The 144,179-nt window shown below is 46.1% G+C and overlaps 1 protein-coding gene across 2 annotated transcripts; it reads left to right on the top strand.

Moving 5' to 3' along the window:
* Window positions 1-56,579: 56,579 nt before the first annotated feature.
* DELE1 (DAP3 binding cell death enhancer 1) lies at window positions 56,580-143,646 on the top strand. 2 transcript variants are annotated; one of them, XM_086931349.1, is made up of 12 exons: window positions 56,580-56,747; window positions 72,245-72,365; window positions 79,267-79,381; window positions 91,625-91,769; window positions 97,783-97,947; window positions 99,181-99,260; window positions 114,478-114,571; window positions 121,236-121,381; window positions 122,037-122,195; window positions 122,297-122,389; window positions 123,817-123,976; window positions 141,228-143,646. In XM_086931349.1, the coding sequence occupies exons 1-12, from the start codon at window positions 56,717-56,719 to the stop codon at window positions 141,536-141,538; spliced, it is 1,620 nt and encodes a 539-aa protein (XP_086787475.1). In that variant the 5' UTR covers window positions 56,580-56,716; the 3' UTR covers window positions 141,539-143,646. The 2 variants fall into 2 exon arrangements, with proteins under 2 accessions (XP_086787475.1, XP_086787476.1); XM_086931350.1 differs by having other exon boundaries at window positions 56,601-56,747; window positions 99,184-99,260.
* Window positions 143,647-144,179: the final 533 nt, after the last annotated feature.

Below are 144,179 nucleotides of genomic sequence, written 5' to 3'. Positions count from 1 at the left end.
CTCCTCTCATGGACCTTGCCACACCAGGCAGTAGATTTGAGGACCAGAGATGGGACCCACTGTGGAGATGGGACCCCCCTCCCCTTGGCATAGCAGCGCTAGACCACTGCTGGGGACATAGTGGCACGGGGCCACACCCCCTTGGCCTCACAACGCTAGATCTTAGATGTGAGGCCCAGGGGAAAGCTCCTACCCCTGCTCCTTACAGCTCTGGATCATGGAGAATGTCCAGCAGAGAAAACCCCCATTAACTGGGCTTGCAGCGCCAGACCATTGTTGTGAGATGCAGGGAAGAGGCCGCCATTACACTGGACTCTGCTCTCCTAGGCCTCTTTGCTCTAGATCATGGTTGAGAGGCCCAAGGCAGGCGGGGTTGGGAGCAGGGTACTCTAGAGTGTGAAGACATGGTCCAGTGCTGCAAGGTCCAAGGGAGGTAGACTTCTTCAGCTACACCTAGTACCAAGCCAGGGGTATTAGGTGCCCAAGGTACCAAAATGAGGGAAGTATTTTAGTGTGCAGGCAGTGGACAAAGTAGAGTGGACGTTTTTCCTTTGCACCAGGGCCATAGCACCATTGCTATGCAACTTGCCTCTCTTTCATAGGCCTCACAGCCATGTTTCTGCACTCTGAGGCTGAGGGCAGATTCTCCCCTGGGCCCCTCAGCCATGGTTGGATGCCCAGGGCAGGAAGTGCCCACCCATGAGCTTTCAGGCACAATTCCATGGGTATGAGACCATGGGGGAGGGTCGCTCTCACATGGGTGTAGCTATCAGTGCAGCTGGTGCTTTGGCACCAGGGTACATGGGTGGCAAGTAGCCAGTGCACCAAACGTATTGCTGAATTTTACTGTCCAGCATCGTTTATTTGCATCAAAGCCCATACTTGGCCACTGGTCCGTTTTCCCTTGCACCTGAGAGCCATGGCCTCGAGCTGTGAGGACCCGGAAAAGCCTATCCTCTCCTAGGCTTTAAAACCTTACTCTAGTGCTCCGAGACCCAAGAAAGGGATCCTTCTGTCCTAGGTGTCCCAGCACTGGACTATGGCTCTGAGGGTTGTAGCTATAGATAGAATAGCAAGTGCAATGTCACTGTTGCCTTGTGGGGTATTGGGGCCAATGTACTTATATTATGGCTGTATTTTATTGTCCATTCAGTAGACGGAGGAACAATTTACCTTGTTGCCCCAGGGCTCAATGCACCACTGCTACGGCACAGTTTCCCCTCCTCTCTCAACCATGTTCATCCGCTGCCAGGCCTCGCACCACCGGACAATGATTGTGAGACCCCTTGTAGAGGCGTGGCTAATTAAAGTGCAGCAGGTGCCGTGAAAGTGGAACTGTAGGGTGTTAGGTCCCCAATGTACCTAGATTATGTCTGTCTTTTACAGGACTATGGCTGCGAGGGCCATTGAATGTTGCCCCTTCTAGGGTCTTAGGCATCATTAGTGCATAAGGTTCAATGGCACTGGAGCCCGGGTTGCTTTGGACCATATTTACCAGAATTATGGATGTATTGTATATCCATCTTAGGGATCGGGCAGGGGGAGGGACGAGAGTGGTCCATTTACCTTGCAGTAACCATGACCCATGACACCATTGCTACACCACTAGCCCACTCACCTACACCTCACAGCCATGGTCCAGCGCTGCAAGTCAGGAGAGGCCTTCACTCCCCTGGACATCACAGCCATGGTCCAGTCTAGGGAGGCCTACCAATAGAGGAAGGCAGTTTGCTGGATTGCTTTGCTTTTCCTTTAGATGTTTGCACAGCATACTGTAGAGAGTTCCTGCAGGATATCAAACGTCTAATCTTTTTTTCTTGCCAAGGAACTGATTCAGACAAGTAGTCTAATCTCTATGGTGTATAAAACAAACAGTGTAGCTGGTAAGCCTGAAGCAGCATAGCCTAGTGGCATTGTCTAAACAATGGCTTTCCTTTACAGCAGTGCAATAGGGCAGCATTTACTAACATAGTAATTGGGATGGAGGACTTGTACCAAAGGAAGTGCCATACACAGGTCACTTTATTAAACATTTTCACCTTTAGAGTTGCTGAAATGAGAAATGTAAACAGTGGGAATGAATCACCCCACAATGAGCAGCACTCACCATAAAATCATTGAGATAATGGCCAGTCAGACCATGAGAGAATGGCTGATAAGGAGGTAAAGGTACAGGAAGAACATGATTTGCCAAAGAGCAAACAATTTGGTCAAGTAGGAGAACCAAGAAAGCTTGTTTGAAGATGCACTACTTTCCCAGTATTCTTGTTATGTTAAAGAGAATATGAGTCTGATTTAGGACAGGGTGTCATGGAATGAAAACCTCAAAATGAACTCAGTGATATTTGGTAACCTCCATATATACATCTTCTTGGTGAAACCACAAGCACGCTCAGAGTAATGATGGAAAGCTGACTTCTTTGCCAGGTGGATGCCAAGGGATAGGTTGGGTGGAGCATGTTCTTCACTTTTCGAAGTTAGGGATTGATTTTTTTCATCAAGGAATCCCAGCCATTACCCAATGCTGCAAGTGCTAGAGGAGGAAAGGCCCTCCCCTGTGGTTTGCTGTGCTGGACCATGGTGGGAACAGCTCAGCAAAAGGCTGTTCCTTGTGTGGGCCTCATAGACATGGTCAAGCGCTGCATGACTTGAGTGGCCCATTCCCTGTCCTATATACATACCGCATGCACATATACGTATCTAATGCATTAATCTGGAAACAAATTGTTAACATCTGATTGAATTTATATGTTTTGGAGAGACCTGGGCTAAACCTTTCCATCCACTGTAACTACCATAATGTATGTCCAGTTAATTGAAATGTGAAATATGTGCTTATTCTAATAGTGTTAAAATTTATGTTATTGTTTTACTGATATCCTCACCAAGAAAGTTGCTTCTTGCAAAGTGGCTTAAAAATAAACAATTGATGGCACTTCCTGTGATGTCATGTTCTGTGATTTCACGCTGTATACAAATTAGGGGGGGCCTCAAACATTTCCTTTCTGCCCGGGGCCCCAAAAGTCCTAGGACCGGCCTTGTATTTAGGGCAGTGTGATGGTGTGTGCAATATGTTCATGTAATTCAGGAAGCACAATAGAATACATTGTGATAAGTGGTGTGGTATTCGAAGTGTTGTGCTCTATGAGGATTGTGCTGCTGGGTGTGGCGAATGTCAGAATGAAGGGTGTTGGAGCAGCTTGGTGTGACATAGGTTGGTGCGGTGATGTGGGACGTGTAAGGTGATTTTTGAGCTAGTGGTGATTCGATAAGTATGGTAAAATATAAGATGTGTTAATGTCGTAAGGGAAGGGTAATAATCAAATGCTGTTCTAACATTATATGATTTGTTGTGGTGGGAATTCTGAGAACATTTTCAGTACTTTGTTAAATGCTCTATAACTCGGCTGAAATGATATGACCTGTCTTTGCATTTACCACTTAGACAGTAGAATACAAAATGGCGCCTTTACTGGCCTCAAAGGGTGACCCCTGCTGTTGGCGTTGAGGTCACTAAACTGCCTGATAATAATTACAAAGGGTATACGTCTTCTTACTGCTTAACTTAACACTCAGTGTATATCCCTGTTTCCTGTAATGCCGGCCCGAGATGGGTTGTGGGCGGTCAGCTCTGTATGTATGGTATTCTGCTATTTTGAAAATAAACTAATAAAAAAAAAAAAAATTACAAAGGGTGTTACACAATTCGGAATAGTTGGCTTAGAAACAACTTCTCCCCACCTTCCTTCTTCGGTTAGGTGATCTGCCAGGTGGAACAGCTGACAGCACCTTCCCGAGGCGGCATCCGACTCTACAGCGAAGGATAATTGGTACATTGGCATCTGCTGTGCGCCCAGTGGCACAAACCTACAGAACAAGCTCAGCGACTGCCAAAGAGTGCAGCTGGCACCGACGTCCGGGCAAGGCCGGGCCTGGCAGGGGCCCATTTCCCAGACCCATAGAAACGAAACATGTAGGCTGCAGCGCCCAAAGGTTAAATGTCAAACGTATCCGCTATTTGTATCTGATTCCTGGGCTTTGAGGGTCTTTGAGACTCCTCCAGGGCCAGGGGTCCAAAGAATTTGGCTGCTCACGGCTGGCCCTCGCTGGCACCTACATCGGCGAAGACATATGAAAATTTGGAAGCAGATTCCGGGATCAGGATGCGAGAGTGAGGAAAATGTGACAGACGGTTACTGATGGAATGGGTAATTTCCATCACTAGATATTTATCCGCCTGCTCTGTCAGGATGAGCAGCATGAGAACAACTACAGTACAATCAGTGATGACGAGTGATACATGAAAGTGAGTGATACGTGAAATTGATGGGACACAGATACTTGTCCCTAATTGCAGTGAGTGAAGATGTCCGTCCCCGCATGGGTGCTGGGGCATTTGGAAGAAAATGGGACTGCTAGTGCGTTCTAAAAATTATACATCTGAAGAGTCATTCATCAAATATTCCTACTCTCTCATGGTCTATCAAGCAAGCCTGGCTCTGCCTGGCCCACTCTATGGGCTGCGACGTTTCACCAAGCCGAAGAATTAGGGGGCAAAAAGTGGAAAAGTCATGTATTTTTCAGCACATTTTCCCTAAAAATGTCTGAAAACCAAAGGTTATACAGACAATTAAGAGACCCAAAATTTCACATGACCTATCACGTGCCATGACCTTTCTTCATTTCTGCATTTTATTTCCTTTAATGTTTCCATCAATTATTCCATCCTATCCTGACCAAGAATCTATATGGAAAGGGAAAATAGAAAAAAATACATAATTCTCCAAATCTCAGGCCATAAAGGGAAGCGCTCGGTAAAGAGTGCAGTGAGAGTACACCTTCTGCAAACAGGTTACAACAATTCTACGGGATAAGATCTCAAACACCAGTAGTCGTTTTCACTAAGATATACGCTTAAATATATATTTGTAAATGTTTTCTACTCCACTACCCAAGCTACTCCAGCTAATACCCCAACCTTGAGCCTCTTTTTCTGTCCTGCTCCAATAAATCAGGCTTCATGCTTTAACTAATTCTTTATTACAATGCTCAGTCTTTTATAGTGTTTATGACCATCACAAGTTAAGAATAGAAGTGTGGTTCCATGCTACAGCGTTACTCAGGAGAGATGATAGCAGGTAATTACAAGGAAACTATCAACTATGGCGGATGTCGAAGAAAATATTGTTCCAGAAGTGGGCCCAATATTGCAAATTGTCACTTCTGTTGTTGCTTCTATTTCTAGGTATTTTTGTTGGTAGTATGTTGTCTCCTGTGGCGTGAAATGGGTGGGTTAGTATTTTTTTAACCATATGGCCTCCAGTGGAAATGATCTGAGTGGATTTGCACAGATTGTTTTTTAGGCAAAGATAAAGTGGTCACCTGCATTCTGGACGTTTTACAATCTCTCGATTTGTTATTCACAGAGGCCATCATATGAGACGTGTAGTAGTTGAGAAAGAAGTTATGTAGAACTCCTACCACCACTGCATCTTTTCTGAGGTAATTCATTGTACGGTTCATTTTGAGGATTTTCATTTTGAAAATGTGGATTTTACTGCTACAACTAACTGGGAGATAAACTGGAGTTCAATATTCCATATCAGTCCAATCTTACTTGGATTTGATGGGCACGGCTTGCTTGAAAAAGTGGGTGGGGACATTGTTTGTTAATTTGCCTGAGGAAGTGTTGGGGGTACTTCACTGAGAATTTCAGTTTTTGCGCCGTTAAGATTAAATCTGTATGGCCAATTAATCTTTCAATGGCTGTAATCCCTGTTGGGATGAGAATGTACCCTACATGGGATAGCGGCGTGTACCCATGCCCTGAGGGCCAATGGCTTGTGAATCGGGCATCCTATTTTTTTGTTTGGCCCCACCAGCAAGTTAATCTAACATGTGAAGTAAGTCAACCTGTCCATGGTAAAGATAAGGTTTAGAACATATTCTCGGATCTAGGAGGGTCACCATGTGTACCCTTTGTAGCGTCTGATAATACTGTTCATATCTTGAGTTGATGGCACACAGTGGTGGCAGTGAACTGTCTTTTAAGGATTTATAGTTCTGGTCAAAGCGTTTTTAGGTTGAAGCCTACCAAACAGCGCTTCAGTCTGGTTCCCTAAAGATATCTAGGGGGCATTCAGAAAGCTTCTCATGGAATGCATTCCGACAGTTGCCTGCTATTGACTTTTTGGTTTGTAACTTATCTTTTCTGGCTTTCTATTCGCTGGCTTTATTTGTTTTAGTCTGTCCAGCCTGAGTACGTCCCTCCCAAGGAGTAAACACTTTTCACACTACGTCTCCTTGTACTTTTCCACAAGAGCTCCTTTCTTTTAAAAGACTTGCAAATCTTGTTCTTATCTTCTCACATTTGCTGTGCATTCAAAGACAGAGGACAAATGGCATGCTCTGTCTTCCAAAGAACTTTTCTTTCTCTGAGAGGAAACAGAGTGTCAGAAACTGTGTTTTTCTAGAACACATCAACGTTTTATAAACTGTACAAGTATTTCTGAATATATCATACTAGCAGCCCGCCCCAGAGTTGCCTGGGGCAGAAAGGGGCTGGGGGCAGCATTTGAGGCTTGTGTGCACTTCTGCCCCCGGCCCCCTCCCGCCCTCTCCCGCCCCGGCCTGGCCCGGCCCGGCCCCCTCCCGCCCGTGTCCTGGAGAGCCTGATCCTTACCATAGCTGCCGGTCCCGCTCCAGGCTCCCCGCCCACACAGGCCGCCACTCTCCAGGTGCCCCGCCCGCACAGGCCGCCACTCTCCAGGCGCCCCGCCCGCACAGGCCGCCACTCTCCCTGCACCCCGCCCGCACAGGCCGCCACTTCGCCCAGCAGCAAGCAGGGCCGTGGCAGTCCTCCCAGCAGGTCGCGATCTTCGGCGCCATTTCCGGAAGTGTTGCCAGGGAGCGCAAACGCAAATGATGTCATCACGCAGCAGTTACGGCCGGCGCTACTTGCAAGGGACTACTATATTTTTATTTCGACATTTTTTAAACAACGTATATTTTTTATTTATAATAGCCTATGTCCTTCTGCTTGCCCTGAGGTTTTCAAAGATGTCTTGGGTGTTTTGATTGGTGGTGTACTTTTCGAGTTTACCTGGCTCAAAGGGAACAGTTCTCTCTTTATAATAGTAGTATAGATTTACGAAACCACAAATAAAGCAATTTCATTCTTAATTCTGAAGAATGCTGGACCCAAATACGAATATGGTCAAAACAAATCAATACACTACATGATGCCATTTCCACACATTATTGTTTGTACGCTGTAGTGTTTCATTAGTAAAACTATGTGTCTGTGCAAATGTAATTGAGGTATCAATTGAAAATGTGCTGTCTGTAATGGCAGTTCGCTAACATATCATACTTCACTTTTTGCCACTCCACTCTACTCTGCACTATTCTACGCAACTGCACTCTGCGGTGAACAACCTTTACAACAAAACTTTTACAACGCAGTGCCTTTACAACTCGGTATTTACAATGAAAACCATTACAACGCATTGCGCTGGGGGGCGCTCTAGGATAGGGAATAAGTTTAATTTACTATCCAACACCTTCCCTAGTGTCCACGGGGACTGGAGTTGGAATAGTAAATTAAACTATTCACTATCCAGCACCCCAAAGCGCTATGCGTTGTAAAGGTTTGCGATGTAAAAACCACGTTGTAAAGGCATGCGTGGTAAAAGTATGCGTTGTAACATCATACATCTGCACTCTGCACCTGTAACAATGAGGATCAATGCCCTCAGGATCAGCTCGATGAACAATAGGGTCCATCTCTTGATAGCTTCTTTTCCGTCTGCTTCTATAGCACAGAGGTTTGAGGTGATCAAGTGATGGAAGGAAAAGGAGGGAACAGCTGGAAGGAGACCTGGAATAAGCACAACATACATTAATCACACCACACATTGTTTAACATAATAAATATGTTCCCTATACCTAAAGCTTTACCTGTAACAAAACAAAAGAATATTTCTGCTCTTGTAATTCCAAGATACCCAAGAGGCTGTTTCAAAAGTAGTATGTGTGTCCTTATGCTTGTCTAATGACCAAGCTAAAAAACTAAAAAGTAGATGTTATTTATTTATACTATTCACACTCAAACACATACTACCTCTAAATGTGGAAACATATATCCACCAAAAACAAATAGAAACTGTGCCTCACAGGGGAAGAACCAAACATCTGAGCTCCACTTGACCCTCTGTTAATTTTAGTAAAAAACACACAATAAACCAAATGTGAAAATCTTCACAAGAAAACACTTTTTCTAAGCACAGCTCTTCTTAAAAAATGAATGACTTCTGGTAACCTATCCAGGTATATTTCATCATACATGAATGAACATATGAAATAGTAATTCCTCTATATTGCTCCCATATGACCTCTTGTAGATAAAGCAATGTGATTTCAAGAGGGAGTTTGTAGAAAGCAAAAGCAAAGTGTTCATTTCTTGATTTAATTAAGCAGGAACTTCAGTGTCCTCACAGTTTGAGCAAGCCAGCAAATAATTAACTCCTCCAAGATTTACAACTTCTTATGGTGACCTTCACACCAATTAAAGCTTTATCTGATTTCAGACTGAGGAACTTGTAAATGTAAAAGAAAACACTCTGTGGAACTGAATATAATTAAATACGGCTTTTCAGAAAATCAGCATTGTATTTGAAAGCACTTTTTAGAAAATCAGCAATGTATTTGAAAGCTCTCCGCAGATAAATCTTTACTCTAATGTCAAGAAGGCACAGCCTTAGGGCCATATGTATCAAGCTCCCCTTTTGCGATTCTCAAATAGCGATTTTTCACGAATCGCAATGTGAGAATCGCAAAACGGTATGTATATAAAATCGCAAAAAAATAGCGATTCAGTAAAAATCGCTATTTTCATTGAGACCCCCCAAATAGCGATTCCTTATTTTAAAAAATCGCAATTTTGCAGGATTCGCAAATCAGAGAATATGAAACTCTGGTGCAGCTTGATGATATCACAACCAGGAAGTGTGACTACCCATGCTGCAACTGAGTTTCTGAAGCACAGTGAGAGAGAAGGAGTAGTGGAGAGGGAGCTCTGCAGGGCTACAAACAATGGAAGACACTGAAGACATGGCCAGCCAGGACAAACAGCAGCAGCAGGGGGAAACACAGAGGAAAAGAAAACAAACGTTTTCTGAAGCTGAGTTGGAGGTCCTGATCCAAGAAATGGTGATAAGCCATGAGCACCTCTTTGGTAAAAAATCACTCTGGGTGCCTGAGACACGCAAGTGGCGGATTTGGTCTGATATCCAGTGCAAAGTGAAAGCTGTTGGTGTCACACGCAGAAGCGTGGAAGACTTAAGAAAGCGCTGGTACGATATGCACCGGCGCTCCAAGGAGAAGGTGGCTGCCAGGCTGGAGCAGGCCAGGACGACTGGTGAAGGGACCTCCACTGACTCCACACCTCTAGAGGAACTGGTTGAGGGGACCCTGCTTCCAGAGAGTGTAATGGGCGTGGCTGACGTGGACAGCTCTGACCCCAGGTACCAGGACAAGGTAAGAAGCATGCCATCACACCCCTGATACCCCCCAACTACCCCCACACACCCAGGAGCGAGCCAGGGGCAGGACAAAACTAGAAGTCCAGTGCAGGTACACAAGCACAGACAGCAATGCATTATGGGAGATGTAGTCACATGCACATTACAGTGGTGCATTTACACCCAGCCAGTCCCCAATAGCATGTGCAAATCAGGAAAGGCAAATACAAAACACATGTAATCAAAAACAGTGATATTTAATACATGAAAAGTGTAAGGTGTGCTACCATGCTAGGACTATTCTGTTCTTTATATAGGCCGTTGACAGGACTATGCAGACTTTGTGTACTTTAGAGGTAGGGGGGAGTTAGGAGGGGGCTCTGTATTATTTTGTATGCTTTTGTTATGCATTATGATGTCATCCACATAAGTCGATTGCTCCCATGGTTACATCTAGTTTGATTCTGCAGATGTCTCTGGTGTGCAGAGCCCTGCGATGTATGCGCAATTTGACAAATAAAATATGTTTTAAAAAAAATAAGAATCCATGGATGGAATTGATCTTAACCAAGCCATGCGCCAGGCCCTCAGGGTCTATCAATCAACTCCTCATTCAACAAATGGTGAGAGTCCAGCCACCTTGCATTTTGGGCGAGCCATCAAAACAAAACTATCACAATTTACCTTGGATCGATCAGTGAATACTGACCAAGTTCGAGACATCGACGCAATTCGGAAAATGAAGACATATACCGATCAGCATCGTCATGCCCAGGTGACACTCTAACAAAGGAGATTGGGTACTGGTTAAGCAGAAACAAAAACGGACACTCCTTTTGCTGCTGATCCTATACGGTTAGTGGTGTGCAAGGGACATATAACAGCACATTGTACAGGACAATCCATCACTCTGAGACCGTCACATTTCAGACACCTACAGAAGCACTTGTCAAGCACTGAAACCATGCTTAAGGCACCTCTGCCAGCAGGGCAGGCTCAAGCACCTGAGACCATATCACCGCTGTCCGATCAGTGTGGACCCCGGTCACCTAGTCCGGCAAGTGCAAGCACCTTGCTGAATGATTGATGAACTGTTATACTGAATACATAATAAACTATGCAGAGAGGATTAAACCTCTCTACAAATTAATTAAACCTGATTTTAAACCAATCAACTGGACTAAAAAAAACACAGAAATTTTGAGATCACTGCAAACAGACATGTTAGCAAAAACTAAATTAGAAACACGTGACAACACACGCAACCTTGTAATCCAAGTCATCCCAGGAAGATGCGGATTCACGTACCTGACCTCTAATGAGGGAGAAACGGTACCAATAGCTTACAAATCACATTTGTACACACAAGCAGAAAAAACATTCAGTCTCACAGAAAATACTGTGAAGGCAGTGCAAACTGCTATAGCGAAAGAAAGAAAATTAGCACAAGGTAAAAGGATCACTGTTCTCACAGCGGAATCCGCCCTCGAGGCACTATTTAGCCCAGTAAACCTGCCTACAGTATCACTGGATTCGAAATGGATACAGTGGGAAAATTCTCTTGCTGCAGAAGACGTGAAATACTATTTCGCCCTGCACATGAAAAAACTGAATGATTTAAATTATGAAAAAGAATATCCTCTGCCAATTGAAATTCTCCCTCTCCAACAGTACTCCTGTATAATCTATACAGACAGATTTGTACAACATTACAAAGTAGAAAATAAATCCTACGATGCAGCCTGCGCGATTGTTAAAGGTCGCTGGCTCTGCGGTAAATTCAGACCGAAAATAACAAAAACTGAATCACTGAGAAAATGTTCGGCTCAGCGAGCTGAAATCAGATCTTTAAAGATGGCGCTTCAAAATGCCGAACGTGAATTCCCGACACTAATCGTGTGCGATTCGCATTTTTGCGTCAACTCCTACAATAATGATTTGCAGAACTGGATTCAAAATGATGACACAGGTGCCACAATCAAGCATAAAATGCTTTGGAAACAAGTAGTTCTTTTACAAAAAGAACTACAATAGACTCACGTGATACACGCTCTGAGTCATCAACGTGATGGCGTTCAATTTGCAGGGAATTCATTGGCTAATACAGCCACAGCGGAAGCAGCTAAACCGGCTTCCGTAGCCACAAAAAAGCGTTCAGAAAAATACATAGACGGGGAAACCATGCTGGCAGTAAAAACGTCCTTAAAAGGCGACTGTGCAGCACTACCCGTGAACTATCCACTCAATTATGCATACGTAATCATGCAAACTCCATTCCTTTTGCTTGAATCCCTGGAGTGGGGGATAGGGTAATTCCAAACACGAACCGGAGAAAGTTACTAATAGCAGACGCACACATGGGTGAAGGTCCAAGGCACAAACAGATGAAGGAATCTCTGACTGAATTACAAGCAGTATACTGGTGGCCGGGGATGAGCCTGCACCACTATAAATATGTAAAGAACTGCCCGGACTGCGACAGAGATTGCAGCAATAAGTCAAGCGGAGTAATGCCATGACCTTGTATGAGTGTAGCATAGAGCTATCTATAATGCAATCCAGCGTCCTATTAATTGTTTAAGACTAAAACTCACTATTAAAAATGTGGCCCCAGCGCTCGGCTGACGCCAAAACTGTTATAAAAGATCTGCGAGTCTTTATCGGCACATACGCAATTGCCATGCTCCATTCTGACCAGGGTCCTGCTTTTATCTTTTGAGCTTATAAGGAGGCCATGACCAGCATGGGCATTGGATTGCGATTCTCTTGTCCATTTCACCCTGAGGGAAACAGTGTAGTGGAAAGAAAAAACCGAGACATAATGCAATCTATAACAGCGAAGGTATTAGGTTTGGGTGATGGGTGGGTCAAACATTTAACAAGTGTCCAACGTAGTCTTAATAATTTGCCAAGAAATTCTCTAAAAGGTTTCAGCCCGTACGAACTATTGTTCGGAACTAGAATGTATGTTCAGGACCTTGATAGTCAGGCTTCAGTGGTAAAAGATGAAAATAAAGACTTTGACATCAAAGATTGTTTGGCTGTTTTACAGGACTTAAATGAAACAAGAAAATCCTTAAGCAACATAAAGCTAAAGCAACAGCCATCTACCACTGAAGACACACCACCTGTCCCAGCAAGACCTATCTGGATTCCAAAGATTGGGGATCTGGTCAGAGAAAAAATAGCGGTGAAGAAGTAATTTGGGCCTTCTTACAGAAAAGCAGTACCTGTCTTAAGTATCAACGGAACAAGATCAGTAGTACTACCGCCCCTTGCTGGTAAAAAGGAGAACCGAGTTGTATCAATCGCCCTGGTAAAACCGCAATCATGTGGCCTATAATAAATAGCAGGCCCAGTGGACTCCCAAGAAGTAACAGAATACCCAAATTTGCAACAATCCAAGAGGTTCAAACTGAAAGACTAATCACATTTTGTAAACCTGCAGTGCACAAAGAAGGACTATGCAACAAAGCCATGGAACTCGTGCCTCTTGGAACTCAAATTGAATCAGGTCATCGTGAAACACCTGCCTACAATGATGTGGGATCAGAATGTGCTAATGAAAATCAAATAGGAAATGTTATTCCTACAATCGACAGAAGTGCCTCTGGCTGCTCCATCAATTTCGATAACTTTTCAGAAGATCAAAGTGACCCTGAAGTAACGCCAGAAATAAAGACTTTTAAAGAAAAAGCAACAGAACTCTTTCATCAAATCAAAGAAGCATATCTGGATGCACCATTGATTGAGCATTGGATTGTATCAGGGGTACTTATACTCCTACTATGCCTAATTTTAGTTTTAATTTTAGGAAAATTTATTACAGTTCAATGAACACAGCAAGTCAGAACATCAACTTAGTTCTAAAACCACACAAGTCATCTCACATCGAGAAAAGAGAACTATCATCAGTGAATGTCACAGCCATTCCAATACCCGGCGGGGTAGTTTGGGACAAGACTGACTATGAAATATATGGCCCGGTCGAGATCTTGAAATATCCTCACCAGTTCAAGGTTTCATTAAGTGACTTTGTAAAACCAAGTACATTCTCTGATGATTGGGATTTTGAAAGTATAAATAATATGATGTCGGATTTAGTGTTGTCAGCAAAATTTACAGAACATGATTACTTGCAAAGTTCATCTAATTATGAACAGATGTACTGTTTTTCACATTACGCAGACCACTTTTTGCATAAATCTGCTCAACCTAGAAATGTTTATAAATATAACCAATGGGAACATTGTGCTACTCCACCCAAAAGCAGTTCAAAAACGTTTTATGAGAAATTTCAATACTTCTCAGGGTTTAATACAAGTAATGCTGAAACATTTTATTATAAACTGTTGGATAAGACAGGGACGAAAACCATGCTGACAAATACTAAATTGATATATTCAGAAGCATTTTAGGAAAAAATGATTACATTTGGTTTTGATTTTTGGAAAAATAACATTGAAACAAAAACAATCTGGGGTACAAAAGATTGGCAGGTACAAGGCCTAGAAGCATTTTTTCGAGCCTGCATGATCCCAGAACAAATAATGTTCTTAAATGACACAATTCACCAAACAACCTGTCTTGGCCTAGCTAAGATTAAGGACCCTAAACAAACCGTCTACTCCAAAACCAATACCTGAGAATACTACCACAGATATTGAAATAGACGTATACCAAATTTTACATCAAAACAGAACACATCCTGATTGGAAAAAGTGGTTAATCTGGCCAACAGACACTAATAACTGTCAAGATAGATTCCTGAACAAAACACAGGGGTTAAAAATGACCAGACCAGACCCTAGATACTCCCAGAGACAACATCCAGGGATAGTAACAACATACAGTGTAGGGAAACTCTGCCTCGAATGGCTAGAAACATCCACACTGGCAGAAATTAAGCAACACTTATCTTTACTTAAAGATGGTGCTGACTTGCGTGATTTCGTTATGGGACCACGCAAACAGCGTCAAAAACTTTTCATAGCGGCAAGTGTATATGCGGCATACAACGAGGAATGGAAAGTAATGCAAATTGAAACAGCAGAAAAGATACGAGAAATTGATCGTATTAATTTGGAAAAATCACTTTCTGTTGTGGACAATGGGTTAATGACTCTGTCCTCCAGAATATATTCACTGGACAGTATTGTATCATCTGCCATCGATATAATAGATAAAGACTTGCTAATGTTACAACATGGCCAGTCCCAATTACGTTCTATTGTACAGCTAGGCTGGACGTTGCAAAATCTGCTTTCGGGCTATGTGCTATGGCGTCTAATCAACACAACGTCATTGTTTTCCATCTTTAACCTTACTGATAAACAAATCAGTTTGGCACAGAAAGGAGCAGACTATACAATCCTGAGCATCGGAAAACTTGAGAGATTACCATTGACAATGTCAGAAAGACCTGTCATTGAATGGATAATACACGGGATTATCACAATTCCGATAACAACTTTCCATTTTAAAAATTGCCTTGAGTATATACCGGCAGGCCAGTATGAAAGGTTGGGTAAAGGGTACATTAAGTCATCATGGAAATTACCATATACACACACATGCTACAGTGACAACAACAAAAATGTATTTCTTAGTGGTGAAAATTGCAAACATTCACTAAGTGGTATACTTTTGTGCCAGGGTATTAATTTACATGGGGCCTGTGAAGGGACTTCAAACAACCTTTCATGCCACCAGCACGTCACACCTGCAACACAGATAGAGCCTTTCTTTAAGCAACTTTCTAACGGGAGTTACATTCTAATAACGGATCACAGCTGTTGTGGCTTGGTGCCAGGGAAAGCATATCTCGTAAGCGTGACTTCCATGGTCACTTGCTGTATGCAAGCATTGTTTCCAAACGGCCCTGGAGACTTCGAGACTCCGATTTGGCCTCCTTTGAAAATCTCTTCTATACAAATTGATACTTTAAGCAGAATGAAGTCTGTGCTTTTGCAGACAACAGTGCCCATCACGTCATCGAAAGAGACGTATGATCTCCAAGTTGCAAGGACAACATCAGAGATACATGAACTTTTATCAACAAATTGCCCCGTGCATTTCACAGAAATGCTCAGCCAAATCCTAAATATGTCGGATGCCCTAGGTATCTCGAATGTATTTAAGACGATTTTTTCGGGACTGCTAACACCATTCAAAGCAATTCTGGGCATTATTCCCAATTTTGTCCATTCAGTCTTTGGCGGCCTACCACTACTTTTGGGTCTCGTAGCAGGCATTTTATTTTTAACCCTTCTGCTCCGATATGGCAAGCCAAAACACAGACATGACTCCGGCAAGGATGGAAGAAACGATCCTAGCAATGCGCTACCGGGACCGCATAACTAAGGTCCTTGGATTGGCCCGGCTGAGAGATCAGAACATGACCTGGTTTCTTTCATTTAGACCTATATGGCAGACCTGCATCTTACCTGTGCTTCGATGTATGCTATGCGGAAGAGAATGCATGTTAGACACCTGTCTTGCACTACCATCAGCAGTACCAATGGATATCGATACTTTGCTAAGTCCTGTAACGGCTCACGCATCGTGTTGTCCCCAGCGGCTACCAATCCTGATGATGGCATTCGTTGAGACTCCTGCGCTACGACTAGGTGGCGACAGTGAAGCGAGAAATGAAAGCAACATCACCCAGGTACGACCTTCTGTGAGCATTGCTGATCCAAACATCGATGATAGCAATCATTCTCACAACTGCCAGGTTACTGCACTATCGAACCTGGTCTAAATGTCACCTGAATATGTAGACCTATTCTTTGCGAGCCTGTCTGATATGATGTTCTCCCCTGAACAAAAACAATAACATTTGGAAAAAGAATCCGGCTCACAGCGATCCCATGAACTCTGAATTCGGCCTTCAATTTTGATAAACAAAACTCTTGAAAAGCATTTGGAACTCTATTTTCCGCTCCCCATGAGAATTTTTTTTTTGAATCAGACAATTTTTCTAAATATTTACCTTTTTTCTGGCACAAAAACTTTTGCTTAAAGTAGAACTATTCATAAAGAACAGAACTTCTATTTTTAGTAAACCTAGACACAATATATTACCACGGCCTCTAGCACATTTTACAGCAATTGTATTTATATGTGATGGAATAGTCTTGCCCTTCTTTTCTGTATTAAGAGACATTTCATGTGTAATTTTTCGCAAAATCGTTCAAACTGACTACATATGCAATAATTTTTGAATGATTACTATGCTTAAAAACGTACAGTACCTATCATCATTTTCATATATTTCATATACACCATTTCAAAAGCAAAATGTATTTTGGGGTGGGTAGGAATACACGCGCATCCTATTGCTTTAGTTTTTAGTCATTTGATGGACATAAATTCGTGGAGTGGGTGTTGTGTTCTATCTAGGACCCCGATCAATATCATGACCACATGGCCCTATACGGCTATAATCAATAGATATCCCTATAATGGCATAAACGATCAGAGCCATATTTCAGTAACTCGTCTCTGCAGCTCATTACAGTACATGACACAGCAGAAGCCACTTCCTTAGATTCCTAGATAACACACCGAGTTCTTTCGACAGCTCAAACCCCCCAGCAACCTGGGAAAGCCCCGCTTGCTTTGTTTTGATTAGTAATAGAACTCTACCGAGCAATGTAAGAACGACCAGTTCTTAGTGATATCTTTATTGACGTCTTATGTCCAAAAACGTACGTCAAACTCGGCACCTTTCAGGTATAAATAATACTGACGTTGCCTTAAGCAAACACGGTGGTGGTGAATACTGGAGCAGAACAGCTGTCCCTTGCAGAAAGCCCAGCAGATGCGAGAAGCCCACGGACGCTGCCCCTCCTCCTTGACGCGCTGAGAAAGACGCGGTCTTTTCTCCTGCCAGAAAATCCAGCTCTGGGGTTACCAGCCTACCCTTGCGGGTGACTGGGATATCGAGTCCTGAGAGGAGAAACCAGACCTCCTACATCCTATTCCAGAGGTACGGTGCTGACTAAACCCTTAGAGAGAATTCTTGAAGCAAACCTTTGGCAAAACCAAACTAAACTAAAACTGCTACTTACTTACTCCCTCCCACGTATTAGGCTTAGGTCAGGTACACTGGGGTAGGCGTAAGCATGGGCGGAAAATCCGTTTCGCTCGCGGATTTTGCGGATTTTCGGTAAATTCGCAATCCGCGAGATTTGCGAATCTCCCGCAAAATCCGCAAATCCGCGAGCAGCGGATTTTGCTCGCACTGTTCGCACTGTTCGCGTGAGTTCGCGCCCCGCGAATAAGTGCAAAATTGCAGAAATACGATCTTAGCAAAACTGAAACTACTTACCAGGTTCAAAAGTTCAGGCTCATCATTAGTAGCCATTTCCTGTAGTGCTTCCTGAGGGGCCCCTCCAGAGTTCAGTTGCCAGTTGCAACTATTATGTGACCCTGCTCTGAACCTCAGAATAGTTACACATATGCCACAAAGGTCCTGAATTACAGCTAAGGGAGACAAGCAGGAGCCAGGCTGGAAGTTCAAATCCATTAATCAGCCCCTAATTCATTATTGTCAGTTGGGGCAGGGCAGGTGTTGTAACTAATATTGCAACAATGAAAGCACTTAGCAAGTGCAAAAGATCACTAATCAGGAAGCACTAAGGAAGCAGGTGCCAGCTAAAAAAATATTCTGTGACACATTAATCAGCCCCAAATTAATTCAGGTCACTTGAGGCAGGGAAGGTCTGCTTGCGTTGCCATAATAATGTACACTGACTGGACAACCAGAGGGTGCTGTGATGAAACAGAGGGTGGCATGGGTGGGCCAGAGGGTGGCATGAGTAGTCAGAGAGTGGCAGTGGTGACAGAGAGTGGCAGTGATGAAGAAGAGTGTCCCAAACAGGCTGTACACGTAGAAACAACAAGTTTGCGAAACTTGCGACCCGACAGGTAAGTTCGCAATTTGCGACATTGTACAAAACCCTCGCGAACTGGCAGAAACCCGCGCAAACACAAAAAAAAAATCCGCAAATTTGCGAGAATTCGCGGATTTTGCGGATTGCGAGTTCGCAAATCCGCAAAATTCGCGAACGCGAGATTCGCAAAATTCGCCCATGCTTAGGTAGGCGTAGTTAGAAGCACCAGTTGAGTACGTTAGCCAAATGTATATATGAATGTATATATTTTATTCATTTTAACCATCTTATGGCTAAGAAACCATATCCATGCTTTTACAGTATTATTTCGTAATACTCCTTTTACTGTACGCACTTTTTATAATAACAAGTCTTGCAGTTGTGGCAATTCATTTTTCTTGCATGAGAAGGAAGACTGCTCAATAAATAATATCTTTTATTGAAAACGCCCGTCTCTCTATTCTCTGCATACTGGTGAAAGTAAAACTGCACAACTGACTGAGTGAAATAGCTGTCTATTGTTTCACACAACTCTAGAGATTGACTCTTATTCTGAGGAGCAAAGTTGTCATGTTAATGCGGTTGTTGGAAAACTGAATCCTTCTTGTCTGAGCCAGGGAAGCTGATCACTTCCTATTCAGTCAAGAAAGTTTTCAGTGACCTCTAAGCTAGCTGGTACAAACCCAATTAAGTCTAACATAGTCAGTAGAGACCTAGGAGACCGCACTCCTACGTCTACACTGCTGTTTATGTTATTCCAATGCGCAGGGCCTATAGGGAAAATAGGAACTACACTACAGGCCACCCCACTGCACTCTGCGCAACTCCACTCTACTCCTCTCTGCAACACTACACTCTATGCCAATGCTCTCTACTCTGTACCACTCAACTCTATGCCCGAGCACTCTATGCCAGTCTACTGTATGCCACAGTAATCTACTCTGTACACTACACCACTTCACTGTACGTCATTATACTATATGCCACTCTACTGTCTGTTGCTGCACACTACTCTGAAATAATCTACTCTACACTACTCCACTGTACTCTACGTCACTGTACTCTACACAACTCCACTTTATGGCACTCCAAATTACACCATTGACTCTACACCACTGCACTCTACTCTACACCACTGTATTCTATGCCACTGCTGTCTGTGCCACACCACTCTATGCCACTACATTCTGTGAAAGCGCAAATGAGGTAAACTTTTCTCTTAATGAGAGACAGCAATCAAACACAGTTCTGGAGGTATATTTGTTTAAGCTTAAGCCTGAGAGATACAAACCATTTGCCTTCCAAGTATTCTCTTCCAGACACAATCCTTATATACCGTTTAAACATCACTCACAAAATAAAATATGTATGCTAAGCTGAAGAAAATCATTAACAGGAATCTTATCAAAGCATGAATATATTTTCACAGTGCTGAGGACAGGTGAAGTTTCAACATCTGCTGTTTGTCGGCCTTTCTTACCTACCTTTTATCTACCTGATCCTTCAGTTCTTAAAAACAAAGGAGATGCTACAAGAATAAACAGTTCATGGACTTTTACTCTCATTGGCCTAACAGCGAAATCCAGGGTTTGTACAGCTGCAGGGTTTCTGAAATCATGGTGAAGACTATTGCAAAGCTGCCCCAACAAGGGGGAAGACTCCTCCAAGCACTGCAGGAAAGACTAAACAAGTCTTATTCACTTGGATGAATTTAATAAAGTTTTTCAATAAAGTTTTTTGAACACCAATGATTTACTGTATATTTTTTCAATATCAACTCATTGTTTTCATGGTTGCAACGATCTCAAACATATTGTCCAATGCATGTATCATCAAATGCATATATCATCAAGTTTTACGTGTCCCAATGCATTTCGGGCTATCCTTCAGCCCTTCATCAGGGGATTACTCTACAAGAAGAAAAAAGACATGGCTATCAGCCTGAACGCAGAATAATGGTGTAATAATCGGTGCAGGGTGAACCTCATGCATGGGGTGACTAGACGCCAGAGATTGTAAAAAAGGCTATAATATCTATGGGCATTCATGCGTTTGTGAGGTGAAAATCAGTGAAAAAACGGCAATGTGAAGATCAAAACGAACTACATGCTAGTGTGGTGGGTGTTCGAAAGATGTATCCCAAAGGTAGTGACAAAGAACGCGGTGGTGAATTTTACAGAAAAACTGGTAAAATAAAAACCGTATATCCCAAAAATAGTGACAAAGAACGTGGTGGGTAGATATACAAAGAAGCGGGTGGAATAGAAGTTATAATCCCGTGTGTTAGGCAAGCGTGATTTCAACAACGTAAGTAACTCACTGGTACGTGGCCATGGCGAGTCCATTAACCTGAAAGTACACAAAGATACACACGAGCGGTTAACGCTCAGCGATACATCCTAGTAAATGTATTAAAGGGGTCCTCGGGCGAGGTACTTACAATAAAGTAGTGTGACTCCACGTGGTGTTATTAGACGATATCCCTCGGGTAAGTTAACGTGTCGAACCCATTAGAGAGTATAACGCTATACCGGCGTGACAACTGATATAAACACAGTGGATGGACTTGACCCGCCGTAATGGGCGCCATCTTGGAGTGGTGAATGTAATGTAATGTAATGTAATGTAAGGGACATTTCTACCGCGCAACTTCCACTCCAAGGAGTATCTTGGCACTCACACAACTCAGATGGGAGAGTTGGAAAGGAAAAGGATGTCCTGATTTCTGCACACACATTACACTAAGGTCCTGCACAAGGCGTCAGGCAAAGAAAAGATCCAAGTTTTCAATGCCTTCCTGAAGGGAGCTTCTTGGGAGAAAGACCGCAAGGAAGGGGGAAGTTTGTTCCAGGCTTTAGTTCCCAGTACAAAGAGGGATTTGCCACCCTTTGTGGCCAGTTTGAAATGAGGTGGAGTAAGTAAGTTCTGGCTTGCGGATCTCAGACAACGCGCTGGATAGTATCTTTTAAACCCATTTCGTAGATAGGTTGGACCACGTTGGTGGAATGCCCTAAAAGTGATTAAGAGAAGTTTGAATAGAATTCTTTTCCCTATTGGCAGCCAATGTAGAGTGTTTAAGGCTGCTGAGGCTGACAATTTACGGGGCAGACGCAGTACGAGGCGGGCTGCCGCATTTTGGACCATCTGTAATTTGTGGAGAACGGTTTTGTTTGCTCCGACATAATGTGGTGGTTATAGTCACAAGATAAAAAGGATCGGGGGAAACGCTAAGTACATGAGGTACAAAACCTGGAGGAAACCAATGATTTGCAATGGTGATAAATAATAATAAATACGCATATTATAATAAAGAATCAGGTAATGCATGTCAAAAAAACAAATAAGATATACATGTGAAGAAACATATCTGATAGTGCTGTGCTGTAGTTCAACAGTTCAATGATAAGTCATAAATAACATAGGAATTCCATCCTATCATTCAACCCATGCGGTTGCATCGTCGCCATATAGCGGATCCAAAAGTTCTCACGTTTAAGGAGTGTGTTTTTGTTGTGTCTGGTAGGTTTAATCTGTTCCAGAATCAAGAATTTCAATTGGGCAACTGTGTGGTTCTTCTCAAGGAAGTGTGCTGCTACTGTGGACCTGACATTTTTTGTCCGAATGTTACTTTAGTGCCCCAGGATACGAGTTTGAATCTTTCTCTCTGTGTGGCCTATGTAGCAGGAGCCACAGGGGCACTTGAGCATGTAAATTACGTTCGAATGATAGAGCGCGCAGTTCACCCGGGTCACCGAGTTCACCTATTTCTTACACGCACTGGGCCCACGGCGTGCACAAGATCTATACACCATTTACTTTCGGGGTGAACTGGGTGATTGGCTTCTGCTACACGCTCTTATGAGTAATTAAGGTTGGTTTCACCTCTGCTTACCATGTACCTGACTTACCACAGGCACAATTCCTACGACAGATCTGGAGCTTAGCAGGGAAAAGGGCAGACAGGTCTAGATCAAATACTCTCTACCATTATTACCATACTTATCCACAATTTCTGTAAAATGACCACAGACACCTGATGAAGTTTTAAACTTTATATAAAGATTCAAAGGGAAGATGCCAAGACAATAAGCGATATGCAGAATAATATATCAAACATCAACATCAACACCAATATGTAACTTTGTATTAGAATTATAACCATTAGAGCATATGGGAAGACTAAGGGTAGGAATTTTTAGAACAGAACTAATCACTGCAACTTTATACTAGGACACGAGTTTAAGGTTGGGACCTAAAACATGTACTTAATCCTCAAACTATTCTTACTAAATTCACTGCAACCAACTAAAGGTAAGGGAAAAACGGGAACATACTATTTATATAACGGATTGACAATTTGCTAAGGGTGGGGAGAGAAGTGGAACAAGCCTATTAAACAAATCACATATAGTTCGCATAAAAGAGAATAGAGCAATATCATTGGCAAGTAATGCTTTACCGAAAGAATTTTAAGAGAGAGAGAGAGAGAGAGAGAGAGAGAAAGAGAGAGAGATGCAAACCCTCGGTCTAATAATTACCTAAGTTCAGATTGAAGTCTAACCCTGGCCACGGGTCAGATGGGAAGACGGGGACAAGGACCCTCAGGAAGGAATACCAGAATGCGAGCAGGTACAGCTCACGGATAGTAAGGACAGGATACCCCTCAGGCTTTGGGATCAGGACTGGGCTCACCAAGGTACGACCAACTCCCACAGCTTTAGAAGCAACGCCAGCGTTACCCCTCTCTGCAAGTAATCCGCCAATAACCCCGATTCGGGTTTCGAATTTTCCCAGCAAAGTGCTTCGCCAGCACTTAGGATTTTCCACCCCTTAGGAGTTTGTGGAAAGTATGGACAGAGTGCTCCGCAGCACTTCAGATTTGAGCACCTATAGAGTTCGTAGGGTCAGTGACAGGTCTGCTACTCGGACAAGTCGGACAATTTTCCTAAGCTAAACTAGGGCAATTATACAGTTTTGGGGACCCTCAGACCACCCACTAATGTTGCAAGTGACAGCTTCTCATATTATGATTGGTCAAGAGAGGTGGTGCGATCATTACCACCTCCTAAATTCAGCTTTCCCATACTAAATATTCAATTTTCCACACCCGCCCCTCGGGTTCACTTTCCCAGGCATAGGAATACAGAATACAATACAAGAGTACAGCATATAGCAACAGTGTATGACAGTTCAAGGTACAATCTTGCATCTTCGGGATGGGTTCCCAGGCGCATTGTGCTTCAGAAGCCAGCTGGCTAGTTTTAGCTTCTGCGCAGTTAGGACTTTCCCTGGTCAGCTGACAGGGTTCAGAGGAGCCTCAGTATGGCGTTGCTCACGTATGCCCCAGCCCATAAAGACGCGGTACATGAAAAGTAAGCGAGAACAAATTAAAATCATATATAAAATGATCACACTGTATACCATGATGAGATATTAACCAACCCTTACTTTATAATGACTATAGCATTATTGTTTAGTGCGAAAGGATAGATAAGCAAAAGCAGCAGCAATAAGCGGAGAGCATGGTGAGAGACAAGCAGCCATATTTGCAACAGTGCGCATGAGCACAAAACTCCCTCCAGAATGCGAGTGCGTCACATCACATGGGTATGACCGACGCATGCGCAGACTGAATTTCAGCGAGGCAGCCGCTTTTAGTGCAAGCTTCGTTAGTACGAGAAAAGACATACAAGCAAGCATCCTGGGGACACCCGCGTGTTGGAAAAAACACTTTATAATTGACGAACATTAGTGTTAATACGATTATGCTATTTAGACAAGGGTTTTGCATGAGAGTAGGGCGCTTGCACGCGAATCCCAGCTCCATCAATCCCCTCTTTGATGATATTTACTATCATCACCACACAGAAGGAAACAGATGCCAACTTTTCTCACTCATCCATATCACTCATCGGGATCTCAACAAATTTATCGTTGAGTTTCCTTGCAGCTTCTCTATGAGAGTGGTGATTTTTCACTTTCTTGTAAATTTCACTCTTCAATTCTTCCAATTCTAAATCATCAATATTTCTTTTCACCCCCCTCTTATTTACTGTATATTTCTTTTTACACTTCTGGCATTTGCAGCAGATAAAAATGATCAATACAATTACACCTATTACAACTATTGGCATCAGTATTTTCCACAAAAGATTTCTACCTAGGTTAGCAAACCAACTACCTATAGAGGAGAGACCTCCAGTCAGTCTCGTCCAGGCACTGTCAACCTCCAATGGTTTGAGTTATTTTTCCAAATTAGTTATGTTCTTCACATATTGTTTTAATTCGATACTTTTATCTGGAATGTAAGTGCAACAATGTTGCGCTTTCAGCATTCTACAGACTCCGCCCTCTTTTGCTAATAGGGTGTCAAGGGCAAGACGGTTTTGTAAAACCATTGATCTGATCGTAACCATTTCGGTATTGACCATCAGGAATCCTGCAGCAGTGTCCGTTGATAACCGGTCCACTACTGTAGACAATTTGCAGATTCTATGGGTGTTCAGAACTACCCCCATTCCAGGCATCAGTGCACTAAAAATATCACCTATAATTTCACCTACACTTTCACGTCTACTACGCACTAAGCCATTAGTATCTTCACCGCTTCCAGCTGCATTATTCACATGGTATATTTTCGGGAAAACAATGCCAAAGTAGCAGCTTCCATACCAGTGATCCGGCAATTTGAAATACGCCTTGTTCCCACATATATAATATATTCCGGGAAACACAGGTTCTGACCCATTTTTGAAACCCCAACCTCCAATTACCTTGTAATTATGTTCACACTCGCTGGAACCGATGAATACATTGTTATAGTACTCTGTCTTTTCCCTATGGATACAAAGTTTCCCCTTTCGTTCAAAATCCAGCAACAAGGCAGGATTAGCTTCGCCTTGCGAGGTGTTATCCATGTGCTCAGCCCATCTAGGGACTCTATCCTTTTCGTCATTCGCCTTCTTCTGAAACTTTTCTCTCCTTCTGTCTGCCATCTTAATGAACATCTTTTCCTGCTCTTGCAGAGAACAGGTCAGATTAGATTCTCTAGCTTCATCTAAATCTATGTTACCTATAGTCAGAAAATATTCTCCCATATAACGGGTCACGTCACTTGTAGTATGTACACGGTTCAAGTGTCCTCTAACAGGCAGTTCAGAAAATACTACGTCATCATTTGAATAATAGTACTGCAAGGTGCTTCTATAGAACAAGCTAGCTAATATACTACAGGAGATTCCATAGGTTAAAGGTAGATGGTGGTATGTCACGCCTTCAGCCACTGAAGTTGGCAGCTTCATGCAGACATAACAGTCCTCTATTTCCATAGCTTCTACGTAATGCACTAATAAGTTAGCAAAAACATTTAGATGCGTCCTGTTTCTCATTTTGTGAAAATGTAGTCCATCCTCATCTGATGCTTCTAAATTAGGTCGTGTGTGTGTCAGTCTGATTTGGTTGTCGCGTCTTTCTAAGCTTCGTGGTGTTTCTGCAGTCTGTACATCTCCTACGTCTACTGCTTCGGGTTCAGTGGGGGACAAGTTAGGATTTTTACTTATCATAAAAGGTAGAAAAACTGTTAGTCCTATCCACATTACTATTAGCATGGCTATACTACACAAGCATATCTTACAACAGGTTTTGAGACACCCACACCGGGATCTCCCAGAGACACTCGGATCAGACATTTTTAGCTTACAGGTGGCTTTCGCTACCCCTCTTCGTTTCTTTGCACCAAAGGCTCACTTCTGGGCTTTTTCAAGGAGGGTCTTCGTCAGAGCTCCGATCAGCAATGGACTCTTCGTCACTGTTGCCACTGTGGTGGGGTTCGTCTATTTCTTCCAACACAAAGTAAGTCCACTCAGGGCTTCGATACCGTCGGTTCTGTTTCTTTAGTCTGTCGCTTTTTCTCAGCGATTTGCCTTGGGCTGCATTTCTTTCACTTTGAGCCCTTTTTCGGTCTTTATCGTTTTCTTCGACTGTCTTTAGTCTGAGCCTTAGTCTCTTTACGTATCGGGGTGCACTTCTTCCTCCGTGCCTCCCAGTGGTTGAGGAGACTTGGCCTTCTTCGTGCACTCTTTTCACTTTTTGTTGTGGCACCTCTGTTTTCCTGCCTGTCTGACTAGTTCCAGGTCTTTCATCTACTTCTTCTGCCTGGTCCCTGTTCTGACCCTGCTCAGATTCAAATCGCACTTTCTTTTTATTTTTGGTTACTGTTGTTTTCGTTGTCTGAGCACTTTGATCTAGTTCTATCTGTTCCTGTTCATGCTCTTCGATCTCTTCGCTTTCTTCTGCATGAACGTCAGCTCTAATTTTTAACTGTCCCTCTCCACTTTCAGGAGTCTCAGGAGAATTCTCGAGGTCTCGATCTGACCCTACTTGGCCTACTTCCTGATCAGGTGTGATGTGATTCTCGTTGACCTGACCTTCTTCTTCTAGTTCTAGCTCACCTGGACTATCCCACTCACTGTCTAAGTAGGAATATTTCCTGGTTCGTATTGGATCATGAACCTGTTCGTCGGCGGGATACCATTCAACGTCTCGACTTGTGCTCGGCAGTTCAATGTCAGCTAGCTCCGGACTCTCTTCCTCAGAAGCGTCTTCAGCTGTGCTGCCTTCAGCTCCAGTCGCGTTTTCTCCAGATACCCGCTTCGTGTGGATGGCGTGGATCCACTTCGGTACACCAGCACACTTTACAGCAGTAGTAGTGACGAGGATCACTTGTCGTGGCTTTCCCCACCTTGGCTTCAGGCAACTGCTCCGGGTGTGTTTCTTTAACGCCACCCAATCTCCTGGTTGCAGTTTATGTGCTGGAGTCTCTGGCCACTCGTCTTCTGTCTCTCCAATCTGCTGAGAGAGAGAACGCACTTGGTCACCCAGCTGCTTGCAGTATTCTAATACCATATCATCAGAAATGCTTAGCAGTTTGTGTCCGGGTACCCATGCCTGTCGCATCACTCTTCCCATCAACACTTCATGGGGACTTAGGCCAGTTTTTCTGTTCGGGATACTCCTCAGACTCATCAGCACAAGGGGTAAAGCCTCTATCCAGTTCATCTTTGTGGAGTCACACATTTTTCCCAATCTGGATTTCAGGGTGCCATTTATTTGTTCCACTACCCCAGAAGCCTCTGGACGGTAGGCACAATGCAGTCTTTGCTTCATTTTGAATGCTTTACAGAGTTCTTCTAGGACATCGTTGGCAAAATGCCCACCTTGGTCCGTTTCGATAGTCTCTGGGATTCCATACCTAGGTATCAACTCCCTGAGCAATAGCTTGGCAGTAGTTAGGGCATCATTTTTCTTTGCTGGGTAAGCCTCCACCCACCTGGAGAACAGGCAAACTATGACTAGGATATATCTATATCCCTTGCATTTGGGCATGGTTACAAAGTCTGCCTGCATTCTGACAAAGGGACCTACTGCCTTTCCAACAGTACTTTGCTCTACTACAGTCCTCTTTCCTGCATTGAATTGCTGACACACTAGGCACCTCTGGCACAGCCTTTCCGCCTGGTTCCTGAACTTTGAGTTACAGAACACCTTGTCAAACACTCTGCACATTGCGTCTCTTCCCATATGTGTGGGTTCATGTATCATTCTGATCATGGGGTCAATCAAGCTATCAGGCAGTACGGGCACACCAGTCGGGTTTACCACCACACCATCATCCCTCAATTTGCATCCTTCTGCTGCCCATTTTCCCTTCTCTTGTCTGTCTGTAGCCTGTTGCAACTCTTTCAATTCTTCCCACGTTGACACATTCTCAAACAACATAAGTTGGCAGCTGGTTCCACTCCACAAGGCAATTTGGAGTGACATCTGGTGTCGGGCACAAAATTGTGCAATTTGGTCAGCGTACCTATTACCGGCAGTCACATCATCATTTCCAGATCTGTGAGCCGCACACTTGACCACAGCCAATTCTTTGGGCAATTGAATAGCTTCCAGTAAGTTATGCACCACCTTTCCGTTTCTGATAGGAGTGCCTGAGGAAGTCATGAATTCTCTTTGCAGCCGCAATTGGCCGAAGTCATGAACAACCCCGAAACAGTACTGACTGTCTGTGTAAACAGTAATTCTTTTGTTTTTTCCCCTCTTGCATGCTCGAGTTAACGCGATGAGCTCCGCCACTTGTGCAGATTTCACCTCGCTCAGGTAAGATGCTTCTATCGTTTCTGTCAATGTAACCACAGCATAGGCAGCACTCAGACTCCCACTCTCATGTCTTAAACACGAGCCATCCACGAACATTGTCTTATCCCCATCAAGTAATGCTATTTCACGGATATCCGGACGGGGCTTTGTACTGTACTCAGTCAAATCAATGCAATTATGTTCCCCTCCCTCTTCGATTTCTACATCCAGAGGGACCGGTAACAGGGTGGCAGGGTTCAGGACGTTGCACCGAGAAATAGTTATATTCTCGGCGCCAATTAAAATTCTCTCATACTTAGTCAGCCGACTAGGCGTGAGGTACTGGGTCTTAGTTCTGGTCAGTAGGATTACAACAGAATGAGGAACATATACAGTGACGTGATGTCCCATGACAATGTTCTCACTCTGTTCCAGGCTGACGCAAGTAGCAGCCACTGCCTTCAAGCATCCAGGTAATCCAGCAGCCACCGGATCTAGAGTAGCTGAAAAATAGGCCACTGGCCTTCTAACCAGCCCGTGCTCCTGGGTCAGGACTGAAAGAGCGCAATTCTCTCTTGTGTCACAGAATAGTTCAAAAGGCTTGGTGTAATCAGGCATACCCAATGCAGGAGCGGTACATAGACAGTTTCTCAAAGTTACCCAAGCATTCATGCTTTCGTTGTCCCAGCTGACGGGGTCTTCTACTCCTTTCTTGGTCAATTTTATCAGGGGTCTTGCTAGAGCCGCAAATCCTACGATCCATTGTCTGCAGTAACCCACGACTCCCAAGAACATTCTCACCTCTTTCTGAGTTCTGGGCAGTTCCATTGCTTTAATTATTTTAATCCTTTCAGAAGTGACTTTCCTGATTCCTTTTTCTATCTGGTGCCCCAGATATTTTACTGAGTTTTTACAGAATTGTAACTTGTCAGGCGACACTTTATGTCCTCCCTTTCCTAAGTGATTCAGCAAGGCAATTGTGTCAGTGACACAGTCAGTCTGGGTTTTAGACGCCACCAACAGGTCATCTATGTACTGCACTAAGACAGACTCTCTTGGCAGCACTAGGGATTCAAGGCACTTTTTTAATATCTGATTGAAAATCGATGGACTTTCGGTGTACCCCTGGGGGACACGATTCCAGACATAGATATGGCTGTCAAATTCAAAACTGAAAAGGAATTTGCTTTCTGGATGCAATGGGATGGAAAAGAACGCATGGCACAGGTCGATGACAGTGAACCATTCTGCATTCCAGGGAATCTGATATAAAATCACTGCAGGGTTGGGCACAACAGGACAGCAAGGCACAACAATTTGGTTTACCTTGCGCAAATCTTGCACTACCCTGTACTTTCCACTAGGCTTTTTTATCCCTATGATTGGTGAATTACAGGGACTGCTCATCACTTCCTCTATTATTTCTGCTTCGAGCAGCCTGGTAATTTCAGTCGCCACTCCAGCTTTCACTTCTGCACTCATTTTGTACTGTCTGGTTTTCGGGTATATAGCATTTGTTTTTATTGCTATTTTAACTGGGTCCACATTTGCCATTAAGCCTACATCTTTTCCTGTGAAATCCCATACTTCTGGAACTACTCTTACTTGGAGCTCTTCAGGTAAGTCCTCAATTGTCAAAGGCTTAATATCAGAATCTTGTCTGACTAACATCAGTTTGTACAGGCCATCTTCATCAGGGGTCTGAATTTCGACGCCATTTGGTGTGCAGAAAATGGTACAACGCATCTTGCACAACAAATCACGTCCTAGCAGGTTTACAGGACTGGAATCACAGACCACAAATCTGTGCATTTCTTTGAAATTTCCTATAGAAATTTCCATTGGTTCAGTTACTGGAGTACTTATTATTTGATTTGAGACGCCCACTACTTGGATCGCTTCTCCCGAGAGGGGTAGGTTAGGAACATCCACTGTTCTTACAGTAGATCTGGTAGCACCAGTGTCCAACAGAAAGGTGACATCTTTTCCTTCAACCTTTCCTTCAATGTATGGTCCAGTCTGGTCTACCGGTAAGGAGGCGCCAAGCACGCACTCCTCATCCTCCCCCCTCAGGCCCCGTCAATCTTGATCTTCACAGAGGAAGGTATCATTTAACAAATACTGTGGAATGACTGCGTTTCTTTCACTCTCGACTTCCCATACTTCCGCCCTCTCATTCTGCTGACCCTGATTCTTAAAATTCTGTCGGGGAGCGAAAGGTACTGGAGGTAGTTTTACCTGTTGCTGGTTCTTTCTCGTCCCCTATTTCGGCACCTGTGGATTTAAACCATTTACAGGGGCATTACCGGCCTGCAGGTGTGGACACTCGTCTCGCCAATGCCCCATCTGGCCGCACCCGTGGCACGGAAATTTCTTCATGGCCTCTTCCCTACTCATTTTAGTGCGGGGCTTCCCTCCTCCCCCAGCATTGGTATTCTGAGCATTGTTACCAGAGGTCAATTGACTTAACTGTTTTTCTTGTTGTTCAGCTAATTTTACCTGTGCCCACATGACCTTTTCCTTGAGGGCCTTCTTTTTATTTTCGATTTCATCTTCGCAGTAGTTAGCATATTTCAGGACATCATCTATGGGCTTTCCCTGCCAACTGATTTTGTTATCTCGAATCCATTGTGAGATTTCAGGTCTCAATCCTAGCACGAATCTGTAGCTAAAGTGAGTCATGTCTTTCATGTCTACGTTATCAATACCACTGTAAGTTTTAAATACCTGCAACAGCCTTTCATAAAATGAATGCACCGTTTCATCACGTTCCTGTGTGGTTCTATCTATTCGGGTCCAATCTGTCTCCTTTGCTGGCACTTTTTTCTTAAGGTACTGTATGACCTGGTCATATTTCCTCATTACATCAGGTGAAGGGGCTCCCGTTTTCTCATCTCTGGGATATTCATCATTAGGCCAATCAATTTCTATTTTACATTCAGTCCATAGGTCTACAGGGACAACAATGTCGAAAAACCCATCCAGGTCTTTCAAGAGGCATTTCTGAACTTTTATGAAGCGTTCTACCTGCCTGTACCAGTCAACTGGCTTCTCTCGTAATTTCGGGAAGTCATTTGTAAATGACACAATATCCTGTCGGGACCAAGGGACATGGACATATTTCCCTCCCGGGACCTCTCTCATGGGGCACAATTTTTCTGTTGGCGTTACTTCCTTTAACATGAATTCTGAAGCCTGAGACTTCGCCCTGCTGTCTTCCCTTTTCTTTGCCCACCGGGTTCTCCATTTTCCCACCTCTCCCCACTTTTGCAGGAGCTTCAACAACTCTTTTACTTGGATCTGTTTTCCCATCACATTCAGGCTTTCTAAATCTTTGTCTGAAAAGTCTACTCTGTAGGGTTTCTGAAGAATTTTGGAGCGACTGACATCAATTCCCATTTCTGTGGCTGTATCCATTATCCTTTCATGGAGCAACCTAGCACTCCGGGTAAGATTTTTGCTGATGAACAGTAACTCTTCTTCATTGTACGAGCTTAGGCGTTCAACTCCTACATTTCCAGCCATCATTTCTTCTATTTCTATTCTCAATTTATATATCTCTAATGCTTTGGGTTGGGGGGTAGTCTCCTTCTCCAGCTCCTTTGACCATCTGTCTAATTCTTCTGGGGTTACTACAGTAGCACTCCTAATCCCAGTTGCGCCTTCAATCGACACCTCTCTTATTCTAGGCTGACTTCTTGCCCCTACTGTGCTAGTCCTAGGTTCTCTAATGGGCAAATCCATCAGCACCACAGACTCACATTCACTTTCTTGGTCCTCATCTATGAATACTTCTTTCTTCGAGGAAGGGACACTAGGAGTAGGCGGTATTGGGGGGACAACAGTAGGCTGGGGACTAGTCAGGTCATTTCTATACAGTGGAATAGCTGGGCCAATAGTTACTGGAATAGTCAGAGAATCAGGATGGGGATGTATCTGGGCAATAGTTCGAACTAAATCTTCCCGCTGTCTAGCCATGGCTTCTTTCTCTTTTTCCCGCAATGCCTTTTCGGCAGAGTTGTCATGCAATACCTGTGGTACTAAGGACGGATAAATACTCGGGGCAGTCGGAGTGACCACTCGAGGTGGACCTTCTCCGAACGGCTGATAATTTGGGACCGCAGATTTAGGTCTGCAAAACCCATCCCCGTCACTGGTTTTGCTGTCTGTACCTGTTCCATCTGTATCACTATCCCTCCTACATCTGGGATATTTTGAAAAGGGATTTGGGGAATGCACAGGTTCTGACTCTGCAACATAGGGAGGTGGATTTTTCATTAACAAATCTTCCAGGTGCTCATCTTCTGAGTCCCCTACAGTCATTAGGTGATGGGTCTTCTCTTTACATTTACCTCCTTTCTCTTCTAATACCCCCATCATGGGAAACAATCCTTCCGTCAACATAGATTGCCTCCACTGTTTCATTTTCTGCTCTTTGGTTGGTGTAGGAAGCCTGGGATACCATTTACTCACTCCCTTATCCATCCTGGGTTTATCTCGCTCTGCAGCCTCAATCTCCCATTCCTCCAGAGCTTCGTACTGGGTCAACCTAGGTCTGGGGTGTAATTCATTCATGCGGGTCCTTAGGTTAAACAGGATCCGACCATTAAATGTACCTTCAACAGGGAATGCTAGGACTCCGTCATCTACAGTATACTTTGCCCAATTTTCTAACCAGACACAAGTGTGATACCCTTTATCAAACAACATAAAAGAAGCAGGGGTATTCGGCGGGGGAATGAGCACGCCTTCCCTTGTTCTAATGGGCTTGTCGGACTTGAAAAAATTCTTGATTTTATCGGAAAGAGACATTTTCCTCTTTACTCCATACATCATGTGCGGTCTACCTCGTATAAGCTGATCCTTGTAAAATCCTAGGTGCTTTGGATTCGGTATAAAATCTGGATACCACATATAATTTTCCAGACTCTCTTCTAACTCGGCTTGATTAATTTTGTCTACCTTTGTGCTTCCAATGCTAGCGCGACTTTTATTTCACAATACCCAATCAGGTCAGTGATTACAAATTCCCTTGTCCAATGGGTGCGCGGCCTTTTCGCAAGACAGAGTCTCACGCTTCGGCACTCACCCCTCCTTCACAAATTCAGCTCCGCTACACACCCGCTGTCTTGACCAATACCAGCGCGGCACGGAGTGACGTCAGAGCAGCTCTCCGACTGACTCCCTCCTTCACAAGGTAACGGAAACTTTTTACTCTCCCTAAAGTGCAAATACAGAGTTTATTTACCAACACGCAACGTTTGCCACTATGTCTGAGTGTTCTAAAAAGATAGAAAAACTTTCTCTCGCTACAAGTAAACCACTTCTGTCTACTTCTCATTCACTCTGGATAGACTTCTTTGCCTGTCCCTTCACTCTAGTAACATAGAACCCGTTATTCTTCTGACTCATCCACCTCAGTCGGGGATATGTACTGAGTCAGGATTTCACCAGCGAACTATCTTACTTACCAGACAAGCCTCGGAGACCCGACTACTCCTCCCGTATGCGACCCTTACTAGGTGATATCGCAATGAAAGTTTTATAAAGGACTCGTAGCTATCATTCACTCTAGAAAACAATAGGTCCTAATTAGTGCTTCCAGTTATCCTAACCCTGCACTAATGATTCAAACCCTAGTGACTTCAACAGCTAACCGGATTCTGCTCACCGTTAGCTAAAATACTTCCCCGGGGATTCGGACTACACTGAACATTCACAAACAACTTTTCGGGTTAATATAACATTTATAGCAGCAATGTAAAAATCATATACATTTACATATAAATCCTTAAAACATTTCAAAAAATATTTGAACCTAATACAGTAGCAAATCAGCAGCACATTTTATTTTTACGGTTTGTTTATGACTTATCCTGTCTACCTAATCTAACTAGTCCAAACCATCCTCTGGCTGCCAGAAAATTACTGATAGAGCGCGCAGTTCACCCGGGTCACCGAGTTCACCTATTTCTTACACGCACTGGGCCCACGGCGTGCACAAGATCTATACACCATTTACTTTCGGGGTGAACTGGGTGATTGGCTTCTGCTACACGCTCTTATGAGTAATTAAGGTTGGTTTCACCTCTGCTTACCATGTACCTGACTTACCACAGGCACAATTCCTACGACAGATCTGGAGCTTAGCAGGGAAAAGGGCAGACAGGTCTAGATCAAATACTCTCTACCATTATTACCATACTTATCCACAATTTCTGTAAAATGACCACAGACACCTGATGAAGTTTTAAACTTTATATAAAGATTCAAAGGGAAGATGCCAAGACAATAAGCGATATGCAGAATAATATATCAAACATCAACATCAACACCAATATGTAACTTTGTATTAGAATTATAACCATTAGAGCATATGGGAAGACTAAGGGTAGGAATTTTTAGAACAGAACTAATCACTGCAACTTTATACTAGGACACGAGTTTAAGGTTGGGACCTAAAACATGTACTTAATCCTCAAACTATTCTTACTAAATTCACTGCAACCAACTAAAGGTAAGGGAAAAACGGGAACATACTATTTATATAACGGATTGACAATTTGCTAAGGGTGGGGAGAGAAGTGGAACAAGCCTATTAAACAAATCACATATAGTTCGCATAAAAGAGAATAGAGCAATATCATTGGCAAGTAATGCTTTACCGAAAGAATTTTAAGAGAGAGAGAGAGAGAGAGAGAGAGAGAGAAAGAGAGAGAGATGCAAACCCTCGGTCTAATAATTACCTAAGTTCAGATTGAAGTCTAACCCTGGCCACGGGTCAGATGGGAAGACGGGGACAAGGACCCTCAGGAAGGAATACCAGAATGCGAGCAGGTACAGCTCACGGATAGTAAGGATAGGATACCCCTCAGGCTTTGGGATCAGGACTGGGCTCACCAAGGTACAACCAACTCCCACAGCTTTAGAAGCAACGCCAGCGTTACCCCTCTCTGCAAGTAATCCGCCAATAACCCCGATTCGGGTTTCGAATTTTCCCAGCAAAGTGCTTCGCCAGCACTTAGGATTTTCCACCCCTTAGGAGTTTGTGGAAAGTATGGACAGAGTGCTCCGCAGCACTTCAGATTTGAGCACCTATAGAGTTCGTAGGGTCAGTGACAGGTCTGCTACTCGGACAAGTCGGACAATTTTCCTAAGCTAAACTAGGGCAATTATACAGTTTTGGGGACCCTCAGACCACCCACTAATGTTGCAAGTGACAGCTTCTCATATTATGATTGGTCAAGAGAGGTGGTGCGATCATTACCACCTCCTAAATTCAGCTTTCCCATACTAAATATTCAATTTTCCACACCCGCCCCTCGGGTTCACTTTCCCAGGCATAGGAATACAGAATACAATACAAGAGTACAGCATATAGCAACAGTGTATGACAGTTCAAGGTACAATCTTGCATCTTCGGGATGGGTTCCCAGGCGCATTGTGCTTCAGGAGCCAGCTGGCTAGTTTTAGCTTCTGCGCAGTTAGGACTTTCCCTGGTCAGCTGACAGGGTTCAGAGGAGCCTCAGTATGGCGTTGCTCACGTATGTCCCAGCCCATAAAGACGCGGTACATGAAAAGTAAGCAAGAACAAATTAAAATCATATATAAAATGATCACACTGTATACCATGATGAGATATTAACCAACCCTTACTTTATAATGACTATAGCATTATTGTTTAGTGCGAAAGGATAGATAAGCAAAAGCAGCAGCAATAAGCGGAGAGCATGGTGAGAGACAAGCAGCCATATTTGCAACAGTGCGCATGAGCACAAAACTCCCTCCAGAATGCGAGTGCGTCACATCACATGGGTATGACCGACGCATGCGCAGACTGAATTTCAGCGAGGCAGCCGCTTTTAGTGCAAGCTTCGTTAGTACGAGAAAAGACATACAAGCAAGCATCCTGGGGACACCCGCGTGTTGGAAAAAGCACTTTATAATTGACGAACATTAGTGTTAATACGATTATGCTATTTAGACAAGGGTTTTGCATGAGAGTAGGGCGCTTGCACGCGAATCCCAGCTCCATCACGAAGAGTTACATGTGGCATTGACTTTGAGTTTCACTTTATGTCCTTTCATGGGATGGTTGGTAAAGTTTCCTAGTATGGCGTTGTTGCAGTTACTGCAGTTGTAGCATGGCAAAAGTCCCTTATATGTTGGAGTTTCTGTGTGATCGCTTAGTCTTTTGAGAATTTCTTTGAGGTTGCGTCCTCTGGTGTAGGCGAAGATTGGTGTTTGAGCAAAGATGTTATGGAAATCTGGTTCTGTGCTTAGAAGTGGCCAATGTTTTAAAATGATTTTGCGGAACTGATGTCAGATGCCCCACAAGTCTTACCTTTGCTTGTGACGCAATTCCGCAGAGACGACAAGAGCACCCGTCCCTGTACCCACCTGACCCTCGTGGAAGGTAAACCCACGCACTGAGGGGTATCCGCACACACGCCACTGGTAGCAATGCTTCACAACGGGTAGCTGGCTCCCATTATGCCATACGCGTTTCAAGCTTTCGCTCTTGTCCGTGTGGTGTATTTAGACTGCAACTACCAGCATACCACTGTCGCCCACTTGGGCGGGGCTCACATTTCAATAAATTTGGTTCTACATAGCCCGCCTCCTGTGTGCAGCCAGCCAGTGAACAAGAGCGATAGCTGGAAATGCGTATGGTGTAATGGGAGACAGCTATCCGCTGTGAAGCATTGCTACCTGTGGCTGTGTGCGGATACCCCTCAGTGCGTGGTGTTTTCGATGGGGTAAACCTGTGTTTTTGATGTTTTGTGGCTAGACCGGCCACGAAAACGCCCCACCGCTTGTCAGAGCGGGTCTCAAGCGCTGAGTAATTGGAGCACTCTGAAGAACTGAGGGGGCCTACGCTACAGGGATGGACTTGCAAGTGGATGGCGGGTTGGCAATACCTCTCACCCTACAGGGTTTTGACATTTTGCACGAAGGTGGCGGAGCCCACTTGGAAAGAGAACTTTGTGTCCGTGTGGTGTATTTAGACTGCAACTACCAGCATACCACTGTCGCCCACTTGGGCGTGGCTCACATTTCAATAAATTTGGTTCTACAAAGCCCGCCTCCTGTGTGCAGCCAGACAGTGAACAAGAGCGAAAGCTTGAAACGCGTATGACGTAATGGGAGACAGCTACCCGCTGTGAAGCATTGCTACCTGTGGCGTGTGTGCGGATACCCCTCAGTGCGTGGTGTTTTCAATGGGGTCAACCTGAGTTTTTGATGTTTTGTGGCTAGACCGGCCACGAAAACGCCCCCCCACTTGTCAGAGCGGGTCTCGAGCGCTGAGTAATTGGAGCACTCTGAAGAACTGAGGGGGCCTACGCTACAGGGATGGACTTGCAAGTGGATGGCGGGTTGGCAATACCTCTCACCCTACAGGGTTTTGACATTTTGCACGAAGGTGGCGGAGCCCACTTGGAAAGAGAACTTTGTGTCCATGTGGTGTATTTAGACTGGCACTCAGTCTAAAATTTGCACGATTATCCGGGTGTCTTGTGAAAGAACAACGTTGTTCCCTGACTAAAAGAGTATTACCGGCGCTCAAAATCTATAGCGCCAAAATTAGTACTGCCATACTTTATGGGGCTGACATATGGGGGAATGTAGATCTAGCCGCTCTGGATAAAATCCAGAACAAATTCTTTCGTAGCCTAGTGAGTCTTCCACCATCGACACCATCACTCCCACTCTTGCTAGATATGGGCTTAAATTCTATTAAACACCATGCCCAATATAGGATGGTTGCGCTATGGAGACGTATCTGGTCCACTCCGGAACTATCCATGTTTACCAAAGAGATACTGTATGTGAGATCGATACAAGGTGCAGGGGATATACCTTGGTTTAAATCTATTAAGAACACCCTATCTAGAATGGGTCTCCACATGCCATGGACAGAGCCGGGAGATCACATCTTTCCGTCAAAAAAAGACTTTAAATTACTATACTGGACCATAGTCAAAGAGGAACAGGTTGTGCTCTCTCAGAAATCTAACCTGACAAGTACGTTTCTGATGTACAAAGTGGTTCCACACACAGAGACCTATTGGGACACTATCCTTAAAAGTACAGATAGGAAACTGTATCATCAGTTTCGCGTAGGGACGTTGCCAATAAGAGAATTTACTAATAAGTGGCATAACCACCCGTCCTTGTTCTGTCCCTGGTGTTATGAGCGAAAGGAACCCATAGGGCATTTCCTGTTTGCCTGCCCAGCCTACTGTGCACCACGCCATAAATGGCTAAAACCAATATGTAAAAGATTAAACACCCGGGTGAGCAATGAAGCATTGTCAATCCTAAAATATAACACAGCCGAATGGCTGTCCATAGGGGTGGCAAAATATCTTGGTTGGGCCTGGATTATCAGAGCAAGGTGTTTACAAGGAGCTAATAGCTGAATGTCAAATGTGTTGTCCTAAACCTATGCTTCCTGGATTGCATTTCTGAATTATGTTTTTACATTTGTATTAATCTTGGAAAAATCATCTTTATATGCCATTTAATTGTTTTTTAAAACATGATCTATGATCATTTAAATTGCTTATATAAGGTTGTATATACCTGTTGTGTGTTTCTTGTACATATTTTATATGCTTGTCTTTTATGAAGAAAAACTTCGAAATAAAGACGTTAAAAACTGAAACTGATATATATATATATATAAAATTCACATGTAAATATGTACATTAGTGTCACGATACAGTGCAATATTTACATGATATTGTAATAACCAGATACTAATTAGGGTATAAATTCACATCCTATAAATCTATCAAAAAAGAGGCTGTAACAAAAGAGAAAGGGTACATACAATGACAAAAAAAGCAAAAAGAGTTTGTGCACATGTTTACTTATCAAGAGAAACATAGCCTTGTGTCTAAAACAGGGAAAATTCCATAATTCGCTATGCTATAACCTTAAAATGCTTGGCAAACAATAACCCTGACTAACATGTTTAATCCCAAAGATGGCAGCAATAGAGGGAACATAGCCATGTGACAGGAACAAACTGTACTACATGCTAGGCTATGATTCGACCATAGAATACCTTTATAGACAGTGACCCTTACCAGAGTTTTTAATCAAGGTCCATGAAGAAAGATGTAAAATGGAGGAACTTTTGCGAGGTTGCAATGTGCTGGAAAAGATGTGTAAAATATAAATACAGAATCCAGTCAAATGAGTGACTGTTAAGTTAATATTGAAAGGAAGCAGCAGTAGTGTTCATCACATTGTTTTGCTACATCAATTGCAAATTAAATCGTTTTTTGCTAAGAAGATCATATATATCAATATGATTATTTGAATGTAGTATGCCTGTGTATTGAATGAATGCGGTAAGAATGTTGTTGTATTGTTAGGTTCTGTAGGACCTCCTGCCTAGATGTATGTTTTTTATATTTATCAAATTAATTATGATTATCAATAAATTATTTGTGTATTTTTTCAATCATTAGTGATACTAATGTGTTTTACCTTCTAATGTTTTGAGATAATTATTTCATGAAGTAGCCCTAGATTTATTACAATAATGTATTTGCCTGTCTAAGTGTACTTCACATTAGTATCAGGGGGCCCCTTTCTTGGCAATGGTAAACTGAATGTACTTTCAGTTTAACTCCGGGTCATTTACCACGTTCTCCAGAGCTGGCAATAGCCGCGCGGCTCCTGCCCCAGACTTTGCTTCGCGCCCCGGCAACCTCACCCTATAGGTGAGAGAATTACACGGACTGGGGGTTCAGACCGATTTTGAGGGTACGAAGGACAACTCTGATAACTCTTGGCCCTGCCACACACCCCTCCGCACGCAGGTTGGACTGGACCGTAAACAAATGGGCAGGTGAAGGACATATATGAGGCCTTGTCCGAACTCCAGGTAGGTGAACAGACTGGGGTCAGTGGTGCGGCATTAAGAAAAGACTTTAAGGGTGCTGGGGAAGGGAAAGGGAGCGAGCGAGTTACATTCCGGTGTGGCATGTTGCATCAGTAAGATGATATTCACCTTCATCAGTGGATGGCATCATTTTAGCACACACACACAGGTAAACATTACAAAATATGAAGGCACCTGCGTCAACAACTATTCCCTCCTTCCGCTTTTAACCTATGGGGAAAGTGTTGAGCCATTTACTACAGAAATGCAGAAAAAACTGCAAGATGACTTCAGTGCTATACACACACACACACTCCTGCTTGGCATACCAACTTGTGTAACTCCCCTTTAGGATGACAGATCACAGGGAAGGGAATTTCAGGCTGTTGTGTTTACTTGTTCACTGTACAATGTAATGTACCAGCACGCGCCTCATGCTGGATGGGTTATGACGTCAGTGTGTTCTGGTTTGGAACGCTGGCAAGGGGAGTGACAGTTGGATGAGGACAGTTACTGCAAGGGCTCTTGGCAGTAGGACGTACCTTGGTGTCAGTGTGCTTTATGAATAAAGCCTTTTCAACATACCTGTTGTACTGGTCTTCGCTACAATTTGGCGATGATACGGGATCACTGACACCGCGACGAACCCACGAGTTGTTGCCAGTAAAGAAAAGAGTGCCTGAACATTTGCATTCCTTTTGGAAACTAAAGGATGAACTGTCAGTTGAAGGAAATTTGATACTGAGGAATGGTAAGGTTGTTCCTCCCAAGTGTTTACGTGCCAAACTTCTCGAGATTTGCCATGAAGGGCACCTTGGCATAGGTAAAACCAAGAGTAGGGTCAGGAACTCGGACTGGTGGCCCGGGTATGACATCGAAATTGAAAGGAGTGTCAGAAATTGTGAGGCATGTGAGAATTCAGACAAATCTAAACACACTTTGAGGCCACCCCTTCAACCCCTTTCTTGTCCATCCATGCCTTGGGTCAGATTAGGGATTGATATTTATGGACCCATTCGAGAACACGATGAACTATTGTACCTTATTGTGTTAGTAGACCATTTTTCTAAGTGGCCAGAAGTAGAAGTGGTCCAGAATGCTGAGGCAAAAAAGTGTGGTGGGATTCTTACGCAAGCTATTCCTTAGAGAGGGCCTCCCTAATTGTATTGTATCAGACAATGGTCCACAATTTACGTCTACAGTATTTAAAGAATTCATCACCAAACATGGAATCAAACATAAGACCACTTCTGTATACCATCCGGCTGGTAATGGTGCAGTAGAGAGGTTCAATCAGGTGATTAAAGGGGTCATCCAACTAGCTAACCAAAATGACCTGTCATGGAGAAAGCAACTCATCAACAATCTTTGGGCTTTCCGAGTAACTCCTTGTGATTCCACAGGTGCCAGTCCTTTCGTGCTTTTGAGAAGGAGAACCCCAATAACTAAGGATAATGTGGGTTGGATTATCCCCAAAAGAGAGTGTTGGTCCCCCAAGGAGGTTCAAATAAATTTGAGGGAGTCACAAATTGTAGGGAAAATATACTATGACTCCAAACATGCTTGCAAAGAGGTTTCCATCCAGGAGGAGACAGAGTTAGAATGAAAAAATCGAAGGGCTCGATCAAAGGGCAAAATCAATACTCTCAACCAATGGAAGTCAAGAAAGTTTTCTGTAATTCTGCACTACTGAACGATGGTAAAACATGGCATTTTTCCTCATTGTCAATGTGTAGAGATGGGGTGGCCATGTCTCATTCTCAGTGCGTGCCTATTGACCGAGATGGTTCCTATGCTCAAGACTACGATTGGGTTCTGTATCGTGAGACGGGTGGAGGCTCTTACCCGCATGGTACAAATGATGTATCTTCGGGTACAAATGATGTATCTTCTGGGGGCGAGCATACTTCACGCAGTTCACTGATTCGGGATGACGGTAGTGGTAGGTTGAGCGAGGAGTTATCGGAGGTGGACAAAGAATATCAGACCACTAGTGATACCAATGTTGATTTCGATGATTCAGAGATCTTACGACTCGGGACTTCAGTTCAAAAGACGAACCTACTGTGAGCAGATTTGGGAGAGTGGTTAAACCACCAGCTAAGTTACACGACTTTGTGCGTGATTAGCGGTTGGTCTCATCCCTTTTCTCAGAGTCTCACTGGTTGGTTCCACACAGTCCTGCTTTGTTTTAATTGATAAGGAGATGTGTTGTGTGTACTTGTTCACTGTACAATGTAATGTACCAGCATGCGCCTCGTGCTGGATGGGTTATGACGTCAGTGTGTTCTGGTTTGGAACGCTGGCAAGGGGAATGACAGCTGGATGAGGACAGTTACTGCAAGGGCTCTTGGCAGTAGGACGTACCTTGGTGTCAGTGTGCTTTATGAATAAAGCCTTTTCAACTTACCTGTTGTACTGGTCTTCACTACACAGGCAAGAGACAACACCACAAGACTATACAAGTCCAGGGACACATAGAGAGATTCAGATCAAGAAGAACAACTCCATGACCTCGAACTCATCCTCTTGCTTTTTGTCACAATTTGAAATTAAACACAGCACACATTGGGCGCAATGACAAGCTCCTACGTACAATGTGTATAATACCTTGCTGCTCACTCACTCCTCTGGCTGTGGACTTCCCAACCTTCTTGACCAAGGTTTCGGCATGAGAGACCGCCTTACACATGAGGGAATGCGTCCTCTCTACCTCTGATGTGGTGCTTGAGGGTTTATCAAAATGATAAGCCGGACTTTCCTTCTCTGCATAACTATTGCTCCTCATGGGAGGAAGACGACATGGTTTAAGACGCTATAGTTAAAGCCTGGCACAGCACAATGAGTGCTGCATCCCAGTTTGCATGATGGAGGATGTTGTAATGCTTATCAAATCAAATAAATCATATTGCAAGATCAGAGTCACATATTTGAGCATCTTGTCTTGTGCGGACCAATATCGCTTCCGTTATTAAAGCTCAGGACAGTAATTAGGATATATGATTTCAGCGAATCCCTTCATTACTGTCCATGAAAACAAAAGCTGACCTCAGCAAACAGTACAGAGGATACTTCTACAAAACAGAATCATCTGACATTTTGTTCCCTACTGTGCCTGTGACTGAATTCTGTTAAATGCTGTGAGAGATGCTATCTTTTAAATTTGCACTCGTTTGGGGTATTTTAATGATGTGCTTCTAAGCACCTGACGTAGAAGGCTATTTCAGTACAAGACTGTAGAGTCCTCGCAGACCTATTAACCACGCGGACAACTGCTTTATCAGGGAGCTTATTTATTCGTGTCTTACAGGCATGGTGGTCAGCAGTGAACTGCCCTTTCATCCCCCAGCTCCTCCCTTTCCTCCCGCCCTCGGCCTTCCCTCGGGCTGGTCCTAGTGCCTGGTCAGTGTGGTCACTGGGCACTGTCCATTGGCTACATTACACCTCCCCCCTCAGTGGATGATGACATAAGGACATGTCCCTGGTCAAGTCACGAGTTCGTTTCTTTAAGGTTCTTCGATCAGACGCGATGGTTTCTTAATCACACGTCTGGGGCGTGCTTGAGGGTCAGGGTTGTCGCTCTCATTCTCATTCTCATCAGCGATCCCCATTGGTAGGGAGCTGTTGGTTGTCAGTATCTCGGGGTCTTCCGGCTCCAGTTTGGGATTGGCCAGTGACTCGGTGACAGTGGGTCCGCACTTTTTGAAGTATGTCACATTTCTGGTGAGTCTCTTCCCTTCGGTCTCCGCGGTGATCATGGTTCCCTTTTGTTGGATCACTTTGAGTGGAACCTCGTTATATCGACAATGAGTCTTTCGGTGCTGCTCTTGTCTTGCCAGCACCCAGTCTCCTTCTTGTATTTGCGGGGGGGCACGTGACGTCGCTCATCAGCATAGTCTTTCATCTTTTCCTTCTTTTCTTTGTCTCTTGCCGCGATCTCTTCGTGATCAGAGTCAGGATCCAGTTCCGGCGTAGTCAGGTTCATCATGGGTATTCTGGTGCGCACTGGGCGTCCTAGTATGATGGTAGCAGGACATTTGCCCGTGGTGGAATGAGGAGTGTTTCGATAGGCCCGCAGCACCTCGTCAAGTGCTGTCTGCAGGCGCTTTCCGGTGAGTTCTGCTTGCTGTAGGGTCCTCTTGATCGTGGCCATGAAACGTTTAATCATTCCGTTGGCCTCTGGCCATAGTGGCGTGATCTTGCGGTGTGTGAAGTTGAGGTGTTGGGCGAACTCAGAAAAGTCGTGGCTATTGAAAGGTGGTCCTTTGTCCGACTTCACCACTAGGGGAATTCCCCAGGCGGCAAAAACCTCTTCTAGGATGGGTATGGCACTTGATGCTTTCGTGGAGGCGCGCAGCTGGGCGATGGGGAATCTGGAGTATTCGTCCATGATGACCATGACATATTGGCCCGATTTGATCGGCCCGAAGAAATCAATGGCAATGTGTTGCCAGATGCCCTCCGGTAGTGGGGACATTTGTAGTGGTGCAGGGGGGTCTGGACGACTTACGAGTTAACATTGCGGACAGTCCTTCAATGTCGCCTCCACCATCTGATCTAGTGTTGGGAACCAGACCCTTTCGCGGAGTGCTCTTTTTGTAGCTACCACACCCCGGTGTCCCTCATGCGCTAAGTTGACGACCCCTTGTCTGAGTTGTCGTGGTATTACTATTCTCGTGTCTCGCAAGATGAGTCCATTGGCGGCTATCGACAGTTCTTCATGTACATGCTTAAATGCCGCCATGTCAGTGTTGTTTTGTCCATTGCTTGACTTGCGTCTCGAGCCGTTGGTTTGGATCATGTTTTTCACTTCTTGCAGGGTGGCATCCGTTTGTGTTGCTTCACAGATGGCATCTAGTGGTACAGCCGGAGGCCTCGCTTGATTCACTACGAAGTGAATGTATTCATCCGCTATTGATTGTTCTGGTTTGTTGTCTTTGATTGGGTGTCGTGACATGTAGTCTGCCGGGTTTGCATCCTTGCCTGGCTTGTGGATGATGGTGTATGTGTACTCTTGCAGCCTTAGGCCCCACCGCTCTATTCTTGGTGGCATTTTTGCTTTCGGGTTTCCGAAGATTGTGATTAGGGCCTGATGGTCAGTTATGGGTGTGAAGTGTTTTCCAAAGATGAAGATGTGGAAGTGTTTACACACCCAGACAACCGCCAGGCTTTCTTTTTCTGGTTGCGAGTAGGCCCTCTCTGTGTCCGTCAGGCTTCTGCTAGCATACGCTACTATGTGCCTTTGGTCTCCTTCCCTGTCATACTGTGCTAGGATGGCTCCTAATCCTACGGGACTGGCGTCCACCGTTATCTCCGTCTTCATTGTTGGGTTGAAGTATGCTAGGTTTCCTTGCTGATTCAACAGTTCTCTTAATTTCCCGGAATGCTCCTTCACACTGGGTGGACCACTGGAAAGATTGCCCTTGTTTAGTGAGCTTCCTTAACGGGTAGCTTAATGTAGCATAGTCGAGAATATATCTGGAGCAGTAGCTGGCCATACCTAGGAACGATCGTATATCGCCAACGTCCTTCGGGCTTGGTGTGTCATTTAACGCTGCTACCTTTTCTGGGTCTGGTTTCATTCCATTTCCAGAGAATTGGTGTCCGAAAAATTTTAGTGTTGGTTTGTGCAGTTCACATTTAGCTTCGTTAAGTATGAGGTTCGCGTCCAGCAGTGCTTAACAGACCTGATTCAGCGCTTTGTTGAGTTCAGCCGCCGTTGCTCCGTATATGAGGATGTCATCACTGTAGTTCAGAACCTGTGGGATGTGATGTATTGTTCTCCTGATGGCCTCTTGAAATATCTCTGCCGCTGATGACACTCCGAAACTTAACCTCTTATATCTGAATAGTCCAAGATGTGTCGAGAATGTCGTGATGTATCTTGACCTTTCATGCAACTCTAGCTGATGGTATCCTTTGTTGAGGTCCAGTTTTGAAAATATATTTGCTCCGTTGAGGGATGTGATCATGTCACTGATGTGTGGGCCAGGATGTCTCTCTCTTTCGATGGCCGTATTGGGCGCTCTCATGTCTACACACAGACGAACTCGGCCAGTTTCTCCTTTCTTTGGGACCACCACGACCGGGGAGACCCACGGGGTCGGCCCCTCCGTTCTCTCGATGATGTCTGCTTCTAGCAGGTCTCCGAGTTCCTTCTCCACGGCTTCTTGTAGGTGAAATGAAATTTTTCGGTGGTGTTGTGCCACCGGCGTGACTTGTTCATCTATATGTAGTTTTATTTGACAGTTCTTCAGTTTTCCTAGACCTTGGAACAGCTTTGGGAATTTTCGGATGAGTGCTGGTTTGTCAGTGACTCTGAATAGGATATCCACCAGTTTCAGCCGTTCGGCAGTTGCCAGGCTCAGGAGGCAGTCGGCTTTGGGCCCTTCAATGACGTGGATGTATGCTGGTATTGTCCGGTCTTCATATGATAGGTAAGTTTCGACCTTCCCAAGGCACGTCAGTGGCTTTTCAGCCATCCACGTATACACTTGCACATGGGCCTCCATTAGTTCGGGTTGTGGATTCATCCGGTGGTATTCAGTGGCTGGTAAATAGTTTAGCGTTGCCCCACTATCGAGCACAAACTGGGTGGGGTGAGAGCCAACGTTTATGTCCAGATGCGGGTATTCTTTCAGTTGGTCAAGGTCTGCCACCCGATAGAGGTATTCTTTTCGGGGAGCGGGTGATGGAGATCGAGATTCTCTTGAGGATGATCGCCGAGACTGACATGTCCTGCAGGAGCGGCCGCTTGATTGTGACGACCCGGAGGACGAGTCACGTTTGTCTTCGACAGCCCTGACATGATGGCGACTGTTTGAGTTCGGGTATCGTCGGTGGCTTCCCTTGTGATCACTCTTCGATATTGCCCCGCACATGCTTTCAAAGTGGTTGTCTCTCCCACATTCCCGGCATTGCTCTCCCAGCGCTGGGCATGCATCTGCATGTGGGAAGTCGTAGCCGCATTGGTAACATTTGGTGTGCTTGTCCGAACGTCCTTTCGTGTATCTCGTGTCTTTGTGTCCTCTGTGAGACTGGTGGTGGTGTTTCTTGGACCTGGACGAGCGATCACTTGGCGGAGACCGCCGAAGTTCGCGCCGAGACTGCATCCTGAAGGCTTGTTCCGGTCGCTCGCTTTTCCCGCTTTGCATGCTCTTTGCATGCTCGTCAGCTTGTTCCTCTACTCTCGTCATGTCCACGATTTCCGCTAGTGAGTAGCTTTTCTTCAGTAGCTTACGTCTCAATGGTTCGGAGAGGCATCCTTCTATGACTCTTAGTCGCAGAGCGTCTTCCTTCGAGAAATTATCAAACTCGCAATGCTTTGCTAGGCGATTCAGACGAGTCACGAACGCCTCCATTCGTTCACCTCTCTCTTGCATGGCCCGGTTGAAGGTGTACCGCTCATAGTCAACGTTCTTTTTGTGCAAGAATTTACCGTTCAGGGCTTCCCGTGCTTTAGTGTAGGACACCAAGGATTCTTCTGGCAGTTCTTTTAGGATCCGTCCACCGTCCCTGCCAATCAGGTTCCTGAGGAAGAGTAGTTGCTCTTCCTCGTCTGTTATCTTGGACGCTTTTATGAAGTCGTCAAAGTCTTCTATCCATTCTTGCCACCGCAGGCTCATACTCCTGCCAGAATCGATAATAAGGGGCTCGAGGCGCCGCAGGAGAGATGCTCACGACATACTCCCAGGGGTGGGGTCGGCCATTATTCGCTCGTAGTTCCTGACGCCTTTTGCAGTCTGTGTTCACTCTCTTGTCCGTTCTTGTTGCACTCGCCAGTACTAGTTTGTTATCTTCGTTGCACTCGCCAGTGCTTGTTTGCAATTTTCGTTGCACTCGCCAGTGCTTATTTGATACCTTTGTTGCACTCGCCAGTGCTTGTTTGCTATCTTCGTTGCACTCGCTAGTGCTTGTTTGTAGACTTTGTTGCACTCGCCGGTGCTTGTTTGTTATCGTTGTTGCACTCGCCAGTGCTTGTTTGCTATTTTCGTTGCACTCGCCAGTGCTTGTTTGTTACATCAGGACCCTTGCCTGACCTCAAAATGGCCACCGGCAATCCCTCGCAGGGGATTGGTCGAGGCTGCCTGACTCCAAGATGGCCGCCGGGAATCTCGTTTCTGGCGGGATTTCGGCCGATTTGATTCAATTTTCTACCGGGAGCCTGGCTGGGTCGGCGTTTCTACTCACCGAAGCCGGGATCCGCCGCTGGAGGCACAAAGAGGTAAAGAGGCAGTCTTCTTCCTTTTCCACCGCCGAGGTGAGCACTCGATGGGTGGTTGTCTTGCCACGCTTCCGCCGCCGAGGTGGGCACTCGGTGGGCGCTCTTCTGGTCCGCGTCTCGCCACGCTTCCGCCACCGAGGTGGGCACTCGGTGGGCGCAGTGGCGGTGCGTCCATTAAGGGCGCTGGGGCGAGGGCCCCCTACCAGCCGTCCGGACCGCAGCTCCCTCGGCTTTTGTGAACTTAAGTAAACTGCACTCTTAGTCCGTTTACCTAAATTCATTCTGAGATCGATGCATCATGATGACAATGCCTGTGAGATAGCATGACGTCGGACCGCCCACCTGGGCGGTCCGACCCCGACGTCATGCTAACTGACAGGCATTTACATTGTCACACCAGGGGCAGCAGCACAAGTGCGCGTGAGTGGGGACGGAGGGCCAATTTGTCTCCGTGCCCACGCATGCGCACTAGTGCCTGCTGTGGCTGGCACAAGGCTCAAGCCTCCGTCTTTTAATGGGCTGGGCGGGCAGAGAGTAACTGTGCCCTAAGGCGCCAGGATTGGCTGTGGAGGATCGGCGGATGTTCCTGTAGGCGGCTAGGCGCCAACAGCAATGGGACCGGGACCCGGAGCACAGACGGCGCGGACCTGGTAAGTTTTGAAACGTTTCATTTTAACCCCCCGGCCCTGCGCGACACGACCCAGGCTAATGTAAGCATACGTTGCTTTGAAACTAGTGTTCTCCTGGTGGTGGGTGATTAATGTTAAGACTAGAAACGGAGTTTTGAGTGATTCGGCAATCGGCCGCCTTTTCTATTCAATCCTGCATGCTCGCAGCAGTATATATTATAGATAGATTTCTGGCACGGAACCGCTTTTCTCCCTCATCTGATGGCAATATCCCAGGCCCTGGTGCCTCGGGCTCTGTAATGTGGCTGGCAGGTTGGAGCAGCCAAGTGGAAGCATCGTCTGCAGAGTTGCAGATGGTGAAAGATTTTATGAAAGGCCCAAGCATGAGGTCAAGCCAGCCAGCTTCCTGCCTGAAGCATCCACGTTTAACAGGAACTGCCTGCCCGGTACTGCCAGTTTGGTTCAGTTTGATCTTGAAATCCGGCCCTCTCTTTGTTTCTGCCTAGAGAGGGTCGCTCCTGCGCTGAGGGCGGTTTCAAGGTCCCACGCTGTCCTTTCCAGCTAGAGAAATTCTTCCTAAAACAGAATGTTGCCAGGGGGACGGAGCGACCGTGCCATGCTGGGACATGAACATAAAGGACTGCAGGTGTTGGTAGTTCAGAGGGATAACACACCCGCTGCAGAGAGATCTGCGTGTTACTAAAAATCACTAGTAGGAAAGAGTTTCACTCTGATTGTCATCGTCTGAGGTTAGTTAAACCTTTATAGCTGCGATCGGCACGTTATTTATATTAAGCTACAGGTCCGAGTAACACATACATCCTGTGCTTGAAATGGAAAAATAGAAGTGCAGGTACTCTGTACCAGAGTACCTGCTAGTTTTTGAATAGTGCCGGCACTCTTCAATTAAAAGCATTACGTGTCTCTGGGGATTGCCTGTACTCTCCCATTGAAAGTATTACATCTGCCTTGATACACACGTATTAACCTCTTTTTACACATCTGCAAAGGGCTTCTAGTAACACAGCACACCCAGAGAGGAGAGAGAAAGTTGGAGGGGGGAGAGGGCGAGTCAGGGGAACAGGTTCTTCTTTGATGGAATACCAGATGAAAATAAAGCGCATTTAGATTTTAGACCATTACTACCTTTTGGAGACAAGTTCATGGGGAGCCAGGAAACGTATTTGTCGATGTTTGTTTTGGTTTACCTGGCTCTAACAGATCGTGGTTGAATGATGTCAGTCTTAGGGGCGCAAACACGGCTGGGGGCAATTGCAGAACGTCTTCGCATGCAGTGACTAACAGCCTACAACTACAATAACGCCAGTGTCTGTGGGGAGGTTGCTTGCATTCTCGGGTCTGTGCTAAGCACCCCCACCTGCTCAGAGGCCCCAGCAGACGTGGTGTTATCTACTGTAGTCTGTCACGAGGCAATGCCAGGCCTAGACAGGCTGTAATAAAGGAAACCTATTGAGTGCAGTGCAGTGAAGGGTGAGTGATGTCTGTGTGAGTGCAGGGTGAGTGATGTGTGTGTGAGTGCTGGGTGAGCAGTGTGCCTGTGTGAGTCCAGGGTGAGTGATGCCTGTGTGAGTGCAGGGTGAGTGATGTCTGTGTGAGTGCAGGGTGAGCAGTGTGCCTGCGTGAGTCCAGGGTGAGTGATGCCTGTGTGAGTCCAGGGTGAGTGATGCCTTTGTGAGTCCAGGTTGAGTGATGTCTTTGTGAGTGCAGGTTGAGCAGTGTGCCTGTGTGAGTGCAGGGTGAGTGATGTCTGTGTGAGTGCAGGTTGAGCAGTGTGCCTGTGTGAGTGCAGGGTGAGCGATGTCTGTGTGAGTGCAGGTTGAGCAGTGTACCTGTGTGAGCTCAGAGTGAGTGATGTGTGTGTGAGTGCGGGGAGAGCAGTGAGCCTGTGTGAGTCCAGGGTGAGTGATGCCTGTGTGAGTGCAGGTTGAGCAGTGTGCCTGTGTGAGTCCAGGGTGAGCGATGTGCCTGTGTGAGTCCAGGGTGAGTGATGTCTGTGTGAGTGCAGGTTGAGCAGTGTGCCTGTGTGAGTCCAGGGTGAGCGATGTGCCTGTGTGAGTCCAGGGTGAGTGATGTGTGTGTGAGTGCGGGGTGAGCAGTGAGCCTGTGTGAGTCCAGGGTGAGTGATGCCTGTGTGAGTGAAAGTTGACCAGTGTGCCTGTGTGAGTCCAGGGTGAGTGATGCCTGTGTGAGTGCAGGGTGAGTGATGTCTGTGTGAGTGCAGGGTGAGCAGTGTGCCTGTGTGAGTCCAGGGTGAGTGATGCCTGTGTGAGTCCAGGGTGAGCGATGTCTTTGTGAGTGCAGGGTTTGTGATGTCTGTGTGAGTGCAGGGTGAGCAGTGTGCCTGTGTGAGTGCAGGGTGAGTGATGTCTGTGTGAGTGCAGGGTGAGCAGTGTACCTGTGTGAGCCCAGAGTGAGTGATGTGGATGGGTGATTGCTGGCTTAGTAATGTGTCAGGGAAGGGTGAGTAATAGGTCTATGAGTGCAGGGTGACTGTGCCTATGTGAATGCAGGGAGAGAGATGTATCTGTGCAAAGAGACTTGTCTGGCTACTCCCAGAGATGTATTCGCCAAGCCACCTCTTTCTCAAATGTACTTGAGAATACACCATTTGCCCACCCTTTTTTCAAAATGTTCTCGTGGGAGAACCCCCGAACCCCCCATAGGTGGTTCGGCCTCGCTTGCTGCACTCGCTCGCCACAGTGCAGTATTTACGCCCCACCACTTTCAAATGTCACCAGCCACCACTGGGTGGGCGCTCTTCTGGTCCGCTTTCGCCGCCGAGGTGGGCACTCGGTGGGCGCTCTTCTGGTCCGCTTTCTCCGCCGAGGTGGGCACTCGGTGGGCGTTCTCCCTGGCCACACGCCGCCGAGGTGTGCACTCAGTAGGCGCTTTGGGCAACCGAGGTGGGCGCTCGGTAGGCGCTTAGATCAGCGCAATTCCGCCACCGAGGTGGGCACTCGGTGGGCAATTTCTTTCTTATTTCTTGGTTTTTTTTGGCTCGCAGCGCGCTCGAGCCTCCGGACGTGGGGCGAGTGTGGTAAATGGTTCTATGTATTTTCCCTCTCTACCACTTTATCAGAATGTCCTGTGACATCATGGAATGTTAGTGTGCCTCACGGTGTTGAGATTGTCAGTTGGTCATCTCAGGCTGAGGAGCTGGTAGCTCTCTCCTGGTGGGGTTTCTCCTTGTAACTTCCTAACCTGTAACCTGCCACCTAAATACCTGTCAATAAAGAGGGATCTTCTACTACACCTGGACTACGCATCCTTGTTTGTGTACCACATTTTGGCGACATTTTTTTGGACAGCCTTTGCTGCAAAGAAGGAATACTGGAACTCAGCTATAAGGAAACCAAGGACTGTTCTACATTTAAGTAAGTTTATCTCCTGGAGATCAGAGTAACGCCCAGTAAACCCCACCAGTGTCCTTTTTATCTTGGACAGCCTGCACCCTGGGCGTCTGTGTTGTGAGAGCTCTAACTGCCATCTCTCTGTCATCTGGACACTGACTTTTTCCAGCTACAAGAGCCACTGTCTCAGTGGGCCTGATCACCCTGTTGTACCTTCTGGCTTTCTTGTGTACTTTGACTGTTCGCCTTGGATTTAACCACTGTGTATTCAGTCTATTTTCACACAGTGTGGGCATTTCTCCTCCTACGAGCGCTTGGTGAATTTGTTCTATTCGAGGTGCCCCGGCGCAAGCAGTACTCTCTTTCTCACAACGCTGTTGTGTCTCTACTTTCTCACTACTGGAGCCACCCATCATCTGTTTTCTCAAGCTCGATTGTGTTTTCTCCCACAGTGTGGTGTTTCCTCTGCCTTCACAACTTCGGGCCATTCAGCGTGTGCAGGCAGCGTGTGGAGGCCTGGAAACCTATTTGGTTTTTTTTCCGGTGAGTGGGAAAATAAATTTGAGGCGTTTTGTGCACTTTGGAAATGCGATTTGCTTCGAGGCGGTTTAGCCTCTACTTCTTGAAAAAGCCAACCCCTATGGCACACGCACAATCCTACCTGTCTCGAGGAGCCTGCTTCCTGCTCTTTGTGACGTCTGTTCTTTTGCCACTGTCTTCTCTGTCACAAGTCAGAACTGCACGTCTTCCCCGTGAGCCTTCCAGCGCCGAACTGACGACTTGCCTCCATAGTCTTCGCAGTGTGGATGAGTCCGTCTTTTGTTGCCACTGCTCTGGTCCGTTCCAGCTTTCCTTGTGGTGTTAGTCCCTTAACTGTTTCTATGGATAGTGGAACATGAGGAGTGAGGAGTGTGTGTCTATGGCGTTCTACGGAGAAATGTGCTTTCGAGCTTCCTCTACATTGCTGCGTGCATTCAAGATTTGACATTTCCTAGAGGGTGTTCTTACAGGAACTCGGGTGACAGTTTAATTTCGTGACTCCCTTTACGTTTTTAAACATCTGCATTTCGATTTATATTGCTCGTTGCATTCGTCTTGCCATTTCAAAGAGGAGGTGTTTACAGGAATCCGGGGACTGTGGATGTCCCATCTTTTGATGAACTCTTGGTTGGAGGTTGCCTGCATGTCTCCCTACTTAGTTTCCTGCTGTCAAGCCTTTCATCAGAACTTTTGGACAGATCTGCCTAAGAAGACCTCGGGTGAGATATCGCTCACCGGAGCTGAATTCTTTTGTTTATTTTTTTTATGCTTATGCTTCAACTTATTTGTTTTTCAGTGTATGTTGTGGGTTGGTGTGTGTTGAACATAATGGTTTATTATATTTACCTTTGGGAGGTTGTTGTATGTCAGTGGTTGTTTTATGCTGTACCCTACCATTGTGAGTTTGGGTTGGGTTCCTAAGGCAATGTTTTAACCCTATGGTGTACCCTTATTTAGGGGAGGGTGTGTGGCCAGTCAATGCCATATTTTGAAACTAGGGCGATGTTGTACCTTATGGTGTACCCTGTATTTTTATATATATATAGGGGACGTTTGGTCTCACAGGGTGTGTTTCCTGTGTTTCACCCTGCTTTGCCAGCTTGGGTGTTTGTGTCTAATTAATACCCCATCCATGTACTTAGGGTTAGTACTTATGGTGTACCCTTACTTAGGGGAGGTTGTGGGGTTGTGGTGCCAGTCAGTGCCTACATTTTATTTCCTAGGGTCTTGTTGTTACCCTTTGGAGAAGTTACGTTGCACACTTTTAACGTGGTGTACCCTTTTATTAGGGGAGGTTGTCTGCATGTAACTATTTTGTTAGTTTCAAGGATTAGTATCCTTTGTGTACCCTTTTCTGGGGATGGTGGTGTGCGTTGTCAGCGCCGCTATTAGGTGATGTTGCCTTGAACAATTTCTTAATTGTTCAATTGTGTACCCTTTTGTTAGGGGAGGTGGTCTCTGTTGGTCTAAGTTGCATCACTCTATGTGGGTAGTCGGGGTGCGTTGTCAGCGCTACCTCTTGGTGTAGTTGCGCCACTATTGTCAGTGTGGGGCTACTGTGTACTTTGTTCCAGGGGCGTAAAATTTCCTCTGGTGTACCCTTTCTTTCTTTCCACAGTTTAAAGGTTGCCTTTCTTGGTGTACCCTTGAAGGGGAGGTTGTAGTGCACGTCTTGCATTAGCGATGAAGACTAGTGTTTGTCTTTATTTCAAGGCTTTTCCCCTTTTTTTGTGTAGGTTGCCAGTTCATCTTATTGTGCTTATTTCCATCTGCTCTCATTTTGTCATCCAGTTGTTACACCCTGCTTGATTTGCCAGGATCGCTACCTTGTTTTATTAAGGAGGGTGGATGGGCATGTTATGTAATTTGCATTCTTGTGCTTTGTCTAATCTTGACCATTTGTGCATCTTATGTTTATCTTTCTACATGCCTCTTTTTATTGTCCTTTGTTTCTGCTTTCACGCTTGAGTTTCCTGCTTTTCTAATTGTCTCTTTGACTAGCTCTTGTGTCTACAGTCTCCTCTGAATCCTTCTGCTCCGTCTTGACTTCTTACTTGCTGTTGTTTGTTAACGGAAGAGGATGTGTGGTAAATGGTTCTATGTATTTTCCCTCTCTACCACTTTATCAGAATGTCCTGTGACATCATGGAATGTTACTGTGCCTCACGGTGTTGAGATTGTGAGTTGGTCATCTCAGGCTGAGGAGCTGGTAGCTCTCTCCTGGTGGGGGTTCTCCTTGTAACTTCCTAACCTGTAACCTGCCACCTAACTACCTGTCAATAAAGAGGGATCTTCTACTACACCTGGACTACGCATCCTTGTTTGTGTACCACAGCGAGCTCCGGGCCAGTCGGTCGCCGGTCGCTGCAGGGGCTATTCACACGCGCCGGGTGTCTTTAATCCTCGTCGCCAGTTGTAGAGTCCTCGCAGACCTATTAACCACACGGACAACTGCTTTATCAGGGAGCTTCTTTATTCGTGTCTTACAGGCATGGTGGTCAGCAGTGAACTGCCCTTTCGTCCCCCAGCTCCTCCCTTTCCTCCCGCCCTCGGCCTTCCCTCGGGCTGGTCCTAGTGCCTGGTCAGTGTGGTCACTGGGCACTGTCCATTGGCTACATTACAAAGACTGATGTGACAAAACATGTTTCTGTGTATATAATGTATATTTTTATTTTAAGCTCTTATGTTCTCCTATAGATAATTTGCATTATGGTCTTTACCTTGAATTAATAATGTCACTGTTGTTCAGCAGCCCCCTTTAAATGTTTTTGGGAAAATCTTTTTTTAAACGCTAAGATGTCTTTGTTTTCGGCCCCTTTCATAATAAAAAATACCTGCCAGTGTATCAGCGTGGATGCCCACCTGTGATTGTTTTAAAAATACTTTCACAAAATCATGCAAAGACAACAGCTCAGCGACAAAGTGAGAGGCGGGATTGATGTCCGTCGCCATAAACGCCCGACGCTAGTGCTGGAAAACCAGGGTTCGAGCCTCAAAGTCGTGTACTGTAAATACGGTGTTCGTGTAAAGCGCTCCAATACCTTCGGGTAGAGTTTGCGCTATATGAAAAATGCAAAAAAAAAGTAATAAAAGATAACGTCGTGCTCCCTACACAGCCATTGTCGTTCTCACACCTACGATCGGGATCGCAACGGTTAGAAATATCTTTAATTTCAATGCATCCCTTCACACGGAGCTGAGTCAAGTGTTTTGTTTCACCCCGGACTAATTCGTACAGTAAATATTTACAAATCTGCATCCAATGCAGTCGTATATTTTTCCCGATCTTTCGATCAAGTCCTCTTTTTGTGTCTACATCTCGAATGTTGGCCAGCCTCTAACTCTAACCGCGCAGCTCACTCTTTCCGCTTTTGTAAACCTCTCTAGCCGCCCCTTTCTCTCTATGGCTGTGCGGCTTAAGCAATGAGAGCTTCTTTTACTTCCCGGATGATAGTCTCGTGACAAGCACCGAAGGGGTGCCTGTCACAGCTCAGAATGTGGAGACTCCCGAACCTTGTCGGAAGAGGTAATCCCCCCTGTACCGACAGACACTTTCTATTACTTTCTTTGGAATTGCGGCAGTTTTGCCACATGATCTTGGGGCAGCCATATGCATGCAAAATGGCATATTTTGCAACCTGACCTTCACGCTGTTGGCACTTGTCCTGATTATATCTACTGGCATGTATTCCTCCTCCCCTTGTACAAAGTCCTGACGGTAAAACCAGCGTGCCCGTACTTAAATTTGAGCCACCTTGCCCCCAAAACACCGTATGTTATGTGTTCCAACCGCCCCTTCGACATTGGTTTGTGTTGTGTGAGACTTTCTCTTAATGCCGAGTCAAACCTGCAGCACAAAATACAGGAACCGCGTTAAGTCTATCCTGGCGTGCATGACATATGTCCTCAATGCAACTGCGTGCCCAACTTTTCTTTTTGATTACTCCTTATAAAGAAACTGACGTGCGCCATCCCTCAGGAATGCCGATTTAGCTTGTGTGATATGTCTGTAATTCCACATCTGTCATTTTGATAAGACCCGCATGTGTTCTGTTTGTGCTTTATTCATTTTTGGCTGTGCTTCACGTATTGTTAATTCAGATGGTGGTGCATTTGGAGGATGTGTTTTTAATTGGATGCGAGTTTTCTAGTGCAGTAGAGTTTCTTTTCCTATACGCAGTAGCAGTCACGTTTTATGATCGTAACAAAATATTGTGCCTCTATTAAATCCAAAATGTGTTGGCGCATTGGAAGGAAGGAACATACGATGGCTGCAAAGTCTTAATTTTTAGTTGTTAAACTTACTAAAAAGGGGAAAAATAAAATGCCTGCACGATTGTGGTGGTCTGTATTTTCTCATACTCAACATTAACAGCCCCTTAACACCTAACGTCATATGACTAAAGACCTGTTCAGAGTTTGCCCCAGAACCACAAGGGCCAAGTTTGCATAACATCAATATGCTACATCTCCCTCTTCGTTAAATAAAAAGTGGTGAACATCACGAAAACAACAGTTCATCAATCATTCAGCAAGGTGCTTGCACTTGCTGGACTAGGTGACAGGGGTCCTCACTGATCGGACAGCGGTGATATGGTCTCAGGTGCTTGAGCCTGCCCTGCTGGCAGAGGTGCCTTAAGCATGGTTTCAGTGCTCGACAAGTGCTTCTGTAGGTGTCTGAAATGTGACGTTCTCAGAGTGATGGATTGTCCAGTACAATGTGCTGTTATATGTCCCTTGCACACCACTAACCGTATAGGATCAGCGGCAAAAGGAGTGTCCGTCTTTGTTTCTGCTTAACCAGTACCCAATCTCCTTTGTTAGAGTTTCACCTGGGCATGACGATGCTGATCGGTATATGTTTTCATTTTCCGAATTGCGTCGATGTCTCGAACTTGGTCAGTATTCACTGATCGATCCAAGGTCAATTGTGATAGTTTTGTTTTGATAGCTCGCCCAAAATGCAAGGTGGCTGGACTCTCACCATTTGTTGAATGAGGAGTTGATTGATAAACCCCAATTCCATCCATGGATTCTTATTTTTTTTTAAACATATTTTATTTGTCAAATTGCGCATTCATCGCAGGGCTCTGCACACCAGAGACATCTGCAGAATCAAACTAGATGTAACCACGGGAGCAATCGACTTATGTGGATGACATCATAATGCATAACAAAAGCATACAAAATAATACAGAGCCCCCTCCCAACTCCCCCCTACCTCTAAAGTCACACAAAGTCTGCATAGTCCTGTCCACGGCCTATATAAAGAACAGAATAGTCCTAGCATGGTAGCACCCCCCCCCCCCCCACACACACTCACCCAGCACCTCCACAGATTCAATATGCACCAGAAATTACCCCAATGGAGGAGCCTCTAAAACAGCTGGTGGCTCCAACGACAACCATCCATGGATTTTTGTTGAATGACTCTTGAGGGTGCCCATAAATCGTTGAACTACACCATTGGCTTGGGGCCAAAGAGGTATTCGCCTTGGTATCCGACGAACTTTTTGAACACTTTGCTGTATTTGAGGATTTCTGGAATGTTCGACGTTGCAAAGATGTCATCAAGTCCTTCTATGACCTTGTCATGGGTTGTCAAAGATAGGTCCTCCACCAAAGAAAAACTCAGATATTCCTAAAGGTCCAAATAAGTCAACTACAACTCTCCCCCAGGCATGAGCAGGAAGGTCAGATATTTGCCTCCCCTTCAGAGACAAGCAATCGCAAATGTGGCAAGTTTTTAGCTCCTTCTTAACTCCCTCATCTAGTTGAGGCAACCACATTTGATCTCGTAGGGCTCTTTTGGTGCCTATGATACAGTTTCCTTCATGGGCCAGCTCAACCCACTGTCTTAGGTTTCCAGGTATAATGATTCTCAAGCCTTTAAATATTATACCTTCTTGAGTGACAGCTAACTCGTCCTGCACGTTTTTGAACGTTTGGAATTCAGCATCATCAGCAAGAGGCTGGGTACTTCTCCATGACCGCGCAGCAATTAGTTCTTTAACGATGATTATGTCTTTATCAGCATTTGTGGCAGCAATGATTTGTTCCACTGATAGAACTGCTGGTGTGCTGGATCTCACAATAAAGTTATGGCATGCTTCAGCTGTTCCGTACGTTGAACTTTGATGATGTAGCAGCACTCGTGAAAAGTGTTCTGCTGGGTTTTGATCCTTTCCTGGTTTGTGCACAATCTTGTAGTTGTACTCTTGCAGTCTTAACACCCACCTCTTAATGCGAGGGGTCATCTTAGCCTTCGGGTTCCCAAAAATTGTGAGTAACGCCTGATGATCTGTGATGACAGTGAATAGTTTTTCATAGAGGAATATATGAAAATGTTTGCAGGCCCACACCACAGCCATACACTCCTCCGGCTGAGAGTATGGACATTCTGTGTCACACAGACTCCGACTGGCATAGGCCACAATGTGATAGTACTTGCACCATATCTGGGCCAGGAGTCATTCCCCCATTAGAGAATATGTGCCCAAAAAACCTGAGTTTGATTTTGTGAAACTCACACTTTCCTGTGTACAGAGTGAAATCTGCATCAGCAATTAACTGGCACACTTGGGTAAGGGTTTTGTCGTGTTCTGTCTGTGTTTTCCTAAAAACCAGAATGACATTACGGTAATTGAAAGCATGTGTAACAGGTTAGATTACTCGGCAAATGACATAATGAAATATCTCAGCAGCCAGGATACTCCAAAACTCGGTCTCTTATATCTGAACAAACCACGAGTCAAAAAAGTAGTAATGTACTTACAGTTCTCCACCAATTCAAGTTGATTGTATCCTTTATTCAGATTGAGACGGGAAAACAATTTGGCTCCATTCTATTGCATGATCATGTCCTCTATGTGTAGACCAGGGTGTCTCTCCCTCTCAGTGGCTTTGTTAGCCTGTCACATATCAACGCAGTTGTGCGCTGCTTCATTACTGACGTTCTTTGGTACTACCACTATGGGAGAAACCCATAGCATGGGGCCTGTGGAACGTTCAATGATGTCATGCTTTAAAAGCACTTACAACTCTTTCTCTACAGCTTCTTGTAAATGGAAAGCAACTCTGTGGTGTCACTGAGCAAAAGGCGAATGTCTTGATTGATGTGAAGCTGCCCTTTTATTTTCTTGAGTGTTCCCAGGCCATGAAACAACAGTGGGAATCTGCTCATGATCTTAGACTGAGCACAGAGGTTGTAGTTGAGGGATATTAATCCCAGGTCAGCAGCGGTGGCAAAACAGAGCAAGCAAGCACTCAGCGAAGTCCCTTTCGAGAATATGAATGGTGGCTTTCACCAATGTTTTTTTGAGCCTCATTGTCGCTGTGAATGACCCTTTGCTTTGCAGTGGCTCAGAAGTGGCCCATGTGTATGCCTTTGTGCCCAATGGATGGGCCACAGGGTATAAGTCGTTACATTTTTCCACGGGCATGACATTAATCGGCGCACCACTGTCTGTGATAAAAGTTATTAGGTGATTGATCACTTTTAACGTGATTTTTGGACAATGTCCAGCTAAAGTTTTGTCTTTGTTTGATGAGTTTTCTTTGAATTGTTATTTTATTTATAAGCTGCCAACCCCACATGTGTATGCTGTCCTTTGGTAGACCCCATCAGCGCACACCCATCTACCTCGCTGGTACTCAATAATGACATTAAAGAGCCTTTGTACAATGAACTTGATGACAATTTATTTTGCGTGGTTTGTATTTGTCGTAGCTAATGTTGCTTTTTTGTTTGGTGAGAGTGGTGCGAGTGCTCTAGAACGTTCTTGCGTCCATCTTTTCTTTCCATCGTCACATACTTGATTTGTTTTTTAGCTCAGCACACAATTATGTAATTAATCTTTTTCCCACAACCGTTGCAGTCCTACCCAATGAGTGGACATTCACCTTCACGGGCAAACGAAAATCCAGATTGGAAGCATAACTTTGATTTCTTTGAAAACGTTGACTTGCGTGCATCTGATTTTTGCTGGAGCTTGCTTTTCACAGCCAAGGCTGATTTATTGTGGGCGGTTCCTGCTTCTATTTCAGCTGCTTTTCGGTCTGCTCGTTCTTTTGTGCTTGGATCCATTCAGTATTTTCTCAAAGCTGTTGTTTTCTCTCAATATGCGCCTTATAAACAAATCTGAAAAGCAGCCACCAATGACTCTGAGTCACATGACTTCCTTGGTGAGATCACAGAACTTGCAATGTTTAATGTGTGTCAAGCCTTTCAACAATTTGTCCATTGTTTCACCAACCTGTTGTTGTGCTTGGTTGAAGATATACCTTTTATAGCTGAGATTTGGTATTGAGCTTAGCTTGCCCTCCAACGTTTCTTTTACCTTCTGGTAGGATTTTTGCATCAGTCTGTGAAACTTTCTTTAGCACTTATTTCACTCCATCCCCTGCAAGGTTTTTAAAGTATTTGATAATCTCCTTTTCACCTTCTTCTTGTACACCTATGAGGTCACTGAATGTTTCGAACCACGCAGCTCACCTGGCCCCGATGTTCTCTTTCTCAGAAGTGTCAAGGGGTGGTGGTGGCTTCAGGAACACGGCTGCATTGTCTTTTGCACTCTCTTTTTCTGCCACTTAGAGCATGTGCTGTTCAGACAGCTTTCTCTATACCCGGCGGCCCTTGCAACTTCTGTAAGCCCAACCCTTATGCTTTAACTTGGGTCACCACGCACGATCTGAGGTCGTAGAATGCTTCACTTGTCTTTGACGGTGAGTAAATTCTCTGTTTCTCGTACCTAGTTGTCGCTGCCATTAGCTTTCTGCTTCATTTGAGTAATTGTTCTGTATTCAAGGCGTAGCACAGTGTTTCCGTTGGACGCTTCAATGGTGGTTTTGGCAGACGTTTTGCATGTGGTGCTCTGCAGGGCTTTCACTTTCTTCTTTGGCCGTGTATGGGCTGGAGGAGGGCTTTGACTCCACATGTACTAGTTGCAGATTCGAGGACACACAAGCAGTTTGCTGCACTGTTGCAAACTCTGGGAAAGCATCCTTGTTTTCTTCGGGGCACATATTCCCTACTCGTTGCCATATGTAACGTCTTCTCCAGCCCTGAAGCATGTAAGTGAAACATGCCACACGGGAGCTGCAGACAAATACTTCTTTATTCCTCAGCATACACTCACACACTGCACATTCTCATCCTCAACAATAACTACACCCTAACACCTCCCTGCATATAATGTAGCTACTGTTCAGAGTCCGCCCCAGAAACACGAGGGTCCTAGTCCGGAAAAAAATCACTATGCTACAGAATTGATGTCAGCATCTAGCTACCCTTAATAGATATATTATGTGCTTCTCTGCTAAAATGACCTGCAAGTAACCTGAGGAGAACTTAAAGTAAGAGAAACCAAGTGAGTGGGACTTACTTTAATGACAGAGGAGCCCAAGTTCCCTGTCCGTTTCTTTTGGGTTTGCAACTGGATAGAATCGGGTTATATCAGTACGGTGTGTTCAAAACTGTGCTTTCATATTGAAAGGGCAATTAGTTTGAGTGAGTTTCAACTTTCATGTTGCTTCAATTCCTGCTCTTTCTAAATCAGAGAATAATTAACCTCCACTCGCCAAAATGCATATATGTCTGTATGTAATGGAGTTTGTTTAGCATAAAATCAGCTGAAACACAACCAAAGTATATAGATGGTGGCAATGTTAGTGCATTCGCGTATATCAATAAAAACATCACCAGAGCCATACATTCAAGTTTTAAGTTTATTTTATTTAGCAGAGTAACTTAAAACCATTGCTACAAATCTCCTTGCATGTCATCAGTTATTAAAACCAATTAAAAACGCTATAATCAATTGATGTTTACAGTACATTAACGGAATAAGCAGTTATTTAGCAGCGTCTGACTTTTTATTGTCAGCTGTATTTGCTGTTCTGACTAGGCATTTTCTTCTCCACTTGTTTGCATAATTTTACAAAGCGGCAGTTAAGCTGCGTGTCCTTGTGTGCGAAACATGCCAACACAGCCTGTCTCCGTGTGCGAATACCTCTCTGATTAAAAAGGGGTTTTTAAAGATGTCTCCTTTCCTTTGTTAGTTCCTTGCATGTGCAGAGAAGGTGCAGCAAATCTTCTTGCGATGTACCACATAAGCGACAATTGTTAGGCGTGCCTTATCTTCAATCCAAGATTGATTCTTTACTATTTTCTTTGTTGATTTTTTTTTTAAGGAGGCAATGACTTATAGGAGTTGCCCAAAGTTCAGAAAGACCCAAAGTGGACAAGCTAGTTGCCAAATATTTTGCAGCTGGTGATGCTTCTTTCTGTTGTAGCTCAGACCACAAGTGCCAATTAAGGGTACCTGATTTGGATTTCCTTACTTTGTCCCAGAAAATAACTATTGCACCTTTTCGTGCAATGGTCTGTTTTTGAACACCAAACTCGAGCCTAATTTGTGCTGGAGAGACTGGTGTTGGTAAACCAAAAATTATTCTATACACTTTTGCTACCACAACATACAAGGGCTTAGAGTCCCTTCCCCTCTGTGCCTCGCTCCCATAAGTTATTGTAGGTAGGAGTTGTGCTCGTATAACTTCAACCAGTGGGGCAAGTGAGGGACCCGTCAGTTTGGAATTGAGGTTTCTCATTGAGGCGGCTAAGGCTATGCCCTTCCTTTTAATTGTATCTCTGTGGGTTACAAAGTGCCCACCTTTGTCAATGATCATCCCCAAACATTTGTACTCTGTAACTGAGTCTATTCGAGTCTTATCCCAAAACCAGACAGGTATTTTCTTAAGGTTCTTTTTGATTGTCATGTTTTTTTTTTCCAGGTTAATATTTAAGTTGTTATCCTCAGAGTAATCAAACGTGATATCAAGAAGGCGCTGTAGACCTACCTTCGTTTTGCTGATCAATACTAAGTCATCAGCGTAGAGTAGGCATGGTAGTACTAGGTTCCCAATCTTTGCAGAGTGTGATTTACTGGCATTTAATAGCGGGATCAGATCTGCAAGAAACAGATTAAATAGCGTTGGTGCCAGTACGCAGCCTTGCTTCAGGCCTTTTGTTGTTGGAATTTTCCTCGATAGTGTTGACCCGTCACCCAGCTTCACTTGAACCCAGGTCTTAGTATGCAGATTAATTAACAGGTGCAGAAAAGCCTGGGGAATGCCCCAGCCTGCCAGTTTCAACCAAAGTTTGTGACGATTTACATGATCGAAAGCTGCCCGGTAATCGATGAAGCACAAATGTAGTGGCGTTCTTGTGATCTCGGCCTTATCGATTAACAGAGCCATAGTTTTTATGCTTGTTGTGGTCCCAACAGATTTGGAGAAGCCAGTTTGATTTAGGGGGAATGATCGAATTGTCTTCAGCCCAGAGTTGCAGTTCGTCCAGCAAAGTGCTAGCAAAGTTTTTTGCCTCATTGTCTAAGAGGGCAACTAACCGGTAACTCTTAGGCTGCGTCTTGTCACCTGATTTGAAAATTGGTGAAATTATCGAAGTCCACCAGGATGGAGGGAGTAGGCCTATCGTTCTTATTTCCCTAAACAGAGGACTGAGTGTTTCGCCCCATATTCTGTGTCTTGTTTTTAAACCATGGGTGGAATTCCATTCGGCCCCGGTGCCCCTTCTTGCCTTCCCTTCTTGATTGATTTTTTTGTAATCATTTAAGGGTATGAACCCCGGTGATTCTCCTTCATACCGTTCCTCTGGTGTTGCATTTCCCTCGTTGGATTGATGCTTCAAGATGATAGGCCACTGTGTGGAATCCATGCTAGTTTCTGTGTGCAATAAGGCTTTTCCTTGATGAAACTGGTTTCCAAGATAAGTGGCCCAGTCTTCCTCGGATATATTTAAAGACAGATTCTCGTGCATCAGATGGGTGAATCTTTTTATTGTTTCCCAGAATCTCGCACTGTTTTTCAACGTAGTCACATGCAGTTTTGCCCATAGGATATCCTCGTTATCATGCCTGGCATCCCAAATTGCTTTCTTCAGTCGTGTTTTCTGCTGTCGCAATTCAGCTAGTTTTGTGATATTGGTTGGAGACCGGCACACCTGCCACAAAGAGTAGTTGATGCTATTTTTGATGGATTTTATCTTGCTCTTTTGCGGCATGGTGAAGTTAGTGTGTCCTCTATAACCCTGCTGTGATTTAGATTTAATTAGGGCGGAGAATGATGTTGCCAAGGCATGTGTATAATTTGTCCATCTCTATTTTGTTGTCCCCTTCCGTGATTCAAATAGAAATTTGATTTAGAAAAGGGGGTGGTGATGAACAGAGTGTCTGAATTGAGCAGACCACTCTTACCCAGTCCAAAGATCAGGGCTTGATCCATCACCGTTATTTATCTCACTGCCCCATCCCAGCTCAGAACCTGGCTATATGCAAATCAGTCTGTCCCTGGCCCAGTGCATCATGGGAACAGGGCAGACTAAACTACCAAGCCAATTCTTCACCAGAAAGGAAACAAGCTACCGGGGACCGGTTTCTGGCATTTCAGCCGTCTTCGGCCCGGCTTGCTTGAATCCTGATGGAGCAGTGAGAAAGGGACTCATGTCTGAGTATACCCTGCCACACCTATAGTGGCCAAAATCGATTCAGAAAAGGGGGTGGTGATGAACAGAGTGTCTGAATTGAGCAGACCACTCTTACCCAGTCCAAAGATCAGGGCTTGATCCATCACCGTTATTTATCTCACTGCCCCATCCCAGCTCAGAACCTGGCTATATGCAAATCAGTCTGTCCCTGGCCCAGTGCATCATGGGAACAGGGCAGACTAAACTACCAAGCCAATTCTTCACCAGAAAGGAAACAAGCTACCGGGGACCGGTTTCTGGCATTTCAGCCGTCTTCGGCCCGGCTTGCTTGAATCCTGATGGAGCAGTGAGAAAGGGACTCATGTCTGAGTATACCCTGCCACACCTATAGTGGCCAAAATCGATTCAGAAAAGGGGGTGGTGATGAACAGAGTGTCTGAATTGAGCAGACCACTCTTACCCAGTCCAAAGATCAGGGCTTGATCCATCACCGTTATTTATCTCACTGCCCCATCCCAGCTCAGAACCTGGCTATATGCAAATCAGTCTGTCCCTGGCCCAGTGCATCATGGGAACAGGGCAGACTAAACTACCAAGCCAATTCTTCACCAGAAAGGAAACAAGCTACCGGGGACCGGTTTCTGGCATTTCAGCCGTCTTCGGCCCGGCTTGCTTGAATCCTGATGGAGCAGTGAGAAAGGGACTCATGTCTGAGTATACCCTGCCACACCTATAGTGGCCAAAATCGATTCAGAAAAGGGGGTGGTGATGAACAGAGTGTCTGAATTGAGCAGACCACTCTTACCCAGTCCAAAGATCAGGGCTTGATCCATCACCGTTATTTATCTCACTGCCCCATCCCAGCTCAGAACCTGGCTATATGCAAATCAGTCTGTCCCTGGCCCAGTGCATCATGGGAACAGGGCAGACTAAACTACCAAGCCAATTCTTCACCAGAAAGGAAACAAGCTACCGGGGACCGGTTTCTGGCATTTCAGCCGTCTTCGGCCCGGCTTGCTTAAATCCTGATGGAGCAGTGAGAAAGGGACTCGTGTCTGAGTATACCCTGCCACACCTATAGTGGCCAAAATCGATTCAGAAAAGGGGGTGGTGATGAACAGAGTGTCTGAATTGAGCAGACCACTCTTACCCAGTCCAAAGATCAGGGCTTGATCCATCACCGTTATTTATCTCACTGCCCCATCCCAGCTCAGAACTTGGCTATATGACTGGGTGAGAGTTTTCTGCTTAATTCAGAGACTCTGTCCCTCACCACCCCTTGTTGTAAATATTTTTGTCCACCCTAAGCGTGGAAGGGTATACTCAGATGTGAGTCCCTTGCTCATTGCACCATCAGGATTCAAGCAAACCGGGCCGAAGACGGCTGTAATGCCAGAAACCGGTCCCCGGGAGCTTGTTTCCTTCCCAGTGTAAGAATTGGCTTTTGTAGTTTGGTTTGCCCTGTTCCCATCATGCACTGGGACAGGAACAGACTAATTTGCATACAGCCAGGTTCTGAAACTGGGATGGTGCAGTGAGCTAAAAAACGGTGTTGGATCTAGCCCTGATCTCTTGACTGGGTGAGAGTTTTCTGCTTAATTCAGAGACTCTGTCCCTCACCACCCCTTGTTGTAAATATTTTTGTCCACCCTAAGCGTGCAAGGGTATACTCAGATGTGAGTCCCTTGCTCATTGCACCATCAGGATTCAAGCAAACCGGGCCGAAGACGGCTGTAATGCCAGAAACCGGTCCCCGGGAGCTTGTTTCCTTCCCAGTGTAAGAATTGGCTTTTGTAGTTTGGTTTGCCCTGTTCCCATCATGCACTGGGACAGGAACAGACTAATTTGCATACAGCCAGGTTCTGAAACTGGGATGGTGCAGTGAGCTAAAAAACGGTTTTGGATCTAGCCCTGATCTCTTGACTGGGTGAGAGTTTTCTGCTTAATTCAGAGACTCTGTCCCTCACCACCCCTTGTTTCAAATAGAAATTTAGCAGCTTCCTGGAAGTTAGCTTGCGTGAATTTTATTTTCCTAAAGTTGATTGTAGTGGTTGTGCCTGATAGGCCCTTCCATTTCATAAATCTTGGGATATTTGTGCGCAATATAAGTTCCTGGGGACGGTGATCGCTATTGGCTTTGTCGCCCATACTAAATGAGAACATTTCATTAAAGAGAGTTAGGAACACAAAGGTATAGTCCAGCATAGAGTTTTTTGTTGATGATTGATAGGTGAATGCAGGGGGTGTATCACCTGTAGTTCTGCCATTCGCTGCTTTAAGCACCATACATAAATGCATTAACATAGGCAACACCTATAGCTCTTGGATGGCTGAGACCTATTGGCTTTGCCCTGATGGCCAATTTACAAACGCTTTTTATTGTAATTGCATTTATTTCGCGCTTACTACCGATGCTGAGGCGTCAAAGTGCTTTTTCAGCGAGTAGCACTCTACTCCGGAACCTAGAAAGTATTAGTGGTGAATTAGTATAGTGAAATATGAAAGTAATTTGAGTGGTGGATATTTGTAAATTATTTGGATTGTGAAGGATAGCGGAGGGATAGAAGAGGGAAAAAGGTTTGCATTTATGTAGCGCTTGTTACCCCTGATGGGGCGTTGAAGTGCTGTTTTGGGAGTAGCACGCTACTCCGAAACCCATAAAAACGTAATATACTGTTACATCAGTCATAGGCTTTTTGTTGCCGGGATGTGCGCTGTCTAGCCGAGACTTACAAACCATCATTCTGTCACCTTAAACACATTTGGCGCCCACCTCCCCAAAGCATTTCCTGTTCCAGATGAGTGCCTAAGTGGCCCTCCCCCCCCCAAAAAAAACACTTATTCAGAGAGAACAGTTTGGTCCTCCCTTACTGCCTATTCCATTCAAAAGGACAGTGGAAAAAGGCACAGGAACAAAATACTTTCAGGCCTACATGGAATCAAATAATGTTTGCATCACATGAAATGACTGCTTCTGCGAAGCTGCGGTTTATTTCACAAATACATCCGACATTGTGACAACAAAAGAGCGCAAGTCTAAGGGGATGTATTTAGAGAGTGACTGAAAAGCAGCCTAATTTTTCTTGTATAAAATCTATTTTGTCAAGAAGATGCATCAAACGGATTCTGCTTAGCCAGTATTATTGGAAAACAATTGCACTCCAATGTCAATTTTGTTCGATGCATTTCTTGAATATTTGTCAATAGGGGGGAATGTTGCACCACTTGCGAGGGAGCTTAAGTTATTTTTCTGTTTCCAAGCTGCCAATGCATATTAGATTATTCATATTGTGTCCTTAAGTTCTGGATCTTCGCTGCTGACAGCAATATATACCCAGCTAAAGATTTTACAGTAGAAAAAAGTTACAAAGCCTTGTTGTTCCTGTAATGTCTTTCAAACAAAACATAATGATGAACTGGCCTATTTTCTAGAACAGATCCAAGTGGACCTAGTATTAATCAGTAGCTATCACGACTTCGTGTGCTGCATGGGCAGTGAATCCTACACTGTCTACCTCTTCAGGTCCCTGTTCTATTTGTAAAAATGTTCCCCATTAGTGCAACCCAGTGCTAAGTGTAATCACTACAGATTCAAATTGCACACATAAGTGCCAATAAAGTGCCAAGAGTGCAAAAATAATGTGCAATGATACGAGGTGCCTCACGGAAGAAACACCATGGGAGTCCACTGGTTGGTTCTCACCAGTGGACTCAGGTTCTCATCATCAGCACACCTGTACCTTAAAGGAACGCAAAAAATAAAGAAAATATGAATAATGATAATAGTGAAGTGCACGTGTGGTGAGTGTGCAGTACAACCAGTCGTGACTGTACTGGTTAAAAGCACTGAAGTAGTGTTTAAGTGCAAAAAAACTGACCCCATCAAGTGTATCCTAACATTTAGGAACCACTTAATTTTGTTAAAAATGAGCTATTACCAACACTAGCTTATAACCTTTATTCTACAATGTGGGTTTTCTCACATTAAAAGGACACTCTGTTGCCTCTTTTCGTCATAAAGGGCCAACATGTTTCATTGCCTGTTGATTTTGAGGCAAATTCTTCAGGAAACGGGTCAGTACCACCACTGAACCTTGCTTTCATAAATACGTGTATGCCGCTTAGGTGCTCAGACTGATCATACCGGTGACCTCCTTTTTTTGTTTTGTTTTGTCACTTTGGCTATTATGTCCCCTGCTACTGTCGGGAAATGCTGATGTCGGTCTTTTACTTGTCCACACCTGTAATGTCTTTACCTGCTGCAGAATAGTGTCTGTACTCTGCATAATCAGGCATGAGAGATACTTGATTAAGCAGTAGTATTTAAGTGCTACAGAGATTTAATGTAATGCACTGCATTGCTAAATGGTCAGTTCCAAGTGAGCCTATTTTATTCACGGTACAAAAGGGGGTGGTGATGGACGGAGCATCTGAACCAATCAAACGATCTGGGTTTGATCCATCACCGTTCTTTAGCCCACTCTGCCACCCCAGTTCAGACATGGCTATATGCAAATCAGTCTGACCCTGTGCCTCATGGGAACAGTCCAGCCCGAACTGCCAAGCTATGCCTTCCCTAGACCGGAAACAAGCTTCCGAGGACCGGTTTCTGGCATTCCAGCCGTCTTCAGCCCGGCTTGCTTGAATCCAGTGGCAAAGTGAGCAAGGGACTCACGTCGATGGATTTAGGCCCAGATCTTTGTACTGGGGTGAATGTAAGACATTGTTCTGCATTCTCTCCATCAACTGTGTTTTTTCCTATTTTATTCACAGCACATCAGAGAGGCGTCCCTTGCCCACAGGTTGGTGCATAACACTGGATGTGAGGCACGTGCTGTAAGAGCCCAAAGCTCCTCTCCAGACTGCACCGTATACTTAAAAAACAGAATACACAGCTCAGCCTGAACAGCTTCACAAACAAACGTAGTTCCCGTCATGCCCCACCCACAAAGCACAGGTCAGCGCAAGCAGACAGCAGATCGCTATGGTGTGCGGGCAGGAGGAAGAGGACTGGAGGATGTAGATAAAGAAAGGTAAACAGTCACCCTTGGGGGAACCACGTCTGACATTTGATCTCAGTCTTCGCATAAGCAGTAAATGTGACGAGCTAAGGATTACGGTCCTGTTTACAAAAAACCTCAGAAGAGTGAAAACATAGAGCGCTCCCTTGTGTGAACTACTCTTACACCATGAAGAAAAAAGTTCCTTTAACAGTTGATATAATGGGACAAGTGAAATGATACATGTAACAGAGGCAGTCCTCATGGGAGGTTACAAAAGACCAAAAGGAGGGACTATTAAGCATATTCACCAAACAAAAGCAGGCATTTACGAAGGGCAGCAATAGGAACCAATGAAAAAGATGGGACGTGCTCGAAGCCCACGTTGTAGATACAGCATGTCTTTAAAAGGCAGCGCATATGATGCTAGGCGAGATCAAATAAGTAAAATACATGGTGGCAAATTAGAAATCACCAAACGTAGATTTTGGCGAAATAAAAATCACTAGGAACAAATGATACTAGAAAAAGAATTGATCGTACAGCATGTCTGCCGTTTTACAGCTTACTGAACAACCTGGGTAGGAACTGGTGCCCTGTTATTTCATTGAGTGATTCATTATTCTTATTATCATCGTTATCACGGCACAAGATTCCAATGTTGAAATTCAGCTTGTAAAGAAGAATGTGTTCAGTTGTTTCTTAAACTACATACGTTTTTTTGATGTAAAGGCAGCGTGAGGACGCATATTCCAAAAGGCTGTAGCACAGAGTACGGACCTCCTGTCCTAGAGTGATGTACACATGGGATAACCATGATGAGTGAATAAGCAATGTAAATGTAAATGTGTTTGAGCTTATATAGCGCACAGCTACCCGCAGTGGGTTTCCCGGCCCTTGCTTAGGGAACCAGTCCTGGTATTCCCCTGTGAGATAACCCCGGCAGGGTATCCACAAGGTGAAAGCCAGGCATCCCGCCGCGAGGGGCCGTTGTGGAGATTAAGCAAGCTATTGCCCAGAGTCGCAGAGTGTGAACCCGTGAGTCGAGAAGGCACCAGAGCGAGAATTATCGAGTCCGTGGAATTTTTTAGCCCAAGACCCACCGAGGCGGGGAATTGAACCCTGGTCCAGGGCTGATCTCAGCTTCCGGGTCTGCCGCCTCTAACCCCTGAGCCACACTTCTCCTGCCGAGTGAAGTACCAGGAGCACGAATGAAGATAAATTAAACCATTTTGTTAATTACTGTTCTCAACAGGCAACCAGTGAAATTTAGGTTGATGGCAGCTACACTTCACTGACTGCCTGTTAAGACGTGCATTTTAGCGTAAAGCTCTGAGCATGGTTCATTGGGATATGTCAAAGCGCATAACGTGGCTTCATAAAGAGACAAGAATATAGCAGCATGTTCACCTGTGTCAAATGCTCTAACGAGGTTTTAGTGTATTTTTGGTAACTTTGACCTCGGCTCTTTCCCCTTTGTTGTGAACAATTTTCTGAAATGTCTGTTTGCTCCCGTTTCAGCTCTACAACGTTTCCATTCGGCGAATGTCTCAAGCTCTCTGCATGCTGCACCTCACACCGAAGTTGACGTCCTAAACTCTTCTGGATTACTTCCTGCAGGGTCGAGCTCGAGCATCAAAAGGTACAGTTGCGAGTCACTTCCATATTTAGTTTTGTAAATGTCAGTAGGCTGGGCGAAATCTTTCTCACCAAAGGTTTGGCAGATATTGTCACCCAGTTATTTTTGTGGTCTGTGATGCCATATCTTTTTTTTATTTTAATTTTTTGTCTTTAGTTATATGCTGCCTTTACCACTTTAACTTTCAGGTGCAAGGTGAGAATAGGCTAGCTTTCTGCAGTCTAAGGAATAGACAGAGGCAGTGCAATGGGAGAATAGGCTGGCTTTCTGCAGGCTAAGGAATAGACCGAGGCTTAGGGGACCCATGATATTTAGTTTTACAAAAAGTTCATAACTAATGTATCTACTGCAATACTGCTAAGTTAATTTCGAAAAAGTCCCCTCACTGCCCTCCTTACTAGCAGAATTCCTTCCCCGCTCCTTCCTCACTCAGATAGAATTTCCCTCTCCCACAGAAGTACCTCTTCTTGTCCTCATTCACACACCTCTCCCTCCTTTTCTAGGATAATCCATTGCCCTCTGCTCCTTATCCTAAGCATGGCGAATTCTGCCATGGTCCCTTGAGGTCGAAACTTCTCAGAGCTCCCCATCTTATTCTGCTCATCCACTTCTATGCCTACCGGTGCACCTCTGTATTGCTAGCTAGTTACCTCAAACCCCACCCCTCAATCACAATTTCTGTTCCCTCTGATACTCCCCCCCCCCTCCCTACTAGTATGCACCAGCAAAAATAAATAGATCAAAACACACATTATTTCCAAACTTTCAAGTTTGAGTTGAGTTTAGCAGAATCTTCCTAGTCCCCCAATACCGGTAGAATCCCTCTTTTGCTCCCACGTTCCTCATCCTGACCCTACTCTAGCCCACATTTCTCCACCTTTGCTAGTAGAATTATTCTGTCTGCCTCTTCAAGTTGAACCTTTTTGAGCCCCCCACATCTAGAGGAATCTTCCTCTTATTGTGCTCACCCCCATCTATGCCTGCTGGATACAACTCATACTTCTTGTTGGTTCCCTCTGAGCCTGCCTCCCTGCTTCTTCTGACATGGACTCGCAACGGCAAAAACAAATAACTTTAATCATAAATTATTTTCAAAATCATCAAGCTTGCCCAAATAAAACCCAAAACTGAGATGGAGAGTTTGCTTTAAATCAATGACACAAAAACCTAAACTGTTATCCCCAGCGTAGTTATTATATTGCCTCCCCAGACTACTTGCACATTAACCTTCTCAGTCACTTTCTTGATAGGTTCTCTGAATGAAGCAATAATTTAGTAGGGCTTTTATGACTTCTATCTTCAGATATATGTTTTCAAGGAGAAATAAGGGATTGCACTTGGTGCTCCACTTGACGGGAAACTTGATTTAACACTTTCTTTTGTGGCTGCAAAAGGACCTTGAAAAGTCTGAAAATGTTTGGATCGACTGACTGCAGTCTTAAAGAAATGTAATCCAATTTCCTATGTGAGGCATTTTCTTGGAGTTCTCTGTTCATTCGGGGTAACTGAGCAGCTTCGTGTGCGGGGACTCTTGTTTACCACCAGTGTTCCAGGGCCACCATTGCTTTTCCAATCCCATTGCTTTGCACCTTCATTATTCAGGGGTATTGAAGGCGAGCTGCCAAGGCTTACTTTAGGAGGAATAAAGCTTAGAAACTCTAAGATAGAATAACCTTGAATCGCTCTCAATAAACTCCATGTCCAATCCGTGGCGAATATTCAAAGAAGAATAACTTTTATTTGCAGATAAATAAAAAGAGCATTTAGATAATCAACTGCCCGATCAAAACAACTGACATACACATACCTCTGCTAGGGTACACATTTTGCTGCGGAGGCCACATTTACCTAGTCCTGCTGAAAGTAACACTGCAGATGACCAATAAAATATCTGTCCTTCGCAGTATTCAATCCGGTATGACTGAGAACTTTCTCACCTTAAACCCGCATAAAAATGGATTTGTCTTGTTCACTCCCAAGTTCAAAACGTCCTTGAACCCGGATCAGGTAAACAATCTCAACTTCCCCGTCTTTTCCCCTTCACTCTCTCCCACTGTTTCTTCACTTGGTATTGCCCTGAACTCCTCTCTAGCCATGATCGCTCACATCAACAGGCTCTCCAAAGCGACTCACTTTTACCTGCGAGCCCTGAAGACCACGTTGCTTATGTCATCTTCTTTTCTACAATCAGTGGCCCTTGCTCGGATTCTTTCTAGCTGGTTTTTGGCAAAGCGGTTGTTGCAGTCATCCCTTAAACAGCTCTCCTGCCTCTGAAAACTGCATGTATGCTTCAGCCAGAATTGTCATCAACCAATAAATTCATCCATTTCACTGCTATCCTCGCCGAGCTCCATTGGCTCTATTAAAGCTAGAATAACATTCATGCTAGGCTTTTTGTCCATGTCAGCTCCCTACCCTACCTTTCCGGCCTCCTCAAACGATCTGGTGGCTCCAGAACTTCTCAAACCACCCTGTTTCAATAGTCTGCACACTCAACATCAGTCCTTCTCAGGAGCAGTTTCTATTCTTTGAACATATCTCTTGGCAAACTTCAGAATGAAACTCATGCCGATGTATTTCTGCAAGCACCTAAATGCACATTCATTTAGACTGTACTTATCTCTTTAAATCTTCTTGTAATTTCAATAGCCTGCTTCTGCAAACAGTCTTGCTTTGCACTTCTCTTCCGCATGACTCCTCTTTCCTTCCATTTCGTTTTTAGCCATTCTGTAGTTTTCTCTTTTTTTCCACTCTTTCGGATTCCCATTTTCTCCCCTACTCTTGTTCTAACCTCACTTCAACCACACCTTTCTCAACCTTTATCTACTTCTCGCTCTTTCCCTCTCTCTCCAGCTGTTTATTCTCGCTCCTTGGCACTCGCTCTCCTCCTCTACCAACCTTTCCCTCCTCTGGGGCCGCTCCCTCCCTTCTATCTCTAAATATTCCTTGCCTTCTTTCTCTACTTCCCACTTACTCCTCCCCCCGTGTCCTCTCTGTTTTCTCTTCCCATCCCCCTTTTCACTTTCTCCTCTGCTCTTACTCCCCTCCAATTCTTCCTCTGCTCCTGCCCCTTCCAGGGACATAACCTAGACCCCTGCAGCCCCGGTGGCACAGGAGGCTCAACACCCAGTATCCATGAGATATGGGAGACACAGGCCCCCCACCATACATTTAGTTGTGTTACAGCACAGCCTCCTCCTCTTTTCAACATATCGCACTAATATGTCCTTGCACCCTCCTATGCTTCCTGTTTAGTCCTCAACTCACTCTCTCCTTTTCTTTCCTTTTCCACTCTCATGCTCCCCGTCACCATCATACCCTCTTGTTGTTCTGTTCTTGCTCACCTCCTTCCCTCTCCCTCTACTATCCATTCATTCATTCCCTCTATTTTGTTCTGCTCTCTAGTCCTCACTTTATTCCCATCCTCTTCTTTCACACTCCTCTTTCTTCGCCCTCCTCAGTATTCTCTCCCATTCTGCTCTTCTTTCGAGTTCTCATTTCCCTCTTCCTCCTTCTTCCCTAACTCCCTATATTGTAGCTATCACTAATTCTCTGCTTGTTCCATCGATTATCTCATTTGCGTTAGTGTGTTATCCACAAGACCGTTGTCTCACTGCTGCTCTTTAAACGCCCTCATACCTTACGATGTTCGTCGCAGTATAAAGCTGTTAAATAATTAATATTTAATGATCTGATATACAATTTTACCCTGTTCTGCTTCATGTCTGAGCTACAGTCTCACATATTACTTGCTGGGAACCTCCACTGCGGCTGAGAGATGGTCCAGATATTCGTCCTGGTTGTTATTGGAATTAAATAAAAGCAACAATCTTTGGAGGTAGCCTTTTGATTGGTGTGCTCACTTGAGACCAATAATGCACTGAATGCAGATGCTACTAACCGCCATTCCTCTACAGACCATACGGCAGACCACTGCACTGGACTCAAACACTCATGCATACACATTGAAAAAAACCTCTCGAGCGCATCCCACCGCTCATCTCCATGTGATCTAAAACACTTGGTTACTATAGTGTGATTCCCCTTGACTGATGCCCCAAAGAAGCTACAGTCCCCTTCCTTAATGTGTGTGTCTCAGTACTGACGCTCAACAGAGAGCCCTTGTCCAGTTTGGTGTGTGAACAGTTAAAATCACGTTTCAAGAACGTAAATGTTTATAGTACAGACCTATCCCAAACCTGCTCCCTCCAGACATATTCATCCTAACATCTACAGCCATCTCAAACTCCATGTTCCATCCGTGCTATATTTTCAAAGAAGACTGATTTATATTTACAGGTAAGTAAATACATTTGACTCACCAACTGCTCGTTCAGAACAACTGATGTACACCTACCTGACATACACCTACCTCTGCTAGGGAGCAAATTGTGCTATGCAGGCCACGTTTACCTTGTCCTACTGAAAGTATTGCTGCAGATAACCAAAAGAAATCTGTCCATCTCAGTATTCAATCCAGTATTTCTGAGAACTTTCTCACCTTAAACCCACAAAAAAATGAAACTCTCATATAGTCTTTAAACTAGCCAATATGGGATACATAATCTCTTAAAATTAATGTGTGATGTCTTGCATCTTACCAAGAATAATAATGTTGCAGCAATCCAGTCCTCTTCCTTTGACTGTCTAGAAATCTATACACTTTACTAGCAGGATCGAGAACCTGGGTACTGAGGACAACACCCTTGCTTGGATGATCTATTTCCTTTTTGATAGCTTACAAACCATGTACCTGGCTTCTTAATACGTAGACACTCCAGATCACATGTGGAGTCTCGTAAAGCCTGGCATAGTCCCCTCTTTTCAATACATAAATCACCAGTAATTTCATTGATTTCCCTCCTGGGGCCTTACCTTCTTTAACTGTGCAGATTACTCCTCAAATACATTTCACTTGAAACAGACTGCCACTGACGCTCCAGATCTTCTTCAATATGTGCAAGTAAAAGTCCTCTGAGTATTTATAAGATTGAAATACTCATATGTTGCAATCTGCCTGAAATCGTTATCTCAGTAACCTGGCTAGTCAGATTGTGCACCCGCTCCAAGCCAAAATAACACCAAGAAAAAAACTAGGTGTAATAATGGACCCAAGGTGGTGAAAAGTTAACACTCACCCAGCAGAGGAAAGACATGTATCTCAGAGGCAATCTAACACTACACTATGAGCCATCATACCTAACCCGCACTGAAGTGTTTTCATTCTCTCCTCACCCCACTGGCCAAGTGGACTGAAACCTTTTCAGCCAAGCTTACAAAAACACAACTTACTCCTAAACCTTCTGATTCAATGCATTCAGGCTTGTACTACCCACCCCAAACCGACATCAAATCAGGTGACTGACAACTGAAGGGTGATACTTCTATCCACACCCTGACCTCCGAGTAACTATTTGGCATAACAAAAAAATGTACGCCCTCCATCCTTAGGGACCCGTTTATCAGAGAAGCAAGTTGCCATCTGCATGACCCGAACATAAGTAATTCACATTCAAGCACATTAGCCAGACACAACCAGACATCCAATGACTGCACACAATCCAGGGCATAAATCCACTACCCATCGAGGACGAGTGACCGCTGCCAATGCCTATTATACTGCAAACCTCCAGCCAAAAATGCCCACTGATGCCATTTCTTACCCACCCGAAACATCGGTCGGGATAAAACTGAGACTAGGAGGCACTGACATCTCCCGTTTAATACACAACCTACATAGTACATACTGAGGAAGAGATACCTCAACAGAATCCGAACACTCTGGTTGGACATCTGAACTCCTGGAAAACATACTCGATGTCAGCAACTTGGTGGTTGACGGTGTTCTTGGGGTCAAGGTCCCTGGAGCATGGAGACACCAGGGATCTAAGACAGAAGTAGACACTGGAACAGGGAGAGGAAGACCGCCTGGACATGGGCAGGCATCCCAGTACTCCGAGAATACATCAACACAGAGGGGCGACGTGGAAAGGAGGACAGGAAGGGACAACATGGGGCAATTGGAATATGACAGCCAGTATTTGGTGATAGGAAAGCACAGACCTGGACGCGACTGCACAGACAGACACAAATGTGGAAACCTGGAGGTACATACATAACAACAAGTAGTATAGAGGCACGGATGAACAAACATTGTAAAGGGAAACCGATACGTGGATGGAGTGACACAGCAAGTGGGTAGGACAAATCAGACATAGACATATGTAGAAATCGGCAGGGCGATGGAACCGCCAGGAAATAGGAGATCTAGACATGAGATGGGGACAGATATGGAGGTGAAGAGAAATGGGCTGAAGGAAGACACGTGGTGACAGGGAGACATGGTGGGACAAGAGGCACTGGGGACAGAGAAACAAGGTAAAGAACGAAGACGCAGCCACAGTCAGGGACATAACATGCATCAGAAGAACTGCCCATTGAGACATGGATCACAGGGACAGGTAGATGCAGACATGTGTTTCGGATGGGATAGACAAAGGAGACAGGGGCATTCACACGGGGAAACAGAAGACATGCACTCTTTGTGGCCAGGCGAAACGTGAGCAGGGCATGAGACAGAGACCTATATTACTGAAAAAATGAAACTTGGACAGTGAGACCTATCCAAGGACTATTGAGACGAAAGTCCACTGCCCAGCTCGAAAATGCTGCGCTGTGCTGCTCTGCTGCTCTTTTTCTCCATAAACGTGGTTTTCATCCATTGTACCCAAAAGCCATGCTCCGTCTTTTTACTGTCTAGGTCTGTCTTTGCGTTGGAGGGTTGAAGGACACCCAAAGTGTACTCCCATTTGTGAACAGGAGACAGCCTTCACCTCATTGAACCATGAACATATATGTCCTCATTGAATGCGTTTTCGAATCCTCTATTTTTATTTTACTTTAGCTTTCACTCTAACTCTGAAAATGGACAGAATGGAGGGGGCCGAGGACGAGAGAAGACATTTCGACCTTTCTGCAGGCAGCTACCGCAGTACTGTGCTCTGGACGCTATTGGCTGGGTAAGGGGTGATATCATTTACAGTACTCTATTTTTAGGTGGTTTTGAATTTTCCATTAAAATGCCTTCTGTGCCATTGATAGCGCCCTTCCATTCAGCACTGTTGTCAGGCTGCTTCTTGTACTTAAAGCAAACAAAATACCATCCTTGAAAGAAGCACAATTCCAGACACCTGAATAATATTAAGGTTTCTTACCTTTGCTTGAATTCTGGCCTGACAGAAAATATTACCTCTTTCGACTTTTCTTCAGAATTGCTGAATCTAGAATTGTACACAGAAACAAAAAGTAAATATTGCTTGAACCCCAGAATCATAACTCGCTGAAATAAAATAGTCAAAGTGTGCAGAGATATAGTCAAAACGCATGCCCTGCTTTTATTATAAAACTTGAATTCATTAATGGCACCCTGTCAAGGAAATCCTTCTAAATCTGTAAACATAATAACTTACCTCTAAACACAGCTGACTGGTGGCATTTACTCATATGAGCATGTAAGTCCATTGCAAAAGGGAAAATAGTGCAAGGTGAACAGCAGATACTGTAAGTTTCATCTTCTGGTATACGTCTTTTATCTAAGTCAGTGGGTGGACCTGCTCCTGTTGAGGAACATTTGATGCATTATCTGTCCTGTGAGTGTCTGTTCTATTTCAGTCAGTAGGCCTGTCTTATAGAACAGAGTAGCTACGCAGAAAACCCATGACTGCATGTTGAGTGTATGTCTGATGTGTGTAACCTTGTGCTAAGAGTAATAGGAATAAAAGCGTATTTTGAAGATACCCAACTGTATATGAAGTCCGTAACCTGTATGCATTTTTTGTAATGCTGCAAATAGTTGTTAGAAATAAAAATGTACCAAAGGAATGAAATAACATCAAGTTTAATTGCCATTGAATCAGTTCACCCTGTGTCTTTCGCTCGCAACAATTTTTCACTCTATGATTTAGCTCAAATGTCCAATGCTGTTGGTTAGACAGATTAATACTGGTTATCTTTTATAGGTTGCATTTTTAGAATCATACACATGGCACTAGGTAGAGAGGATTTGGTCCTCCACCAATACAAGGTAGAAATATCGAAGGACACACCCTGATCTCCATTCTACGTGGGAATTTGGGGCAGTGTGGGGTTTCCTTATCCTAACTCTTAACGCCTGCCACCACCTGTTCTGCAAAAAGTTTGACATTTGGGATGTTTAAGCAGAACCTCTGTATGGAACTGGCATTCACAATCCAAAATCTTATACTCCAAGCTCTGTTTAAAAATAGATTGTCTAAAAAGTTCATAAACGTTTCTTAACTAAGGGCTTCAAAGAACAATTAATTAGAACCATAATATTATGTTGTGGAAGACGTCCTAATCCTACACTCGTTGCTGGAAATATGGACTATTAGGAGATAAGTATTTAAAACTTTGCACTCTTCTATGCCCACCTTGTGCCATGGAACATCTCTCTGTCCTTTGCCCTTAAATTCCGAGAAATTATTCTGGCACCCTAGCTGTGGAATTCTCTTCCACATGAATCTAGATTTCTGGAGACCGAATCAACTTTCAGAAAAATGATTAAAACCTGGCTGTTCCATCAATACCACTAATTCCCTTCTAACTTCTGGATTGTATTGGCCTCCTAGTGCTAGGAAGCCCTTGGGCAGGTATGCGCTCTATACATCTCCTTAACTTAAACTTAAGAAAAAGAGACTGCTGCACTGATGCAAGTCATCCATAGATCTGTATTTCTGCTTAATGTAAATTATTTTGCATTATTTCATTGCATCCTGACTAGACAGGTTTCGGCACACGCTGTACTTCCAAGAGATGACCGGTTCCACCCATCAAAAACACCTGTGATACATTTAATTGCGTAGCTGTCTTCCCCTAGTAGAGTTCTGGGCCTCGTAGTTACTCAATTTTACAAATTCTCAGAGCAGACCCGCATGCGATTCTCCATGTTACTTTTAGGGGCAATATGGTACGGAACCACTCACTACCCAATTAGTTGTACTTTCCTGAAGATTAACAGTGCTAACCTTTTGCAAGGGTTTATCGCTCTTGGCACACAGCCCTCAGGTTGCAGTTAACCACAACAGAACTTCAAGAAAGAGACTGCTGCACTCTTGAAAGTTGGTTGCAAAGTCTTCTGTTTATCACTGCCGGGAAGCAGCTGGGAACACGCGGCAATAAATGGCTTTGTAAGTACTCTTTACATGTATTTGCCTGTGGAGAGGCTTATACCTTATAGTGATCTTTGATGAACTGAACCAGCTTATTTGACTTTCAGGAAATACAGTGAACATGGAAGCATAATTATTCAGGATGCATAATTGGAGTCAAAATGGGTTTGCTTTGGCGCAGTAATGCAAAGGCACATTTGTACCTTGTTTACACTATCTTGGTAGTGTCTGCATTGCAGTTACCTTGTTGAAACTTTTGGCCAGTATTAAGCTGGCCAAAAGGGACTACTACATCAATGCTATTAAGAGGCAGAGCAGAAGCAAAGAACGGTCTTCTCTATAGTGAAGTCCTTCACGCATCCAAAAGCTCTAGAGCAGCAAATTCCACCCTCAGCAGTCTTCTGCAACCAGTTTGCCCATATTTCGAGGAGAAAATTGAGCGAATACAGAGAGATTTCCCAGTTCCTCCTCCGATAATAGCCATCTAAGGCCGGGGCAAAACAAGCTATACACCCCGAGTGCCTTTCAATCGGCTTCTCTTATGCAAACCAGTGAAGTCATCTTGGCTTGTAAATCAGGAGCCCCCCTGATTCATGCCCTCCTCAAACACTTCACCAGATAATTGATGTAATTAATCCTACTATCAATGCGATAGTTAATGCCTCACTCAGCTCTGGAGTGGTCCCTCCTGATTGGAAAAAAGCAATTGTGAAGCCTTTAATGAAGAAATCCAACAAGTCTACCACGGGTCTATCCAATCTTCGACCAATATCCCTCCTCCCTGTCTTGGGTAAAATAACAGAGCAGATAGTATACCAAGAATTGAATTTTTTTGTTGATACTCAGAATATTTTACATCCTCAACAGTCAGGTTTTCGACCTAAACATTCGACTGAAACTGCCCTTCATCGAGCTCACTGATTCTATTAAATTCTTGCAGGATGAGGGCAAAAACGCTGTCTTGATTTTGTTGGACCTCACGGCAGCGTTCGACACCATCTCGCACGAAATCCTGTTTGACAGACTGAGAAGTATAGGCATAACAGAAGTTGCCTTGGCATGGATAATATCCTTTTTGACTGACAGATCTCAAACAGTCTCCTTGGGCCCTTTTTTATCCAACGAAAAAAAAGTTCCATCTGGGGTCCCGCAGGGTTCCATCTTAGGCCCTTTATTATTCAACATTTACATGGTCCCCCTTATTGCACTAATCGAGTCACACGGGATACTTGTCACATCATACGCTGATGACACTCAGTTAGTGGTATCTATGGATAAAAATTCCATCAATATGGAACAAAACTTCAAGAGCTGTCTGATGGAGGTTTTCCGATGGATGAACACCAACCATTTAAAATGTAATGCCAATAAAACAGAGATTTTATCTCTGTGAAAAGATGTACATTTCTGTCCCAAGGATTGGTGGTCTGAGGACTCACCTGCTCCACCCCAGTCAGTGGAAACCGCAAGAAATTTGGGGGTTCTATTTGACTCCTCTCTCCTTCGACCAGCATGTAAGGAACACAGCAGGAAGCTGCTTTAGTATCATTAAATCTCTAAAGAAGTTTTTCGAGTTTCTGCCCACTGATTCCAGAAAGACGGTGGCAGTGGCCTTGATACTATCGTGTTTGGATTATCGCAACGGCTTGATGGCCGGGGTGAAAAAATCCACGCTAAAAAAACTTCAGAGTGTCCAATACGCAGCAGTGAGATTGGTACTTAAATTACCCAGAAGATCCTCGGCTACCCCTGCGCTTAAGACCTTACATTGGCTGCCACTACATAAGAGAATCTTATTTAAGATCTTGTTGACCTCTTTCAGAGCTTTAAATAAGACCGGTCCAAAGTATCTTGCGACACGTTTTGCTCGCTATAACCCTTCAAGATGCCTGAGGTCGGCAGGCGGCAACCTAATTATGTAAATTGATACTTGTATAGCGCACTACTCACCCGCAAGGGTCTCGAGGCGCTTGTACGAATACCGCTGTGGAACCCATTCTGGCTTTCCCTGTGAGGCGTCCACTCCTGGGCACCCCCAAGGTGGAGGCCAGGCATCCTTAGCGTTGTGGGGGCCGTTGTGGAGATTAAGCAAGCTATTGCCCAGAGTTGCAGAGTGGGACTCCATGATTGGAATAGGCACAGAGGCGAGAATTATCAGGTCCGTGGAATTTTGAGCTCAAGACCCGCCGAGGCGGGGAATTGAACCCTGGTCCCGGGCTAGACCTCTGCATCAGGGGCTGCCGCTCTAATCATTGAAAGAAGAAGACCCGGTCACTCGTTTGTTGGTTCTGCTCAATTTTTATTTAGGGCAGAATCTTGCACTCAGGTATTTAATCCTTCTGTGCAGTCTATATATTTTTTAAGGAAATTCAGGAAAAGTAAATGCAGTGATTTTTACAAATACTATGACTGTCCGAAGAATTACTTACTGTCCTGCACAAGGACACATGTATTTACATGTATTTACAAACACAATTTACACATCACTTAGAAAAACACAAATTTTTTTTTTACATTTAAATAATATATACAAGACAAACATTTGGGAGAATATGACTCATTAAGATTGAAAGAACCCTGTCCACATACTTTCTGTCAGACCACTAAAGCTGAATATTTTTTCTTTTTCTTTTGGCCTGATAGCGCAAGAGACTACTAGTGCAATCAATGTTCTATGTATTTATCAAAACACAAAAGCCTTATGCGCAAAAAAACATTCGGACTTAAGACGAATGAGGTTCAAGAGCCTGTAAGCCGACGCGTTTCTGAGCCTGTCTGTGTACTTGGCGGGCTCGTCTTCAGGGCTTTGGGGCTGGGTACCTACATGAGTACAAATATAGGGCATAGTAAGTTTTTAACCCTCTTTTATGCGTCACCAAAAACTGTTCAACTGACGTTGTTGTTACCTTTTAGTTGTGCAGTCTCTATTATCTGATCTTCAGATCGATTTCTTTTAGGGGACTCATTAACTTCTGTAATGGAAACAGTAACATGGTATGTTTCCCAAGGTTCTTATCTTTACGTTAGTGGTTTATTCTCAACCTTTTTTAGCACTCACGTGTTTAACAGCCAAGATGTTTTCGAGCAGGTTATCGGTCTCCGTTATGAGCGGTAATAGACGCTGGCGCTATAAAATCAACAGGGACGTTTTTAGTAATATGTCACTATCCTGTTTATCGCTACAAACATCTTAGCGCTGTAACACTAGCAGCGGATCATTGGGCACTTACTTTTTGTGTTTTCAGCGGGCGCGGAGCGCCGTATTTCTTTGTATGGGGACGCCACCTCTTGTTAGTCTGTAACCCTCGGCGCTGTAAGTTTAAGCGGATGCGGTATTTTAGTATGGGATTTTCACTATTATGGGCATTCAGTTTCCACAATACAAAAATAAAGCACCTACTTGCACGATGTAGACGTCGAGTCTATATTGGAGGGGGCGTTGCTCAACTTCTAGTTTGTTTACGGTGGATGCGGTTAGCGCTGTAATCAATTAATAAAGCGGAGATTTAGGATTACGTTTTAACGAGTGTTAAACCATTTAATATTTAACGCATATGCTTGTTTACCTGTGGATGAGTCGCTAGGCACTGCTGTTTACTCCAGAGTTCCTCAGATGAGAGAAAGGCTGAAAAAACGCGAGGGTTTGGAGTTTTTTATATCACCCAGTGCTTCTGGGACATGTAGTCCTAGAATTTCAAGATTGATTATTTGAGAGGTGGTCTGTGCCGCCTACGGCCCAGTTATTGGTTTTGGCTTTCTGTATGTTCATTCAGTCCATCATTCACGCAGTCATATTTCAGAATTAGATATGCCTCCCTTTTTGCTAATAGTGCTTCTACACTACCTCCTCTTGCAGGGACTTGAATCTTTGATAATACTGACCACTTTAATTCTTTCTCAGTGTGGCCTGAATCGATGCAATGTTGGACCATTGGGGCATTTAGAACTTTTTGTTTAATCCTAGATCTGTGTTGGGTCAGTCTTTGTGACACTGTTTGTGTGGTTTTCCCTATGTAAAGTTTGTCACATGGACAAATGATTACATAAACCACATTTTTGCTCTTGCAGTTTGTGAATTCCACGTGGGTCCATTTAACATTATGATGTTCAAATGTGGTGCCTTCAATGGTATTTATGCACGAGGTGCAATTACCACACTTGTGGTGTCCTTTGACCGGGTCTAATTTCCACAATGTGGGTAAATCGCTTTTTGGTCTCTGGGTACCCAAATCCGCTCGAAGAGTAAAAGCATAGGGCAACAAATAATTCGAGCGGATTTGGGTACCCAGAGACCAAAAAGCGATTTACCCACATTGTGGAAATTAGACCCGGTCAAAGGACACCACAAGTGTGGTAATTGCATCTCGTGCATAAATACCATTGAAGGCACCACATTTGAACATCATAATGTTAAATGGACCCACGTGGAATTCACAAACTGCAAGAGCAAAAATGCGGTTTAACCCTCCGGGTTCTGCAACTGAATGTTAGATCTCTCGTAAAGCACCATGCAGAAGTCAACACTCATTATGGACGAAAATCCAGATATTCTATTCATATGTGAAACCTGGCTCCATAACGACCAAACCAGCATTTTAAATCTCACGCTGCCTAACGGTTTCTCTATGAAACTGGTTAACAGAGACTCTAGAGGCGGTGGAATAGCCGTTGTGTACCGAACCACATACAACTGCTCCTTCACCAAAGAAGAAATCTGGGGCTGCGAATGCGCACGCTTCAAGATTGCCACTTGCCCGCAATTCACTCTCTCTGGCCTTTACATCTATCGGCCTCCTGGCCCCTCCGCCAGGTTTATTGAAGAACTCTTGGAACTTGCTCACACCTTGGCAGTCTCCTCCCCCAACTTTACCATCTTGGGTGACCTCAATCTCCACTTCGACTCCACCTCTGACCCCACTATCAAAAACCTGCTAGCCGACATCACGGCCTTGCAGTTAAACCCCTTGGTTCACTCCCCCACCCACACTGCTGGGCACATACTGGATCCCGTTTTCTCGAATCTATCGGAAGTCACGGCTGATCCCCCTGAACCCATGGGCTGGACTGATCACTTTCTTGTTAAATTAACTATTATGGCAAAAAAAACGCCCCCCAAAGCCACGGCCAACTCCAGCCACAAACGACCATGGCACAAACTCATCTCCGGAGACCTCATCAACCATCTAGGTGAATTCCACCCCCCGATGAGAATAGGGATATTAATACAGTTTACGCCGCCTTCCACGAATGGATAGTCACAGGGCTTGATGCCTTAATTCCGCCCAAATTGACTAAAACCCGCAGTTCCCCCTCTAACCCATGGTACAATGACTCACTCAAAATGTTACGGAAAGAGTGCAAAAAAGCCGAACGCGAGTGGAGGAAAGAATACTTAGACACTAACAAAACCCTCTACCTATCTAAACTTCGCACCTACCACAAGGCGATTCGCACTACTCGAGCCTCTTTCTACGCAAAGGAAATCGAATGCAGCTCCAACCCCACCAAAACCATCTTCAAACTAGTCCAAAACCTCCAGAAAATCCCCAATCCAGGCTCCTGCATCACCTCCCTGAAACAATGCGAGGACCTTGCCACCTTTTTCACTGAAAAGGTGAGGAAGATCTACGCGTCCTTTCCACAGGACGATGCTACGCCCACTAGCACCCCCCATTCGACGGCAGAGACATCAAAACTGCTAAGAATACCCGACATATCACTAGACGACCTCGCTAAACTATGTAGACAGGTCAAGTCTGGTTCCCCAGCAGACCCCATGCGACCGTCCAAATTCTTGGAATCACTTGACTTCTTTCTCCCCCCGCTTGCCAAACTACTCAACCTCTCCTTTTCCTCAGCGGTGGTCCCCACTTGTTGGAAATCTGCGTGGGTTTCACCCATCATTAAAAAACCCACACTGGACCCCAATAAGCCAGAAAATTTCCGACCTATTTCCCTGCTCCCCTGGGCGTCAAAACTGGCTGAAGCTCACGTCAACAAAATACTATCCCATCACATGCAGCAAAACCATGTCCTGGACCCTTCCCAAAACGGCTTCAGACCAGGTCACAGCACTGAGTCGGCTCTGCTGACCACTACGGAGCACCTTCGAGGTATCCTAGACGCCGGTCAAAGTGCCGCGCTGATCCTGTTGGATCTCAGCGCGGCCTTTGACACGGTCTCACACAACATCTTGCTGAAACGACTTGAGGCCATTGGGATTGGCGAATTAGCCCTTGAATGGTTCCAGTCCTTCTTAAAGGACAGGTCCTTTCAAGTCTCAGCCCCCCCCTACATCTCTCAACCCCACTCCATCGGGCAAGGAGTCCCCCAGGGGTCGGCGCTCAGCCCATCCTTATTTAACCTATACGTTCAGCCTCTCGCAGTGGTAGCTAAAGAGTGGGACCTGACGCTGGTGTCATACGCTGACGACACACAGCTGGTCATCACACTTTCAGAAGGTCCTTCACCTTCGGCAACCAAATTCAGAGATGGCCTCGCAGCAGTCGCACAGTGGATGACACTCAACTGCCTGCAGCTAAACGCCGGGAAAACGGAGGTCCTCCTCCTGGGAAAAAACCCCACCCTTTGGAACCATCATTGGTGGCCCTCTGTACTTGGCCCCACCCCCGTGCCAAAAGAAGTCGTCAAAAACCTAGGAGTCTGGCTCGACCCCTCACTTAACTTTCAGTCCCACACAAAGAAAGTGGCAGCCACGTGTGTGGGTCTCATGAGGAGCCTCAACCCCATACTTGGATTCTTTGACTCCAAAACCCGTCAACTCATTATGCAAGCCATGATTCTTGCCCGGCTGGATTATGCCAATGTCTTACTCTTGGGGGCAAACAAAGCTGAACTAGCAAGACTGCAGCGTATCCAGAACTCGGCCGCCAGAGCAGTGGTTGGTCTCCCACGCAGGTGCTCTGCCAGAGCCACCATTCGCAATTTGCACTGGCTGCCAGTGGAATCTCGGATCCAATTTAAAACCCTGACCACGGCTTTTAAAATTCTCAAATCCGATTGCCCCGAACTCCTGCGCCCACTTCTGATACCATACACGCCCCAGCGCAACTTGCGTTCTCTGGGACAACACCTCGTGATGGTCCCCCGAACTAAGCTCTGTAGACAGGGTGGACGTTCCTTCAAAGTCCTAGGAGCTAAGTTATGGAACTCCCTACCTCCGCACATCCGTGCCCAAACCAATCTGATCGCTTTCCGAAAAGTACTTAAGACCCATCTCTTCTCTGTCATCTAATTCCGCTGTTGGTTCCCCCCTCCCCTCTGGTACTGGTTAGGTCAGCGCCGGGACACTCCGTTGCTGGGGCAGCTGTTTGCGCTCTAACAAATAAATAACATAACATAACATAACATAACATCATTTGTCCATGTGACAAACTTTACATAGGGAAAACCACACAAACAGTGTCACAAAGACTGACCCAACACAGATCTAGGATTAAACAAAAAGTTCTAAATGCCCCAATGGTCCAACATTGCATCGATTCAGGCCACACTGAGAAAGAATTAAAGTGGTCAGTATTATCAAAGATTCAAGTCCCTGCAAGAGGAGGTAGTGTAGAAGCACTATTAGCAAAAAGGGAGGCATATCTAATTCTGAAATATGACTGCGTGAATGAAGGACTGAATGAACATACAGAAAGCCAAAACCAATAACTGGGCCGTAGGCGGCACAGACCACCTCTCAAATAATCAATCTTGAAATTCTAGGACTACATGTCCCAGAAGCACTGGGTGATATAAAAAACTCCAAACCCTCGCGTTTTTTCAGCCTTTCTCTCATCTGAGGAACTCTGGAGTAAACAGCAGTGCCTAGCGACTCATCCACAGGTAAACGAGCATATGCGTTAAATATTAAATGGTTTAACACTCGTTAAAACGTAATCCTAAATCTCCGCTTTATTAATTGATTACAGCGCTAACCGCATCCACCGTAAACAAACTAGAAGTTGAGCAACGCCCCCTCCAATATAGACTCGACGTCTACATCGTGCAAGTAGGTGCTTTATTTTTGTATTGTGGAAACTGAATGCCCATAATAGTGAAAATCCCATACTAAAATACCGCATCCGCTTAAACTTACAGCGCCGAGGGTTACAGACTAACAAGAGGTGGCGTCCCCATACAAAGAAATACGGCGCTCCGCGCCCGCTGAAAACACAAAAAGTAAGTGCCCAATGATCCGCTGCTAGTGTTACAGCGCTAAGATGTTTGTAGCGATAAACAGGATAGTGACATATTACTAAAAACGTCCCTGTTGATTTTATAGCGCCAGCGTCTATTACCGCTCATAACGGAGACCGATAACCTGCTCGAAAACATCTTGGCTGTTAAACACGTGAGTGCTAAAAAAGGTTGAGAATAAACCACTAACGTAAAGATAAGAACCTTGGGAAACATACCATGTTACTGTTTCCATTACAGAAGTTAATGAGTCCCCTAAAAGAAATCGATCTGAAGATCAGATAATAGAGACTGCACAACTAAAAGGTAACAACAACGTCAGTTGAACAGTTTTTGGTGACGCATAAAAGAGGGTTAAAAACTTACTATGCCCTATATTTGTACTCATGTAGGTAACCAGGCCCAAAGCCCTGAAGACGAGCCCGCCAAGTACACAGACAGGCTCAGAAACGCGTCGGCTTACAGGCTCTTGAACCTCATTCGTCTTAAGTCCGAATGTTTTTTTGCGCATAAGGCTTTTGTGTTTTGATAAATACATAGAACATTGATTGCACTAGTAGTCTCTTGCGCTATCAGGCCAAAAGAAAAAGAAAAAATATTCAGCTTTAGTGGTCTGACAGAAAGTATGTGGACAGGGTTCTTTCAATCTTAATGAGTCATATTCTCCCAAATGTTTGTCTTGTATATATTATTTAAATGTAAAAAAAAATTTTGTGTTTTTCTAAGTGATGTGTAAATTGTGTTTGTAAATACATGTAAATACATGTGTCCTTGTGCAGGACAGTAAGTAATTCTTCGGACAGTCATAGTATTTGTAAAAATCACTGCATTTACTTTTCCTGAATTTCCTTAAAAAATATATAGACTGCACAGAAGGATTAAATACCTGAGTGCAAGATTCTGCCCTAAATAAAAATTGAGCAGAACCAACAAACGAGTGACCGGGTCTTCTTCTTTCTTATAATTACAATTGTCCTACCCGGCCACACCTTTTGGACAGAACCCCCCTTGATAACAGAGCTCTAATCATTGAGACACACTTCTCCGATTAACATCCCCAGATTTAATTATAAAACCAAGGGAGGTAAGACACTTACCGTTCTGGCCTCCAAGGCATGGAATGCCATGCCTTAAGACCTTCGACTTCTGGCTCAGGAGAATGACTTTAGGAAACAATTAAAAACTTGGATCTACAGTATGTCGGACTTTTTTGTAATGGCTGCAATCTACGTTTTAATATTGTATTGTACACTGTATCAGCGCCAGGATGCTCCTTTCGGAGCGACAGTTAGCGCTCTATAAATACCATATACAAATACAAACTAACTATGCATTGAGCAACGCTGTAAGCTATGTATAGTTTAATAAAAGTTCCCTGCAACCTGATGGCGATGTTCACTTGTGCAAACCAAGCATTGGCGAGCTGCAGTAAACTCTGGAATTATTGGGATCCTCTCTGCCTTACATGGAACAGCCGCTCTGTTGTGCCTGTTTTTATATGAAGATTAAAGCAGGGATTTAGTTTTCTGATGTTACTTGCAGCCGGTAGCACGCAGTTTAGGATTTCCCCAAAACACATTTTTATTTCCAAACACATTTTTACGTCAGCTGAATTGATTGCTAAGTTCCAGCTGCTTTGCTCTATGCTTCTCAAGAAAACACTTGTTGTGTGGGAAATGTGGCCTTTGCATTCAGGGTCAAATTCATACTGTAGGAATTCCAGATGGAGCGGAGCATGCATGCCCAGGCCAAAACTAAGCTGCAATTTGCTTTCTAACTTTTAGAGATGCCTGAGTTTCAGCAGGCAGGTTTGTGACAGGGATGTTAGCTCGATGGATTGTCTTAATCTTGCTGTTTGTCTGTTTCTGACAGGGTGCAGTGGCAGCAGCTTTCCTTCACCTCTCCAAACAGATCACATCGCCAGATTCTACGCCAAACCCAGCTACAAAAGAGAGGAGTTTCTGGCCGGCGTGTTTGGATGGTTTGGTAGCATCTGTCCTTCGCTACCAGGGACACTGTAAGTAGCAGATCTACTCTGAGGATGCTTGAGATGAATGTGTGTGCGAGAGAATTTGCTGTGCCACAGATGGTCTTGTTTCTCTAGTCCGGAAGCAAACGACGTGACGTAATTCTATTTCCCGCGACTAGTTATTCTTTGGAAAAGGCTAATTAGCCAAGTGGCTGCGATAAGAGCCATAATATTTGACCCATTTCCTCACCCTTGGGGGGTGCAGAGGAGAGGTGTGTCCACTTCCTTGTAGAAACCTTCTGCCCACAGTGGCAATGCATGCCGTGGTTTTAAGCATTTATACCTCTTCTCGCCGTTCTTCAGGCAGAAATTATAAACCTTGTATCATGAGAACATGAATGCAGTGCACCCCATGTCAAACATCTCTAGGCACTTAAAGCCTCCTTCACTAACATTCCTACAACCTTCACCTCATGCTTTCAGTAGTTGGCCACTTTTTCGTCCCGGAAAATAGTGCACCAGTAAACTGGTGTTGTTTGACAGTGTTACAGATACCTTTTTAGGTTTCGCCTCGCCGAAGGATGCGCTCTGCGCATCTTTTCGGCGCAGGCGAAATCCTGTTGAGAACTGTAAGGTGGCTTTGTTCGGCCCTCGTCCTTGATTGGCTGGCTCCGTAAACGGAGCCTTGCCATTGGACGAGGGGCCTGTCCGTCAATGCCGGACCAGACACGGGGGCGTTCCCGACATTCTTTGGCTTTTGCCGACGTCACGCGACGCCGGGAACGCCCCCGTGTCTGGTCCGGCATTGCCGGCACCCGCCTTCCGTCGTCAGCGTCTCTCCTCTCCTTTCCCGCCCCCTCCCGCTTGTTTTGTTTGCGACCGCTGCTCGCGCTGACACTCGCCCTCCCCTGCCTGGACCCTGAGCGTGTGACTGCCCGTTGCTGTTTTGGTCGTCCTGTGTATGCTGCCACGTTGGTCTTGCGTCGGGGTTTTTTCCCTTCGACGTGTTTGGCGGTGAGTGCTGGTTCGTGAGCCCGCTTGCGGGCGTTTTGGTGGTAGAGGGGCATAGAGCGGTGGAGGCAAAGAGCGGAAATGAGCGGCATTTTGTGTGGCCTGGGGCGCCGAGGGGGAGCGCACACGGGATGATGGTCGGGCCGTGTTCATCGGGGTGATGCATGCCTGGGTCGTGGGGGTGCTTTGCCGTGGCTCGGGAGGCTCTGATGTTGTGGAGTTGGCTGCGCAGCGAGGTTGCGGTGCGGAGCTGGCTGTGAATCTGTGACGCCGTTGACGTGCATTCAAGGTGGAGCGGCCGAGGCTGGACTCACCCCGGTGGCCACTGGGGGCGCCAGCCGGTGGGGCACCGTCCCCCGCGGGAGTGGCAGGGACTCGAGCCTTGTGAGGAGAGCCAGGCTTTGGGTGTCTTTTATGCATTGGTCTTGTTGTCTGCGAGCGTTGTCGTGTGTGAGAGGGTGTCGGCATTTGGAGGGAGACCATGGTGCATTTAGTACGACGAGCTGAGATTGGATTTGTCCACGGACGGTCACGGGGGGCCTTGTACAGGAAATGTACAATGGCGATGTGTTTTTATGACGACCGGTTTCTGCGCGTTGTGCTTATGGAGGACCGCTATCGTTTTGATGACTGAATTTGTTCTGTACCGTGGACGGAGTGGCCACTGCCTCTCACGACACCTTTCATTTGCGTGTGCAGTGTGTACCTCCAATTGGGGTTGGTTTTTGGGGAGAGTGTGGCCTGGCAGTCGGGGCGGTCGTCCGCGGATCTGGGGATCCAGGTTTGAGTCTCAGTGGGGATGCGCGGCATTGCGTTATTGATTTCTCCGTGCCTGATTAGAGTGAAGGTGTCCGTCTGTGCCCTGGTCGACATGCTGCTTTTCCATTTGTGATACAGGTTGTTTTGTGTAAACTTAAGGCATGCAGACTGTTGTCATGGTGGTTGGGGTTTGGTGTTGGTTATGGGGGGAGCTCGTGAGCCGGGTTCGAGTCTCGGTGGGGACGCGGGGGGCTGTCTGGCGGATTGATGTGTTTCCCCCTATGCAGCCCGCCTCTCTCTGGCACCACTGCAAGGCATACCCCCGCTCCCTCCTTGTGCCACACTGGCCCTCATCCCATCACATAAGCCCTTCGGTCGCTCGCCGCAGTACCGCTCGCGGCCGCCAGAGGACGCCCTGCCCTGACTCTATCCCCGCGATCCCGGGCTCCAGACCCACATGTCTCCGCTTCCTGCTCGGCAGAGCCGCCGCTCACATGCTGCTGAGCGGAGCCCCGGCGCCCCGCTCCTCCGTGCCCGCCTCCCCGCAGAGCCCCGCGGCCCAGCCGGGGCCCCCGCAGGCCCACAGCACGGGACAGCAATGCACTGCCGGCATGGCCCGCTGGCTCAAGGAGCACCTGGGCTTCAAGAGCAGCGCCAAACCCGTGCCCCCGGCGCCGCCCCGTCCGGACTACCGACAGCCGCTCCCGGGGGGCCCCCGCGAGCCCGCCGTCGTCACCCCCGCCCCGCAGCCGGACATCGTCAGCGCCTACAAGCTGCAGAAGGAGCGGGACTTTGAGGACCCTTACAGCAGCGCTCCGGGGGGGGCGCGCCGACCCGTCCGCCCCCGGGGGGGCCCCGGACGGCAGGTTCCTGTCCCCCAACCGCCGGCTCATTAAAGTGGAGGCGGAGAAGGCGGCACCCCCGGTGTCCCCTTGGGCCCCATCACCTGGCCCCGCAGCAGCCAACAAGACGACCCCGACGTCGCCCCCTCCGGAGCCGGCCAAGCAGGACAAGGTGAGCCGGGGCAGGTAGAGATCCGAGGGCGGGAGGGGGCAGTGAGTGGTGAGAGATCTACACCGTGTGAGTGACACTTCATAACAACTACACACATACTTCGGAGCGCCAGGTAACCCCTACGGAGGGGGCAGTAATACTACCTGTGGGGCAGGGATGGCGAGGAGGCCACCCCTACAGCGGTCTTCGGGGCAAGCCAGCCATATAGTTTGAAGAGGGGTAACGACTCGGATCCGCACTGAGGGTGGGAACAACAGCCCGATCGAGGGGGACCGGCTTAGGAGCCCCAGACCAAGGGAGCGGCACATTGATGCCAGCTGGAACATGTTGAAGGGATAAACTTCGTGCCCTGGGGCATTACTCCCAGCCATAAGCTAAGGACTGAAATGTTTTCGACTGGTCCTACAGTAGGAGCAGTGCCCCCTGCCTTGTGCCGCCGGTGAGGTACCACCATACTGACGCAGAGCTGGGCTGCCAGCCCCTGGATGGGCATTAGTAATGCCTGGATGGTGGCCGAATGCCATCAGCTTCCGTGTGTGCCTTTAGTGTAGGTGATCGCTGCATAGTGAGTAGTGGCATTGTACCCGACTTTGTGTACTGTGACCCCAGTCCCACAAACCCTTCTTGCCGTACTGCCCATGACTCGAGACTGGCTTCCCTTCCTGGAAGGTGGCACGTTCTAAAGGTCAGGGATGCAGTTTAAATTCCCCACTCACAGCTTCATCCGGACATACAGCATTTACCGGCAGCGGCGTGTGAGCACCCCCCTTCCGCGCACGCACACTTCGCTGTTCCTCCAAGAATGTGTCTGTGTACACTGCTTTACCTGCTCGTGTATGTGTGTAGTCCCTGGGTCAAACCGTCAAGAGATGCCTGTCCGTAGCGCAGTGCAAATGGGCACCCATTATGCGGCGACAACTCACGTTTCTAAGTGGCTGTGGTACATGCCTACAATACTAGTGCCTTGATGTGATTTGTTATGTAGCCGAAGCATGAGGCACTACAACCTCGGTAAGTTACGTGAGTCTGATTTCATATGAGACGTAGACCGTATCAGTCCCTCCATACAGTGAGTGCCTAGACATGACTGGGTGTGTAAACCATGCAGGAGACACTACAATATCTGTATGTTATATGTGTAGGATGCACCTTCAAATATTTATCTCTATAGTTGGAGGTTGGGGTGCGGGGGGTTGTATCACCCAACCAGTATTTTGGTTTTTGCTGTGCTTTCTGTTCTTGCATCCAGCTATATAAACCAACAGCTGACATGTGGGCCCCTGTTGCCTGCTTGTGCCTCCGTGTGCCCCTGTTGCCTGCTTGTGCCTCCGTGTGCCTCAGTTTTCGTGCCCCTGTTGCCTGCTTGTGCGCCCCTGTTGCCTGCTTGTGCCTCCGTGTGCCCCTGTTGCCTGCTTGTGCCTCCGTGTGCCCTTGTTGCCTGCTTGTGCCCCTGTTGCCTGCTTGTGCCTCCGTGTGCCCCTGTTGCCTGCTTGTGCCTCCGTGTGCCCCTGTTGCCTGCTTGTGCCTCAGTGTGCCCCTGTTGCCTGCTTGTGCGTCCGTGTGCCCCTGTTGCCTGCTTGTGCCTCAGTGTGCCCCTGTTGCCTGCTTGTGCCATGTGGGTGTGTGTGGAGGGCTCTGTGTGGCTGTGTGTGTGGGGAGCTTTGTGTGGCTGTGTGTGTGGGGAGCTTTGTGCGGCTGTGTGTGTGGGGAGCTTTGTGCGGCTGTGTGTGTGGGGAGCTTTGTGTGGCTGTGTGTGTCCTTTGAAGCTAATATTCTGAGCTGTAGGCGAGTTCTGCCCCTTTTCTGCTAGCAGTCTTTTGAGGTAGCTTTCTAGCCTCTGGAAGTTAGTTTTCTCCCTGAGGTTGATTCATTGTCACTATGTGGGTTTCAGCGCCTTCATTGCAGGCCATCTTTAGAGATGACCTCCAGCTGTATGGGTGGAATATCCTCCTCCTACTCTGGCTGCAGTCTCTGGAGGTGAACTAAGCTACAGGTACCACGGCACCACCTTCTTCTAACAGTCTCTAATCATGACTCCTGCGGGCTAGGTGGTTGTGATTCTTCTGCAGCTGGTCTCGAGATTACCTTCTGATTTGTTTGTTTCAATTCCTATGCTGCACGCAGAGTCTGTAGGTGACCTCTAAGCTCTCTGTAGTTCATCTCTATATGCCATCTCCCTGGGTGGCCTGCTAAGCTCGTAGTTCATGTTGTCATTTACCCGCACTTTCTGAAGATGCCCCTTTGCAGTCAGTGTGTTCAGGCTTTCCTGTATCTGCAGCTCAAAGTTTTAAGTGGCATGAAAAAAAAGTTGGAGGTTGGGGGGCGGGGGGTTGTATCACCCAACCAGTATTTTGGTTTTTGCTGTGCTTTCTGTTCTTGCATCCAGCTATATAAACCAACAGCTGACATGTGGGCCCCTGTTGCCTGCTTGTGCCTCCGTGTGCCCCTGTTGCCTGCTTGTGCCTCCGTGTGCCCCTGTCGCCTGCTTGTGCCTCAGTTTTCGTGCCCCTGTTGCCTGCTTGTGCGCCCCTGTTGCCTGCTTGTGCCTCCGTGTGCCCCTGTTGCCTGCTTGTGCCTCCGTGTGCCCTTGTTGCCTGCTTGTGCCCCTGTTGCCTGCTTGTGCCTCCGTGTGCCCCTGTTGCCTGCTTGTGCCTCCGTGTGCCCCTGTTGCCTGCTTGTGCCTCAGTGTGCCCCTGTTGCCTGCTTGTGCGTCCGTGTGCCCCTGTTGCCTGCTTGTGCCTCAGTGTGCCCCTGTTGCCTGCTTGTGCCATGTGGGTGTGTGTGGAGGGCTCTGTGTGGCTGTGTGTGTGGGGAGCTTTGTGTGGCTGTGTGTGTGGGGAGCTTTGTGTGGCTGTGTGTGTGGGGAGCTTTGTGCGGCTGTGTGTGTGGGGAGCTTTGTGTGGCTGTGTGTGTGGGGGGGGCTCTGTGTGTGTCATTTGCGAGAGATAAAGCTAGTGGCATTGTAAATGACAATGCCATTTATTTATGTTAAAAAATACATAAATAAAAATAATGTCAAGAGCAATGCCAATAGCTCTAACTTTAACAAAGGCGAAACCATTGCATTGTAAATGCTTGTTTTTCTAGTATCCTGAATGTTTTATAATGGACTGCAAATAGCTTTAAATGGCTGCAAGGCAATTAAACCCTCTTACAAACCCCGTGGAGTGTTGCTCAGAACCTTACAGTTCTTTACTCTTTTATAACTTGAATAAGTGCTCCAAAAGCTGTTGACATGAGAGCTGGCCCCGGCTCACCTACATTTCTGTTCTTTCAGCACCCAAGTGGTACATTTTGCCGAATGAAACTAGAGGGATCCATCTCGGGGAGCATCAGTCTGAGACTCTAGACCGGTCTTATGACGTGTCATCGAGACCTCCATCTCCTGGGGGATCAGCACATACCGAGAGCCAAGACTCTGATCCTTATCCTTCAGAAGAAGGTAACAGTCCTTGGACGGCCCTGTGTGCATTGTGTAGCGTGTCAAACAGTGGGATAATGGCGTGTCCTGTTTTGTTATGCAGCAAAGCGTTCATTCGGTCGGGGATAGAGCTGGGTTTGAAGTGCACATTTTGAAGTCTAGTTGAAAATCTCTTCCATGATAACAGTTCCATTTTGATTTTGAGCTTCCCAAGTGTAAGAACTTGCGGGAGTCAGAGACGGGTGTCTGTCTCTCATTGTTAATCCATGCTTGAGGTAGTACATAGGGGTTCACTTTTGAAGTGCTTTCTGGAAGGGGAAGGTAAACCAAAGGGTCAGTAAATGTAATTGAGAAATATGTCTTTAGTGGGACATGGGATGGTTTTTACCTTTAGGGGTGAAACTGTTATCACCTTTGGAATGAGTAAATTGAAGATGGGTCACACTGCCCATCTTCTTTATCTGTGACAGAAAAGTTATGATCGTTCTGTGAAGCCCTCAATGGATTATTATTTCAATCTCTGTAGACTAACTCCTCATTGGGATGTCGATTACAAAGAAGAAATCCGTAAGGGCCTTCCTGACGTGTAGGTCCGTGAGAAAGCCTAAACTCTGGAGATTGTATAGGGGACATAATAAAACTAATGTACAAGTTAATGTGTGGTGTATAGGGGACATAAAACGAATGCGCCCGTGTAATGTGATGTTAAATGCAAATACATTACACAATAACGTCTTTGCAGTGGATTAGTATAAAAAAGCAGAGTCAATCTGATTACTATGAGAAACCATTTTTCACTTCGAAACTGCAAAAAGGGACGCAGTGTTAGAGACAAAGTAGCACTACGAGAGCAAAAAATAAAGGGGCTGAATATGCAAAAGCATAAGAAGAAAAATGGTAATTAAAAAAAGGGCAAAAGTGGGAGGAGTAAGAATGGAAAAGGTGCCAGTGGTAACCTCCCCCTCAAGAAAGAAGATAAAAAACAAATGATACACACAAAATAATGAATTGTTAAACCAGTAACGCTTACAATGAAAAAATCTAAAAGCAATCATCTTAGCAGAATATTTTAAGTGTACAGAACAGGTATTCAGTGCACCTTGTGTTTAAATGAAAATTAAGCTGACCACCATTTGGGGGTTTAGGACATGAAGGAGGGACGGCAACGTGTAAGCACTAAATAAGCTGCAGTTATGTTTTTCCTATATTTGTTTACAAGTGATCAGACATCCGGGCTATTTTGTTCTTTTTCAGAAGGATTGGACTTTACCAGTCGCAGCACCTCCAACAGTTGGTCCGAATCAGAAGACACTGGGAGTAGGCAGTCCTGTGAGGTGTGTTTTGGTAAAGCAAAACTGTGAGGTGTGTGGCTAATGCGTGTGTGCGTGTGTGTGTGTGTGTGTATGTATATATATATATGTGTGTGTGTGTGTATATGTGTGTATATATATATATGTATATGTATGTATATATATATATATATATATATATATATATATATATACACACACACACAAAATACATACATATCTATCCTACTGGCGGTCGCCAGTAGATAGTTAGGACCTATTATCCATAGGAAATCCGCAACATTCTATTTGGAATAACTTTGGGGTTGGTTGACCAATCTTCCAAAAATGTTCATAACTAGTGGCCCGGTCCGCTCCTATCCTGAAAGTCTCTGGGTGATTCGTGAAGCTGGGGCAGAGAAAAAAGGGGGGGGTCCCAAAACGTGTTTTCCCCATGCAATTTTCCATAGGGACCTTTAGTCGCAGCTACAGCCCGAACTGCTGAACTGAATTACACCACATTTGGCAGAAAGGTAGACCTTGGTTCAGAGTCGTGCCTTTTGCTTAAATGGTGTAAATCCGTTCAGTAGTTCTTTAGAAAATGAAAATCGCAGATATATCTATAGCCGCGCTTGATCCGCGTACCCTGAGCGCACCCTCCCGATCATGAGCTGCATGTTAATTGGCTGTCAACTGTCTGTCAACACTCCAAACCAGGAAGTGTTGGCAGCCATTCTGTGCCTCAGTAGAAGCGAGGCTGAAGAAATCAATGGAACTAGTTTGAAAAAAATATAAAGGGGGCAGGGTAAAAATACCTTGACCCTCTAAACCTTTTTAGGGGGTCCCTCAAGGACGTAAATGTTAAAAAAAAAAAAAAAAAATTTAAGCAGTGAAATATGCGCAGGGTGCGCGGATCCTGTCGAAAAAAATGAATAAAACGAAGTGCGGGCTTTGATAATTAGCCCCCAGCGGGGCCAAATCCCGGGGGCAAAAGTTTAAAATTTTATGGGGGGCCCAGAGGGGCTACAACATAAAAGTGTGGGGTGTGCTCAACCAACACCCCCCCCCCCCCCCCAGCAAAATAAATGTCTAGGGGGGCTCAAAGGCCCCCAGCTCCAGGGACCGCTACCCCCTGGGGCTTTCTCAAAAATGGTTGAGGGGGGCTCAAAGACCCCCCTCCCCAGCCCCGGGGACCACCTCCCCGGGGCTTTTTATGTTGTGGGAGTGGGGGCCGCGTGGCCCCCTCCTGGAGCCCTCGAGGGCCCTGGGGACCGCCACCCCCCAGGGCCGGCTCCTGCAGTGTCCCGGGGTGCCCCCCTGGGACACTGCTGTTTGCTATGGCAGGGCGAGAGCCGAGGCTCCCGCCTTGTCGTAACAAACTTGGTTTGGATTTTGAAAGAGAGAGCAGGGAAACCTGCTCTCTCTTTCAAAATGAAAACCATTTTGCCTGTCCACACGGGGAGCTGCATGTTAGCAGCTCCCTATGTGGAAAAGCAATGCTGGCTCCCGAAGGATGCGGGGAGCCATCTGGGACCGTGGGGTTATTGGGGCTCCACCACGGTCCCCAACGTTATCCCTGGGAGAATAGAAATTAGTGATGGGTGCTATTTCTTTTTTACGGTTAAACTAGGAGTCTGGCATCCAGCGCGGCGCTCAGCTCGGCTCCCTGGTGTGCACCCGTTGGCTGCACGATATCTCTCGCGTTGGGTGCGCGGCCCCTATCTCGTTGGGAGCACGCATCCAAGCAAAAACAAAAAAATATTTTTCAGATATACATCAAGCTTATGTGTTTAGATCTTGGGTGGCTCTAAAAAGAGCCGTTGTGTTTGACAGATTTTGGTACCTACAAGTAAGTACCGAGGCAGAGTCTAAAGTTCATGAGGAAGACTCTGTTACCCTCATCTGTAAAATGTACACCATCTCTCCTATATTTTATTTATTTTTTATTTATTTATGCGATTTTCTATAGCGCGAACTTTACCCGAAGGTGTCAGAGCGCTTTACATAAGCACCAGTTGAGAAACATAAGTATTTAGGATTACATGCGTTACAAAAGAAGGATACACACGGAAAAAAATTGCAAATGAACAAGATGTAAAGTCACACAAGGAGGCGATACTCTAAGATAGTAAAAAGGTCTCCTGCATATACTAGTGATTGGATTTCTCAATATACAAAGGGAGGGGATAGACATGGATATACTTTAAGAGTCACATAGAAATGGAAGAGAGCGCACCGGTCTACTGCATATACTAGTGATTAGAGTTATCTCTATATATATATATATAGGGAGGGGATATGACTGGATATACAGTCACAGCACCAAGGGAGGGACAGAGAAGGGCAGGAAAGTGAGACAAACCAGAGAGGGAAGCAGATAGTAACAAGTAAGACAGCGAGGACTGTGTCAGAGGCAGCAGGAGAGACAATAGAGAGGTCACAAGGACAGAGGGGGGAGGTCAGAGATCGCTAAAAAGGCGGAGGAGAAAGGTAGAGGCAGAAGTGAGTCATAAAAATAAAATGGTGGGGAGCACAGAGGTCCAAAAGTCCAGAAGATGGTCCAGTCCAGAGGTCTGAAAGTCCAGAGGTCTTAAAGTCCAGGAAGAGTGCTGCCATAGCCAGCAAGTCCGGGGGGAGAAAGGCAGTCCGCTGCAACGGTTGTGTGTTTACCATCGTGTGTTTATTATGCCCTTGCTGCAGAGAGAGAAATTCCCTTTAGGTTTGTCCCTGGAAGCGCGTGGTCCGCTGCTCACCTCTGTCCAGATGGTGCTATACACCCCCAGGAGTCTCCAGATATTCAGGATCGGCTCCGTCGGCCGTTAACAACACTGGACGCCATTTTGGAGTCAGGCGATTGTTGCCGATCGGGGGCTATTTCGTGCTTCAATGCGGTGTTAGGGGCAGCAATCGACTCTCCAGCTCCCAGAACGCCGCTGAAGGATGGGTGGCGTTACGACCATGCTCGATGTGATTGCGGGGCTGTGGAGCGACGAGGTAGAGATTAGGACAGCTAAAATGGCGGGCCGTCACCGATCGCCGCTACCTGCCTCCGCGTGTGCTTTCCAGTACTCGCGTCAGGGAATGGTAGAGTCGGAGTGCCGCCACTCCTCCGCTGCGGCCGTATACAAGTGCCCGTGTGCTGCTCCTGGTGTAAAGCTCGAGGCACCGGTCCGGACTCCCAGAGCCCTGGCGGGCGCCATCTTGCCACCGGAAGCATGCAGCCCAATTCTCCTCGTTCTGTTGTTGGGAGCGCGCCCAGGTATGATTTTGTGGCATCTCCTAGTGCTGCATGCGTTCCGTCACCTGGCTGATGTCAGTACAGGTCGGGGCGACGCCAGGAAGCGGGCAGTATGAGAGCCCGATCGCGGAGCCTCAGCAGGACGCATCTACCTGCTGAGGCTCCTCCCACAATCCTATAGATACCATCCATATTGAAACGTAGATTGTTGTGGTAAATGGACCCCATCCTATAATCTCGGAGAAAAGCAGAAACCGCTGTATTGACATGTTTACTAGCTTTCTCAATCTGTGGACAAACTTGATTGGACCAGTTCCATTTCTGCCTTTGGCATATGTTAGAATAGACAAAGGCAGTTTGGGGGGAAAAGTGGCATCAGTTCCTACAAAAGGTGTCCTTCATAAGCATAAGCATTTCCAGACCTACCCCAGTCAAAGTGCCTAGATCATTACCACCACAGTGGACAATTATGAGATCATGGTGTTGGAGATGTAAAAAGGATTTAAACAATGGCATCAATTGGTGCCACTTTAACCCTCTCTGTCCAATCCATTTAATATCTATGTGATGCTGACGTTCCTCGTTGGTAGGTCGGTCTTGGTGTCCGGGCTGGATTCTGAACAAGCCTTGGCTGCTGCAAGGTGTCCGGTATACTGGGTATTGGTGCAGGGCAGCTCCTGGGGGTCCTTGTGTTGCAAAACTGGGTGGGGAGACTGATCTGACCTCATGGAGCATGGTGACCACCTCCTGGACGGCTGCTAATCCGATGGACCCGGTGGTCAGCAGATCAATTAATCAGATAATGCGGTTGGTGCCCGCAGGCTGTAGGGAAGTGACTCCTCCACCTCAAGGGAGATGCTGACTAGTTGACGGATTGCTGTCAGCCCTCAGAGGCTTTTAGAGGGTCCAAAGCTGCAGGACAAGTTGGGTCTTTGTAATTGTCGAGACAGAAGCAAGCAGGCATGGTTTGGCACCAAGTCCATAGCTAATCCACAGTTCTTGCATTCGGCTCTTCTTTGGCCTTCTTCTTTATTCAGGTGAATCTGAGTTTCTGGTGTCGGGGGGGGGGTATCTAAATACTGAATTTAGGGGTGTTAAGGGGAGTAGCCAATGGGCTACTAACCCTTAGGTTCACTACACCCCCTATGGCTGCTTCCTGTGAGGAGTGGGCATAACCCTGTTCCCGAGTTCCTAATTCCATCAAAAACAAAGCGGCGGAACCCTTCTTTCGTGGAAACACGCCTGCTCTGATGCCAAACAGGCTTCAGGGAAGGGGTGGCAACTCCCAGGTCAGGTGAAAGCCCGGGTCACATATCAAAGGCAGTAGGGGCTTTGAAGCACCTGACTTTGATATGCTAAATCACTAACCATCCTCCTGGGGGCGGTATGGACACCTTCCTTCGGCACAGGCATTGTTTTTGTCCTCCAGGAGCGTTGGCTTTCACCTACAGGGGTCAGAAACATGTCTGTGGTGGCAGGCTGGACAAGACCAGTCGGCCAGCACACTAGATAGTGGTAGGTTTTTCAGGGGGCACCTCTAAGGTGTCCTCTGGGTTCATGTCATAATAAATCTTGTACTGGCAACAGTACAGATTTATTAAGACCAGGTGTTTGATACCAAACACCATAGGTTTCAGTGAGGCCATCATTTAGCTGGGGAACTTGAATGACCAGTGCATATACTTAAGATGGCTTCCCTGTTCACTTGTACTATCTACTACTTGGACTATACAGCACACGGGCATATCTGCTCATGCAGATATACCCTCACATGTAATATAATGCACCCTTCCTTAGGGATAAAAGGCCTGCTGTAGGGGTGACTTACATATATTCTAAGCAGCGACTTTGTCATGGCACACAGTGAGTGTGGCATGTCGTGTTTTCATTCATGTTTTGCACCATGACACACAGTCTGCAATGGCAGGCTGCATGTAATTTGCAGGGGTTCCCTTGGGGTGGTATAATACAAGCTGCAGCACTTAGAGACCCTCTTTGTTACCCATACCCTGTCCCAGGGGTATCACTTACTAGGGTGTGCCAATTGTGTGATTCTTTTATCTTGTTTTAGAGAAAGGGCACTAGGACCTGGTTAGCAGGGACTCAGTGCACATCAGTTCTAAAAACATCAGTATCAATGGCAAAATTTGGGGGTGACCATGACAAAAAGGGGCACTTTCCTACATGTATCATAAGTAAAATCAGTCCTCTAGTACATTTGTCAATGTTTCAACCCCATAAAACGTATGTGGTGTACTTTATTGCTGATGTGCTCCAGTTCCAAGAGGGCTGCCCTTTTCATTGAGCACATCCCCGAAAGTGAAACAGTGATGTGCAAGTTCATTGTACGCAATAAAGATGGTAATACATAGGCCGTCTTTCCATTGTCTATGGTGCAGCACCCATTTTATTGGAGCGGACAGTGCTGTGCTGTCAATAAATGCAAATGGGATGACCTTTGGGCTGCTCATTTTGGTAATGTACCTGTTTACATTTTTTTATAGCTGCTCATGCTCTGATGTTTCCAGTCCAAAGTTGCAAAGTGCATGTGGTCAACATGAGACCGTGGTGTTGATCTATAGGCAACATGCGATCTGGTGCATGTGGGCAATTCTACAATGGGAGAGGTGTATGTGTCTGCGTGAAAGCACAGCACTGAAGTGCATATGCGTAGCCCACATATGCAAAGTGTGACTACAGTGCGCCGGTGAAGGTGCACCTAAGGTAAGCCCGTCTGCGGCCGGCCGGGGCCCTGGGCTCCTCACCATGCCCCTTTTATCACCTACTCCTTCGAACTCCTCTGCTCCTACCAAGGCCCCTGGAAGCTTAACATCGTAACTCTGGCTCATATTGCTAACAATGGCCTTGTCCGAGCCAACCCTACGCCTTCCTTTCCTTTTAACTGACCTTCTTTACTCTGCCCCCGCACTACTGACACAGGCCCCTCCCCCTCAGCTGTCCTTTCGCCTACCATTTCAGCTTTTTTGTTGAACACTAGATCCGCAGTTAAACATTACCTTGATTTATTTATTTTTTTGGATACACACAAACCGGATCTTCTGTTCCTTACAGAAACTTAGTTTTGCCCTGACTCCCTGCCTAACCTATTAGCAGCTCTCCCCTCTTCCTATTATGCCTTACGTGCCGACCGGCTTGCAGGGAAGGCAGGAGGAGGGGTTGCCTTGATTATCCGCTCTGGTCTCCACTTCCAGTTATTACCTTCTCCATCTATCATGGCGGTAGACTGCTTGGTGGTGCGATCTGCCTCCTTTCAAGTCCCTGTCACTTGTGTTTTAATATACCGTCCCCCCCAACAAATGCCTCACTTCCTCCCGGCCATCCAGGAGTTGCTAGCTACTCTAGCAGTAAATAATTCCTCTGTCCTGGTGCTCGGGGACTTCAACTTCTGGCCTGCTGACCTGGCGGAGGATGCTATGTCTAAAGAATTCACTGAACTTCTTCTTAATCTGAACTTTCTATCCCATGTTCATATTCCTACCCATACCCAAGGTCACATATTAGACCAAATTTGGTCACTCAACATTCCCGTCCCTGCCCCCATTGTCACTCCCTGCCTCTGGTCCGACCACTATTTGATTTCTTTTTTTCTTGATCTAAGTTTAGCAAAAAAAAAAACTTTTCCCAGGAACACCTGGGCCCACAATTGGAGCAAAGTAGATGTCCCTTCTCTCTGCTCCTCCCTTCTAGCATCCTGCCCTGCACTTGAGGATTCAACTCTGTCATCCCAAGCAGATTCTATCAACAAATGGCTGTTCAGTGCCTGTGATCAAGTAGCCCCCCTTAGGTGCGTCAGAATTAGACGCGCCCATGATGCTAATAAATGGTTCAGCATTGACCTCAAAGGGAAAAAACTGGCAGTCCGCCGAGAAGAGCGCGCCTGGAGACGCGTCTACTGCCCGACGCTAAAATCACAGTATACTGCCACCTTAAATGATTATAAAAAGGCCATTCTCAACGCCAAGACCAGCTATTTCTCTGGTAAAATTCTTTCTGCTGAAAACCAACCCAGGGAAATCTTCGCCACAGTGTATGAGTTTGTCCTCTTCAGACAGTGACGCTCAAGCCTTCCCCCTCCCAATCCCTACACGATTCTCTTAATGATTTTTTTATTGATAAAATTGCGGCCATTAAGGCCAACATATCCTCCCCCTCCCCTGTATTCTTGAACCCCTACCCGCCTTCCAACAATTCCCAGTTAGACCATATTGCCCCTTTGACGAGGGAAATCTTTTTGTCTCTGCTCCCTCGAGTGAAGTCAGGATCCCCCGCCGACATTTGTCCGGCTCATATTTTGAGAGAGATCTTCTCGGTGTGCCCCCTCCCTCCTCTTACATTTCGTAATGACTCCCTCAAACAAGGTGTGGTCCCTCCCTCCCATAAATTTGCCACCATTATCCCCATTCTGAAGAAGGCTGGCGCTGACCCCACGTCTCTTACCAGCTATCGTCCCATCTCCCTCCTCCCTTTCCTGGGCAAAGTCCTAGAGCCAAAATCGAATAATTGTCCCACTTGCACACTCTGTTTTCTCTAAATATTCAATTCCAGCGTGCTCTAGGGTGCACCCTCTGTGCTGGAGTGCGTCCAAATCAAAATTCAACAGCGTGTCCCATCTGGGAGACGTCCCCTAGTCGCAGCTCTTTCCCCCCGAAGGGGTATTCCAATTGATAATGAGTTCCAATTAATCACAACGTTATTTGATTCACATTTGTTTATTTTTTCTTATTTTCAAGAATTCCTTCATTCTCTTAAATGTATCTCATTTTCAAATCCAAACGAATTATGTTCAATCAAATCCTTATAGCATATCCATCCTTCAATGCATTTCGGCTGCTAATGAGCCTTCATCAGGGATATATGTCTACAATCAAAAGAGTATAATTAGGCTGTCCGGTTTTAGGTTTAAACCTATAATAACTGATAAAACCCCACCAAAAGAGAAATAGCCCTCACCAGTGAAAACATATAAACACTGAAAAAACACCTTCACAACCACAAACAAAATGCCATTCAAAGAAAGGAAAAAGACAGTGAAAGAGTCATTTGTTTTCTTCCTGAAGGTGCCAATACAATGTAACTTTTTATACAAGCTAGCAGTAAGAAAGTCTGGGCTAACATTATTCTGCTTGAGTATTGTTGTTTAGGGATGCCACTAAAATATTGTTTCTTCTTCCTTTTTGTTTTTTTCAGTTTTGTGGTCTTTGTTCTAAAGATGCAGGGTTTAGTAGCATGTTTCAGCTCTTGTTTAATTATTTTATAAACTGTAGAGAATCAGGAAATATCAAAATAATATTTGACATTTTTGCTGCTTTTGATTCTTTCACTGATAGGTAAAATGTCTGGTTTCATAAAAATCTTTCCTAATATGTGTCATCACATTTACCCACAGAGAATGGGTAAAACCCCTTAATACATCAGCCCCCAGTTTCTATTGAGTCAGTATTGCTAGTAGGCGAATTGCCAACACCTCAGGCTTTAAACATTCAATGCAAGGTATAGTGACAAGTATATGTGAAAAGAGCGCTATCACTAAGCATCAGGAAAAGTGGTTAAAACATGATACCAGACTTTTGGAAAACATGGAACGCAGTGTCACTTGAAATGCTCTGCAAAAAAAGGTTCTTTCCAAGTTCAACCAAGATTGGAGGGATATTGTTTGTATTTGCAGTGATTCAGCTAAGTATATATAAAAGCTGAGTGATGACCTGTCAAAATTGATACCTGAGCTGAAGTGCTTCATTGTAAGAGATCCTTGCCACTTGTTTGCTTGTTTGTACAATCTTTGGAGTTAATGAGGAATGCTATTGACTTTTTAGTCCATTCTGGTGCACTGTTTTCTTATGCACAGGAAGTAAAATGCAAATATTTTTCATTTTGTGCTTTGTGTGGCATCAAAGAAAGAGTCATCCCAATTGTGTCCCTTAGCTGATGATTCTCAGTCCAAGGGGTTATGAATGCTATATTATCCATGTGGCAACCGTTTACAGACGTATTGCTGAGTGATGATGCCTTAGGCAATAAATGTGAGGATCTTTGGTCACACATTGATAGTGATATAAAAGAAGTACACTACTGCATTCTTCGATTTTTACGGGAAAACATAACAGCTGTAGTGGACATAATAAAATATTAAAACAAACTAGAGTCTGAAAACACCCTTGTCTGACAGGTGCTCAGCATAATTGGTGTAGATGTGAAACATCTCCTTGAGAGTAGGGTGGGAGACACATTTAGTGACTTTGGTACTGCAACATGTTCCATGTTAGAGTGCTTGCCACTCGGTAAGCAAAGCAATGGTGAAGAGCAATTTATGAACTTTTATTTTACAATACATGAGAAATGGCTTGCAATGATGCATAGAAATGTCCCTTTACCACCAATGGCATTTGAAGTCCATGAAACCTCACTGTGGTACTCTGTTCTAGATCCCTTCCGTAAAGGGGAATTTCCTCCATAGTTTCATAAGTGCTGCTTCATTTTTGACAGCTTCAATAACTCTGAGGGCATAAGCGCCCAAATCAGTGCAAATGTTGCAGAACCTGCCCTGAGAAACGCAATCTTCAAGTGAACCAGTATTGGCATGGAAAGTTATGTCAGTGTCCAGAGTTAACAAATTGTGTACTGGCTGTTTTGGCATTGCCCATCTCAAGTGCCAATGTTCAGAGGGCCTTTTCACCGAAGTTTACATGGGAAGGAAAGAGCGAGCACACATGACCAAAGACTCACTGAAGAAGTATTGTATGGTGTACACTGTATGTACACTGTCTATATACCATGCGCTACCAGTGCAGAAATTAAGCAATAATAATAGCAAAACGTTCCATAGACACTGGAAAAACACTGTTTCTGAAGTTTTTAATGGTGCGAAAATGTGTAACCACTGTTTTTTAAGGTATTGAAATCACTTGAAAACACTGAAAAAACCTCACCAGAATTTTCGAAAAATAGAAACTGAAAACAGGAAAGCCTAAGTATAATACATGAGGTAACAGAAACTATTCGTCCCACATTTTATAAATTTACCAAAGGAGAAAAATAAGATAGTAAAAAGGCCAACGCCCCCAGAAATAGATTTCGAGATAAACTAAACATAACTAACCAAAAGTAAGTCAAATCACCCGTGGCATTTTAAAAAAACAGTAAATGAATGAATTCATACAAATCGAATATATTCACATATTTCTATACTATAAATAACCGTTAGGTGGCATGGAGTACAATGGCAACTTAGAATGTCATCAAATTAAAGTATTTTAATTACGCGCTCATCATATGCCCATGTGGTAACTTAAGAAAGTTGATTACGCGCTATGGCTGTTGCCACACGACTTTGAGAAACCATAAAGCAATTTAAAGTAGCGTACACAATATAAATGGAACAGAATGTTCCTACAATCCTAGTGTTAAGTTCCTGATCGTAAACTTACATAAGTAAGAAGCAATGAAGCTTCGAGTGTCCGCTCGATATACTACTCGGGTCTAAAGTCAGTCGGCGTTTCTACTCACGATAAGATGTTACCCATAAACATAAAGATAGGACTAACATTCTAACTAAAAGAATGAGTGCCATATTGGAACGATGTTTAAAGCCTAAGAAAACGTTCCCAAAAGTTTTCAGGTTTCGAAAGTGTGTAGGGTTTCTGCTGTCGGCGGCGGGCATACACCTCTGCCAGGTGTACACCTCCCCGAGTTTGTAATCCATTGTATCCCTACGTAGCTTTCTAATTTTGCGGTCATTTATTTCTTGAGAGTGTTTTTGCCTACCAACGAGCTCCTAATTTAGGAAGTTTAATTAAGGCTAAGAAATCTAGTGAAATTCAGAATTTCAGAGGAACATTGCCCTGCTATAACTGCAGTCACTGCAACTGTATAATAAAAGGAAACATTACGACACATCCAAGCAAAGGATATAACATCAAGTTGAGAGTCACTGCTACCTGCGACAGTTCTAACATTATTTATCTTCTGAAATGTCCCTGTGGACAAGGATATGTGGGTAAAACAGAGCGCAAAATGAAGGTTCGCTTGAAAAAGCACAAATCAAACATTCGCAATAAATCCACAAAATCCACAGTTGCTATCCATTTTCAGGAAGCTGCACATAATATCAGTCAATTGAGGTTTTTGATTTTAGAGATAGTTTTAAAACAAGAAGGAGTTGATAATAACAAACTACTTTTGAAACGTGAAAACCTTTGGATTTATAAATTAGACACTTTAAAGCCCAATGGGATGAATGACGGGGTCGAATTTAGTTGTTACTTATAGAGTCAGAACTCTCAATTAACTTTATTGACAAAGTACTTGCTATGCCTGCCATTGATTGACCATGATCAGACTGTTTTCTATTGCAATGTTTCACTTTTATTTTAATATGATTACGATTCATGGTTGCTTTGATGATATATCTGTTGTTTGTTTTAACTTATTCCTATACTGGGAACGTTTTCTTAGGCTTTAAACATCGTTCCAATATGGCACTCATTCTTTTAGTTAGAATGTTAGTCCTCTCTTTATGTTTATGGGTAACATCTTATCGTGAGTAGAAACGCCGACTGACTTTAGACGCGAGCAGTATATCGAGCGGACACTCGAAGCTTCATTGCTTCTTACTTATGTAAGTTTATGATCAGGAACTTAACACTAGGATTGTAGGAATATTCTGTTCCATTTTAATTGTGTACGCTACTTTAAATTGCTTTATGGTTTCTCAAAGTCGTGTGGCAACAGCCATAGCGCGTAATCAACTTTCTTAAGTTACCACATGGGCATATGACGAGCGCGTAGTTAAAATACGTTAATTTGATGACATTCTAAGTTGCCATTATACTCCATGCCACCTAACGGTTATTTATAGTATAGGAATATGTGAATATATTCGATTTGTATGAATTCATTCATTTACTGTTTTTTTTAAAATGCCACGGGTGATTTGACTTACTTTTGGTTAGTTATGTTTAGTTTATCTCAAAATCTATTTCTGGGGGCGTTGACCTTTTCACGATCTTATTTTTCTCCTTTGGTCAATTTACAAAATGTGGGACGAATAGTTTGTTACCTCATGTATTATACTCTTTTGATTGTAGACATATATCCCTGATGAAGGCTCATTAGCAGCCGAAATGCATTGGAGGATGGATATGCTATAAGGATGTGATTGAACATAATTCGTTTGGATTTGAAAATGAGATACATTTATGAGAATGAAGGAATTCTCGAAAATAAAAAATAAACGAATGTGAATCAAATAACGTTGTGATTAATTGGAACTCATTATCAATTGGAATACCCCTTCGGGGCGAAAGAGCCGTGACTAGGGGACGTCTCCCAGATGGGACAAGCTGTTGAAATTCAAAGTCCTAGAGCGCCATGCCACTAAAGTCCTCAGTTCTTTTATTGAGGACAGTGGCTGCCTTGCACCGTGCCAGGTGGGGTTTCGCCCGCTACATTCCACCGAAAAATTGGTCGTCTCCGTCCTGGACACGCTTAGAAAGGGGATGGATGTCAACTCTTCTCAGGCCCTTGTTCTCCTCGATTGGCTTGGATCACCTCCTTATTGAAGGACCGAATACAAGCCGTCCACTTGGCCGACTTTTCTGCCCCCTTACACAAGGTGCAGTGTGGCGTTCCGCAGGGCTCTTCTCTCTCCCCTCTCTTGTTTAATTTATATATTTTTCCTCTTATTTTTGCTTTACAGTCGATGGAGGTCACAGTGTTCAACTACGCCGATGACCTCCAGCTCATCTTTAATCTCTCGGATTCCCCCCACTCCATTCACAATTTCCAATCTGTCATGACTTTTATCAGGGATTGGATGAACTTTAACCACCTTAAACTCAACCCTGATAAAAACCAAGCTGGTTCTCACAGGTGGCAGCTCCAGCCCTTGGTCCCTTGCTTTCTGGACCCTGTCCCTTGGTCCTCCCCCTTCACCTTCCCCCTCCGTTAAAACACTAGGGATTACACTCCATCAACACCTCACTTTACATTCCCAGATCGGCACGGTGGTCTCCTCTTGTTTCTTTGCCCTACGCACTATTTGAAAGATTTCACGTTTTTTTTCCTTTTCAGCTCTTAAACTTATTCTTATGGCCATGGTCCTCTCACGTTTGGACTATGGCAACATTTTGTATAATGGGATCCCCGCTTACCCCCTCCGGCGTCTTCAACTTATCCAAAATCAAGCCGCCCGTTTAGCCTATGGTCTCCCTAAATCACATCATGTCACCCCACTCCTTAGATCCCTTCACTGGCTCCCCATTAGAGAACGTGCCCTCTTTAAGATGGGATGCATGACTTTCCAGGCTCTTGCTGGGACGGCTCCAGCCTTCATCAACTCCAAGGTCAAGGCTTATATTCCCAGCAGACAATTGCGCTCCTCTTCCCTATTTCTCCTATCGGTCCCCCGGTTTAGGAAGATCAAATCGGGGGCGTGAAGTTCTCAGTCCTTGCCCCCGCCTTCTGGAACTCCCTTCCTCTTACCATCAGGTCAACAGTGACTTATCTGGAGTTCCAAAGACTGCTCAAAACTTTCCTGTTTTCACAGGCTTTCTCACCCTAGCTTCCTTCCTTCTTCCTTTTTTGTGGCCTGCCCCCTAGCGCCAAGAAACCGCCTGGTAATCGTACGCTCAATAAAAACTTTCAAATTCAATTAAGTCCACAACTTGGACAAAATGGACGACAAGCATAACTGTGAGACACATGGGAATTACTAGCCAAATGGGTGTGTTTGCAATGTGAAACTGAGGGGCATTTGGGCATCTTGAAACTATGGTGTTTTGGGTAATACCTTTCATTAAAACTTGGATTCTTATTTTCTTTGATTTTTTGTTTTTGTTTTTTACACAAGACATTATAGAAATGGAAATCTGCCTGCAGATTCACCGCCACTGTGTCTGATCTTTTCCTATGGGAAAGTGTACAAAAAAGTTTATATGCTTTTAAAATTCTAACAAATATTTTTATGTAAGGTACATGTAAATTAATTTTAAATATTTATCTTCAACCTAGAATTAATCAAATAAAATGTTAAAGCAAATTAACACATCAAATTATTTTTGTACTAAATGCTTCATTTAAATGTCAGTGTATTTTATAAAAATAATTTTTGAACACTCATGTAAACAAATCCACATCACTAACATTTGTATTCCATTTAATATGTAGTACATACATTCTGTTAGCATTTGTCTAATTGAACTTATTTGTAATTTTTCTTTTATATTAAACATCTATTTTTTTAAAGTTTATTACTAACTTTTAAAATACTTCTATAATATTTATATACAATGTTGTAACATAAAAATATATATAAAGTACATATTTTAATAAAAGTCCATATAATTATTTTAACATTATTTTCTATGGAGGGTTCTTTCTTTTCCCTGTCAAATATTTGTCCTTTGAAAGTGGTTTACAGTACCTGTGAGTGACCGTATGTGGTGCTTGACTGACTCCAAGGCAAGTTGGAATACTGTCACACCTGTTTGAGACGTTTAGGGGTTGTTCACTTTAGAAGTGTAGGTTTGAATAGCAGTGCTCTTACTCTTTTGTGGGTGTGTATTTGTATTAACATGTCCTTCCCTAAACCCCTCCTTAAATTTTTTCAAAAATACCTCACATTTAAGAGTAAATATTCCCCATTTGAGTCACTAGCCTTTGTTCCTCCCACATTTACTACAAATTGACACAGTTACTACTAATTCGCATACCTTTGTATGCAGAGATCTACACACTGAAAAGATAGGAGAGGTCTCCATCTTTAAGCAGAAGGCTCTGTCTGTAAGTTTGTGAATAACTTTTCGTAATGTGTTAGTAGTATTAATGTAATACTATGTTACATACTGCAAAATGAAGTTTGTAACTAGGCCCCCATAAGTTTAAGCACCAGGAGAATTATTTGAGTGTGTGTAAATGCTAAAGAGACTGTGGAAACTTGGAGCGCGTTTGAATCTCCCTGAGCAATCGCTCTATAAAGTTAGCTAGGGATTTTTTCTCTTTTCGCAGGGAGAGAGCAGGCTTGGAGTGTCACTAGAGGATGCTGCTTCCCAGCTTCAGGAGACCTCCCTGAACAGCACCTCCGTAGTCCTCAACATCATTGGTAAGTTTTAATCAAGGGGGTGGCTGACCCTTGAATTGTCTTTCTAGACGTTTTGAGGAAGATCTTCATTGGGGAGGAGGAGGGCGAGAAGAGGTGTCCTTGGCATAAAAAATTACATAATAATTGCAGTGGATATCCTGAAAATCATCTGTTAGAGCTGTACAAAGCCCCAGGTGGGCGAACTGATGGGCTAGTATTCTTACTTGCTAATTCACACGGGAAACATCCTTTTCCACGCAACCATTACAACGCGTAACGTGGTTTTAACAACACAAGTCATTACTTGCACTGGAGGGCGCTCTAGACTAAGAAATAGTGTGAATTACTATTCCAACACCTTCCCTACTGTACGTAAACTGGAGATGGAATAGTAATTCACACTATTCCTAAGTCCAGCGCCCTCCAACGCAAGTCTTCTCCATTGGCTGGCTTCCTAAACGGAGGCCAGCCATTGGAGGAGAGGGGCGTCACTCCCCGTCTTTTTCGGATTCGGGGGCGTGTTTTTTGCAGTTTTTAACTCCGTGACGTCATCCGTCACTCAACAGCAAAAACCACGCCCCCGAATGCGAAAATGGCGGCGCTTTTCTGACGCCATTTCTGCCCGACCGCCGCCGGAAGAAGTCAACAAGCTGCCGAGTCCTCCGGTGAGTGCTCGCTTTTCTTGCCTATCTTCCCTGATTGTGCCCTCGTTCTTGCTTCTGTCCCCTCATTGTGCGTCTGCCCCCTCGTTGTGCTTGCTTTCCAGCCCCCCCTCGCTGTGCTTGCTCCCCTGCCCCCTCACTGTACTTGCTCCCCTTCCCCCTCGCTGTACTTGCTCCCCTGCCCCCTCGTTTGTTGTGCTTGCTGAACGTGCCAAGGTGAAACTGTGGGCGTAGGGGGACCAGCGGGGCATACTCAGCACTTGAAGGCCAAGAGCCAACAAAAGGACAAGCAGTTGGTAGCAAGCTGAAGCAGGGTATCAGCGACAGGGCATCGCCACAACCCACTCTCTCGTGGTCATAAACCAGATATGATAACAGCGACTACCGAATATAAATATTGAGCAATGTTAAAACAGAAAGAGCATTTGATGAATGCCATTGATATGTACCGTCTGCGTGCACTAGTTAAGCATTGACCGGTTGGGGTGGCCTATTGCGCAGGTGATATTTTTGTGAGTCTTTCTCTGCCTCTTTGCGCCACATTTGCCCTCCAATCTCTGCTTTCCTCTACCCCTCCTAATTTCCCTCATTGTCCCTCACATCTGTAATATCCTGCACCCGCCTCTGTAATCCTCACTGTCCTCCGACCATTCTTACCGATCTGCGGGTTTCCCTTTCCCCCTGCAGTTCTTGTACATAATCCATGTTTCTCCGCCTCGCGTCACTTCCGGCAACAACTCTGAAATCAGGTGTCAAGAGCAACTGATTTCGGGCCACGCCCCTCACATACTGTTACCAGCATTAAACCCACCCACATTTGACATATTCGCGCTGAATTTTGCCTGAACTATTCCCACAATTCTGTTAGCGGTTTCACCTCTGAGGGAGGGAGTTTGGCCTGCCCCCCCCCCCCCCTTGGTTGTGCTTGCTCTCCTGCCCCCCCCCCCCTCGCTGGTTGTGCTTGCTCTCCTGCCCCCCCCTCGCTGGTTGTGCTTGCTCTCCTGCCCCCCCCCCTTGTTGGTTGTGCTTGCTCTCTTGCCCCCCCCTTGTTGGCTGCGCTTGCTCTCCTGCCCCCCTCGTTGGCTGTGCTTGCTCTCCTGCCCCCCTCGTTGGTTGTGCTTGCTCTCCTGCCACCTTGTGCTTGCTGTCCTGCCCCCTCGTTGCTTGTGCTTGCTGTCTTGCCCCCTTGTTGCTTGTGCTTGCTCTCCCGCCGCCCTCGCTGGTTGTGCTTGCTCTCCTGCCCCCCCTCGCTGGTTGTGCTTGCTCTCCTGCCCCCCCCTCGTAGGTTGTGCTTGCTCTCCTGCCCCCCCTCGTTGGTTGTGCTTGCTCTCCTGCCACCTCGTGCTTGCTGTCCTGTCCTCTCGTTGCTTGTGCTAGCTGTCTTGCCCCCTCGTTGCTTATGCTTGCTCTCCTGCCCCCCTCGTTAGTTGTGCTTGCTCTCCTGCCCCCCTCCCCCCTCGTTGGTTGTGCTTGCTCTCCTGCCCCCCCCTCGTTGGATGCGCTTGCTCTCCTGCCCCCGATCGTTGGTTAAGCTTGCTCTCCTGCCCCCCCCTCGTTGGTTGTGCTTGCTCTCCTGCCCCCCCTCGTTGGTTGTGCTTACTCTCCTGCCCCCCCTCGTTGGCTGTGCTTGCTCTCCTGCCCCCCCCTGGTTGGTTGCTCTTGCTCTCCTGCCACCTCGTGCTTGCTGTCCTGCCCCCTCCTTGCTTGTGCTTGCTCTCCTGACCCCCTGGTGGGTTGTGCTTGCTCTCCTGCCCCTCTCGTTGGTTGTGCTTGCTCTCCTGCCCCCCCCCCCCTCGCTGGTTGTGCTGGCTCTCCTGCTTGCTGTCCTGCCCCCCCACCCCCTGTTGGTTGTGCTTGATCTCCTCTGGGCCGGTCACACCACGCACCGCGCACACTCTCAGTGAGTGAGCCCAGGCTGCCCTCGATCCCGCCGAGTGCCGCCGCTGCCCGCAGCTGTGCTCCTGGTCCTGACCACTGGGGTGGTATTTGCCTCTGTAGCGCAGCGTTGTTTTTCCCCTGTTGACTTGTTGTATTTTCCTCCGTTGCCCATATTGTGCCCAGCCCCTGTCCTCTGTTAAATGTAGTTTCATTTTTCTCTGTTTTCCCTCTTGTTGTGCCCCCGCCGCGTTTACCGCCATCTCCCCGCTCCCCGCCGCTGCTCCTGTGGCCCCGCCCCCTTCCCTCTCTGAGTCCCTTCCCATTCGCCGCCCCGCTCCCGCCTCCCAGCTGCTCCTCCCTCCCACTTGGCCATTTATGGCAGAGTGCACGCGTACGCGCAGCGTTCACGTGCAGCGGGCGTGCCGATTGTGCGCCGAAGGCGTGCCAAAGGCAAGCCCGTCCGCGCCTGGACTGCGCCCAGCGCCAGACCCCCTGGCCCCCGCAGATGCCTTCCCACCCGCCGGACCTACGACGCCGCTTCCCTAATCGCACTCAACACCGGCCGGATCCCCGTATGCTACCGAGCCACCCCGAGACGCACCCACGGACCCTTCAGCTGCCATTCCTGCAACTTCTCCTGCATCCGGACCTGCACCCGCCAAGCCGAGCACCATCAGCAACCACCTGAAGTGCATCCTGCTCAACACTCGCTCCGTCCACAGACACGCCGTGGAACTCTGGAACCTGCTCGACACCACAGTTCCAAACGTCGCCTTCCTCACGGAAACCTGGATGAACGCCTCCTCAGCGCCAGACTTCGCCATCGCCATCCCGGACGGATACAAGATCACCCGAAGAGATTGCGTCAATCAGACTGGAGGAGGCATCGCCATCGTCCACAAGAACACCATCCGCATCACGACCGACTCCGACGGCACCCTCACAGCCGCCGAACACCTGCACTTCCAGATCCACACCGACCCCAAGACCACACTCAGAGGCACCCTCATCTACAGACCCCCGGGACCACGCACACAATTCAGCGAAGACCTCGCCGACTTCATCAGCCCACACGCCCTCCCCTCCGCTGACTACATCCTTCTCTGGGACCTCAACTTCCACCTGGAGAACAACAACGACCGCAACACCACCACCCTGCTGGCCAACCTCGGACTCAAGCAACTGGTGACCACCCCCACCCACTACGCCGGCCACACGCTTGACCCCGTCTTCTCCTCCAGCAAGGACATCTCCTTCAGCCACGCCACCGGACTCCACTGGACGGACCACAGCTGCGTCCACTTCAGCTTCAGAAGGACCACGCTCCACCACCACCACCAGCAACAGGTCCCCCGCAAAAGCTGGAACAAGATCACAGCCGACAAGCTCGCCGCATCGCTGAGCCAGAACCCTCCCGCCGGCTCAGCGAACCCAAACCAAGCCGCCAACAATCTCACGAGGTGGATCAGCAACTGCGCAGACGACCTCTCCCCACTGAAGACCCCTCCCAGCAGACCTGGCAGCAAGAAAGCATCCTGGTTCACCGATGAACTCAAGAACTCCAAGAAGAACTGCTGAGCCCTCGAGAAAACCTGGCGCAGAGACCCGACACCAGACAACATGACCACCCTCAAGCTCGCCACTCGAAAAAACCACCAACTGATCCACGCCACCAAGAAAACCGCATTCAAGGAACGACTGGACAACAACGCCCACAACAGCAAGGAACTCTTCAACATCGTCAAAGAGCTCTCCAATCCCAGCGCCGGAAACAACGACATCACCCCATCGCAAGACCTCTGCAACTCGCTCGCCTCGTTCTTCCACAGCAAGATCGCAGACATACACAACCGCTTCAGCACACAACCGACGCATCCTACGACCACACCAACGCCCCCCACCACCACCCTCCGCGCCTGGACCCCGATCAACACCGAAGACACCATCCGCAGGATCAACTCCATCCACTCCGGATCACCAACCGACCCCTGCCCCCACCACATCTTCAACAAGGCCGACTCCGTCATCGCACCCCACCTACGGGACATCCTCAACGCCTCCTTCGACACTGCAACCTTCCCTGAGGGCTGGAAGCACGCCGAACTCAGCGCCCTACTGAAGAAACCATCAGCAGACCCCACCGACCTCATAAACTACCGCCCCATCTCGCTCCTCCCGTTTCCTGCCAAAGTCATCGAGAAGACCGTCAACAGACAGCTGGCCGCCTTCCTCGAGACGAATGGATCCCTCGACCACTCGCAGTCCGGCTTCCGGGCCAACCACAGTACCGAGACCGCCCTCATCGCAGCCACCGACGACATCCGAATCCTGCTCGACAACGGGGAAACAGCGGCCCTCATCCTCCTGGACCTCTCTGCGACGCGGTCTGCCACTGCACCCTAGTGCAGCGCCTCCACAACATCGGAATCCAGGAGAAGGCACTGGAATGGATCATCTCCTTCCTCACTGGAAGGACACAGAGAGTCCACCTCCCCCGTTCAGATCGGAAGCCACCGATGTCATCTGCGGCGTGCCACAAGGATCATCACTCAGCCCCACGCTGTTCAACATCTACATGAGCCCCCTCGCAGCCATCGCACGCCAACACAACCTCAACATCATCTCCTACGCTGACGACACCCAGCTGATCCTCTCCCTCACCAACGACCCCGCCACCGCGAGAACCAACCTACACGAAGGGATGAAAGACGTAGCCGAGTGGATGATGAACAGCCGCCTGAAACTGAACTCAGATAAGATTGAAGTCCTCATCCTGGGATCTACGCCCTCTGCCTGGGATGACTCCTGGTGGCCCCCTGCCCTGGGCAGCGCACCCAAACCTACAGACCACTCTCGCAACCTGGGCTTCATCCTGGACTCCTCCCTCTCCATGACCAGACAAGTCAACGCCGTCTCCTCGTCATGCTTCAACATCCTACGCATGCTACGTAAGATCTTCCGGTGGATCCCCACCAAAACCAGGAAGACGGTCACTCAGGCCCTCGTCACCAGCCGACTGGACTACTGCAACTCCTTCTACGCCGGAACCACTGCAAAACTCCAGAAAAGGCTCCAGCGCATTCAAAACGCCTCAGCACGACTCATCCTGGACATCCCCCGACACAACCACATCACCGGACACCTGAGAAACCTGCACTGGCTCCCCGTCAGCAAGAGAATCACGTTCCGACTCCTCGCCCACGCACACAAAGCTCTCCACAACCAGGGCCCAAGATACCTCAATGACCGCCAGAACTTCTACACTCCCACCCGCCAGCTCCGATCGACCACCCACGCCCTCGCGGCCGTCCCCCGCATTCGAAGAGCCACAATGGGAGGAAGATCCTTCTCCTACCTGGCCGCCAAGACGTGGAACTCCCTCCCCACCCACCTCCGCCTGACCCAAGACCACCTCGCCTTCAGGAAGCAACTCAAGACCTGGCTGTTCGAGCAGTAGCGGATCCCCCTACCCCAAGCGCCTTGAGACCCTCCGGGTGAGTAGCGCGCTATACAAATACATTGATTGATTGATCTCCTGCCCCCCCTCGTTGTTTGTGCTTCCTCTCCACCCCCCCCCCCCCCTTGTTGGTTGTGCTTGCTCTCCTGCCCCCACCCCCATCGCTGGTTGTGCTTGCTCTCCTGCCCCCGCCTCGTTTGTTGTGCTTGCTCTCCTGCCCCTGTTGGTTGTGCTTGCTTGCTCTCCTGCCCCCCCCCCCCTGTTGGTTGTGCCTGCTCACCTGCCCCCCTCGTTGGTTGTGCTTGCTCTCCTGCCCCCCTCGTTGCTTGTGCTTGCTGTCCTGGCCCATCGTTGCTTGTACTTGATCTCCTGCCCCCTAGTTGGTTGTGCTTGCTGTCCTGCCCCCTCGTTCGTTGTGCTTGCTCTCCTGCCCTGCTATTGCAATGCCATTTATTTGTTTTCAAAACAAAAACATAAATAAAAATGTCATGAGCAATGCCAATAGCTCTAACTTTAAGAATGCCGAGACCATTGCATTGTAAATGCTTGTTCTTATTTCTCTGCTCTCTAACTCTTATGCTGTCTCTCCTGAGCTACCATCTCTCACCAGGAGGAAGGGAATTGTCACTATGGTAATGATATTTAGATCTTAGTTGCCTTTGTTTTCAGTCCCTCAATATATTTGCAGGTATCAGCAGTGTCCGGGAAAATGGGGATTATAGCACCGCTGTTACCTGCTTCCAAGCCGCAGCCAGTCGGGGCTACAGCAAGGCACAGTACAACGCAGGGGTGTGCTATGAGCACGGGTATGGAGTGCGCAAAGACTTGGAGAAGGTACCTTTTTCAGTCCTTCTGTTCCCTAACCATGTTCTTCTGTTCCCTAACCATGTTTTGGAGATTTTCTACCTTTTTTCAGTTGTGACCTTACTTACTTCCTTTCCTTATTCCGTTCTCCGCTTCATCGGATTGTCGTTGTACCGGTCTCTGCTCCAGATGTTGCCATTTCGCCCTTTTCTGCTTAAGCCATATCTGCTGTTGCACCTTGTTCTGTTCCACTGATCAATCTGTGGGTCCGCACTTTTTGTCATCGCCACCTTCCGTACTTCTTCCTTATTTGCAGTCTCCCGTTTCTCTTGCACCCGCCTTGTTTCCAGTCTTTTCCTCTCCTCAAGACTTGCTTTCATCATCGGTCCTCCAGTTCTAGCCCTTCTTGCAGGTGCCCTTACTCTGCTCCATCATGCTTTGATATCCCTGCCTAAACTTGCCTAGCACTGTTTGCAGTTCTTTTCACCTGTTTGTTTTTTCAGTGTTCTCTTGTGTTGCCCTTTCCTTGGTCAGACTGTGTACAGTCACCCCCTTCTTCAGTTACATCTTTCTCTGCTCATATCAAGCCTTCCATTGGTGTACCTTTCTGTTTGTGGGGTGGGGCAGGAGGTGTGGTGGGTTGGAATATAACGTTGGAACACTTATATTTTTATTTCACCTGTAGGCCGCAGTATATTACCACCTTGCAGCAATTAACGGTCATCGCATGGCACAGTATCGTTATGCCAGATATCTGTTACACCACAAGGTCGACGTGGAGGCTGAAGAGCGTCAGCAAGCCCTCAAGATGCTGGAGCAAGCAGCTGAAGCCGGGCTGAAGGAGGTAAACTGCTCACAGAAAATATATATTGTTTTTGCACTAGTGGTTTCCGCGTTATTTGTTTTCAGTCTTTGATATTCCTGTTTTTTCTGCTTGCATTCCAGGCACAAGCTTACCTAGGAGTGTTTTACACCAAGGTTTCCCACATGGATCCTCGGAAAGCTGTTCAGTACCTGCGAAAAGCAGCTGAGAGTGGGGTAATTGCTTTCTTGTTGTGTTGGTGTGTTTTATATCGCTGGTGAAAGTTGCTAATGTATTAAATGGTAACTATCAGTTACCCTTGATTTGTTTCTCTGGGTGTTTTATATGATGGTAACATGCTGTCTGATGCCCACTTGCAATAGTACTGAGACGCAAAGCATATAGAAATGTCAGAAACATTGCAGTAAACTGTGGGAGGATTGTGCATTATCATATGTCCAACAAGGTACTCCCAGGTCACTAAGGTTATTTGAAAAACGGCAGGAGCAACAAAATGCCGCGGTCACACTGTATCTTTTTACCTATAGCAACAGAGATTTCCTTCTTGGTACCCTGCTTTACCCACGCTGACATTTCTTTGTTAATTGTAGGTTTGTGAAAATGCTACTCATGCTTTGTCTTTGCTTAGCATAGTGCATTTCACTCTTCCATAAGAAATTCATCTATGCACTCCGACTCCCAGATGATTCTGACTGCATTAGAGAAGAGTTTGTGTTTTATGATCATCTCCTGTTTCTCTTTCACTGATGGCCTGGATGGGCCACGTAAGAGAGAGAGAGAGAGAGAGAGAAACAAAGTGATGGGGTGCTTGAACTAATCAAACACAAGGAGATGATAACTTGGCGGTTCGGTGCTGGACTGTTCCCATGAGGCACAGGGTAAAGACTGATTTGCATATAGCTGTGTCTGAACTGGGGAGGCGAAGTGAGCTAAAGAACAATGGTGGATTCAACCCAGATCTGTGACTGGGGTGACTATATGAAAAGTTTCAATGCTCCGTCCATCATCTCCTTGTGTTTGCTTTGTTTGCCCTTATTTGGCAGGGTATGCCCAGACGTGGGTCCCTTGCTCACTTTGCCACTGGATTCAAACTAACCTGGCTGATGAGGGTTGTTAGCCCGAAACCGAACCCAGTATGCTTGTTTCCGGTCCAGTGAAGACATGGCTTGGAGGTTTGGGCTGGACTGTTCCCATAAGGCTCAGGGTCAAGACTGATGTGCATATAGCTGTATCTGAACTGGGGTGGCGAAGTGAGCTAAAGAACGATGATGGATTCAACCCAGATCTGTGACTAGGGGTGAGTGTCTGAAAAGTTTCAGCGCTCCGTCCATCATTTCCTTGTTTGTGCTTGAACTAATGTCACCTACTGGAAACTACTCTAGATCTCACTTCAGTCCATACGACTGTCACAAACTTCCTCCTGTCCTCTCCTTGCCCCTTCCCCATGCTACACCCTCCTCTCTACCCCCAACCCCTTTCCCCAGTACAGTTCTCACTTCCCTCACACACAGAAGAGGCTCAGCACTGGATCCAGTGTAAACATTCCTGGTAGAGCAGGCACAGGTCTGGGAGCTGAGATCCAGGCTTTGGTCAGGCATGGAACAAAAGAATGTAAATTCAGACGCATGTTTCTGTTTTTTAGGATGCCCAGAGCAGGTTCCACTTGGGTGTGTGCTACGAGAGTGGATTTGGAGTGGATTTGAATTTGCCTGAAGCTATTAAGCATTATGAGAAAGCAGTATTGGAAGGACATCGGGCTGCACAAGAGAGGCTGAGCAGCATTCATCAGAAACAGATGGAAGGTATGTCACCTCCACTCACTGGCAGTCTTCTTTGGAAACAAGCAGAGGCGTGGAGTGCCAGGGCTCTGTTACACAAATGCCATGAGGCTGGGAAGAGATACATTGTTGGCCATGGAGCCAGGAGTTCAGACCTAATCTCATCTTTGGCATTTAACCATAGTGAGTGATCGGTGTATGTCACTTTTATGTTTGTTTCAAAAGACGCTCTGTATTGCACCCTTTTATTTCCAAATTCAGTAGCAACTAGAAACAGACGTATAAATACCTAGTGATATACAGAAACGGCGATGGCCTTTATAGGTCAACCGACCACCATGTCTGATTACTTTTTTTTTAAAAGCAATAGTTTTTTTATTTTAAATGCAGCCTGTTTTCTTTAAAAGAAAACTGGATCCCTTTTTTTAAAAAAAAAAAGTTAATGAAAAGTTACAATTTTTTTGTCTAGGAGTAAGAAGTGGTTCCAATGAGTCACCATTCACAAAGAGGAAGTAGTTACTTTGGGATCTGTTCCCATTTGTAATTGGGTTACCACCTCCTTTGAGGTGTTAGTAACCTAGCAATGGTTGGTGACCTCAGCATGTATGCTTAGGGAGGTATTGAAAATATTAATCTATATATGAGTATGAGCCACATTTGATCGCAGTATATGAAGAAGCCCTACACACTAGTAGATTGTCGCTCTCCCTTTGGGAGGCCATACATGTCACTATATTAAAACCAATAAACCCCATTAAAGGTGTGATTCCTATAGACCACTCTATGATAAATGGGTGTAATAAGATTATAGCTTAATTAATAGCAAACAGGTTAGCTCCACTGCTACTAGACGTTATCTGCCCCGACTAGTCAGGATTAATTCCAGTGTGCTCCACTGCACTTTAGCTCCCCAGTTGAGAGCAGTTGATATTTTCCTAGGTGCTACAGAGCCTGCTTCTGATGCCTTCAAGCCCTCGAACCAGGCATCAACTCCGAAAACAATACCTTTGGTGCCGAACGACTATACAACAACTCCTAAGGCTAAACACAAGCAGAAACCAGGCCCGGAGCCAAAGAAATCGGCGCCGAAAGCGATTTCTCAAGAAGAGCTTTTTCGCCATGATCCTTTGCAAATAAGGATATACATAGATCCAAAAACAGGACCGGTTTCCGCTATGCCACATAGAAAGAGGAAGATAGATACATCACCTTCAACTCCAGTGCCTGTCAAGAACAAGGACGATGCCACATCACATATGCACCCTCCTCTTTCACCTTCTATTCCTTTTAACATTTCACCTCAAAGTTCACCTGCTCAATCACCACAAAATTCTCCACCTCAATCTTCACCGCCACAGATTCCTCCTCAGAATGAAGATGAGTATAACGTAGGGGATAGGGGAGACCTAGATGTGCCCTTTCCATACCGTAGTGATGTACCAGACTGGGAATATCCAAACCCACAAGATGTGCCAGATATCCCTGACCCAATCAATCATGGGCATTTGTATAGCGCACTACTCACCCGGGAGGGTCTCAAGGCGCTGGGGGGGGGAGGGGTCCGCTACTGCTCGAAGAGCCAGGTCTTAAGGAGCTTCCTGAAGGAGAGATGATCCGGAGGTGGATTTGGAGGGAGTTCCATGTCTTGGCTGCCAGGTAGGAGAAGGATCTTCCCCCGGCGGTGGCTTTGCGGATGCGTGGTACGGCGGTGAGGGCGAGGCTGGTCGGTCGTAGCTGGCGGGTGGGTGCGTAGAAGGTCAGGCGGTTGTTGAGGTACTTGGGGCCCAGGTCGTGGAGTGCCTTGTGTGCGTGGGTGAGGAGCCTGAACGTGATCCTCTTGCTGACGGGGAGCCAGTGCAGGTCTCTCAGATGGCCGGAGATGTGGCTGTGTTGGGGGATGTCCAGGACGAGTCGTGCTGAGGCGTTCTGGATGCGCTGGAGTCTTTTCTGAAGTTTGGCTGTGGTTCCGGCGTAGAGGGTGTTTCCGTAGTCCAGTCGGCTGGTGAAGAGTGCCTGGGTCTTCCTGGTTTCGGTGGGGATCCATCGGAAGATCTTAACGAGCATGCGCAGGGTGTTGAAGCATGATGACGAGACGGCGTTGACTTGTCTGGTCATCGAGAGGGAGGAGTCCAGGATGAAGCCCAGGTTGCGTGCATGGTCCGTTGGTTTGGGGGTGGTGCCCAGGGCAGAGGGCCACCAGGAGTCGTCCCAGGCGAAGGGCGATGATCCGAGGATGAGGACTTCCGTCTTGTCTGAGTTCAGTTTCAGGCGGCTGTTCTTCATCCATTCGGCGACTTCTTTCATCCCTTCGTGTAGGCTGGTTCTGGCGGTGTCGTTGGTAAGGGAGAGGATCAGCTGGGTGTCGTCGGCGTAGGAGATGATGTTGAAGTTGTGTTTGCGTGCGATGGCTGCGAGAGGGCTCATGTAGACGTTGAAGACGGTTGGGCTGAGTAATGACACTTGTGGTACGCCGCAGATGGCCTCGGATCTGAACGGGGGGAGGCGGACTCTCTGGGTTGTTCCGGCGAGGAACAAGATGTTCCACTCCAGTGCCTTCTCTCGGATTCCGATGTTGCTGAGGCGCTGTTCTATGGTGCGGTGGCAGACAGGTCCAGGAGGATGAGGGCCGCTGTTCCCCGTTGTCGAGCAGGGATCTGATGTCAGTGGCTGCGATGAGGGCGCTCTCGGTGCTGTGGTTGACTCGGAAGCCAGACTGCGAAGGGTTGAGGGATCCGTTCGTCTCGAGGAAGGCGGCAAGCTGTCTGTTGACGGTCTTTTCGATGACTTTGGCAGGAAAAGGGAGGAGCGAGGTGGGGCGGTAGTTCTTGAGGTCGTGGGGTCCGCTGTTGGTTTCTTCAGGAGGGCGCTGAGCTCTGCGTGCTTCCAGGTCTCCGGGAAGGTGGCGGTGTTAAAGGAGGGGGTGTTGATGTCCCGGAGTTGGGGTGCGATGATGGAGTCGGCCTTGTTGAAGACGTGGTGTGGGCAGGGGTCGGTTGGTGATCCGGAGTGGATGTTTTTCATTGTGCGGGTGGTGCCCTCGGTGCTGATCGGGGTCCAGGCGCAGAGGGTCGTGGTGGGGGGCGTTGGTTCGGTGGTTGGGTATGTGGTTGGTGCGCCGAAGCTGTTGTGTATGTCGGCGATCTTGCGGTGGAAGAACGAGGAGAGTGAGTCGCAGAGGTCTTGCGAGGGAGTGATGTTGTTTCCGGCGCTGGGGTTGGAGAACTCTTTGACGATGCTGAAGAGTTCCTTGCTGTTGTGGGCGCTGTTGTCCAGTCGTTCTTTGAATGCTGTCTTCTTGATGGTGCGGATCAGCTGGTGGTGTTTGCGGGTGGCGTGCTTGAGTGCCGTCATGTTGTCCGTGGTCTGGTCGTGGCGCCAGGCTTTCTCGAGGGTGCGGCAGTTCTTCTTGGAGGTCTTGAGTTCGTGGGTGAACCAGGGGGCTTTCTTACTGCTGGGTCTGCTGGGAGGGTCCTTCAGTGGTGCGAGGTCATCTGCGCAGTTGGTGAGCCACTGTGTGAGGTTGCTGGCTGCTTCGTTGTGGTCCGTTGTGCTGGCGGGAGGGTTCTGGCGGAGGGTGGTGGTGAGCTGCTCGGTGGTGATCTTGTTCCAGCTCCTGCGAGGACCCTGTTGCGGGTGGTGGTGGGTCATGGTTTTTTGAAGCTGAAGTGGATGCATGTGTGGTCAGTCCAATGGAGTCTGGTGGAGTGGCTGAAGGAGATGTGCTTGCTGGAGGAGAAGACGGGATCAAGCGTGTGACCGGCGTAGTGGGTGGGGGTGTTCACCAGTTGCTTGAGTCCGAGGTTAGCGAGGTTATCCAGCAGGGTGGCGGTGTTGCGGTCCTTGTTGTTCTCCAGGTGGAAGTTGAGGTCCCCTAGGAGGATGTAGTCGGCGGAGGGGAGGGCGTGCGGGCTGATGAAGTCGGCGATGTCTTTGCTGAATTGGGTGCGTGGTCCCGGGGGTCTGTAGATCAGGGTGCCTCTGAGGGTGGTCTTGGGGTCGGTGTGTATCTGGAAGGGGAGGTTTTCGGCGTTGGTGAAGGTGTCGTCGGGGCTGGTCGTGATGCGGATGGTGTTCTTGTGTACGATGGCGATGCCTCCTCCAGTCTGGTTGACGCGGTCCTTCCGGGTGATCTTGTATCCGTCCGGGATGGCTATGGCGATATCAGGCGCTGAGGAGGCATTCATCCAGGTTTCCCACATAGATATCCATCCAAACCATCTCCGCCTGAAGATAATATTGGGTTTGGACATCTACTTAATAGGGCTGCCATCTATCATAATGTAACAATGCAATCAGATGAGGCAGAGGAAGATTTTTTTTTAGACACTTTTGAACACTCACAAAAATCTGTTCAAATATTACCCATGATTAAAGGGGTCATTAAGCATGCCCCAGAAGTGTTTAAATATCCTGTACGAGCTAGGATCATAAACCCAAGAATAGAAAAAAAGTACAGGTCCGCTCCTTGGGGATCCTGCTTATAGTAAAGGACAGCTACTCTTAGGTTCCCTAGTCGTTTCAAACGCTCGAAAAAGAGCAAATTCACAGACATCAGGTGAGGCACCACCTCCTGATAAGGAATCAAAAATAATAGATGCTTCAGGCAAAAGGATAGCTGAATAAGCTAGCAATACATGGCGTATAACTAACACACAAGCCATCCTCGCAAGATACGACAGGGCCCATTATGACCAGTTAGAAACCCTTTTACAATATCTACCTGACCAATATAAGGCACAGGCAAATGACCTTATGCAAGAGGGTACGCTTATTTCAAATGCCCCAATCAAGTGCGCTCTTGATGTAGCAGACACTGCATCTAGAGCAATAAACACTAGTGTCCTAAGAAGACCTGCGTGGCTACGCATTTTAGGGTTTAAGCAAGAGGTGCAAACAACCATCTTAAATCAACCATTCAACCAACAACAATTGTTTGGTCCAGAGGTAGACAATCTGTATATACACTCAGATCATTTTCACATGATCACTTTACAACAAGTGCTACCATTGTTGCAACAAGGTGGTTTCCTCACTAAACTAGACCTCAAAGATGCCTACTTTCACATTCCCATACATCCTTCTCACAGGAAGTAACTTAGGTTTGTGCTAGAAGGACAACACTATCCATTCAAAGTCCTTCCATTCGGGGTCACAACCGCACCACGAGTGTTCACAAAGTGCCTAGCAGTAGTAGCAGCACGTCTCAGAAGACAACATATCCATGTCTTCCCATACTTGGACGATTGGCTCATAAAAGCCAAGTCATTCAACCAGTGTGTTCAACACACATCTCAAACAATTCAGACATTGCACAACTTTGGGTTTACAATAAACCACACCAAGTCGCATCTACAGCCCTCTCATGTACATCAATACCTAGGGGCTACCATAAACACCAATACAGCTCTAGCTTACCCCAGTCCAGCCAGGATACAGAACATTCAAGCCTTAGTTACAAGGTTTCAAAACCAACACTCTCTCCCAGCCAGAGTGTTCATGCAATTAATAGGCATGATGGCATCTTGCATTTTTATTGTACCATATGCAAGACTGCAAATGCACCCATTGCAGGAATGCCTAGCACATCAGTGAAATCAGGCACAAGGACAACTGACAGACCTGGTGTTGGTGGACAGCCGCACACATCGCTCTCTGCAGTGGTGGAACACCAAAAACTTGTCCACAGGGCGGCTGTTCCTCGAGCCTGTTCCACAGATAGTACTGACAACGGACGTATTCCTGACAGGATGGGGAGCACATCTGCTCCACCACACAACTCAGGGAAGATGGACCGCTCAACAAAAGGTGCTTCACATCAATCACCTAGAGTTGCTGGCAATTTTCCTAGCACTAAAGTCCTTCCAAGTGCACATACTGAACAAAGCGGTCTTAATCCGGACGTACAACATGACCGCCATGTACTACATACAAAAACAAGGAGGCATACATTCCCTGCAGCTGTCCCAGCTCGCACAAAACATTTGGAGATGGGCCATTCCACAAAATATGTATCTGCTTGCAGAACACTTTCCAGGAGTTCACAATCAGATAGCCGATCTATTAAGTCGACAGACGCAATAGATTTACGAATGGGAGCTACATCTGCAAGTTCTTCAACCATTCTTTCACAAGTGGGATCATCCAGACGTAGACCTGTTTGCCTCACACGAAAACGCAAAAAGCCCAACCTTCGCCGCCAGGTTTCCACACCCGCTGTCCAAGGACAATGCGATATGGATGAACTGGTCAGGCAGATTTGCATGCGCTTTTCCGCCAATCCCACTAATACCACTAGTAGTACGCAAGCTCAGACATCAGTCTCTCAAACTAATCCTGGTAGCTCCCACATGGGCACGCCAACCATGGTTCACCACACTGCTAGCACTCTCTCTAGTTCCACACCAAAAACTGTCTCTTAACACCATCCATGCTAACGCAGAACCATGGAGACATCAGGCATCCAGTTCCAGCTCCTGAAGTCTTAGAGTTTGTTTACCTTAACCTGCCACCAAACTGTATGAATATCATTAAAGAACTAGAAGACCTACTACTAGAGCTTGCTATGCTGCTAAATGGGAAAGATTTGTCATTTACTGCGCTAATAATCAAATTGATCCTTTAGATGCTTTCATCCAAAATATTTTCTGTTACCTTCTCCATTTCCAGAGATGTAATCTGGCATATTCATCTATACGTTTACATCTTGCAGCCATTGCGGCATATCTACAAAACAGGCAACATATGTCATCGTTTAGAGTGCCAGCAATAAAAGCTTTTATGGAAGGATTAAAATTAATTATTCCTCCTAGGTTATCACCCTCTCCAGTGTGAAACCTAAACAACACCTACCACAAGATGGCCACAAGGTAGGAGCTCCTGTTAAGAGCTCCTAGTGCTTGGGATCCCTCGTTGGATTTATCCCGGTTAGCACCCACTATTTGGATGTAACTGAACGGAACTGAACATCGGCAAGTAACTGGATTGCACTTACTTATTTTTCGGAGGTCTGGAGCCTGCAGTGTTCCGCGATCACCCACTCCTCCACCGGGCTGCTTCTGGACGCTGGTTGAGAACGGGACGGGACGGATGGTAGGAGACTGCTGCTGCGGGACACTGTTGATCCAAGACTTTGGGCACCCCCATCTACATCGGATGGTGTCCGGGCGGAACTGCTGGAGCACCGGGGCTTACAGGACGTGCTGGGTCCCGCTATCACCGGGCGGAACTGCTGGAGCACCGGGGCTTACAGGGCGTGCTGGGTCCCGCTATCACCACTACCTCCACCGGGCTGGCTCTGGCTCTGGACACAGGCGGAGTCCGAAACGGATCGTCGGAGCCTGCTGAGGGTTGCACAGCGGCTGGAGCACCGGGACAACAATGCACAGAGGCTGGAGCACAGGGACTAACAGGGCGTGCTGGGTCCCACGATCACCCCCACCGGGCTGGCTCTGGCTCTGGACACAGGCGGTGTCCGAAACTGATCGACGGAGCCTGCTGAGGGTCGCAGGGTCGCACAGAGACTGGAGCACCGGGACAACAACGTACAGCGGCTAGAGCACAGGGACAAACAGGGCATGCTGGGTTCCGCGATCACCCCCACCTCCGCCGGGCTGGCTCTGGACTCGGGCGGTGTCCGAGACAGATCGACTGTGTCTGCTGAGGGTCGCATAGACGCCGGGGAGGGTCGCGCATCGCCTGGAGTCACCCCCCCCCCTCCTCGACTGGCTGCTGCGGTGCGGCAATACCCTAATTGGAGTAACTAAGACACCGGGTCACACTGTGCAGCGCCCCGCCTCACGGAGCTGAGGTGGAGCATGGGGACAGACGGTGTCTCGCCGGTGAGTGCAGTGCGAGGCTTCGCCTCGAGGAGCTTTCTGGGGCTCTCTGCTATCCCGGCCCCGTGGCTCTCACGACCACTGACTGGCCTCCCGCCTGCATTGGGAGTTCGGACCGGGGAGGGCGCCGGAGCTGACGGACTTGCAGAGTCTCGCTTCGAGGAGCTTGCGAGGGCTCTCTGCGAGCCCGTCCCCTTAGCTCTTCCGACCGACTTCTCCTGACAGGTGGACCGCCTGCCCCGGTGACTAAGAATCCGGGGGGCCCCGGACCTGTCTGTGTAGTGGCTCGCCTCGGGGAGTTCTTTTGGGGCTCACTGCGTGGAACACTAACCTGGGAACCACGAGGCATCAAAGTTTTTAAGGTACGGGCATGCAAATTGTTATTTTATCACCCATGCCGGCTTTTCATTCTCGACCCGGAACTTTGTAAAAACTGCAGAGGCTTTCAAACTTTCAAACTAACGCCACAAGCATAACGGTCTTTTCCCTCTCCACTCCACATTGTCTAAAATGGCGGGGGCCATTAACTGCTGCAATAAATTGCCTCCACTGCCCACAGATGACCATGAGGCAGCATACCAACGCGGTCAGGGGTCATCAAAACGGAGATAAGGCTCTCTCCTCCCGCGAGCAACATAGAAGCTGGTCCTCTCCTAGCAACATAGAAGTTGGACTGACTCGACTGCCCCAGATTAGAAAGGGAAACTTAACCCTATAAACCCCAACAACAACAACTGACAAAGGACTACTACTCTTGCCTCCCTATAGTCCATTTTGGCAGCCATCTTAGACTAGTCCTCAACTTTGGTGGCCATCTTAGACGAGTCATCTTCATTAAACTGCCCATACCTATGGCTATCCCTAATTCGTCATTCTCCTTGCACTTTCGTATCATTCTAAGAGCCCTGTAACGTCACCCATTCACCCACGCACACCCCCCTCCCCAACCTACACCTCCTCTACCATTGAACGCATGGGCACTTCACCTCTTAGCATTCTTAGAGCTCGGTAATGTCACCCACTTACACACGCATACTCCCCCTCTCTAACCAACACCTCCGCCACCATGGAACGCATAGGCAAGCACACATACAAAATTAACTACCCACCTGAATGCACCAAAAAAAACGCCAAACGCTTCAAACGCAACTGCCTGAAGGCCCACCCTGATACCCCGTTTGTGGACACCTACTTCTCACTGATCAATGGAGCCACGAGCACCGACATCATACTCTACACTTTACGCAGAGCACAATGGAGGAAAGCGTTCCTCTCCATTCTCACTGTCCCCACCTCCAGAAAATCCGCTCATGGCCTAACGCTCTCTATCACGCCATCCCAAGTTTCCCCAGGCAAGGCCACCATCACCATCTACAACAATGGGATCATCCTACTCCAATCGACAGATAGGAACCTTAATCTACTCGACAACCTGTTCCCCACCTTCATTGAACATATCTCCAACATGCGGCTCCCCTTTCCTAACTCCTCAGACTACTCAACACCCTCTACTTCCAATCATCAATCTAACCGTTCACAACATCTGGACGACACACTCCTCTCCTCTCAGCGCTGTAGTCAGTCACCCACCCGTGGTAACTTCTTCTCCACTCTCCTCACTCACTGGCGAAGTTCAATCCTACACCCTCCATACCCCCACCCTCCCTAGCCCACACCTCACACCTCCTTCGAGTCCCTCAGAACCTACCTCCCCCCTGATCCTATCTCCCCCGCCCCGTGACAGGACCATCTCCCTCTCTCGCGCTGAGGAAGATCACTCCCCGTCGTACACTCTCCATACCCCAACCCTCCCTACCCCCCACCTCTCACCGCCCTCTTTTCTCCCATCCCCTGTGACAGATCCATCTCCCACCCTATCTCCCCCTCCACTCTTATTCACCACTACCCCACTCTCCCAACTAGTCTCACAGAACACACCTCCACCGCCCTGAGCATATCTTCCACGCCCCGCGACATGACCAACTCTCACCCTATCTCCCCCCCTCCCCCCCCCCCCATTCTCACTCCCCACTACCCCACTCTCCCGGGCAGCCCCACTGAACACATCATCTCCCCCATCCTAACCCTTTATCCTCTAGCCCCCCCCCCCATTCTTAGCCCCCACTATCCTAACCTCACCCCCACCTGCTCTGGCCCCATCCCTCCTGCTACGGCCGCAGAGCCCTGCACTGTCGCGTGCACACCCCGCCCCAATCGGTCCATCGCTCACCCCATTGCCCCACTCATTCACGCACCCACTGCTCTCAGCCCCAATACCATCCCCAATCCAACCCTGGACATGATCATATCCACCCTCCTACAAGTCAAAGAAGATCTTCACACCATCAAAGAACTTCTTTTCGGACACCCCAGACACCCCCTACCCACCACTTCCGCGCCCAACAAGTACACCACCCGCCCCTCAAACCTTTTCACTCATCGCTCCCCGCGTTGGCCCTCTATCCCTGATCGCAAGGCCACTGATCGCCCCCGGCGCACCCTAAACCCCCTCTCTGAGCGAGACTTATACACTCTACTCCGTTCATACGGCCCAGGTCCCACTAAACACCCACCCACCACACACCTTCCCGTACCCACGATCCTCACAAATCCCCTCAGGCCCCCCACACTGAGCAACAGAAGCTCCGTCCCCAGTAACCTCAGAAAAGTCCCCCTCTCCCTAGAACACTCGTCCACTCCCCTCACCCCCAGACTAAAGTGTATCCTGCTCAACTGCAGATCGGCCCAAGACACTCCTCCGACATCGCGGATCTCATCTTATCAATGGACCTCGATCTAGCCATTCTGACTGAAACGTGGCTAACTGAAGCCTCCACACCTATAATGGACATACTAGTCCCCCCCAACTATCACATTATTAGACTGGACAGAAATGGCAAGACGGGCGGGGGAATTGCATGCATCTATAGGAGCAACCTCGCTGTTACTAAAGGTCCCTCCCCCTCCCTCACCTCCTGCGAACTCACCTGCCTCGATATTACTAGCGAGGGCAAACCTGTATGCTCCCTACATGTCATCTACCACCCACCTGGGGATAACCTCACCTTCTCCCAACAACTCATGGACACGATAACCACCAACGCCGGTCGACAGATCACTCAAACCTACTTGGGAGATTTCAACCTCCACTGGAACGACCAGAAAGACACTGTGGTGAATTGCCTTAAAACTTTCCTCAACGCACTTGACCTCACCCAAATCTGCAACCGTCCGACACATGAAAAAGGCTCTATCCTCGACCTTATCATCGCCAAAGAAGACTCTACCCAGCTGGAGGCAATCCAACCCTGTGACTGGTCAGACCACCACATTATCACCTTCATCAACGAAAAGGTCAAACTGAACCCGGCTCAACCTACCAAAACCAAGATCTGGAAGAGGGACATGAAGAATCTTAACCCAAACTCCTTGCCTGCCCACACAGGCAGTCTCCTGCTTCCCCCGGCGGGCGTGTCTGATGTTCATTCTCTGACCGACCTCTACCTAGACACTATGACTTCAATAATCAAATGAAGCCGCCCCCCTGCAACTGAAAAGAGTCTCCACCAAAAACTCGAACCCATGGTATGATGGTAGACTCAATGAAGACAGGCGTGCTATGCGCATGGCAGAGCGCACATGGACATCTGACCCCTCAGCACTGCACCTTAAAACGCTTAAGAATAAGAGAAACGCCTACTTCAGAAAAATCATACGCTCGAAATCAGTCTTCTTTAGCCAACAGCTGGACCAAGCAAAAAACCGACCAAGAAAACTGTTTGAGTTAGTCAAAATCCAAACCAAGACTCAACCTCCACAACCTAACACCTCAACAAATGATATTCCAAGCTGTGAGGACTTTTCTACTTTCTTCAAGCAAAAGACCGACAATATAAGAAGTGATCTCCTCAAGGATGTAAGTCTATACTCCTGCTCCATCTGCATAACTAACACTCAACCTAAAAACAACGCTTCATGGACGTCCTTCGACACCTATTCTGAAGAATCAATTCACAAATTGCTCGGCACCTTGAAGCCCGCTAATCACCTCACAGACCCACTACCTGCCAATGCTGTTAAAGCCCTCACCCCCCTGCTCTTCCCACTCTGGACTAAAATCATCAACGGTTCCCTTCAACAAGGACTCATCCCAGACTCCCTCAAGATAGGGCAAGTCACGCCTATACTCAAGAAACCCACAGCTGACCCGGCCAACCTAAACAATTACCGCCCTATCACCAATATCCCCACTCTGGCCAAATTGCTAGAAAAATGCGTTCAACTCCAATTGACAAAACACATTGATCAGTTTGACCTCGTCAACCCTCACCAATTAGGATTCAGAGCAAAACATAGCACGGAAACGGCTATGACACACATAATTGATGACGCCCTCCAAATCCTTGATCACAATGAGTCCTGCCTCCTCATCCTTCTTGATCTCTCCTCAGCATTCGATACGGTCAAACACGAGAATCTACTGGAGCTCTTGAATACCAGAATGGGCATATCCGGGACTGTTCTCAAATGGTTCACGTCCTTTCTACACAACCGGTCTCAGAAGTTCAAGATCAACAACGCACTGTCCTCACCTGTGCCCGTAACACTTGGCGTCCCTCAAGGTTCCTCCCTATCCCCCACATTGTTCAACCTCATCATGGAGCCACTCACTACCCTGCTTCAAGCATCAAATGTACACTTCCATATGTACGCCGATGACACTCAACTCTACCTCAAGCTACAATCCCCGGAAGACATCAAGCTTTTGAACGCCACACTAAGAAACACCCAAGCATGGCTGGCCGATAATCACCTCAAACTAAATGCGCTGAAAACTGAGTTCCTTCTGATCTCACCTCCGGCGAAAAGGGCCATCACCCAAACCTGGCTCACTCATCTAACCGCACTCAATGTCCAACCCACCATCGTGGACTCTGCGAAATCCCTTGGCATCACACTTGACTCCAATCTCAACATGCAGCAGCATATTAGCAAAGCAACTAAAGGAGCCAACTTCCAAATCAACACTCTGAGAAAACTCAAACCCTTCCTACCACCCAAGGACTTCCAAACTGTTGTACAAGCCCTAGTCATTCCTCGCATAGACTATGGAATTGTGGCTCTCAGCGGGCTGCCCCTAACAACAACGGCACCACTAAGAGCCTCGCTGAACGCAGCCGCGAGACTCATCACTGGCTCAAGAAAACACTCGCATATATCCCCTGACTTAAAAGCCCTGAACTGGCTGCCTTTTGAAGCCAGAGTTCAGCTGAAAATTGCCTGTATGACACACTCTGCCGTTCACCACAAGTCACCCAACTACCTCACTAACAAGCTGACTGTGTCAGGAGGCTCAAGATCCAACAGAAGCACAAAAAACCTCCTCCTGAAACCTCGCAGATTCCGGAAGGAAAAAACATACAAACGCTCCTTCTCAGGAATGGCACCTAGGATCTGGAATGCACTCCCGCCAGAAACTAGGCTTATCCCCTCCACTGTTCTCTTCAAGAAAGAGGTAAAAGCCATCCTTATGGCTAAGTTTACCTGAACACTATTGTTACTGGAACATTGACATTACACGGCCCATATATTATCAGCTACCTGAGTGTTTATCTGTGTTATACTCTTTTTGATTGCTACTGGATCAAAGCCATTGCACGGATTCTATATTATTGGTTTCCAGTTTGTTTACTAGGGTTTATACTATGACCTGATTGCGCTACTAACACCCGCTAGGGTGCTAAAATCTTTTTCGATCGCTACTGGAGCAAAGGCACTGCACGGCTCCTATTTTTTTGTTTCCTGATTGTTATTAGTGTGTATACTCTTATGTTATTGCTACCCTACCTTGCAACCCTCTCACTTCCGAATATTATAATGTCTCCAAGAGTTTGTCTACCCCATCTCCTGTTTCTGTAAAGCGCTCTGATATCTGCAAGGATCTTGTTCGCGCTATATAAAACCTTAAAAATAAATAAATAAATTGTTCTTACTGGGCTCATGGGGCCCCCTTTTGAACCCCTACTTAAATGAACTGCAATTTCTCATATGGAAAACAGCTTTCCTCATTGCTATTACCTTTCTTAGGAGAGTTAGTGAGATTCAAGCTTTCACTGTACAAGAACCATTTTTACAATTACACGGTAACAAAGTGGTTCTGAGGACTAATCCTAAATTCCTTCCTAAAGTAATTACTCCTTTTCATCTAAACCAATCTGTAGAGTTACCAGTGTTTTTTCAAAACCCAGACTCTGTAGCAGAGAGAGCTCTACACACACTAGATGCAAAAAGAGCTCTTCTTTATTACATCGATAGGACCAAATCCTTTTGCAAAACAAAGTAACTATTTGTAGCTTTCTCTCCAACACATAAACGCAACACCATTTCTAAATCGGGAATTGCAAGGTGGATTGATAAATGTATTCAAATATGCTATCACAAGGCAAAACGCACATTAACAGTTCCTCATAGAGCGCACTCCACACGCAAACTAGGAGCCTCCATGGCTTTCTTAGGGAACATTCTCCTAGAAGACATATGCAAGGCAGCAACATGGTCTACAACACACACCCTCACTAAACACTATTGTGTGGATATGCAAGCTAAGCAGCAAGCTGCAGTAGGCCAAGCTCTCCTCAAAACTCTTTCAAACTACTGCAACAGATACAGGTGACCACAGCTAGGGGAGATACTGCTGCACAATTAATGCAAAGTGTAGAATCTGCAGCTCATATGCCTCGAACGGAAAATGCTTCTTACCGGTATGCATCTGTTCTTGGCATGTAGAGCTGCCGATTTCTACACCCCCTCCCGCCTGCCCGGGATCGGTACCTGTTCCAGTTTGTATCTTAATTAGATATACACGCATGGACATCCCTTCTTTATTTCTACTAACTCCATCATTTCCCATCATGGTGAAAAACAATCTAAGGATGGAGCCGATGCCCATGTGCACTATTGTCTCAGGGAGGAGTCACTTATCTTGTGACTACAAAGACTTCTTCCAAGACGACAACAATATGCAATCATCCGAGCCCAACACCAGGTGGCAATCTAACACAAAGTGTAGAAATCTGCAGCTCTACATGCCAAGAACAGATGCATACTGGTAAGTAGCATTTTCCTTAACATCACATGGCACCAGACAAGGCTGTCCCTTGTCGCCTTTTTTGTTTGTAAATGCTATGGAGCCCCTGGCAACCTGTTTGCACCAACATCATTCAGAGGCCTAGACCACACAACTAAAATACTAGTGATATGCAGGTGACATGATGTATGTCTGAGACCATGCAACTAACATTTCACTAATAAGTCAGGAATTAACTACATTTGGCTATCTTACTGGGATAACTATAATCTGGGCTAAGTCTGTAATGGTTCCACTTAAGTATGCCACTAGTAAGGTTACCCTCGAGTTTGTGTTAAGTTGGTCTGAGACTATTGCCAAATATTTGGACATATGGATAAGCAGCGACCTAGATTACGTGGCGCAGGTATTATGGGAGAACACGTGGCTGGAGGAGAAGATGCCTGTTTGGTCCAGACTGCCGATATCTATGGCAGGTAGAATCGCAATTGTCGAGATGGTAATGTACCCTAAGGTCTTAAACCTCTTTGTAGATATCCCTACTTCTCTTTCTAGTCTCTTCTTCAGTCACATCTGGTCCAATCTCATCTACAGAAACGAGCCCTGCGCTGACTGTGCATCACAGTGTGCCTCCAAATGAGGCACCTACGGTTCACCACAAAAGGACCGATATTTCCAAATGGCACCTTTATCACAATACAAGACATTAGAGAGGACCCCAACTGTTCGCCTGTTACCTTCTGGATGTTCACTGTTGGATGTCTTCATGATTCATACCCTTCGTAATAACTAAAGAATCATGTATAATAGATTTCCTAATGTTCCCCAAACGTTCCATGCATTTGAAATATTGTTGAGATAGTTGTCGCCAAAGTAGCTTATTACCTGGTTGTACCCACCTTACAGGAGAAAGGCCCTGTTTGTAAACCAAAGCGAGAGCCCTGTGCCAGCTTAACCTAAACTCTGGATTTACAGAAACAAAATGGTTGTACTGTTGTACTGTTCCACCCAGGCAGGCACACATTCGCCTAGTTGCCAATTAGAACTGATGCTCATTAAATACATTCATAGGATGGCTCGCACCCCTATGTCAGTTTGTAAAATGGGCCTGGCCGATGATACCTGCTGTGGGAGATGTGGTGTGCTGGATGCAGATTTTTTTTTTTTTTTTGCATCTGTCCTGGAAATGCCCCGATGTGGCTGCTTTCTGGGCTTCATTGTTCGTTACGTTGATCATTGATTTTTCAGTACAAAGAACTCCGCTGACTGCCCTGTTGGGCTACATAAAAGATGCCCCAAAAGCGGTCCGGCGTTTAACAGCCCCTCTACCTGTTTTTGCCAAAGCATTTGGGCCCGCCGCCATTTTCCTCAGACTGAGAACTGAATACAAGACCACTAGCCAAGAGCAATGTGAAAAGTACTGGAAACTTATGCCACCCAAAACGAGACTAAAAGAGGTCTGTCTGGGGACCACTTGTTACATACTTGTCCCTGAGAGCAGTGGTAGATGCCACATGTGCAGGTGATGACAAGATAAGTCCGTGTGTGGAGTCAGTGGATGACACTGAGCCCTTGTAAATGGGATCTGATGTATAACTGAAACCTCGCTGAAAGAGCATGTCGGAAATGTGTTGACTTAATAGATACAAACATGTACTTTTAGGTGAAGGGGTGATGGGGGGAGGGGGTAGATGATTTCCAAAACAACATGATTGTGATAAATGCTGAACAGCTTATATGTGTGCGGAGCTTTAACAATGTGATTACATTGTTTTTTGTTGTAATGTTTCTGGACAACCCGAACGTGTGTTATACAGCGAAATGATTTTTGTTATTGTGATGTACTCTGAACAGTTTATTAACTTCAATAAAAAATAAAAAAACTATCAATGGTTTACTACTACAAAATCGGATACCCTAACGAATCGGAAATTGGAAGATATGCCCTAAACAGCCCCTTCCAATTTGTAGTTCAGTATGTACTCTGAAACCTATATTGCGATTTGGTAATATTTTGTTGCTTTGGGTTCTGTAAAAGCTATTTTGCAGTGGCACAGCCTCCAATTTTGTAAATCCTATCCTTTGTGACCATAAAATAGCTGTGTAAATAAGTCCCAGAATGCCAAAAGCAATGGAATACTGTTTGCGAGATTATTGAGGGGAATAGCATATACAATGACGCTAGAATGATGATATTTATTGCAGGGACCAGTTGATCTGATTAAAGTTGTGCTGGGATCTAAGACTTCTGCAGATTGCAGTGCTGTGTAGAAGCACAGACGTGAGTAGGAGACCTAGCTGTTATTCTTTGCTCTCTGGTAGTCGATCAGTAAATTCTTTGGTTTCTTTACAGACCTGCTGCACAGTCGTCCACATCACATGAAGACCATCAACTCTTGCCCTCGCCTGTCCTCCATGGATGGAATCCCAGCAGAGTCTCCCCGCTCTGGAGTGGCCGGTCCAACTCACCACCTGGGCCCTACCTTCCACCTGAGCCCAGCCTTCCATGCTGGCAGCAGTGCCATTCACCTGCCACACTCAAGGAGCACTGGCAGCCTCAACATCCTGGCTGACCAACCCCTTGGCTTTACTGATTGTATTGGGAGTCCGGTGTCTTTGGGGGTGCTACCACTCTCCTCAATGAGAGCGATTGGTGTGGGCTGAACACCAAAACCACATTTTGTATGCATTTGAAAAGGATACCTTGTCTCATGCACTTCTAGCTATAGCGGACTGCCACCAAATCCGCTGTGGGCACGCGACGCCTAGCACTCTGCACCAGCCATAGACCTTTACAACCTGTTACATGTAACCGTGAAAGCAGGTGGTTTGCCAAGTTCCTGTGCCAAATGCTTGCTATCTCCATATTTGTTTAGTATGTCAGTCGTTCTCAGTGCAGGGTACAATGTAAAGCTTGGAAAGCGCTGATGTACATCTGCATACACGCATAACCATATTAATTTAAGAACCTTTTGCAGCTTTCTGTTTGGGGGAATGTTGTATTGAAAGTAAATAAGTTATGCTTCTGCTTTCCCCCGGACAATAGTTAACACTGCAGACTTTGTCTGTGGGTCCCATAGAGGGTAGCGGGTGTTGAAGTTAGACTTTTATCATCGAGGAGAACAGGAGGCGCAGAAATAGATGCATTGCAGGTTTTGCTGTGCGTGGGATCCAAAGTGTGCAGTTTCAGAAATACGAGCATTAATTATCAAAGTGCTGACAAATATCCATTATCCAGTTACTACCTGGCAGTGCCCGGCACTATCTGTGGTTATTGGGTTTCTGCTATAGATGGATGGAAAGAAAACTGTTATCTGCTTAACTCGGGCCAGTCTTTCTGGTCTGCAACAGCAGTGCACATTTAAATCTCATTCTTACAGAAATGTGAAATTTCAGATTCGTTTTAGATATTAAAGAATAATTTTAATTGTTAGTGCCTTGCTATAGAAGGGGGGAAAAGTATAACTTTTGAGATCCTGTACGCACAATGATAAGAGCTCTTTCCAAAAGACACGTTTTGTATTCATGTTGTGTATTTATTTTGTGTTTTTTGCTTGGTGTGGAACGTTGTATGCATGAATTCCCCAGACTTGGGGGTGGATAAGAGGGTATGAGGTAGAAGAGGACCTATACTCTACTAGCAGTTGGTATGGGATTGGATCAGTATTATGTATACTCTTTAAATACTTCTGTTAATATGTTTGCCCGGAGTGCTGCTGCTAGAGCATATGACCACTGCACAGTTTGCCTTTCCTTCAGGAATTCCATATGAAAATCTTGTCAAAATGTTATATTTTACAAGTATGCATTTAGTTTGTTTCGTCCTTGATAGTCATCTGAATTCCCATGGATAGTTTGAGAAAATAAGGAAAATGTGTTTATTATGTTCGGAGCCGTATACAATTTATTCTTACTTTTCACTACTAGAATATTGCATTACCGAGGATTGGTAAAACAATAAGAACACAATCTGCTGATGTTGTTGTCATCTGCTATGTTTGCAGGGCTTTCATTGGGCTGTTCCTGAGGAAAGTGTGCTAGTGTAAGCAAGTATTGAGCAATCCAGGCCAAACGTAATTTAAGGGGTTCTGAAGTAGCTCAGGAGAATCTGCTCCTTTGAACACTACGCTGCATGCAAACAAATATACCTCTTACTCAGCCAGAAAAACAACTAATATATTATAAGATTGTGTTTTAAACACAATATTTAAGCTTTAAAGAGTACTGGCCATGGAACTGTGCCCTATTTTATGGGTGTTGATAGCACTTATTTGTAACCTTATTGCTGACACGTATGTCGCCAGTTTAAAAGTTTGGTACAATTCTCATTTTGTGATTATCTTTTTTCTGTACTTATTCCTTCTGTCCCTTCTGGGGCCATCAACCAGGACTTTCTAGCCAGGTCTGTCCTAGAATTTTCTTTGAGTCTGACTCTGGTGTAAGTTATCTCTTTGCAGTCAGCTTCAACTCAAATTGTTTCTTGGCCTTCCTCTTTTCCTTTTCCCTTAAGGGTTCCAGATGAGGGCTTGCCTAGTGGTGTTTGCTTTGGGCTTGCAGAGGAGGTGACCTATCTAACACAGGGTTTTTTTTTCTATTAACATAATATTGTTCTCGCATTGGTGAACAAACTTTATATTGTTTAAGAGCGTCCCCACCACTGGTCATTGCTTAGGAAAAAATTTCCGCCGAAATCATGTAAAGCTATCACATTTGTATTTTAGAGCAATCTGTTTTTTAAAGACTGTCCATTAAAGTTGTAACATTTTCCACAACCAAATGTGTCTATTTCTAAGTTTGGATAGTTGTGCTGTGGATGTCTCGCTTGTGTCTTCTACTGATGTAATGGCATTTCAGAAGCAATATGCCTGGCAAACTTAGGTTGACGAGCTTGCTCTTGATGTCTGGGAGGTTCTGCGAAATGGTGTTCTTTATAAATTGAACGGATTAATAAACCGTGTGAATGTTAGATACAGAGTCGTTCCGATTTTAAAATACCCCATCTTGGAGGACCCGGACTGCAGCGAGAACTTGCATGTGCGTTAGTTTCACACCTTATACCGTATACCTCTCCGTACGGACATATAATGTAAATTATATTCAACATATCTTCCTGTCCGAACTGTATGTATTAACACAATTTCTATCCATAATAAAATCCTTTGAACTGGCTGCAAGACATGAGAGCGCAGACTTTTAAAGTGATGTAACTGTGACATAATTCTTACTGTCTTCCCCACGTTGAATTGAAGTCTTAATACAAAATATACCGCTTATATGAGAGGGTCTGACAGCAGCATTCTGCTGT

This window comes from Lissotriton vulgaris, chromosome 7 (assembly GCF_964263255.1).
Source record: "Lissotriton vulgaris chromosome 7, aLisVul1.2, whole genome shotgun sequence".
Taxonomy (NCBI): domain Eukaryota; kingdom Metazoa; phylum Chordata; class Amphibia; order Caudata; family Salamandridae; genus Lissotriton; species Lissotriton vulgaris.
The sequence above is the reverse complement of the archived record's forward strand: the minus strand, read 5'-3'. Positions and strand labels throughout refer to the sequence as shown.

What these genes read in the sequence shown, in the direction of transcription:
- DELE1 (XM_086931349.1), top strand. Translation starts at nt 56,717, where the DNA reads ATGTGGAGACTCCCGAACCTTGTCGGAAGAG. An exon ending in CCTTCGCTACCAGGGACACT is followed by an intron (nt 91,770 to 97,782) that starts GTAAGTAGCAGA and finishes CTGTTCTTTCAG; the next exon opens with CACCCAAGTGGTACATTTTG. An exon ending in GGAGTAGGCAGTCCTGTGAG is followed by an intron (nt 99,261 to 114,477) that starts GTGTGTTTTGGT and finishes CTCTTTTCGCAG; the next exon opens with GGAGAGAGCAGGCTTGGAGT.